Source organism: Dendrobates tinctorius, unplaced genomic scaffold, assembly GCF_039654945.1.
Source record: "Dendrobates tinctorius isolate UK_male_01 unplaced genomic scaffold, ASM3965494v1 ptg000049l, whole genome shotgun sequence".
Taxonomy (NCBI): domain Eukaryota; kingdom Metazoa; phylum Chordata; class Amphibia; order Anura; family Dendrobatidae; genus Dendrobates; species Dendrobates tinctorius.
The window spans coordinates 2,206,894-2,351,072 of NW_027361717.1; positions in this window are offsets into that span (position 1 = coordinate 2,206,894).

Sequence of the window (144,179 nt, forward strand, 5' to 3'; positions counted from 1 at the left end):
CCAGGTCAGTTGTGTATGTGCAGTGCTGCTGCTTACTGGGGACCTGGGCTGTGCAGTGCTGCCTATTAGGGACCTGTGTGCCTGCCTATTGGGGGCCTGTGCTGTGCTGCCTACTAGGGACCTGTGCCTGCCTAATGGGGACCTGTGCTGCCTATTGGGGACCTGTACTGCCTATTAGGGACCTGTGCCTGCCTATTGGGGACCTGTGCAGCACTGTTCTGCCTATTGGGGACCTGTGTCTGCCTTTTGGGGACCTGTGCTGCCTATTGGGGATGTGTGCTGCTTATAGGGAACAATGCTGCCTATTGGGGACCTGTGCCTGCCTTTTGGGGACCTGTGCTGCCTATTGGGGACGTGTGCTGCCTATAGGGAACAATATTGCCTATTGGGGACCTGTGCCTGCCTATTATGGAACAATGCTGCCTATTGGGGACCTGTGCTGCCTATTAGGGAACAATGCTGCCTATTGGGGACCTGTGCCTGCCTATTGGGGACCTGTGCTGCCTATTAGGGAACAATGCTGCCTATTGGGGACCTGTGCCTGCCTATTGGGGACCTGTGCTGCCTATTAAGGAACAATGCTGCCTATTGGGGACCTTTGCCTGCCTATTGGGGATTTGGCACTTTGTAGTTCTGATGTGATTTTATAGGTACTATACATTAATACATTATTATTACTCTGTCGATTATACTTGTGGTTGTGATATTTTCATGAACCATTCTTTTTGTGGTGTTCTAGTTGTGGAAATATGCCAATGTAACCCTGCAATTAAAATCATCATAGTTTGACATAGATGGGACTTGAGTAACACCAGTTTGCAGGAAGGGTATGGTGATTTTTACTTTTAATTTCCATTAGGATGCAGACATGTAGTGAACAGCCTGGCCAGCCGGACAGTCAAGTGAGACAGCTGCATAGAAATATATGCAGCTGACACATCGGGTCAGGAGAGCCGCTGGCCAGAATGTGCACTGTTCTGATCTCATTCCAATTTATTTTTTTCTCAACTGTTTGACTGCGCCCCTACTTGTATATGTTTGAGGAAAAGGTGTGTGTAAATGGGTGTGGTTTAAAAATGGGTGTGGCTTAAAATGGGTATGGCTTAAATGGGGGTGGTTTTCCTACACACAAACACAGAACCTGTTGTTAAAAATGTGAATCCCACCACTGCTTCAATTCAATCCACAAAAAAAGCAATTCCCCACTCTGGTCTGTCATCTATTAACCGTAATATAGGGGGCTTCCATTCCAATGCCTACTCCCTTATGGGCCCCAAAGTGAACCTAAACCGCGTATAGCATCCACATGTTTGGCATTTCTGAAGTGATGAGAGCCTGCTTCATTTATGAGTGCATGTCTCCAGAAGCAAGAGCTGGACATAACGTACTGGATACTGCAATGTACTGGTCACTACTAGAGTTGAGCAAGTATCTTCGGTTCTCTGCATATTCAGCAAGCTATAGCGCTTGCTGAATAACCTGCAGCGGGAACCCGGCTTCCTGGATCCCGCTGGCTGAACAGATGATCGCCACTGCAGCTGCATGTTTCGCTGCTGTGTCACTGTCACAGCACATGTATGGAGAGCCTGTATGTTGGGCTCTCCATGCATGTGCTGTGACTGTGACACAACCGCTACACATGCAGCTGCGGCGATCAGCTGTTCAACGGGCACGATCCAGGAAGCCAGGTTCCCGCTGTAGATTATTCGGGAACCTAACAGTAAAATAATAGAAAATACCCAAAAATGACAGCATTATAGAAACTACACACCTCATAAAGTTTGCTGGAAAAATGATAAATCACTGGTCATCTTTTAACCTTTATAACTTCCTAACAAAAAAAATTGCTTCCAAAATTGTGCTGATGTAAAGTACACATGTGGGAAATGTTATTTATTACATATTTTGTGTGACATATCTCTGTGATTTAAGGGCATGAAAATTCAAAGTTTGAAAATTTTAAAATTTTCAAAATTTTAGCCAAATTTCCATTTTTTTCATGAAGAAGCGCAAGTCATATCATTCATATCAAAGAAATGTTACCATGATCATGAAGTACAATATATCAATATAAAACATTCTCAGAATCAGCGGAATCCATTGAAGCGTTCCAAAGTTATTACCTCATAAATTGGTGGTCAGAATTGTAAAAATTGGCCTGGTCATTAACGTGCAAACCACCTTCTAGGGTAAAGGGGTTAAGAAGAGTTGTGTTACGGGCTGGTGGAACGCACCAAATAATAAGAAGATGGTAATAAGGTGCGTTTGCAGCCCGGGGTCCACTGTGGAGGGATGTTAACTGCTGCTCGGTAATGGCGGACACAAAATGGCGGTATCGCACTGAACACATGTGGGTTAAACGCCACCCAGTATGTAGTAGCAACGGGCTCTGTTGCTTCACAGAGCCATGGAACAGCAGAACACAGATGCCGTACCCTGTTGTCTGTCACAGGACACAGCAGAGTCAGCGCTAGTGTATGGTCACAAGACTCTGCCCCAAGGATGCGGGGTAAGAGCCTCTCTAGATCCACTAAGTGTACGGTTTGGCACCTGCGAATGCCACTCATAGACGCTGGCTACTGTGGAGTGCAAGCCAAGTGCACAGTGGCGTACAGGCAAAGCCAATACTTGGCGCTGAAACTAGTCCCTGACTCTGCATCCTACCTGCCCTAACAGCCTAGCCACTAATTGGAAAGGCTGAACAACACATGCGTACCAAGGGTAGGGTTTCATAATGAGTCATTCACCAGAGACATTCATACGTGTATACAACCCTCACTCCACATGGTCTGTACTAGCGCAAGGCCGTGTGGCTGTGCGATCCTTTTATAACTGCAGCCTTCCAGGACCTTGATGATGGCCCAATCCAAGCTGCTTGAGGATCTGAGCATGTGACCTTCAACCACCAAGGAGCAGTCGTCTCACGGGCATGCTCAGATGGAGAAAAGCAGGACTTAGTCCCAGGAGCATCTGCTCGCCACTGACTAATGCTGGATGCTTTTGCTGAACTTGGGGCGGCAGCAGCAACCAGTCACATAGCATTACTGATATACAGAAAAACAAAGTGTACTTCCAAAAAGTATAGTAAAAATTCAATATTTTATTATGAATATCATCACATAAGTATACAAATACAAGGACAAGGAGTACATAAAAGAGAGGGATAGAAACAAGCAATTCAATATGTAAATCCGGGCCTTACATAACATATATATAGAGGTGGGGAGTGGCAGCATTGATCCATCAAAACAAAATAAATCATGACTGCAGCAAGTAAGTGCAAAAAGGCAATCTGTAAACAAATCATTTAGACACTGAAGGTCCTTAATAAAGTGTATATACAGCCAAAGTTTATCACACCACATTAATTGTGACTGCACAATGTGATCACCTAAAATCCTAGTAGCCAAAATAAGCCACCAATAGCAGCCATCAATGATAGAAATTGCAAGGTAACAAAAACGCCACTCTTACCCATAGTGCCTCTCCAAAAGAACCAGGTATATGCAGCCCCAACGTGCATTTCGCGTTGGCTTTCTCGGGGGGCCTTGTTCACAATGTGTCCATATCGCTTTAAATAGGCTGTTTAAATGTGCCCACATGTGACCTAATTAGCAGCGCGTGTATTACGATGATGCTCCGGAAATTGCGACACATCCAGCAGTCAATTGGCGGTGCAGGTCACAGGGAAAGCCCCGTCGACATCACTGACGTGCAAACGTCATCAGAGAGCGCCCGATGCGACGCTCCAGCTGCCAAACATTGCAGGACATGCGCACTAGTCACTTCCGGTACTGGAAATGTCCGTACCGCCATCTTTGTTGTGGGACAAATAATCATATGGAGCGGTAAAAGTGCCCTGACTGGAATCATGCAGCCTAGAGGATTTGTAATGGAGAGGCGTCTTATAGATGCCTCTCCATTACTAACCCATAAGCTGGAGGTCACCCGACAATACAAAGGTGACATCAGCCCCCAAATATTACCCCACTTGCTACTTCAACAGAGCAAGTGGGAAGAGCTGAGCAAATCACCAGAATGGATGCATCTAAAAAATGCTCCTTTTCTGGGTCGGCTGAGGGCTGCTCTTTGTAGGCTGGGGGGCCAATATCCATGACTCCTTACCAGTCTGAGAATGCCAGCACCCAGCTATCTACTTTAGCTTGGCTGGTTGTCAAAAAATGGGGAACCCAATGCCTTTTCTTTAAATTATAGATGAAGAAGTGTGTCACGCTGATTCCTATACCAAATTGCCCCTTGCTCTGGGTGCAGATGGATATTGGGATAATTCACAAATGAAAACAAAGTTTTTAAAAAAATTAAATTAGGTTTAGGAAAAAAGTATGATTAAATGGTGATTGATATCATTATAGAGAGTGAGGGAGCACTGTGCTCTGTGTCCACTAGGCTAATACTAGCTCTCTATTGGTGGCGTAGTGTTACCATACCATGGGTTTGTAACTTTAATCTAATCATGTATTTTATACTTTACAGGCTTATGATTATACAAGCTTCCAACCACATCTATAAACTCATGTGCATGCTCCAAGGTGTTCTCATTGGTGACGCAGTGTTATTAAACTTTAAAAATAGGAGTACTCATTTGCTGAGTTGACATGAAAGTCCTGCTTGCAGCGATGTGCCTGGTGGGGGTTAAAGATGAGAGCTTTCTGTGAGTCACGGGGGGGGGGACCAAGGGAGCAGCAGCAGCGGGAGGAAGAGAGCCTGTGTGTGTATAGCCAGGGAACTCTCCATCTGGTAGCGTTCCTGGGTGCCTGAATCCAAGATGGACCCTGGCAATGAAAAAAAGAGTGTGACGTCACACAGTACAGCGTCCCAAAGGAGCACAAAAGGAAGCCAACGCGTTTCGGGGAATAGTGTGTTTCCCTTCGTCAGGGTATTTGCTCCAAGCTGCACATAGGTAACCTTGTCTAATCTAGGACTATCCACCTCCTCTTTCAGATAATTCCTTAATCCCTCTAGTGCTGCTTCCTGTGTTTGATAACCTGTTGTATTTTGAGTACTATGCGCTTCTATATTAGAAGTGTTTAATATGTTACTCATCTATATAAAGGTGAACAGCTTCTTTTTATGAAAGTGTGTGATAATATATAGCATTCTTGAAAACAAAGTTTATTGTCATTAACATTAAATAGAACGTAGATAAAAGTAGATAGAAATACAGTATATATACATGTATATGTGTATATATATATATATATATATACATATACATATATATATTATAGTTAGAATATATAAATCCTTTGCAATAAGGTTTAAATTTTTTTGTTTATAAAACCAATTGTATGGTAATAAAATTCTGTTGTTTTAAAATCTGAGAAGAACTGAAGGGGAAAATAAAAATGCTTTGGAATATACATATATTAGACGTTAGAAAGCATGCAACTTGATTTGGAGCCAGGCTATCCAGAAGGAAGATCCATTTGGACTCTGCTTTTGACATGCGGCCTATATGATCGCCCTCTCTCCAATGTGTGGGAATAATTTGGAAACCAAAATATTCTAGCCCCTTATATGACTGATTACACATATCCCTAAAATGTTTTGACAGCGGGTGTCCTTCAAATCCCTTTTTGACATTCTTCAGGTGTTCATTTATCCTTTGTGACAATTTCCTTTTTGTGCGTCTAAAATAAATTTTATCGCATGGGCATTTGATAATATAAAAGACACCCGTTGTAGAACATGAGATGCTATCCCCAAAAGAATACATAGCTTCCGAGATCTTAAGGTCTACTTTACCAGGGTTCTTTCTTGAGAGTTGTCTGCAGCAGATGCAGACACCACATGGGAAGACACCGCTTGTAAATTGTTGTTTATTGGTATTTTTAAATGTGGTTGGGCAAATGCCTTTATTTGTGGGGGCAATCTTTAAACCTAGGGTTGGTGCTCTTCTTTATAGGAATTTTGGGGTTACTGGTAGAAAGTCTCCAATACTTCTGTCCTCTTTAAGGATGTGCCAATATTTTTTGATGATCTTTTTGAAAACCCTATTATTTGTATGGTATTGTGTGATAATTGGTATTTTCTCTATTATTCATTTATGTTTGGGTCCTCTTGAATTGATTGGTTTTATAAATCGGTGTTGATCTTGTCACTTTTTGTACTTATTTGAGTGAGGACTCCACCCCTTCAATGGGCTACCCTTTCTCAATAAATTGATTTTTCAAGAATTGGGCCTCCTCCAGTAGTACTCCCATCAGCCGACGCCTGTGACTGGAGGTAAACTTTTTACCTCAAGTCATAGCTGCTGGCTCTCGCTGTCATCTGATAGCGTGGGAACTGCAGAGCTCTGACTGGTGGTAATGATATTACCGCAGATCAGAGCAGCCGGTGTTTCTTGATCAGTCATACAGATGATAGTGTAGGAAACATCAGATGTTCGGGGTTTCAAACCAGAACAGAAACACGGATGTCCTGGAGAAGTCTATGTTCAGGGACCATGTTCCCACAGTATATGTTTTGTACAGACCCCGAATGTTACTGTTTGGGATCTCCAGTCTCAGTTCCTAATAAAAAAACTGAAAAAAATGATGCTTAAAAAATGATTCTGATGTGAATTAGATGTGGATGTTATTTATTAACAATTTTGTGTGGTATATCTATCTGGTTTAATGACATAAAAATTTAAAGTTGAAAATTTGCTAAATTTTCTAATTTTTTTGTCAAATTTTCAATATTTTCAGAAATAAACGCAAAAATATAAGGATAAAACTTTTCCACTAACATGAAGTACAACATGCCACGAAAAAAAACAATCTCAGAATCCCAGAGATATGTTGAAGCACTCCAGAGTAATAAACATTTAAATTGACTCTGAAGAGAATTGAAAACATTTGCCTGGTCTGGAAGGTGACAACAGGCTGAGGTGTGAAGGGGCATCACACAACTCTTTTGCAATGCGTATGACACATAAAGCACATCGCACGCTTGGGGTCAAATGTAGCTTGGATTTCATTAAATTTTGCTTTATAATGGCCATGATAACTTGTGGAGGTGCTGTTATGGAAATATATACACTCACTGGCCACTTTATTAGGTACACCTGTCCAACTGTGTGTTAAGACTTAATTTCTAATCAGCCAATCACATGGCGGCAACTCAGTGCATTTAGGCATGTAGACATGGTCAAGACAATCTCCTGCAGTTCAAACCGAGCATCAGTATGGGGAAGAAAGGTGATTTGAGTGCCTTTGAACGTGGCATGATTGTTGGTGCCAGAAGGGCTGGTCTGAGAATTTCAGAAACTGCTGATCTACTGGGATTTTCACGCACAACCATCTCTAGGGTTTACAGAGAATGGTCCGAAAAAGAAAAAAAATCCAGTGAGCGGCAGTTCTGTGGCCGGAAATGCCATGTTGATGCCAGAGGTCAGAGGAGAATGGGCAGACTGGTTCGAGCTGATAGAAAGGCAACAGTGACTCAAATTGCCACCCGTTACAACCAAGGTAGGCAGAAGAGCATCTCTGAACGCACAGTGCGTCGAACTTTGAGGCAGATGGGCTACAGCAGCAGAAGACCACACTGGGTACCACTCCTCTCAGCTAAGAACAGGAAACTGAGGCTACAATTTGCACAAGCTCATCGAAATTGGACAGTAGAAGATTGGAAAAACGTTGCCTGGTCTGATGAGTCTCGATTTCTGCTGCGACATTCGGATGGTAGGGTCAGAATTTGGCGTAAACAACATGAAAGCATGGATCCATCCTGCCTTGTATCAACGGTTCAGGCTGTTGGTGGTGGTGTCATGGTGTGGGGAATTTTTTCTGGGCACTCTTTGGGCCCCTTGGTACCAATTGAGCATCGTTGCAACGCCACAGCCTACCTGAGTATTGTTGCTGACCATGTCCATCCCTTTATGACCACAATGTACCCAACATCTGATGGCTACTTTCAGCAGGATAATGCGCCATGTCATAAAGCTCGAATCATCTCAGATTGGTTTCTTGAACATGACAATGAGTTTACTGTACTCAAATGGCCTCCTCAGTCACCAGATCTCAATCCAATAGAGCATCTTTGGGATGTGGTGGAACGGGAGATTCGCATCAGGGATGTGCAGCCGACAAATCTGCGCCAACTGTGTGATGCCATCATGTCAATATGGTCCAAAATCTCTGAGGAATGCTTCCAGCACCTTGTTGAATCTCTGCCATGAAGAATTGAGGCAGTTCTGAAGGCAAAAGGGGGTCCAACCCCTTACTAGCATGGTGTACCTAATAAAGTGGCCAGTGAGTGTATATATATGTATTTCATCTAGATCTCACTTGCCTGCTATAGGCTATATACTCACATACACTCTAAAGTATATATTTCTATATGCGCACTTAGAGATATAATCACAGCTGTCCTGAACTTTGTAATCAGTTGCTAAAGATGACCTAACCCCATGAAGCCAGAGCATTGTCTTGTGACATTTGTCCCAGACATACAGACGAGGAAGTTAGGCCAAATGGTCCAAGCCGATATTGGAGTCTTGCTGACATTGTAAGACAAGGGGCAGTATATTATCTGATGCTTAAGTCACCTTAGGTTGGACACCCATATATGTTCATGTATTTAAACTGACCAATTAGATAAGAAGTTCAGCCTTTATGTTAATGAGTAACCACTCCTTTGTACGAACTGATAAAAAACCATGTATATTTCAATAAACCAGCAGAGTTTTGCTGGAATGGATTGCTGCTAACTAGGTTTGGCGTCTTTCTTTCCTTGAGCGAGCGACTCTGTCTAATTAGGGCAGGCCACAGCACGCACTAGGGTATATCTACCTAATCAAAAATCCAACCATGACAAGTGACCCCCAACGTGGGGCTGTGGACGAAAACACACGGGGATCCTGCTGACCGGAGAGGACAGAGGTGCCGGCCAAGGCCTTGGCTCATGGGAACGGATATTTGCGCAACTCCCTAAGTAAGGTAAGAAAATCTAGTTATCTTACCTGAATGTTCCCTATATCCAGTCCGGGTCAGTAACTCTAGCCAGTCAGTGTGGTCACCAAACCCAGGTGGTGTAAAAAAGTCCACGCTCTTATCCAAATCCTGGGATAAGCAAAGTGTCTGCTGTGGTCCTGTGTGTCTATTTAGATCCGGGAGAGAGTTGGTGGAAAAACGATGACTGATTTGTGCTTGTGGTTGCTGAGAAACCGATAGCAAGACATTGAATCTCTCTGACTAAGTTAAATCACGTCCCCGCACCATGCAGAGGTTTTGACTTAGACGGGATATCACAGGTGAATTCCTCTGAAAAAGCTGTCACGGTCCCCGCGCACATACACGGAGGTGTCAGCTTCAAGGAGGTAACACATGCGAATCCCTCGGCTGTCACGGCTCCCGCACACATGCGGATGCTGGCAGACTGGAGAGATATCACAGACTGATCACTGGAGAGGTTACCACGGTCCCCGGGTGCACACGGAAGGGTGATAATCTAGTGGGATATCACGGCTCCTGGCTCCCACGACAGAGGGTGATACATCCCGGTGCTAACCAAAGCGCCACGGGTGATTGGCAGTTATCAGTTGTCAGCAGCTGTTTGACAAACGAGTCACAAAACAAGGTCTTTGATCTCTCCCCGGACGTCTATATGTGCATCAACCTGTTTTTTCACTGCAGTTTTCCACAAAGATCTGAAGCAGAAAAAGTTTTTCCTTTTTTTAATTGTACACTTCCTTTTTTGCCTGTAGGGTGTGCCCCTGATATATATATATTTCATATTGTCATATTTGTACTCTGCTTTTCCCTATTTTATGTTTTATTTTGCATTTTTGGTAGAGATTTTTATTCTTGTTACTATAGTGTTAGAATTTTCGGGAAAGCTGGGTCTTTTTGAGTATATCACTGTATTCACAGTCTGCTTTTTGGTTTCCATTGTCTCAGAGGATTTTACTGAGACGCAGGCATAGAAAGAGGAAATTTGGTGCCTGCATTCTACATTAACACTTTTTATTGTTGGAAGTCTACTTGCATTGATTTTTGATTTTTCAGAGTGGTTTTTAAATTTTAACAACTTTTTTATTTGTTTTTTCCTTTTAAAAATCTTTTACTCCCTGATCATTTTTCTCTTTTTTCTTTTGGGTTTTTTCATTTTTGAGTTTTGTTATCAGTCTTTTTGATTTTCACTTCTCATAGAGATTTTTCCTTTTCTTTTATTTTGTTAGAAAGAGAATTTTTACCTGCATTTGGTTATTCCTGTGTTCTCTTGACAATTTTGATTTTCCTTTTTTTCCACTACTTTTGAAGTTTTTACTAAGTATTTTGGTTTTGTTTTTCCTTCCTTTTAAGCAAGGTAAAAGGGGTTGCAAAGTTTTTAAAGTTTTGATCACTTTTTTTCAGTTTTTGGAACAGACAAAGCAGGTGTTATTCAGAAAGTCAAGTATGTGGTTTTTGCAAGAACAGTTTTCTTCAAAGCTGTAGCATGGCATAATGTATTGAAAGGAAAAAGGGAAGTAGCTAGTAATTGCCATCTGCATTTCTTAAAGTGACAGCGGATTTTACAGCGTAGAAGGTGCTAACAGATAATGTGAACAGGAAAGGATTGTTTTTTTTACGTGTAGAAAAAGTGTTTTCAGCGGCATTCTAATCTGTGCCGTCTGAGAGGGACCACAAGTCTAAGAATGTCTTCTGTGATGATAGAAAAGGGGAAGCAGTCCGCTCCCCCAACCATCTTCTCTCTCTCCCAACTCTTCCCTCCTCTCATCTCTCTCACCTCTCTCCTCCCTCTTTCTCCGCTATTCTCACTCCCACTCCAACTCTCACTCCCACCTCCCCCCTCTCATCTATTTCTCCTCCTATACCTCATCCTCCCTCACCATCTCTCTCTCTCACCCCTCTATCTTCTTCATCTCCGCCTATCTCTCCCCCTTCTCTCTCTCCCATCTCTCCTCCCTCTCCACCTTCCTCACCAACACCCATCTCTCATCCTCCCTCATCCCCCTTGTCTTCACTCTCTCCCCCTCATTTGTCTCCTCCCCACTCTCCTCCACTATCTCTCACTTCTTCTCCTGTTCCCAATCTCTCCTCCACCCTTCCCTGCTTCTCTCGCTCTTCTTCTCCTCCACCTCTCCATTCACCAGCTGGCCCAGTGCCAGATCCAGACAATGAGGTGTCCCTATTTCCACAGGGCACCCTCTCTAAAGAGACAGCTATGACATTGGGAGAGGAAAGTGAATCACTCCCCACACATAACAACACAGCTGCCCTCCCGATATAACAGCTAGCAGAAGGGAGGTGTGTGCCATCAGAGACTGCACCTTCTAAGTCTGACACAGAGCTACAGTCTCAGAGGGGGGAGTGCTACCCACACAAAGACAAACACACAATGGCACGTTTCCTCCTCTGATGAATATAAAGAGGATATTATGCTGCATAGTACTAGGGGATACTCACATACACCAAGTAGGCAGGGGCAGATAGAGACAGAACTCTTACACTATGTGCCCTTCACCCCTAGTCAGTTGCTCAGTATTCTAAAAAATCTGCTAGACCCAGATATGGACCCCATGCCATTTTACAGAAGAATGCAGCAGAGCCAGCAGACATATGCTGCAACCTGGAATGATCTCTGGTCCATAATGGAGATAAAAGCAGGTGAAACACTCTGGCCAATCATGAAGGAACACTTCAAGCTTCCATCAGAATTAGATGTGCATTCCTGGGAGTCAAGATCAAAGCTAATTGAACAGCTTAGAGAGTGGGCTAACGCCAGACAAGCACTCAGCCTGCATAACATGAGCCAAGCCGAGACAGAGTCTGTAGACGAGTTTCATGGCAGACTGAGGCAAGCATTCCAAATTTTAGGCTTCACTATTCATGATCAGATACATGGACAAATGTTGGCACAGGCCTTTGTGCATGGACTAAGAGAACCAATCAAGAGACTGCTGATAGTGGCCAGGCCTGAGTACAGGACAATAGCAGTAGATGTCCTGCTCGCAGTAGCCAGAAGAATTGAGTCCCTCCCAGGAGTGCGGAGGACAGGCCCTCCTGTGGTGGCCACGGACGTGGAGGAGCAACTATCACACAGAGTCAGGAGAGCTAGCAAGTGTTTCAACTGTGGCAACCTTGGCCATTTCCGGAACCAGTGCACAGCACCCCGGCAACCCAGGTCATCCCGCAGAGGAATAGGCCAAGAAAGAAACACAGAAAAAAAATGAAGAACCCTGTCCATAGGACAGAGGCAAACCAGGTCCGCCAGACGTCACGCCCCTGACATGTGAACCCCATCAGCAGACCCAATACCTCAAATCACTGGGGGCTGTCATATCTTTCCTTGTGGACACTGATGCAGTCAGAAGTGAAAATCCCCGACCCCACCAGTCTATCAGAACACTCTGTGTCCTGTATGGGGATTAAAGGTCAAGACAAATGTTCCCCATCTTGCAGGCCCCTGAGCATGTGGACACAGCCAGGACACTCCATCCTGTTCCAGTTTATGGTGAAGACCTGCCCACCACACCTGATAAGAGCAGACCTACTACAGGAACTGATGGTGACCAAAGTGTCCCATGAAAATGTGACCTTGACCTCTTCTCCACCCCAGGCCCAAGAAGAATCAATCATTCCCATGCTGGTGGCCCTACACGAACCTCACTCGAACAACCGGTGCAAGCCTACCCAAGGAGGTGCTGGACATAGCACCCGGAAGCCTATGGTACAAGGGAGACGTCAAGTTGCGCCAGTGCGGGTGTCACTCAAGTCTGGAACCCCGGATGCTCAGAAGGCCCAGCATCCGCTGCTCATCACCCAGAGCCAAACTGCCTCTGACCAACTGGAGGTCTAAGTGGAACTGCTGTTCAAGAAACGGTCTAAGAACTTTGGCATGGGCCAGGAAAACTCTCAACCCAGAGGGACCATACCCGCTTCATGAAATGGCTGCACTGCTTCCGGCTCCAGCGCCAGAGGATCATCTTGGACAAGATTCTGAAGGTGTTCCCTGAAGTTAATCCAGGCCCTGGACCAGAAGACAGCTACTCAGCCCCACAAACTGGTTAACAAATGCTGACCTGAGATCAAGCTGGGTGAAAGGAACGGCTGCTGGCTGGTAAAGAAGACGCCCCAGCAAAAAGACCCCCTGTGAGAGCAAGAAAGCTCAGGGACATCATCTCTGATGAAGAGGACCCCAGTATAACGGCTTGTTTCCCTGCCGGCCCTGTGCCAGAAGATGGGAGTCACTCACGGCACTGTGAAGAGCAAGGCCAGATTGAGCCACCTCACCCACGGGAATCATCATGCAGTCCCAGCTTTTCTCAATCAAGAGGAAGACTGTGAAAGGAAAACCAGACTGGGTTGAATGGTGCATAACCTGAGGGCTGTGTGCGAAGCAACCGTGTTTGAAACCCCAGTTGTGCCAGATCTGCATACTCTGCTGACAAATGTGCCAGCCACAGCAACGGTGCTCACGGCAATGGATCTGACCGAAGCTCCCCTCAATGTTCCCCCTCATCTGAATGACCAGTACCTGAGAACGCACAAGGGGGGTGCAGAACAAATGGACAGTGATGCCCAAGAGGGCCCGGAACAGCCTTTCACAGCTCACCAGATCATTGTCCTCCATCCCCTGCTGGATCCAGTTGCAAGGGGGGCCCTCCTGCATGAAAACAATATCTGCAGCACACGCCCTCCTGACAAGGCTGCTCTTCACCACTCTTCAGTGCTCTCAGCCATTACCATGTCTCTACTCCCACTCCCAAGGGGGGATGCGGATACGGACCCTCAGATGAAAAATCTGCAAGATACCATAGATGGCTCCAGTTTAGCAGATGATGAAGGAAGGTTCCACATGGACTGTGCAGTGACCAGCAATCAAGACATCCTATGGTCCAGAATTTTGTCAGCCCAAGAGCCCAAGAAGCAGAACTGATAGAGCTGACGAAAGGCCTGCCAGATTGCGAAGAACAAAGCTTCCAGGTACTCGCATGGCATAGCACATGACTTTGGACCCATCTGGGCTGCAAGAGACTTCATCACAGCAAGTGGGTCGACCGTGAAGCACCATGGAGTCATCAGAGACCTGCTGGCCACTCTTCAACCACTAAAAGTGGTGGCAGTGTTGAAGGTCAAGGCACACGGAAAATTGAGCACAGTAGAGACACGGGGCATCAACATGGCAGACGTGGCAGCTAAAGAAACAGCCAGAGGAAGAAAATATGGAAAATGGGAGAGGTCGTAGAGCCGGACGGCTACTACATGACGACTGAAGATGAGAAAACCTGGCAAACAGAAGTCAATGGGAAAACCGGTGAAGACGCCATCTCTGAATTGGACAGATGTGCTGCCTCCTCCTCCACCAGCCAATGAGCTGAATCACTTCCAGGATGAAGACTCTGACGTGGATATGAATTCTGAGGCAGAAGAATGGTGCCCACCTTTACCAGAAAGGACGTATTTGATGGAGAACATTCCAGAAGATTGTCCTCCACCACCCCGAGGAAGCTTCTTCTCCAACACAGTCCTACGGGCGGCAGTCCACGGCAACACTTACCCCGTCTCCCCGAGATGAGTTGCATGAGTCCGAAGGCATCCCAAGGCTACAACAGTTTGACCTTCCCCCTCATCCCCGGAGAATGCCGGCTGGATCTGTACCAATGCAAAGAGTCCCAAGTCCTCCTCTGACACAGTCTAACCCGAGACTTCATACAGAGGGAGGGGAGACGCCGCGGCACGGACATAGACGAAACCTCAGCCAAAATCCCACAATCAGCCCAGAGAATGTCAATAACCACAACCCAGTCACTAAACCTGACAAAATGACTTCCTGAAACCTGTACAAGAAGTAACAGGATCAGACTCGGAAGGAGAAGAAGGAAAACTGGATGCTGAAGGGCAATAGCACTGGGCTCCAAGAAACCGTCTACCTCAAATCGTCTATCTCAAAACAGACCTAGTCTACCTCAAAGTGTGTACCCTATAGTTGTTCAATGGGCACATAGCCCCCGCACAGAATTGAAGACACAGATGAATGACCTGATTGGACTCAACTCACACCTTAACAGCCAAATGCCCAGCAGCGGTTTGGCCTCCGACACATTCAACATCGGACAAGCGGGAAAGGTTCCCCCATGCCATCTGGCCTGAAGACTTCTCAGTAAGGAACCAGTTGACAAAGACTACTGCAAAGAAGCTACTCTCAAAAATAGTGTGCAGATATTGGGTTCCAGAAGCGATAGCAAGTGATCAGGGACCCACATTCACAGCAAACCTGACACAAGAGATCTGATCAGCAGTAGGGTCAGACTTAGGCCTACACATACACTACCCACCATCCCACACCATAGACTAGGTGGGACACTTAAGAGCAGCATGCTAAAAATTTGCCCAAGAAACAGACAAACCCTGGCATTAGACACTCCCCTAAGTTCAGAAAAAGCTGTCACCAATATGAAACTTTATTTGGGTCTAATCCCCAGATTAGGGGTATTCTTTACTTAGCAGTTAACTATGCCAAAAATGATACTTTGTCTGCATGTGTAATTGAATTTATCAAGAATCTTGCTAATGTCCATTCTCGAGTATTTTCCTTCATTGCCAGGTCCAGATTCAGTGCCTGGTATGCACGCCCTGAAGTCAGGAGACTGAGTGTGGGTGGGAAAAATCCGTAAGGAGAAGCACTCGATCCCAGATCCGATGGCCGTTCTCCAAGTGCTGATGCCACCTACCTGGAAGGAAAACCCCCACCTGGATCCACGCATCTCATTGCAGGAAAAGACCTTCATACCAGAAGATACACCCCACGTTGGGCGCCACTTGTCATGGTTGGATTTTTTATTAGATAGATATACCCTAGTGCATGCTGTGGCCTGTCCTAATTAGACAGAGTCTTATTGAGCGCTCAAGGAAAGAAAGATGCCAAACCTAGTTAGCAGCAATCCATTCCAGCAAAACTCTGCTGGTTTATTGAATTATATATGGTTTTTTATCAGTTCGTACAAAGGAGTGGTTACTCATTAACATAAAGGCTGAACTTCTTATCTAATTGGTCAGTTTAAATACATGAACATATATGAGTGTCTGACCTAAGGTGACTTAAGCATCAGATTATATACTGCCCCTTGTCTTACAATGTCAGCAAGACTCCAATTTCGGCTTGGACCATCTGGCCTAACTTCCTCGTCTGTATGTCTGGGACAAATGTCACAAGACAATGCTCTGCCTTCATGGGGTTAGGTCATCTTTAGCAACTGATTACAAAGTTAAGGACAGCTGTGATTTGATCTCTAAGTGCACATATAGAAATATATACTTTAGAGTGTATATGAGTATATAGCAGTATATAGCCTATAGCAGGCAAGTGAGATCTAGATGAAATACATATACATATATATTTCCATAACAGTGCAAATCAAGTATGTTACTAAATGACTGTTGCAAACCAATAAGTGGCGTATGGGAAAGGTATATAGTGATAAAGTGATAATGCTGGTACTGGCTTAGGGAAGTTGCAGACAACTTTGTATTATCTCATCCGAGAGAATTGGGTCGATTACGTTAATCACACTCTGCCCAGAGTTTGATGATAGTGTGAGCATAGTGTGATCTGATTCTCTTGGCTGACGAGAAGATGAAGACTGTGTTCTCCTGGTCATCTCGATTCTGTTAGTCCATGGAAATCAGATTGAACTCAGATGTCATGCGCTCTCATTGACTTGCGTGGCCAATTGCAATCCAAATATCAGATCTAACTTGGGCATGCAATGATTTTCTCCTTGGACCGACTCAGTTAAAAAAAAAGTTTGATGTGATAGAATTAGAGATGAGCGACTTTGCCTTTTTTCGGGTCGAGTCGGGTTCGCAAAAGTCGGGTCGAACGCAATTGGCCGATTATCGTGAAAAGTCGAAAGCCGACTGAGACACGAAACCCAATGCAAGTCAATGGGGAAGCAAAGTCGGCAGTGAATGGAGGACAGGAAACACACCTACAGTGCCCATTTTAATGCCAAAAACATCAATTCTTATTACTTAAGCTTGTCAACCTTAATTTACTTTATAATAATAGTTAGGCATTGAAAACTGGGAGTTATTTGGCTAAAGTTGTGGGAGGGGTAGGGCTGGCTCCAGGTTTTCGTGGGCTCAGGGCCAAAGAGAGTCACTGGGCTCCTTTAACACATGCCACAACTCATGATCCTCTGATACGGCAGAGAAATAGTGGTATAGTACAATGAATAATACTTCACTTCTTACATCACATGACTGATATCCATTTTAAATTCTCCAATAGCTCCAAAAACGGACAGTATATTACTCCATATAGTATTATGGCCACCGCATGGTGCACCATACAGAGTAATGAGGCCCATATATTTCTCCATACAGAATCATTGGTCCCATATAATGTTCAATACAGTATATGATGAACTCCACATAATGCTACAGTATTTGTTGGTCCCCATGGATGAAGCTCCACTGTCTTATGTGCCCAAATAATGCTCGATATATAATGGACCCCATTTCTAATGCTCCAGTGTTTAATGGGCCCTGTAAATGCTGCTCCAGTGTCTGATGTCCACCTTTGGAATGCTCCAGTGTATGGTGGGCCCCATATATCATTCTCCAGAGTATAGTGCTCCCCAAAAATTGCTCCCAACCTTTAAAACAATAAAAAAAGTCTCCTCGCTAGGGAATCCCTGTACTCTGGACTCCTCGTCATCCCCATCTTCCATCTCTCTGCACTTGGACTGTTTAGGCTGAGGGCGTACAGATGTGATGTCATCGCGCTCTCTGACAAGAATGTCACTGTCAGGAAACACGGAAGACGTCATGGCGGTGGAGCAGGGAAAGGTAAGTATTTCAACTTTGCAAGTGCTGTGATCCTGAGCAAGCAGGGGGGGCCCACTCGTTGGTGTCGGCACTGGCACTGGGCCCCTCATAGTAGAGCGGTGTGACTGAAGGCGGGTGGAGGTGGACTATGAGGGGCCCTGTGCCAGTGCCATCGCCCATGAGTATGCCCCCCCACCTGCTCAAGGAATCTGCACTTTCATCTGCACCTTCCTCTTTGTCACCGTATAAGGTGGTATAGTATGCGGGAAGGGGAACCTGAGTTTGATCAGGGTCAGATTCTGGCTGTGTAGAGTGCGAGGGGAATGTAGTGGTCTTGGTCAATGTACCAGCAGAATCATCTAGCAGTGGCTGGGCATCAGTGCAGTTGTGGCGCCCCCAGGAGTACGGTCGCCACAGTGGCATTACCTTCCTCCTAGGGAGTGTGATGTCATGCTTGGGATCAACGAAGGATCTCTCTAGCAGTTAAAACAACACACAACACAGTTCCCACTCTAGGCCAGCAGGGAGAGCTCTGAACATTACTGCTGAGGAGCTGCTCTCTGTGGTCGGGAGGAGGGAAGTTAAGGCTGTCTGTGAAGGGAAGGGGAAGTGTGTGGATGTGAGAAGGGGAGCTGGAGGATGATCAGAGTTAAGGCTCACTCCTAGGTGGAGCGCATGATCCGGATTCCGGTCTCCGAGTTTGTAGGGACACTGACGGTCCTGCAGCATAAACCGGTGGAAGTAGCAGCTGTAAATGTTCTGTTCCCAACTAAGGCTCGGAGGCCCCAGCAGCGACGTGTGTGAGCCAGAAGGAAAAATATTAGAAACACACACGGTGTAGTTCCTTGACAGGTGCACTACACCGCTGGCTACCAGACACCGCTACTATGCCATGAAACTGTCTATTAACATTGAAAACCATTATTAATGTGAAAATAAAATTACACTTTTGGTGAATGAACAGTTCTCGAACGGAACCTCGAACAGCCGAATTTTAAGCAAATTGTTCGAGTTCGACGAATGGCTCAAACACCGCCCAAAACAGCTCAAATTTAAACTTGGCGAACAGTTTGACTCGAACACCGCTCATCTCTAATCAGGAGGCAGACTCAGACGGTCTCAGGCCCAGTATGGATTCGACAAGATTGTAGAAAGTTGAGAAAGGGTACAGTATCACCGGATACCAGGTATATATAGCATAGTTTACACGTTAAAAATCTATGTGAATATATCAGGAGGCAGAGTCAGACGGTCTCAGGCCCAGTATGGATTCAACAAGATTGCAGAAAGTTGAGAAAGGGTACAGTATCACTGGATAACAGGTATATATAGCATAGTTTAAATATTAAAAATCTCTGTGTATATTTCCGGAGTCCGACAAAGACACTCACAGCCTCAGTCTGGATTAGACAAGAATCTAAAAAGTAGAAAAAGGGTAATGTATTCGAAGCGTACAGCAGTATACACTGTTGGGGTATTTTTAAATCTTCATATATATTTCAGTCTCAGTAAGACAGTCCAGACTCTCCACAAGAGGAAACAAGATGGATACAAGTACAGACGGAAAGTCGAGTGATTGCAGAAATTTTTTATTACTAATCATGGGAAAAACTCCCGGGAGAATTCTCAGAGGCGATGCTGACCCTCAATTACTTTGTGTGTGGAGACAGCGAAAACAGTTCTTTGTGAAGAAAGGGTTGCTGTATCGCAGTACCGTGGATACCGTCACCGTTACTCATCTCCATCAAATTGTGATCACAGGGAGAGATGTAGACATGGTCCTCACTGCCTATCAAGATCTGTCAGGTAACTTTCGAGTGCAAAAGACAGAAGCCACAGGCCGAAGGTTATTCTATTCGATTGGCATGAGAGGACACATTTAAAAATGTGGGCAGGAATGTCACACGTCTGTGAGTAGGAAAACTGTGAAAGCTGATGATAAACCACCACTGCAACTCATTGTGAGTCGACGTCCATAACAAATGGAAGTCATTGATCATCTGAAGATATAGCCCAGCAGGACAGGGCACAGCTACAGTATCATCTATCAGTTCACCAAATTTGTAGTGGCAGTCCCAGTGAAGGATTTAACAGCCCAGACTACACAGCGGTGGAGCAGGGAGAGGTAAGTATTGCAAGTGCTGGGGCCCTGAGCAAGCAGGGGGGCCAACTCGTAGGCAGCAGTAATGGCACAGGGCCCCTCATAGTACGCCTATGTGTCTGACGGCTGGTGTGCATCCCCACCATCAGAGACACTTGATTGTACTATGAGGGACCCTGTGTGAGTGCCGTCGCCAAAGAGTGGGCCAACCCACCTGTCCAAGGCAACGGCACTCGCACGGGTGCGTGCACCAGGTGGTGACCCCGGTCCTGAGGGGGGAGGCAGCCCAGTTAGGGAGGTTGAAAAAGTGTCATATGTTGATGTTGGACATTCAGCAGCTACAAATGGAGGAATTGGAGAAGTCCGAGGAAGAGGAGGACAAAAGCGAGCCATTTTTCTGGCAATCTTTGTGTCAGCAGGGGAAGGTGGGACAAAATCCTTTGAAACCCATGCATGGTTCATTTTAATGACGGTTAGATGATAAACATTTTGGGTCGACAGACAGGTCCTTTTTTCTGTCAGGATTGATCCAGCAGCACTGAAGACTCTTTCGGATAGCATACTAGCAGCAGGGCAAGCGAGCTCCTGTAAGGCATATTGTGCCAATTCAGGCCAGGTGTCCAGTTTACAGGCCCAATAGTCAAAGGGGAATGACCTGTGAAAGAGATCATCGATATGGGAGGAGAAGAAGTTTGTTACCATAGTTGACAACTAGAGTTGAGCGAAACGGGTCGAAAAAATTCAAAAGTCGCCGACTTTCGCCAAAGTCGGGTTTCATGAAACGAAACCCGACCTTAGCGTGAGGTTGGCCACGAGGTTGGCGACCATTGCGCCAAAGTCGCGTTTCAAAAGATGCTTTTGCGCCCTTTTTCAGCCAATCAGGAAGAACGGACACTGTGGGCAACATGATGACATAGGCAGTGGTTACCAGCATGTTTGTGAAGGGCATGCAAGTGATTGGCTTGGTTTGTGTGGCATCACAGGGGGTATAAAAGGGCGTGCACGCTGACCGCCATGTTACTTATGCTGATCTCAGAATAGGGAGAGCTGCTGCTGATGATGATTCTGTAGGGAGAGCGTTAGGCAGGGAAGAAGATACCAAAAAGTACTTCTGCTGCTAGCGATTTTGCCTGTACAACACACCAGTTACTGTGCAGTGCAAGGGGAGGCTATATTTTGGTGCATCAGCTCTGTTGGTTATTAGGCTGCCTTTTAAGGCTCGCTGATAGCTGCATTGCTGTTTTCACACTGCTGAGAAAACTGCTTTTTTCAAATCAATCCAAATTTTATTGTTTTGTCCTGGTGAGTTACTGAGCGTTCATTTTTTCACACACCGTACAGCGGTGTATGCTCCTCACACAGTACCGTGTACCGGCTGGTATCACGGCCAAATTGAAGCTAAGTGTGTGACTCTGTAAGGAAAAGCCGAGGAGTTTGTCCATTCTTACAGACCTACACTCTAGGGAGATTCCAATTCTGCCCAATTCTATATACACCTTGTAGTTAGTCATACACTAGGCAATTTCTGTCTGTCACATTGCGGTGTAATCTGTCCTGGGCCAGAGACAATAGCTCAGCAGCCAAATTCACTCCATCGTCAGTGGAGGCTTCTGGTCAGGAACAACACCTTTCCTTGTGTCCTTCACCCCTACCAAAAGTGAAGGATGCGGCAGGCCACCCTACAGATTACTCCATGGAGCTCTTTTCTCATACCATGCCTGGCTTATCAAGTCAGATCGTGAATTCCCCAGTCCAAGATGAATCTGACATGGAGTGCACTGATGCACAGCCACTGCTAGATTTATCTGCTGGTACACTCACTCAGAGCACTACATTGTCCTCGCAGTGTACTGAGCCAGAATCTGACCCTGATGAAACTCAGGTGCCCATTCCCGCATAGTATACCACCATACACGGTGACACAGAGGAAGGTGCACATGACATTGAAGAGGAGCTGATGGATGACTCAGTTGTTGACCCAGATTGGCATCCATTGGGGGAAGAGGGTGCAGCTGCCAATAGCTCAGAGGAGGAGGAGGAGCATCCGCAGCAGGCATCGACATCGCAACAGCTGTTATCTGGCAGCCCCGAAGCAGTCCAAAAACGGGCTACAAAAACCAAAAGAGTTGCAGGACAGCTTGGCCAGACTGTCAAAATAGCACAGCATGCAAGGCCTCAAAATGTCTTCCATAGTAGGAAGAGTGTAGTGTGGCACTTTTTTGAACAAAATCCTAATGATCAGGCAAAGGTTATCTGTAAGAAGTGCGCAAAGACCTTAAGCCGAGGGAAAAATCAGAGAAATTTGAATACCAGTTGCATGCTTAGACATTTAACCACCATACACTTGCAAGCGTGGATGGACTACCAACCCTCACGTACCACATGTGCAACTGCCCCAAAGAAGGTAGTCAGCAACTCTACATTGTTTCCCCCACTGTAAGCCCACCGGTTAGCACACCACCAGCAGCAAATGTTGAGGTGTCATCGCAAGGCCAAAGCAGTCAGGGAATCACAATGTTATATCAACGAAAGACCGAATCTAGGCCTTCAGAAAAAACACCAACTCCATCACCATCATCAACCCTCTCTCAGTCCGCCATGTCCACCGCTAGTTCAACCATATGCAGCTCTCAAGTCCAGCTCTCCTTACCAGAGACTCTGAGTAGGACAAGAAACTACTCATCCTCATACACTGGGTTTGAACGCCCACATTGCCAAACTAATCTCGCTAGAGATGATGCCCTACCGGTTTGTTGAAAGTGCCGCTTTCCGCAAACTCATGGCCTACGCAGTACCACGCTATGACCTACCCAGTCGCCACTTCTTTTCTCGCAAAGCCATCCCAGCCCTCCACCTTCATGTGAAAGACCGCATTGTCCATGCACTCAGGCAATCAGTGAGTGGAAAGGTGCACCTCACAACTGATGCATGGTCCAGTAGGCATGGCCAGGGCCATTACGTGTCCATCACTGCGCACTGGGTTAATGTGGTGGATGCAGGGTCCACAGGGGGCAGCAGTGGTGGGACAGTGCTGCCTAGCCCACGGTATAGGAAACAGTTGGCTGTAGGCGTTCGACCCTCCTCCTCCTCCAGAAGCGAAAGCTCGTCCACAGAGCGCAGTCACACAAGCACTCCATCTGCAGCTGCCAGTGTTGCACACGAGGTGTCCCAATATTGATCAGCTAGTGGAAAGCGTCAGCAGGCTGTGTGTCAGATGATTTGTTTGGGTGACAGACACACCGCGGAGGTACTGGCCGACTACTTTCAGCGACAAATGGAGTCATGGCTGGGCAGTCTACATCTTGAGGCAGGCAAGGTAGTTAGTGATAACGGCCGGAATTTTGTGGCAGCCATAGCCCTTTCAAAACTCAGACACATACCTTGCTTGGCTCACACCTTGAACCTGGTGGTGCATTGCTTCATCAATAATTATCCGGAGTTAACAGGCCAGCTCCATAAGGTTCAAAGACTGTGCTCGCACATCCGCCGATCGCCAGTACTCTCCAGTCGTATGCAGAAGCTGCAGCGATTGCTCCACCTTCCCAAGCACCGCCTAATTATCGATGTTGCAACAAGGTGGAACTCCACCCTGCACATGGTTGAACGGCTGTGCGAACAGAGGCAGGCCATAATGCATTTGTGGGAGGATACACGGGCAGGCACTTTGAGGGCAGACATGGAGTTGACAGGTGTGCAGTGGTCGAAGCTGAAAGACCTCTGTAAAGTCCTTCAGTGTTTTGAGGAATGCACACGGCTGGTAAGCGCAGACGATGCCATTATAAGCATGAGCATCCCACTTATGCGTCTGCTCATGAAAACTTTGAGGCACATTAAGGAGCAGGTGTCTGCAGCCGAGGTAGATGAGTAGGAGAAGGGAAGCCTTGATGACAGTCAGCCATTGTCTGCTCCGGGACCTCTCCTGGATGAGGTGGAGGAAGAAGTGGAGGAGGATGATGATGGGGATGATTATTTAGGGGAGGAGGATGCTTTTCGTGGGGCAAGTGAAAATGTTGGCGTGGCAAGGTCTGGTACAGGGTTTGTGCGTGACTGGAGGGATGTTGATTTGCCAGAAAGTGCTCCTCCACCCAGCACTCGCAGTGCATTATTGACACCGGGAACATTGGCCCACATGTCAGATTATGACTTGCAGATCCTAAAAAGGGACCCCCGCATTGCCAAAATGATGAACGATGACGACTACTGGTTGGCCAGCATCCTGGATCCACGCTATAAAGGCAAATTCCAAAACATAATGCCACAGGAGAACCTTGACCTAATGTTGGCTAACAAACAAGCAACTCTGGTAAACCGGTTGGTTGAGGCATTCCCAGCACACAGCAGCGGTGATGGTTCTCACATGAGCCATAGGGGCCGGGGGCAGCTTGGAAGAGGTGTTCGTGGTGCACACATCTGAAGTGGCATTGGAGACAGGGGTTTCATGACCATGTTGTGGACTGATTTTTCAAGTCCCGCTCACACGACTGGTAATACTGCATCGATTGAAAGTGACAGGAGACAGCAGCTGTCAACTATGGTTACAAACTACTTCTCGTCCCATATCGATGTTCTCCCTCACAGGTCATTCCCATTTGACTATTGGGCTGCTAAACTGGACACCTGGCCTGAATTGGCACAATATGCCTCACAGGAGCTCGCTTGCCCAGCTGCAAGTGTGCTATCAGAAAGAGTCTTCAGTGCAGCTGGATCAATCCTGACAGGAAAAAGGACCCGTCTGTTGACCCAAAATGTGGATGATCTAGCCTTCATTAAAATGAACCATGCATGGGTTTCCAAGGATTTTGTCCCACCTTACCCTGATGACACATAGGTTGCCAGAAAAATGGCTTGCTTTGGTCCTCCTCTTCCTCGGACTTGACCAATTTCGACTTTAGCGCCAGCTGAATGTCCCAGATCAACATATGCCATTTTGTAAACCTCCCTAACTGGGCTGCCTCCCCCCATGGCTGGGGTCACCACCTAGCGCACACAGCCGTGCGAGTGTCGTTGCCCTGGACAGGTGGGTAGGCTGACTCTTGGGCGCGGGCACTGGCTCAGGGTCCCTCATGGTGAAATCCAGTGTCTCTGACGTTGGGGGTGCACACCCGCCATCAGACACACCGCCGTACTATGAGGGGCCTAGTGCCAGTACCGACACCCACGAGTGTGCCCCCCTTGCTTGGGCAGGGCCACAGCATTTGCAATATTTACCTCTCCCTGCTCCTCCGCTGTGTAGTCTGGGCTGTCAAATCCTTCACTGGGACTGCCACTACAAATTTGTTGAACTGATAGATGATGGTTAAGACGTAGCTATGCCCTGTCCTGCTGGCCGGGCTCTAGCTTCAGATGATCAATGGCTTCCATTTCTTATGGACGTAGACTCACAATGACATGCAGTGGTGGTTTATCATCAGCTTTCACAGTTTTCCTACTCACAGACGTGTGACATTCCGGCGCACATTTTTAAATGTGCCCTCATGCCAATCCCACAGAATCGCCTACGGCCTGTGGCTTCTGTCTTTTGCACTCCAAAGTTACGTGACAGATCATGATAGGCAGTGAGCAACATGTTTACATCTCTCCCTGTGATAAAAATTTGATGGAGATGAGTAATGCTGATGGGATCAACGGTACTGCGATACAGCAACACTTTCTTCACAAAGTTATGTTTTCGCTGTCTCCACACACAAATTAATTGAGGGTCAGCATCGCCTCTGAGAATTGTGACGGAAGTTTTTCCCGTGATTATTAATTCCTAGATTTCTGCAATCACTAGACTTTATGTCAGTAATTGTATGCATCTCATTTCCTATTGCGGAGAGGCTGGACTGTCTTACTGAGACAGAAATATATATGAAGATTTAAAAATATCACCAAAAGTGTATACTGGTGTACGCTTCAAAAACATTTCCTTTTTTCTACTTTTTAGATTGTTGTCTAATCCATACTGAGAACACGGAGATTTTAAATGTTTAAACTATGCTATATATACCTGCTATCCAGTGATAATGTACCCTTTCTCACCTTTGTCCAGTCACGTCTAATCCATACTGGCCCTGAGACTGTCTGAGCCTGCCTCCTGATCTATACACATAGGTTTTTAATGTGTAAACTATGCTATACATACCTGTAATCCAGTGATACGTTACCCTTTCTCACCTTTGTCCAATCACGTCTAATCCATACTGGGCCTGAGACCGTCTGAGCCTGCCTCCTGATCTATAGACATAGGTTTTAATGTGTAAACTATGCTACATATATACGTGTTATCCAGTGAAACTGTACCCTTTATCAACTTTCTACAATGCTGTCGAATCCATACTGGGCCTGAGAACGGCTGCCGAGCTGTTAAGCAAGCTACAGCACCTGTAGCTTGGACACGTAATTTTTTCATTTTGTCAGGAATGCCGGTTAGGCCTAATTCCGTAATTGCGGTTGACCTGCACTTACTGGGAAATCATCGTTCGCGGGGAATAATTGGAATCCCAGATCCCCATCACTAACGGTGTTCAGCGGGTTATCAGCACCTGTAAGCGACAAAAGCTGGTCCTTTCAGTGTAGCGCGCATGCAGCCCCGGACATGTAAGGGCATGATAGACCTGTTATTGCTCGATCTCACGTGCCAGAGCCTCGCGTATCCCTCTAGTAAGCTTGACCCGAACCGCGGGGGCATGCCGGAGTCTCGGTCGTTAACGGAATAAAGCTGAGAAATCGCTAGCACAACTACAAATGGACATACCACAACACACACAGAATCGACAAAGCTTGCAATCTGTCCATCTTTTCTGTAGCTTGTATGGTTCTGGTTTCCCGGGTGGAGTCAAATTAAGCCACAGGCTCCACTCCTGGTGGTGCCCTTTTGGACATTCCTTTAAGGTTCAGCTTTGCAATCATACAGCCCCCGGAAACCAAACACTTTGCCTTCATGGACGTAGTTTGGAGGTTCGTGGGAATAACGCCGCCCCATCGGCAGTTGGCGTAATTTATTGGTGGGAAGTCCGACGGTATTTGATCGTGTTCGATTTCAGAATTTTTTTTTTTTTTGGTTTGTATTTTACATTTTTATTTCAGCCTTTCTTGACTTCATAAGGGCATAACAAGCCTAGATCTGTGTCTCCTCCACCTCCTCCTTTTACTCCTCCACCTCTTTTCTAAATATATTTGCCCTTTTCCATATGTTATTTTTGTCTTCTGAGCATTTTGTCTGCTTTGTGACACCTTTAAAGGTGTTTTGTAATTGTTTTCTATGTGTTTGTATGTGTTTGTGTTTGCCTGACATTGTTTTCAATGGGGTTCGACGGTTTTCTTCGAACGTTCGACGAACTTGCCTCCTGTGCGACGAACCAAAACACTAGCGGGGTGGCTCAACACTACTCCTGATATATAGAAGTACATTGTTAATGTTTAAACTATGCTATATATACCTGGTATCTGGTGATACTGTACCCTTTCTGCCAGGAAGTCCTCCTCCAACCAACACTCTAAGTGTATCATTGACACCTGAAACATTGTCCCACATGTGTGATTATTTCTTGCGGATCTTCTTGTTATATTGTGGTGTAATCCATCCTGAGCGTGTGAGTGTCTATGGGTTACTCCTGCAATTTAGATGTACATTTAAAAATTACCCCAACACTGTATACAGCTCTACGCTTGGGATACATTACCCATTTACTGCTTGTTATATTCTGGTCTAATCCTAACTGACCAAGTGAGAGTTATTTTCTGACTGTGGAAATAAATACTGAAATTGACAACAATGACACCTACACTGTGTACAGCTGTACTCTTGAGATCCATTACCGTTTTACAGCTTTTTAGATTGTGTTGTAATCCAATACTGAGCCTGAGAATGTCTGTGTCTGTGCCTCCTCAAATATCTACGGAGACTTAGAATGTTTAAACTATGCTATATATACCTGCTATCTGATGATACTGTACACTTTGTCTAAATTTTATATTCTTGTCTAATCCATACTGAGCCTGTGAGCGTCTCTGTGTGACTGATGGAATATATAGGGAGATTGACAATTATCCTTTGACTGAATAGAGCTGTACTCTTCTGATACAGTGCCATATACCTGATGTTATTTTGGGTCTATTTTCTGCAAAATTTTGAAGTTTGGTGGAAGAGGCCGCGGACGTGGGCGTGGGGGGGCCAGCTGGTGCTGATGGTGGTGATGCATCTGCTGGTAGTGGCAAAAGCACAATAGCAGCTAAGGCAGGAGGTGTTGAGCCTGCGTCATGGTCTGGCTCCGGAACACCTGGAAGGCTACCTTTTCTGGGAGTAGGTTAACCGCTTTTAAAGGCGGAGCATGAGGAACTGGTTTTGGCTTACATTGCTGAAACAGACTCCAGCAAATATGCCCTCCTCTTCTGAAGTTTCAAAAAATGCAAGCACTGAGTCATCAAGTGCTGGCTCCTGGTCAGGAAGAACACCTTTCCTTGTGTCCTTCACCCCCACCAGAAGTGAATGATGCAGCAGGCCACACTTCACATTAGTCCACGTAGCTCTTTCTGTCATACCATGCCTGGGTTATCAAGTCAAATCGTGACTTCCCAAGTCCAAGATGAATCAGACATGGAGTGTGGGTGGCTAGCCAGGGCAGTGGGGTTAATCGGTACCGGGCCAGTGTCTCAGAGGGATGTGTCACAGTGGTGGTGACCCGTTCCGTGGCTCTGTGTGTCCATGCAAAGGGGTGAATTATGTTTATAGGTGAATGATACGTGATGCCACCTGTGGTTTCTGATTAGATTGACCAGCGCTGCAGTGTCACTTCTCTGGGACAGATGTTGTGGTGCAGCTAAGATGTAGAAGCCCTGCACAGGTAGGGCCGTAGTCGCAGGGCAGATGAAAGAGTTGTTAGATGGTGTGCAGTGCAGGATGTAGCAGAGCCGTGTGCCAGGCGCAGGAGAAAGATGACAGACACAGTCATGCAGTTCCTTTACCTGTACTTGGTAAGTGCCGTCCAGGACACAGAGTACAGATGGAGAAGGAGTTGGTCAGCCTGGAAGCCAATTTCAAATTCTCTCTCTGCAGATAGGTAGTGTGGCCTCTGTTCTAGCGCTTATCTGAGGTACTCGCAGTGCTGAGTTCAAAGAAGTTCCCCCTGTTGACTCTTTTTTGGAACTTTCTCGTATGGCAGGCAGTCGTAGCCTTTTCCTTCTGGCTCCCACACGTCGATGCTGGGGCCTTCGAGCCTTAGTTGGGTACAGAGCATTTACAGCTGCTACTTCCTCCGTTTCTGCTGCAGGAACGTCAGTGTCCTTACAAACTCGGAGACCGAAATCCGGACCATGCGCTCCAGCTAGGAGTGAGCCTTAACTCTGCTCATCCTCCAGCTCCCCTTCTCACGTCCACACACTTCCTCTTCCCTGCAAAGAGTGCCCTAATTTACCTCCTCCCGACCACAGAGAGCAGCTCTTCAGCAGTCAGGTTCAGAGGTCTCCCTGCTGGCCTAGAGTGGGAAATGTGTTGTGTGTAGGTTGAACTGCTAGAGAGATCCTTCGTTGCTCCCAAGCATGACATCACACTCCCTAGGAGGAAGGTAATGCCTCTGTGGCGACCGTAGTCCTGGGGGCGCCACAAGTGCACTGATGCCCAGTCACTGCTAGATGATTCTGCTGGTACATTTACTCAGACCACTACATTCCCCTCACACTCTACACAGCCAGAATCTGATCCTGAGGAAACTCAGGTTCCCCTTCCCGCATACTATACCACCTTACAAGGTGACAAAGAGCAAGGTGCAGATGAAAGTGCAGGTTCCTTGAGCAGGTGTGGGGGGCATACTCATGGGCGACGGCACTGGCACAGGGACCCTCATAGTGCGCAAAAGTGTCTCTGCCGGTGGGAGTGCCCATCCGCCGTCAGACACACCGCCACCAGACACACCGCCACACACCGCCGTGCTATGAGGGGCCCTGTACCAGTGCCGTCGCCAACGAGTGGGCCACCCCTGCTTGCTCCGGATGACAGCACTTGCAAAATTGAAATACTTACCTCTCCCTGCTCCACCTCCATGACGTCTTCCGCGTGTCCTGACAGTGATATTCTGATCAGAGAGCGCAATGACATCACGTCTGTACGCCCTCTGCCTAAACAGCCAAGTACAGTGAGATGGAAGATGGGGACGAAGAGGAGTCCATACTTGTACAGGGATTCCCTAGCGAGGAGACTTATTTAATTGTTTTCAATGTTGGAACAGCAATTTTTGGGGTGCACTATACTCTGGAGAATGATATATGGGGCCCACCATACACTGGAGCTTTCCAAAGGTGGACATCAGACACTGGAGCAGCATTTACAGGGCCCATTAAACACTGGAGCATTAGAAATGGGGCCCATTATATATGGAGCATTATTTGGGCCCATAAGACAGTGGAGCTTCATCCATGGGGACCAATATATACTGTAGCATTATGTAGAGCTCATCATATACTGTTTCAAACATTATATGGGACCAATGATTCTGTATGGAGAAATATATGGGCCTCATTACTCTGTATAGCGCACTATGCGGTGCCCATAATAGTGTATGGAGTAATATACTGTCCGTTTTTGAAGCTATTGGAGAATTTAAAATCGATATCAGTCATGAGATATAAAAAGTGAAGTATTTTTCATTGTACTATACCGCTATTTCTCCACCGTATCGGAGCATCATGAGTTGTGGTATGTGTTAAAGGGGCGCTCTTTGGCCCAGGGCACATGAAAACCTGGAGCCAGCCCTACCCCTCCACAACTTTAGCCAAATAACCCCCAGTTTTCAGTGCATAACTAATGTATTATTATGAAGTAAATTAACGTTGACAAGCTTCAGTAATAAAAATTGATGTTTTTACTATTCAAATGTGCATTGTAGGTGTGTTTAATGTCCTCCACTCCATGCCGACTTTGCTTCCCCATTGACTTGCATTGGGTGTCGTGTTTCAGTAGTCCTTCGACTTTTCACGATAATCAGCCGACCCGACTTTTGAGAAAGTCGGGTTTCATGAAACCTGACTCGACCCGAAAAAAGACAAAGTCACTCATCTCTATTGACAACTGCTGTCTCCTGTCACTTTCAATCGATGCAGTATTACCAGTCGTGTGAGCGGTACTTGAAAGATCAGTCCACAACATAGTCATGAAACCCTTGTCTCCAACACCACTTCGGATGTGCGCACCACGAACACCTCTTCCATGTTGCCCCGTATGACTCGTGTGAGAACCATCACCGCTGCTGTGTGCTGGGAATGCCTCAAACAAACGGTTTACCAGAGTTGCTTGTTTGTTAGCCAATATTAGCTTTAGGTTCTCCTGTGGCATGATGTTTGGGAATTTGCCATTTTAGCGTGGATCAAGGATGCTGGCCAACCAGTAGTCATCATCGTTCATCATTTTGGCAATGTGGGGGTCCCTTATTAGGATCTGAAAGGCATAATCACACATGTGGGCCAATGTTCCAGGTGTCAATGATGCACTGCGAGTGCTGGGTGGAGGAGCACTTTCTGGCAAATCCACATCCCTCCAGTCACGAACAAACCCTGTACCTGACCTTGCCACGCCAACATTTTCTCTTGCCCACTGAGAAGCATCCTCCTCTAAATAATCATCCTCCTCCTCCTCTTCCTCTTCTTCCTCCTCCTCATCCAGGAGAGTTCCCTGAGCAAACAATGCCTGACTGTCATCAAGGCTTCCCTCCTCCTCTTCCTCCTCAGCTGCAGACGCCTGCTCCATAATGTACGTCAAAGTTTACATGAGCAGACGTATAAGTGGGATGCTCATGCTTATGATGGCATCGTCTGCACTTACCAGCCATGTGCATTCCTCAAAATACTGAAGGACTTTACAGAGGTCTTTCAGCTTCGACCACTGCACACCCGACAACTCCATGTCTGCCCTCAAACTGCCTGCCCGTGTATCCTCCCACAAATGCATTACAGGCTGCCTCTGTTCGCACAGCCTCTGAACCATGTGCAGGGTTGAGTTCCACCTTGTTGCAACGTCGATGATTAGGCGGTGCTTTGGAAGGTGGAACAATCGCTGCAGCTTCTCCATACGACTGGAGTGTAAGGGCGACCGGCGGATGTGCGAGCACAGTCTTCACACCTTATGGAGCAGGGCTGTTAACTCTGGATATTTATTGAGGAAGCACTGCACCACCAGGTTCAAGGTTGTGAGCCAGGCAAGGTATGTGTTTGAGTTTAGAAAGGGCCATGGCTGCCACAAAATTCTGGCCATTATCACTAACTACATAGCCTGCCTCAAGATGTAGAGTGCCCAGTCATGACTCATTTAGTCACTGCAAGTAGTCGGCCAGTACCTCCGTGGTGTGTCTGTTGTCACCCAAACACATCATCTTCAATACAGCCTGCTGACGCTTACCACTAGCTGTTCGATAGTGGGACACCTCGTGTGCAACACTGGCAGCTGCGGATGGAGTGCTCATGCGACTGCGCTCTGTGGACGAGCTTTCGCTTCAGGAGGAGGAGGACGGTCAAACGCCTACAGCCAACTGTTTCCTATACCGTGGGCTAGGCAGCACTGTCCCACCGCCACTGTCCCCTGTGGACCCTGCATCCACCACATTAACCCAGTGTGCAGTGATGGACACGAAACGGCAGTGGCCATGCCTACTGGACCATGCATCTGTTGTGAGGTGCACCTTTCCACTCACTGATTGCTTGAGTGCATGGATAATGCGGTCTTTCACATGCAGGTGGAGGCCTGGGATGGCTTTTCAAGAAAAGAAGTGCCGACTGGGTAGGTCATAGCGTGGTACTGTGTAGGCCATGAGCTTGCAGAAAGCTTCGCTTTCAACTAACCGGTAGGGCATCATCTCTAACGAGATTAGTTTGACAATGTTGGCATTCAAACACTGTGTACGCGGATGAGAGGATGAGTACTTTCTTGTCCTACTCAGAGTCTCTGGTAGGGTGAGTTGGACTTGAGAGCTGCATATGGTGGAACTAGCGGTGGACTTGGCGGACTGAGAGAGAGTTGGTGATGGTGATGGTGTTGGTGGTCTTGCTGATTGCCTAGTTTCAGTCTTTCGTAGCAATAACATTGTGATTCCCTGACTGCTTTGGCCTTGCGACGACACCTCAACATTTGCTGCTGGTGGTGTGCTAACCGGTGGGCTTACAGTGGGGGAAGCGATGTAGCGTTGCTGACTACCTTCATTCGGAGCAGGTCCACATGTGGTATGCGAGGTTTGGTAGCCCATCCACGCTTGCAAGTGCATGGTGGTTAAATGTCTAAGCATGCAACTGGTATTCAAATTTCTCAGATTTTTCCCTCGGCTAAAGGTCTTTGCACACTTCTTACAGATAACTTTCGCCTGATCATTAGGATTTTGCTCAAAAAAGTGCCACACTGCACTCTTCCTACTATGGAAGACATTTTGAGACCTTGCACGCTGTGCTAATTTGACCGTCTGGCCAAGCTGTCCATCCAACTCTTTGGGTTTTTGTAAACCGTTTTTGGACTGCTAAGGGCCTGCCAGATAACAGCTGTTGCAATGTCGATGCCTGCTGCGGATCCTCCTCCTCCTCTTCTGAGCTATTGGCAGCGGCACCCTCTTCCCACAATGGATGCCAATCTGGGTCAACAACTGGGTCATCCATCACCTCCTCTTCATTTTCATGTGCACCTTCCTCTGTGTCACCGTGTAAGGTGGTATAGTATGCGGGAATGGGCACCTGAGTTTCATCAGGGTCAGATTATGGCTCTGTACACTGTGAGGACAATGTAATGCTCTGAGTGAATGTACCAGCAGAAAAATCTAGCAGTGGCTGTGCATCAGTGCACTCCATGTCCGATTCATCTTGGACTGGGGAATTCACGATTTGACTTGACAACCCAGGCATGGTATGTTAAAAGTGCTCCATGGAGTAATCTGTAGTGTGGCCTGCTGCATCCTTCACTTTTGGTAGGGGTGAAGGACACAAGGAAAGGTGTTGTTCCTGACCAGGAGCTTCCACTGACAACTCAGTGCTTTTATTTTTGAAACTTCAGAAGAGGAGGCAATAGAGCTGGAGGCTGTGTCAGCAATGTAAGCCAAAACTTGTTCCTGAAGGTCCGGCTTTAAAGCGGTTTACCTACTCCCAGAAAAGGGAGCCTTCGAGGCCTTGTGGAGCCAGACCATGACGGAGGCTCAACATCTCCTGCCTTAGGTGCTATTGTGCTTTTGCCACTACCAGCAGATGCACCACCACCATCATTACCAGCTGGCAACCCCCGCCCACTTCCACGGCCTCTTCCACCATACTTCCTCATTTTTGGAAAAATGTACCCAAAATACCACCAGCTATATGGTACTATAAAACAAGCTACAAGATGTATATAGTATTGGGGAGAATTGGAAGCTCCCTAGAGATTTTAGGAGGCTGAACTATTATCTCAGGCCCACTATAGATTACACCTCAATTTAACAGGTTGAAATTGGCTGCTGCATGACAAAGTACAAGGTGTGTATATACAGTCATATGTTATAGTTTGGGCACCCCTATTAATGTTAACCTTTTTTCTTTATAACAATTTTGTTTTTTGCAACAGCTACTTCAGTTTCTTATATCTAATAACTGATAGACTCAGTTATATTTCTGGATTCAAATGAGGTTTATTGTACTAACAGAAAATGTACAATCTGCATTTAAACAAAATTTGACCGGTGCAAAAGTATGGGCACCCTTATCATTTTCTTGATTTGAACACTCCTAACTACTTTTTACTGACTTCCTGAAGCACTAAATTGGTTTTGTAACCTCATTGAGCTTTGAACTTCATAGCCAGGTGTATTAAATCATGAGAAAAGGTATTTAAGGTGGCCACTTGCAAGTCATTCTCCTATTTGATTCTCCTATGAAGACTGGCATCATGGGCTCCTCAAAACAACTCTTAAATGATCTGAAAACAAAGATTATTCAACAAAGCTTTTCAGGGGAAGGATACAAAAAGTTGTCTCAGAGATTTAACCTGTCAGTTTCCACTGTGAGGAACATAGTAAGGAAATGGAAGAACACAGGTACAGTTCTTGTTAAGCCCAGAAGTGGCAGGCCAAGAAAAATATCAGAAAGGCAGAGAAGAAGAATGGTGAGAACAGTCAAGGACAATCCACAGACCACCTCCAAAGACCTGCAGCATCATCTTGCTGCAGATGGTGTCACTGTGCATCGGTCAACAATACAGCACACTTTGCACAAGGAGAAGCTGTATGGGAGAGTGATGCGAAAGAAGCCGTTTCTGCAAGCACGCCACAAACAGAGTCACCTGAGGTATGCAAAAGCACATTTGGACAAGCCAGTTACATTTTGGAAGAAAGTCCTGTGGACTGATGAAACAAAGATTGAGTTGTTTGGTCATACAAAAAGGCGTTATGCATGGACGCTAGAAAACACAGCATTCCAAGAAAAACACTTGCTACCCACAGTAAAATTTGGTGGAGGTTCCATCATGCTTTGGGGCTGTGTGGCCAATGCTGGCACAGGGAATCTTGTTAAAGTTGAGGGTCGCATGGATTCAACTCAGTATCAGCAGATTCTTGACAATAATGTGCAAGAATCAGTGACGAAGTTGAAGTTACACAGGGGATGGATATTTCAGCAAGACAATGATCCAAAACACCGCTCCAAAACTACTCAGGCATTCATGCAGAGGAACAATTACAATGTTCTGGAATGGCCATCCCAGTCCCCAGACCTGAATATCATTGAACATCTGTGGGATGATTTGAAGCGGGCTGTCCATGCTCGGCGACCTTCAAACTTAACTGAACTGGAATTGTTTTGTAAACAGTAATGGTCACAAATACCTTCTTCCAGGATCCAGGAACTCATTAATAGCTACAGGAAGCGACTAGAGGCTGTTATTTTTGCAAAAGGAGGATCTACGAAATATTAATGTCACTTTTATGTTGAGGTGCCCATACTTTTGCACCGGTCAAATTTCGTTAAAATGCAGATTGCACATTTTCTGTTAGTACAATAAACCTCATTTGAATCCAGAAATATAACTGAGACCATCAGTTATTAGATATATGAAACTGAAATAGCTGTTGCAAAAACCAAAATTGTTATAAAGAAAAAAGGTTAACATTAATAGGGGTGCCCAAACTTTAACATATGACTGTAGTATTGGGGAGAATTGCAGCCTCCCTAGAGATTTTAGGAGGCTGAACTATTATCTCAGGCCCACTATAGATTACACCTCAATTTAGCAGGCTGAAATTGTCTGGTGTGTGACAAAGTACAAGGTGTGTATATAGTATTGGGGAGAATTGGAAGCTCCCTAGAGATTTTAGGAGGCTGAACTATTATCTCAGGCCCATTATAGATTACACCTCAATTTAACAGGCTGAAATTGGCTGGTGTATGACAAAGTACAAGGTGTGTATATAGTATTGGGGAGAATTGGAAGCTCCCTAGAGATTTTAGGAGGCTGAACTATTATCTCAGGCCCACTATAGATTACACCTTAATGTAACAGGCTGAAATTGACTGGTGTATGACAAAGTACAAGGTGTGTATATAGTATTCGGGAGAATTGGAAGCTCCCTAGAGATTTTTGGAGGCTGAACTATTATCTCAGGCCCACTATAGATTACACCTCAATTTAACAGGCAGAAATTGGCTGGTGTATGACAAAGTACAAGGTGTGTGTGTGTATATAGTTTTGGGGAGAATTGGAAGCTCCCTAGAGATTTTAGGAGGCTGAACTATTATCTCAGGCCCACTGTAGATTACACCTCAATTTAACAGGCTGAAATTGGCTGGTGTATGACAAAGTACAAGGTGTAAATAGTATTGGGGAGAATTGGAAGCTCCCTAGAGATTTTAGGAGGCTGAACTATTATCTCAGGCCCACTGTAGATTACACCTCAATTTAACAGGCTGAAATTGGCTGGTGTATGACAAAGTACAAGGTGTATATAGTATTGGGGAGAATTGGAAGCTCCCTAGAGATTTTAGGAGGCTGAGCTATTATCTCAGTCCCACTATAGATTACACCTCAATTTAACAGGCTGAAATTGGCTGGTGTATGACAAAGTACAAGGTGTATATAGTATTGGGGAGAATTGGAAGCTCCCTAGAGATAGCCAGGGAATAAGCTAGGCACCCAGAAAACCAGAAAGGTTGGTAACTAAGCCAATTGCAGACCCCTAAAACTAACAACACAACTAGAATTATCCATGGGACATACCTATGATGCCCTAGATGCCTCGGCACAGCCAAAGAGTTAAATAAGCCTAAAGCAAGAAAGGGGAAAGATAAACTGCCCCAGAGTAGAACCCCAAAGGAATTGATAGCCCCAAACATATATTGCCGGTGAGACAAGATGAGGCACAGACACAGGCAGAAAATAGAGTAAGCAAATGATGGGGCCCAAACTGTCTAGATAGGACAGGAAAGATACTGTCTGCAATCACGCAAAAAACCCTAAGAAAAATCCAACATGTCTGATATGGAAAAATACTGAGGCCACACGACCTTTTCCCCACTAGATTAGAATTCTGGTGTGAACTGGAAGCCAAACAAAAGATACTGATATAACAGGGGATTAGCAATACTGAACAGACTGACATAAGCTGTGGCATATGGAACGGGGTCCAGTACTGGTCCCAGCAGGGAACAATGCTGAACCCACACAGCAAAACAGAAAACAGAGAAAGTCAAAAACTGGATTAAATGCAAAAAGATTCCAGCAAACAAATAACTTATCTGAACGATGCAGGACCAAGACTTCAAAATGCACAGGAAGAAAACCAAGTCACCAGCAACAACTGAGGGAAGCTTGCTGACTTAAATCTTCCCAGTCTGTAACACCTGACCTCCATATCATCCTCTTCAGGTGATTGACTTCTGTCAACCCGACCAGCTCCATTACCCGCAGCAACCACTAGAGAGAGCTCAAACTCAGAAGTCAGGTCAAAAGTGTTCACAACAGTTCACCATCCAACCTGACAGAACTGGATAGGATGTGCAAGGAAGAATGGCAGAGGATCCCCAAATCCGAGTGCGAAAAACTTGTTGCATCATTCCCAAGAAGACTCATGGTTGTACTAGCTCAAAAGGGTGCTTCTACTCAATACTAAACAAAGGGCCTGAATACTTATGACCATGTGGTATTTCAGTTTTTCTTCTTTAATAAATTTGCAAAACTTTCTACATTTCTGTTTTTTTCAGTCAAGATGGGGTGTAGCGTTTGCATTAATGAGAAAAAAATGAACTTTTTTGAATTTACCAAATGGCTGCAATGAAACAAAGAATGAAAAATTTAAAGTGGTCTGAATACTTTCTGTACCCACTGTAAATATGGATGGCACACAGACATGGACCATTGATATTACTATTAATTATTTTTTGAGTACAGGAATCACGCTGTCAGAAGACAGCGTGAGGGCTCAGCTTTGATCGGAGGTCTAAAGTTTACCTCTTATCACTGGTGTCAGCTGATGGGAATACAGCTCCCATCATCTGACACCTGCTGCCGCTAATAACAGCGAGAGTAGGAGCAGCGGATGTGTGTATTCATCAGCCGTTCCTGCGCTGTAAATAACTAATAAAAAAAAACCTGCGTGAATTACCCTGTATTTTTGATAACCAGCCACGCAAACTCACGACTGGGGGCTGCAACCCTCAGATGTCAGCTTCAGCAAGGTTGATAATCAAGAATAGAGGGGTCCCTCAAAAGCTGTCAATTCACGTACCGCATTTAGTAAAATCACAGCGTGACAGGTTAGAATAGAATACATAGAATAGATATATAGACATAGAATACATAGATATATAGATTTCAGTGACACACACACATATATATATGTATGTGTATATATATTACAGAGATAGAAGAAAAGCCAGCAATTCAGCAGCTGCGGTAGTGTACAATCACAGCAGGAGTCGACAGGATAGAAGAGATGGATTACATACAATACATACATATAGAATAGGTAGATATATAGATGTCTGTGACAAATACAATTAGTACAGTGTGTGTGCTAAGTACTGTACATGTATTTAATTAATAAAAGATTATTTTTCCAAAAAAATGGCATGGGCTCCTGCGTAACTTTCGTAATCAACAGAGGGAAAGCTGAAGGGTGGGAGCCGATGTTTTTAGCCTGGGAAGGGGGTAATACCCATCAAGCTTCCCAGGCTATTAATATCAGCTCACAGTTGTATAATTAGCCATTGCTGGCTATTAAAATGGGGGAGCCTAAAAAAATGACGTAAGGTCCCCCTATAATTAACAACCAGCAAAGGCTATGCAGAGAATTGCGGGCTGATATTAATAGACTAGGAAGGGGCCATGGATACTGACCCACCCCAGGCTAAAAACATCAGCTCTCAGCCACCTCAGAAAAGGCGCACCTCTAAGATGCACCAACTCTGGCACTTAGCCCCGCTCTTCCCACTTGCCCTGTAGCGGTCGCAAGTGGGGCAATAGTTGGGGGGGTTGATGTCACCTTTGTATTGTTCTATCCATCTTTGTAATATATCTACATATATATGTGTCACTGACATCTCTATATATATATATATATATATATATATTCTATGTGTATATATCTATTCTATCTATTCTATTCTAACCTGTCACACTGTGATTTTACTAAACGAGGCACATGTATAGCCGGCTTTTTTATATCCATTACCGAATGTTACCAATTTTTACGATTTTAAGAAAAATGCTCGTGTTACTGATCACAAATCCGAATGTACCATATTTGTGCTAAATTTATGTTTGGCGATCGTGTTCCGGACATATTCGCTCATCTCTAATCCTTTGCACTCCTCAGGACAGATGATCCAGATGCACAGGTTACATGCTTGTGCTTGTTCTCTTTCCATAATAATCCACACCTTGAGATACATATAATGCTCACTTGATGTAACAAGTAAAACAGTTCATTCTACAATGTGTTATGAATGGGTCACCGAGGAGGAAAACAAGACCAAGCCAAGTCACAGGAAAACCAGAGAGGTTGGTTTCTATGCGGATTGCAGACCCCTGATCCTGACCACACAACTAACAGTAGCCGTGGAGCGTACCTACGATGATTCTAGATGCCTTGTCACAGCCGGAGGACTAAATAAGCCTAAAGCAAGAAAAGGGGAAATCTAAACTACCCCAGAGCAGACCCCAAAGGAATAGACAGCCCCCACACATGTATTGACGGTGAGACAAGATGAAAACATGAACACAGGTAGGAAAATAGGCTGAGCAAACGATGGGGCCCACACAAGCTAGAAAGGACAGGAAAGGAAAGATACTGTCTGCAATCACACCAAAAAACCCTGCAAAAATGTCCAACACTTCTGATAGCAAAAAAATACCCTGAAGTCGCTAGACTTCTTCCACTATATCAGCACTCTGGCATATTCTGAGAACAGAGCAAAAAGAGGCCAATCTAATAAGGGACAAAAAGCAAACTGGCACATACAGTGACAAAAGTATGGAAATTCAGCACAGCCCCAGCCGGGGCTGGCTAACCACACAAAAACTGAATAGACCAAACCAAAACAAATGTGAACATTAGCAGAGAACACTTAGCTTGAGAAGACAGGAACTGAGCTGGAAACTAAGACCTCAGGAGGCAGGAAAAAATCACCAGCATGGAAATAGGGAGTCGGCTGTCTTAAATCCAGTCTGAGACTGCAGATGTCCAATCCCCTTCCTCATAATCAGGTGGCAGGTCTCTGCTAATTAGATCAGCTTCACTACCTCCTGCCACCACCAGAGGGATCCCGGAAAGAGAACTCTAAACTCCTCTGTCAGCACAACCAGCTCCCTCACCAGAAACCAGAGGCAGACCAGAAAATGAGCTCACAACAACAGTGCCTGAGTGCTGATGATTGTGCTGAAAGGTGAAATCTGCAACGAGTAGCATCTTTCTCCAGCGCTAACAGCTGATGGAGGGGGTTTTTTGGCACCAGACCTATGCCAATCTGCTAATCACTAAACTGGCTTTACTTATTTGAACAACAAGTTGACTTCTTGAAACAACCACTTATACCCTATGTCATGTTTCCCAATACCGGTTTGAGTCTTTACATCATTCTTCGACATTAAAGCTGTCCAGTCTACCTGCTTTCTTGTTTGAAACCCCTATAAAAACACATCCTCTTCAATTATGGGACTTGAAAATCCATCAATAAACCCTGCAGCCAAGTAATAAGAAGTAACAAATTTTGACACATTTTTACAAAACATGCATTGCTGTAATGGTGCAATAATTATAAAAGATTACTTCCATGAATAGATTTTATTATGGTCTCTGAAGGGCTGTTCATTTCTTCCCTTATTCCTCTTTTTTATATATTTTTTTCCATTTATTCCAGTAAAAGGGAAGCAGTGCATGCATTCCAGGAGAAACACAGCATAAAGCAGTTTTATAACAATGCACTTCAATCATTAGATGGAGTATACGTTTATTGAAACATCAATGTTTTCCAGCAGTTCTTTTATATCAAGACATATAGTTTTGCACACTAGTTTTTCATCTTGCCTCTGAACTTATGTATGGTGGAGAACAAAACTTTAACCATTTCCTGATGACTGCCAGTGGCTCAGAGTAGCTGCTGAGTGCACAGAACATACTGTAGTAACAGAGTCATCGTCCTTCTGCCACAGATGAGACCAATAGTTCTGCGTGTATTGCAGACAGGTAATGGCATAACATGATATATGCACTAGAATATAGTGATATTAAGAGCTGTGCAGAGCAGGATTAGCAATTTGACTTCACTGCACAACTGGTTCTGCTCTGCACATCCTCAACAGACATGCCGATGACATCCCGCAACAGATATTCTTGAGAAAGGCCAGCACGGCCGAAATGGCAGACATTATCTATATAAAGAATAAGTGAGAGGAGAAAGCTCACCAACGCTGCCAGTGATATGATCCGTTGCATGCAAACTCATATGTAGCTGGTGCTCTCAGCAGTAGCAGATAAGTACAGTGACATTTAAAAGTTTTGGTACCTCTGGTCAAAATTGTGAGCAGTTATTGTGAAGAGTTAAGCAAGTTGAAGATGAAATGATCTCTAAAAGGCCTAAAGTCATATTTCCTTTGTATTTTAAGCAAAAAATATAAATATTTTGATCTTTAACTCTTTAACAATTACCGAAAGGACAATGCAAAATTTGGGCACCCTGCATGGTTATTACCTAGTAGCACCCACTGTGGAAATAATCACAGCTTGTAAACACTTTTTGTAGACAGACAAGAGTCTTTCAACTCTGTTTAAGGGATTTTAATCCATTCTTCCTTGGAAAATACTTCCACTTCTGTCGGATTCCTGGGTTGTCTTGCATGCATCACTGTTTTGAGGTCCAGTCACATATTTTCAGTGATGTTCAGATCAGGGCACTGTAAGTGCCATTTTAAAACCTTCAACTTGCGCCTTTTGAAGTACTCTATTGTGAATTTTTATGTGTGGTTAGAATCATTATCTATTTGTAGAAACCATCTTTTCAATTTCAGCTTTTTTGCAGATGGTGCTATGTTTGCATCAAGAATTTGTTGAAATTTCATTGAATCCATTCTTCCCTCTACCCTTGAAATGCTCCCTGTGCCATTTGCTGCAACACAACTCCAAAGCATGGTTGATCAACCCCCATGCTTAATGGTAGGCAAGATGTTCTTTTCTTGAAATTCCGTGCCCCTTTTTCTCCATACAAACCTTCGATCATTGTGGCCAAAGAGTTCTATTTTAACCTTGTTGGTCCACAAGACTGGCTTCCAAAATGCATCAGACTTATTTAGATTTTCTTTTGCATACTTATGAATCTGAATTTTATGGTAAAAATGCAGGAAAAGTTTTCTCCAGATGACTCCTCCATGAAGGCCATATTTGTAAAGGTGTTTTGGAACAACAGATCAATGAACCACAACTCCAGAGTCTGCTAAATCTTTCTGAAGGTCTTTTGCAGTAAAAGTCCACAGGGGAAAATGTTTGCCAGTCTAAGTGTATGGACATTACAAGTCGAGGAGAACCGCTCCTTTAAACTGTTCATATTTTTTAATGAGGCCTTCCTCCACGTCTGATCATCCACTGCCACTCGATCATCAGGGCTAACATGTTTCATGCTGCTACAGCCAGTGTTGAATTCTTAACAAGGTGGTTATGCTGGCTGTAAAATATTTGTTATTAGAAAGGTTGAGGTGTACCCCACAGGGGAAAATGTTTGCCATCCTAAGTATATAGGCATTACAAGTCTAGGGGTCCCACTCCTTTAAATTGGGCACATTTTTTAATGAGGCTGTTAGAATCTGTTCAGTTTGTAACTATCTGCCATTTTCTTGTAGTGTTCCTGCTTCTGGTATTTTCCCCTGGTGCAGGGTTTGTCTTGGGTCAGGTGATTGTATCACCCTTTATTAACCTGCACCTGTCTCCAATTCCTTGCTGGACAACAGTGTTAATCCGCTTGAAGTCTGACTTGGAGCCTTGCTTTGCCTTCTGTGTGTTTGGTGCACTTCTGGGACCTCTGGTTCTGCTTGTCTAAGTTTCTGTTTTCAGTTTGTTGCTGCAGTCTTCTCTTTGTTTTCTATTAGGAGGTGACCCGTTTTTGTACCCAATCCTTAGATCTTTCAGGGACCCCCTTCCCTCTATCTATAGGTCTTCGCCTGAGATTAGCCTAGGATCGTCGGTGGGTCTATTCAGAAGGAATGGGTCACCCACTCCATCATAGGGTATCAGCCTAGTCGCAGTTTAGGGTTAGTTTTCCCCCTCCTACCCTAGTCCTGTGCTGCAGTACCGCAACAGTTTGTCCAGCCCGAGAAAGTATAAAAAAAAACCCTCCCGGATTTCTGCAATATGAACAGCGTTCAATATCTCGCTCAATGCCTGCAACAGTTAAAGTTGGAAGTTTCCATCTTACAACAGCACGTGAGTAATTGCCCAGGGGTCCGCCCTGAAGAGCCTAAGGTGAGTTTGCCTGAATGTTTTTCTGGTAAACGGCAGGAATTTTTTTAAGTTTAAAAATGCATGTCTACTTTATTTTCGGCTTAGACCCAGGTCTTCAGGGGCTGAATTACAACGTGTGGGGATTATTATGTCCTTATTGCAAGGGGAGCCGCAAGTTTGGGCATTTTCATTGCGTCCAGATGACCCTTGTTTGGGGTCAGTAGAAAGGTTTTTTCTGCTATAGGCTTAATATATGATAATCCGGATCGGGTCGCTACAGCCAAAGCTAAACTCAGACGGCTGAAACAGGGTTCTGGTGACGCTGAGAAAAATTGTACCCAGCTCAGAAGATGGTCTGCGGAAGTCAACTGGAATGATACAGCACTCAAAAGTCAGTTTTTTGCAGGTCTGAATTACAGGGTTAAAGACTTACTCATTGCATACACTGCACCTGATAAACTTGAGGCTGCAATGCAGTTAGCCACCAGGGTAGATAGAAGATTGAGAGACAGGCAGAATGAGGATTAAATTCTGCTGGGTCCTGTCTCGCAAGAGACCCCGGGGACTATGGGGAACACATGCAACTTGGCGCAATGTCCTCTCGTTCCCAGGACAGGGAGAGAAGGTTCTCTGAGGGGCTATGCCTTTATTGTGGTAAGACTGGCCATTTTTTCAAGCAATGTGAAGGTCTCATAAATCAGGAAAAGAAAAAAAAATGGGCTCAGAGTAACCCTCCGGTTTGTATTGCATTTTTATGGTCCACAGGAGTTTCTTTTTCTGGTAGTTCTATCTGTCATGGTCATGCTATGGATTTTCAAGTGATGGTGGACTGTGGGTCTGCACTGAATTTGATCGATCAACAATTTCTAGACAAGAATAAGATTGAGTCTGTACCTTAATCATCTCCTTTTCCTGCAGTGGCGATTGGTAACACTTTGCTAGAGCATGGGTGCGTTTCCCGAAAGGTCACTGGGTTTGCAATCACTGTAAATATGGAACACCAAGAATCTTTAGATTTGTTTCTACTTGATAAATTGCCTTTTCCAGTTGTCCTGGGGTTACTCTGTTTAAAAGCACACAATCCTGTACTGGACTGGTCATCACATACTATAAGATCCTGGGGTCAGGGGTGTTATGGGAATTGTTGTGATGTACACATCGCTGCTGTGGTGAAAAATCATAGAATCATAGAATCATAGAATCGTAGAGTTGGAAGGGACCTCCTGGGCCATCTGGTCCAACCCCCTGCTCAAAGCAGGATTCGCTAAATCATCCCAGTCAGATGTCTGTCCAGCCTCTGTTTGAAGACTTCCATTGAAGGAGAACTCACCACTTCTCGTGGCAACCTGTTCCACTCATTGATCACTCTAACTGTCAAAAAGTTTTTTCTAATATCTAATCTGTGTCTCCTCCCATTCAGTTTCATCGCATTGCTTCTAGTCTTTCCTTGCGCAAATGAGAATAAAGCTGATCCTTCTACAATGTGACAGCCCTTTAGATATTTGTAGACAGCTATTAAGTCTCCTCTCAGTCTTCTCTTTTGCAAACTAAACATTCCCAAATCCTGCAACCTTTCCTCATAAGACAGGGTTTGCAGACCGGTCACCATTCTGGTCGCTCTTTTCTGAACTTGCTCCAGTTTGTTGATGTCTTTTTTAAAATGTGCTGCCCAAAACTGGACACAATATTCCAGATGAGGTCTGACCAAAGATGAGTAGAGGGAAATAATGACTTCACGTGATCTAGACTGTATGCTTCTGTTAATACATCCTAGAATTGCATTTGCCTTTTTTGCTGCTGCATCACACTGTTGACTCATATTCAGTCTGTGATCTATTAGTATACCCAAGTCTTTTTCACATGTGCTGTCACTTAGCCCTATTCCTCCCATTCTGTATATGCTTTTTTCATTTTATTGCCCAGATGTAGTACTTTGCACTTCTCCCTGTTAAAAACCATTCTGTTAGTTGCTGCCCACTTCTCCAGTTTATTTATATCTTTTTGAATCCTCTCTCTCTCTTCTCTAGTATTAGCTATCCCTCCTAGCTTTGTGTCATCAGCAAATTTAATCAGTTTACCCTCAATTCCTTCATCTTAATCGTTGATAAAGATGTTGAACAATACAGGGCCCAGGATAGAGCCCTGTGGTACCCCACTTGAGACATTCTTCCAACTGGATGTGCAGCCATATACGACCACTCTTTGGGTCCGATCACTAAGCCAGTTATGAATCCACCTAACAGTTGCCTTGTCCATTCCATACTTAGTCATTTTTTCAATAAGGATTGTATGAGAGACTTTGTCAAATGCTTTGCTGAAGTCAAGATATACTATATCTACAGCATTTCCTTGATCCACCCAATCAGTGATTCCATCATAGAAGGAAATTAAGTTAGTTTGACATGACTTATTAGTTACAAACCCATGCTGACTCTGTTTAATCACTTCATTCTTATCCAGGTACTGACATACATGTTGTTTAATAATTTGTTCAAAGATCTTTCCTGGTATAGAAGTCAGACTCACCGGCTTATAGTTGCCTGGGTCCACCTTCTTCCCCTTTTTGAAGATAGGAACAACATTTGCTCTTCTCCAGTCTTCTGGCACTTCTCCTGTTCTCCAAGAATTTTCAAAGATTATGGAGAGGGGTTCAAAAATTTCTTCTGCCATCTCCTTCAGTACTCTGGGGTGTAATTCATCTGGACCTGGAGACTTGAATTCATTTAGGTTAGCTAAGTGTTTCCTCACTATCTTTCTGTTTATAGATATCCTGGATTCTTCCATTCCCTTATTAGGACAGTGAAGAACAGTTGATGTTACATTTCCTTTCCGAGAGAGAACAGATGCAAAATAGGAATTTAAAAGTTCAGCCTTCTCAACATCCTGTCTTACCATTTCATCATTTACATCCTGTAAAAATCCTATAGCATCTTTGACTTTTCTTTTACTTTTGACATATCCCCAAAATCCTTTATTATTGCTTTTGACATCTCTTGCAAGCCTCAATTCATTTTCAGCTTTAGTAATCTGATTTGTGCCCTGCAGGTTCTGCAGACAGCATTATATTCTTCTTTAGATATGCCTCCCTCTTTCCATTTTATAAACATTTTTTTCTTCCTTTTTAGCATGTGCTTAAGTTCTGTGTTCATCCATCCTGGTTTCCTTAAATGCTTCCTATTCTTCCCTCTTTTCGGAATTGTTAACAACTGTGCTTTGAGAATTTCATTTTTCAAGATTTCCCATCCTTCCTGGACATTTTTGTCTTTAAGGATATCCAGCCATTGGATCCCTCCAATTCTCTTTCTGAATCCCTTAAAATCTGCCTTTCTGAAATCTAACCTTGACGTCTGAGTCTTCACAGGTCTTCCGCCTCTAGTTATCCAAAATTCTAAAATAGCATGGTCGCTACCTCCTAGGGTCCCAGCCACTTTTACCTCCTCAACCATTTCCTCCCTGTTTATAAGGATTAAATCCAAGGTAGCAGTTCCCCTTGTTTTCTCCCCTACCTTTTGGAAGATAAAGTTGTCAGCAAGAGAGGATAAGAATTTCCTTGACCTGTTAGTTTTGCCTGAGAGAGATTCCCAACAAATGTCTGGATAGTTGAAATCTCCCATGACAACTATGTCATATTTTTTGGAGAACTTGGCCATTTGATGCATAAAGAGTTCATCCATATCTTCAGCTTGCACAGGCGGCCTGTAGTAAATGCCTACAATGGTGTCCTTTACATTGTTCTGTCCTTGTATTCTTTCCCAAACAGTATCCACAGAACTCCCAGTCTCTGAAGCTTCAATCTCTGTGCAAATATATGCGTTTCTAACATACAATGCGACACCTCCTCCTCGTTTATCAAGTCTGTTTCTTGCAAATAAGTTGTATCCTTCTAGTCTTGTATTCCAATCATGTGTATTGTCCCACCAAGTTTCAGTGATTCCAATGACATATTTCTTTTCCTGTGTTAGTAGTTCCAATTCTCCTTGTTTGTTGCCCATGCTTTGTGCATTAGTATAGAAACATTTTAGTTTGTGATTGGTTTCTCTTTCTCCAATATTTTTATTAATTAGATTCTTTTGTCTTTGTTCTTCCTTTCCACTTCTAATAGCAGAGTTCTCAATAGCATTTGTCAGGTGTATGGCTTTTTCTGGTCTTTTGCTTCCCTTCCCATGTTGTTCTAGTTTAAAGCTCTCCTTACAAGTGTAGCAAGGCGACTTCCAAATACATGCTTTCCAGTCTTCTTAAGGTGCACCCCATCTCTAGCAAGTAGTCCATCGTATAAGTAATTCACTCAGTGATCCAGAAATCCAAATCTTTGCTGACTGCACCATCGACGTAGCCAGTTGTTCACCTGCAGAATCTAATTCCACCTCCTTGTTCCATGGCCATCCACTGGGAGAATGGAAGAGAAGACCACCTGCGCTCCCAGTTCTTTCACTTTCTTGCCTAAGTCTTCAAAGTCTCTGCAGATGGTTTCCAGGTCATTTCTTGCGGTGTCATTTGTCCCCACTTGTAGTAGCAGGAATGGGTAGTCATCTGTAGGTCTGAAGAGTCCTGATATCCTGTCAGACACATCTTTAATTTTTGCACCTGGAAGACAGCACATTTCTCTTGAAGTTATATCCGGTCTGCAGATAGCAGCCACTGTTCCTCTCAACAGGGAATCCCCCATGACCACCACTCTCCGTTTCTTCTTCACAACATTTTTCTTTCTCCATCCAGGAGGACTCTGAAGGCGTACAAGGTTGCTGTTTGTTGTCAAAGTCTTATCCTGATGTATTTCTTCTTCGTTTTACTGCGTGAGAGCCTGGTACTGGTTCCTGAGCTGTATGGGTGCTGACTGCCTCCTGATCCTCCTGCTTCTCTGGGTCACATGTCTCCATTCCTCTGTTTCTTCAGGTGCACTTCGAATTTCTTCTCTTTCTGTAACATAAGACACAAAAACAGAACACAGTATGACAAACGTGCATAAATACTCTGCTGTAAAACATATGTAACAGTAAGTAGCAAGTGCTAGTAAAAGATGTTAACAAAACCAGGGTATTTTGTTGATACGTTTTTTTGCAAAAAAATGTACGCTAAGCCACTCCGCCGCGTCAAGGCATACCCTTCTCGGAGCAGTCCTATCTAATATATTTAAAAACCTGAACATGTGAATAATACCTTCATGAGCAGGGTTCAGAAAGGTGCTGCCCGGTATGGGCTCGCTGGGCAAAATGGCTTTTTATGCATGTCCCAAAGGAGAGAGGCGGGGATCTCCCAAAGCTTGCATAAGCAAGAAATCAATGGATTCAGAACACATGACACATGCACAAAAACTGAACGGGTCATAAGACCCTGTTCACACCACCCAAGAACTAAGACACAAAAACAGAACACAGTATGACAAACGTGCATAAATACTCTGCTGTAAAACATATGTAACTGTAAGTAGCAAGTGCTAGTAAAAGATGTTAACAAAACCAGGGTATTTTGTTGATACGTTTTTTTGCAAAAAAATGTACGCTAAGCCACTCCGCCGCGTCAAGGCATACCCTTCTCGGAGCAGTCCTATCTAATATATTTAAAAACCTGAAAATGTGAATAATACCTTCATGAGCAGGGTTCAGAAAGGTGCTGCCCGGTATGGGCTCGCTGGGCAAAATGGCTTTTTATGCATGTCCCAAAGGAGAGAGGCAGGGATCTCCCAAAGCTTGCATAAGCAAGAAATCAATGGATTCAGAACACATGACACATGCACAAAAACTGAACGGGTCATAAGACCCTGTTCACACCACCCAAGAACTAAGACACAAAAACAGAACACAGTATGACAAACGTGCATAAATACTCTGCTGTAAAACATATGTAACTGTAAGTAGCAAGTGCTAGTAAAAGATGTTAACAAAACCAGGGTATTTTGTTGATACGTTTTTTTGCAAAAAAATGTACGCTAAGCCACTCCGCCTCGTCAAGGCATACCCTTCTCGGAGCAGTCCTATCTAATATATTTAAAAACCTGAACATGTGAATAATACCTTCATGAGCAGGGTTCAGAAAGGTGCTGCCCGGTATGGGCTCGCTGGGCAAAATGGCTTTTTATGCATGTCCCAAAGGAGAGAGGCGGGGATCTCCCAAAGCTTGCATAAGCAAGAAATCAATGGATTCAGAACACATGACACATGCACAAAAACTGAACGGGTCATAAGACCCTGTTCACACCACCCAAGAACTAAGACACAAAAACAGAACACAGTATGACAAACGTGCATAAATACTCTGCTGTAAAACATATGTAACTGTAAGTAGCAAGTGCTAGTAAAAGATGTTAACAAAACCAGGGTATTTTGTTGATACGTTTTTTTGCAAAAAAATGTACGCTAAGCCACTCCGCCGCGTCAAGGCATACCCTTCTCGGAGCAGTCCTATCTAATATATTTAAAAACCTGAAAATGTGAATAATACCTTCATGAGCAGGGTTCAGAAAGGTGCTGCCCGGTATGGGCTCGCTGGGCAAAATGGCTTTTTATGCATGTCCCAAAGGAGAGAGGCAGGGATCTCCCAAAGCTTGCATAAGCAAGAAATCAATGGATTCAGAACACATGACACATGCACAAAAACTGAACGGGTCATAAGACCCTGTTCACACCACCCAAGAACTAAGACACAAAAACAGAACACAGTATGACAAACGTGCATAAATACTCTGCTGTAAAACATATGTAACTGTAAGTAGCAAGTGCTAGTAAAAGATGTTAACAAAACCAGGGTATTTTGTTGATACGTTTTTTTGCAAAAAAATGTACGCTAAGCCACTCCGCCGCGTCAAGGCATACCCTTCTCGGAGCAGTCCTATCTAATATATTTAAAAACCTGAACATGTGAATAATACCTTCATGAGCAGGGTTCAGAAAGGTGCTGCCCGGTATGGGCTCGCTGGGCAAAATGGCTTTTTATGCATGTCCCAAAGGAGAGAGGCGGGGATCTCCCAAAGCTTGCATAAGCAAGAAATCAATGGATTCAGAACACATGACACATGCACAAAAACTGAATGGGTCATAAGACCCTGTTCACACCACCCAAGAACTAAGACACAAAAACAGAACACAGTATGACAAACGTGCATAAATACTCTGCTGTAAAACATATGTAACTGTAAGTAGCAAGTGCTAGTAAAAGATGTTAACAAAACCAGGGTATTTTGTTGATACGTTTTTTTGCAAAAAAATGTACGCTAAGCCACTCCGCCGCATCAAGGCACACCCTTCTCGGAGCAGTCCTATCTAATATATTTAAAAACCTGAACATGTGAATAATACCTTCATGAGCAGGGTTCAGAAAGGTGCTGCCCGGTATGGGCTCGCTGGGCAAAATGGCTTTTTATGCATGTCCCAAAGGAGAGAGGCGGGGATCTCCCAAAGCTTGCATAAGCAAGAAATCAATGGATTCAGAACACATGACACATGTACAAAAACTGAACGGGTCATAAGACCCTGTTCACACCACCCAAGAACTAAGACACAAAAACAGAACACAGTATGACAAACGTGCATAAATACTCTGCTGTAAAACATATGTAACTGTAAGTAGCATGTGCTAGTAAAAGATGTTAACAAAACCAGGGTATTTTGTTGATACGTTTTTTTGCAAAAAAATGTACGCTAAGCCACTCCGCCACGTCAAGGCATACCCTTCTCGGAGCAGTCCTATCTAATATATTTAAAAACCTGAACATGTGAATAATACCTTCATGAGCAGGGTTCAGAAAGGTGCTGCCCGGTATGGGCTCGCTGGGCAAAATGGCTTTTTATGCATGTCCCAAAGGAGAGAGGCGGGGATCTCCCAAAGCTTGCATAAGCAAGAAATCAATGGATTCAGAACACATGACACATGCAGAAAAACTGAACGGGTCATAAGTTCTTGGGTGGTGTGAACAGGGTCTTATGACCCGTTCAGTTTTTGTGCATGTGTCATGTGTTCTGAATTTTGCCCAGCGAGCCCATACCAGGCAGCACCTTTCTGAACCCTGCTCATGAAGGTATTATTCACATGTTCAGGTTTTTAAATATATTAGATAGGACTGCTCCGAGAAGGGTATGCCTTGACGCGGCGGAGTGGCTTAGCGTACATTTTTTTGCAAAAAAAGTATCAACAAAATACCCTGGTTTTGTTAACATCTTTTACTAGCACTTGCTACTTACAGTTACATATGTTTTACAGCAGAGTATTTATGCACGTTTGTCATACTGTGTTCTGTTTTTGTGTCTTAGTTCTTGGGTGGTGTGAACAGGGTCTTATGACCCGTTCAGTTTTTGTGCATGTGTCATGTGTTCTGAATCCATTGATTTCTTGCTTATGCAAGCTTTGGGAGATCCCCGCCTCTCTCCTTTGGGACATGCATAAAAAGCCATTTTGCCCAGCGAGCCCATACCGGGCAGCACCTTTCTGAACCCTGCTCATGAAGGTATTATTCACATGTTCAGGTTTTTAAATATATTAGATAGGACTGCTCCGAGAAGGGTATGCCTTGACGCGGCGGAGTGGCTTAGCGTACATTTTTTTGCAAAAAAAGTATCAACAAAATACCCTGGTTTTGTTAACATCTTTTACTAGCACTTGCTACTTACAGTTACATATGTTTTACAGCAGAGTATTTATGCACGTTTGTCATACTGTGTTCTGTTTTTGTGTCTTAGTTCTTGGGTGGTGTGAACAGGGTCTTATGACCCATTGAGTTTTTGTGCATGTGTCATGTGTTCTGAATCCATTGATTTCTTGCTTATGCAAGCTTTGGGAGATCCCCGCCTCTCTCCTTTGGGACATGCATAAAAAGCCATTTTGCCCAGCGAGCCCATACCGGGCAGCACCTTTCTGAACCCTGCTCATGAAGGTATTATTCACATGTTCAGGTTTTTAAATATATTAGATAGGACTGCTCCGAGAAGGGTATGCCTTGACGCGGCGGAGTGGCTTAGCGTACATTTTTTTGCAAAAAAAGTATCAACAAAATACCCTGGTTTTGTTAACATCTTTTACTAGCACTTGCTACTTACAGTTACATATGTTTTACAGCAGAGTATTTATGCACGTTTGTCATACTGTGTTCTGTTTTTGTGTCTTAGTTCTTGGGTGGTGTGAACAGGGTCTTATGACCCGTTCAGTTTTTGTGCATGTGTCATGTGTTCTGAATCCATTGATTTCTTGCTTATGCAAGCTTTGGGAGATCCCCGCCTCTCTCCTTTGGGACATGCATAAAAAGCCATTTTGCCCAGCGAGCCCATACCGGGCAGCACCTTTCTGAACCCTGCTCATGAAGGTATTATTCACATGTTCAGGTTTTTAAATATATTAGATAGGACTGCTCCGAGAAGGGTATGCCTTGACGCGGCGGAGTGGCTTAGCGTACATTTTTTTGCAAAAAAAGTATCAACAAAATACCCTGGTTTTGTTAACATCTTTTACTAGCACTTGCTACTTACAGTTACATATGTTTTACAGCAGAGTATTTATGCACATTTGTCATACTGTGTTCTGTTTTTGTGTCTTAGTTCTTGGGTGGTGTGAACAGGGTCTTATGACCCATTCAGTTTTTGTGCATGTGTCATGTGTTCTGAATCCATTGATTTCTTGCTTATGCAAGCTTTGGGAGATCCCCGCCTCTCTCCTTTGGGACATGCATAAAAAGCCATTTTGCCCAGCGAGCCCATACCGGGCAGCACCTTTCTGAACCCTGCTCATGAAGGTATTATTCACATGTTCAGGTTTTTAAATATATTAGATAGGACTGCTCCGAGAAGGGTATGCCTTGACGCGGCGGAGTGGCTTAGCGTACATTTTTTTGCAAAAAAAGTATCAACAAAATACCCTGGTTTTGTTAACATCTTTTACTAGCACTTGCTACTTACAGTTACATATGTTTTACAGCAGAGTATTTATGCACGTTTGTCATACTGTGTTCTGTTTTTGTGTCTTAGTTCTTGGGTGGTGTGAACAGGGTCTTATGACCCGTTCAGTTTTTGTGCATGTGTCATGTGTTCTGAATCCATTGATTTCTTGCTTATGCAAGCTTTGGGAGATCCCCGCCTCTCTCCTTTGGGACATGCATAAAAAGCCATTTTGCCCAGCGAGCCCATACCGGGCAGCACCTTTCTGAACCCTGCTCATGAAGGTATTATTCACATGTTCAGGTTTTTAAATATATTAGATAGGACTGCTCCGAGAAGGGTATGCCTTGACGCGGCGGAGTGGCTTAGCGTACCTTTTTTTGCAAAAAAAGTATCAACAAAATACCCTGGTTTTGTTAACATCTTTTACTAGCACTTGCTACTTACAGTTACATATGTTTTACAGCAGAGTATTTATGCACGTTTGTCATACTGTGTTCTGTTTTTGTGTCTTAGTTCTTGGGTGGTGTGAACAGGGTCTTATGACCCGTTCAGTTTTTGTGCATGTGTCATGTGTTCTGAATCCATTGATTTCTTGCTTATGCAAGCTTTGGGAGATCCCCGCCTCTCTCCTTTGGGACATGCATAAAAAGCCATTTTGCCCAGCGAGCCCATACTGGGCAGCACCTTTCTGAACCCTGCTCATGAAGGTATTATTCACATGTTCAGGTTTTTAAATATATTAGATAGGACTGCTCCGAGAAGGGTATGCCTTGACGCGGCGGAGTGGCTTAGCGTACATTTTTTTGCAAAAAAAACGTATCAACAAAATACCCTGGTTTTGTTAACATCTTTTACTAGCACTTGCTACTTACAGTTACATATGTTTTACAGCAGAGTATTTATGCACGTTTGTCATACTGTGTTCTGTTTTTGTGTCTTAGTTCTTGGGTGGTGTGAACAGGGTCTTATGACCCGTTCAGTTTTTGTGCATGTGTTATGTGTTCTGAATCCATTGATTTCTTGCTTATGCAAGCTTTGGGAGATCCCCGCCTCTCTCCTTTGGGACATGCATAAAAAGCCATTTTGCCCAGCGAGCCCATACCAGGCAGCACCTTTCTGAACCCTGTTCATGAAGCTATTATTCACATGTTCAAGTTTTTAAATATATTAGATAGGACTGCTCCGAGAAGGGTATGCCTTGACGCGGCGGAGTGGCTTAGCGTACATTTTTTTGCAAAAAAACGTATCAACAAAATACCCTGGTTTTGTTAACATCTTTTACTAGCACTTGCTACTTACAGTTACATATGTTTTACAGCAGAGTATTTATGCACGTTTGTCATACTGTGTTCTGTTTTTGTGTCTTAGTTCTTGGGTGGTGTGAACAGGGTCTTATGACCCGTTCAGTTTTTGTGCATGTGTCATGTGTTCTGAATCCATTGATTTCTTGCTTATGCAAGCTTTGGGAGATCCCCGCCTCTCTCCTTTGGGACATGCATAAAAAGCCATTTTGCCCAGCGAGCCCATACCGGGCAGCACCTTTCTGAACCCTGCTCATGAAGGTATTATTCACATGTTCAGGTTTTTAAATATATTAGATAGGACTGCTCCGAGAAGGGTATGCCTTGACGCGGCGGAGTGGCTTAGCGTACATTTTTTCGCAAAAAAACGTATCAACAAAATACCCTGGTTTTGTTAACATCTTTTACTAGCACTTGCTACTTACAGTTACATATGTTTTACAGCAGAGTATTTATGCACGTTTGTCATACTGTGTTCTGTTTTTGTGTCTTAGTTCTTGGGTGGTGTGAACAGGGTCTTATGACCCGTTCAGTTTTTGTGCATGTGTCATGTGTTCTGAATCTTTCTGTAACATGAAGAGAAAATTCTGCTCTGTCCAAGAACTCTTCACCTTCCTTAATGATCTTCAACGTAGCTAACCTCTCTTCGAGATTTTGCAACTTTTCCTCCAACAGGGACACAAGCTTGCATTTGTGGCATGTGAAGTTTGGCTTTTCCACTGGTAAGTCTGTGAATATGTAGCAAGAAATGCAGCTCACCAAATGGCTCCTGGCCTCTTCCATATTGAGATTTCTTAAAAAGGATGAAAGATGAGCCAAAATTTTCTGATTTCCTCTTTTCAGCTGCAACGGCCAAAACCCAGTGATCGTTGAGCTCGCGGAGACTCTTCACTTATCCCAGAAGGCACTGGGAATTAGCAAATGATCTCCTCAAGACTCTTCCCCTGGTTTTCCGATTTCATCTTTTCAGCTGCATCGGCCAAAACCCAGTGATCGTTGAGCTCGCAGAGACTCTTCACTTATCCCAGAAGGCACTGGGAATATGCAAATGATCTCCTCAAGCTACCTGAAGCCATTCAGCAATTCTGGAAAGTATTTTCTGAAGTTGAGTCACAAGCTCTACCACCGCACAGAGATTACGATTGCGCTATTGAGTTCATCCCTGGTGCTACTCTCCCTAAGAGTCAGTTATTTAATCTGACGATCCCTGAGAGGGAGGCCTTAAAGAAATACCTGCAGACTAGTCTTGCTGCAGGTCATATATGACCCTCCAAGTCCCCTGTGGCTGTGGGATTCTTTTTTGTCAGAAAGAAAGATGGGGGTATTAGGCCGTGTTTAGATTTCAGGGAGATTAACAAGATTACTGTGTGCAATCCTTACCCCTTGCCACTAATTCTGGATTTGTTTAACCATTTAGTTGGAGCCATATGGTTCTCTAAGATTGATCTCCGTGGGTCATATAATTTGCTGTGGATTAAAGAAGGCGATGAATGGAAGGCAGCCTTGAATACACCAGAAGGTCATTTTGAGTGCCTAGTAATTCCTTTCGGCCTTACAAATGCTCCATTCTTTGAAAATGTCATTAACGACATTCTGAAGCTGTTGATCGGTAGGAGTGTTATCGTTTATTTCGATATTTTGATCTACCCGCCTTATCTGGAGTCGCATCGGCAGAGAGTCCGCGAGGTTCTGCAGATTCTGAGAGAAAACACACTCTTTGCTAAACTTGAGAAATGCAAGTTGGCAGTACAGAAAATTAGCTTTTTGGGGTACATTGTTTCCAGCAATGGGTTTGAGATGGACCCGGTGAAGGTTCAGGCAGTATCAATTTAGAGATCCTTGGGGTTTGCTAATTATTACAGAAAATTCATAAAGAATTTTTCTATTATCGCCAAACCCCTTACTGATCTGACTAAGAAGGGTGACAATACTATCCAATGGTCCACTGAGGCTGTTAAGATCTTTGAGCAACTCAAGGAGAAGTTTAGCTCTGCTCCTTTATTGATCCACATGGATAAAATATTTTTTTCAGACTCACTGTGCGCTGCTTGACAAAGTTCAGTAGTACAGCATGAAGGGTTTTAACAGTTAATTCCCAACGCGTTTCGAAGTTTCTAATACTTCTTCCTCAGGGGATGACATGAAGTGAACAGATACAGCCATCTCCAGTTATATACATACACTATTTAAAATTGGGCGCCAAAGAAACATGTGATAGTGGAACAAATGTCAAAGTTCACAGGTTAAAGCTGCGCAAAGTATATTAATCCATTTGCAAACAAATTAAAATGCTTTTCGTTTGTTTCTTATTGCAGAATAAACATGATATAAAGAAGAAAAGAAAAGAAGAAAAAGTGATAAAAATAAAATTAAAAAAGGAAAGCTGAAAATACCGAACCCGTTAAAAAAGAAGGGAAAAGACTCAGAGTCCAGAGTCAGAACCACTGTACTGGAGGAAGATGCGCTTGGAAAAGGGAATATTTATTATATATAAAAAAGGAAAAGTTTATGTGTATATAAAGAGGGGGGTGAAATTCGTTTATTAAAAATAAAGAAGAAATAAAAATGTATATATATAAAAAATTGTATGTACAACATGAATAAAAAAAAAATTTTTGAATAAGAAGGAGTGTGACTATGCTTAAAATTTCAAAGAATCCTTTGGTACCGAGTGTGAGGAAATGACCTACAATAAATCTCACCCAAAAAAGACCATATGGAGCCAGATCGCTACCGGGATGGGTGGAAAAAGAAGAATATTATATTCAATTATGTATGTCATTTTTGTGATAAAAAATAAAATATATAAATATGATATATATATAGAAACGCTCAATTTTGAGACAGGAAAAATTATATTTATTAATAATCACATATAAGGAAAAGAAGGGGGGTTCAAAACCACTATACTGGAGGAAGATGCGCTTGATGAAAAGGGAATATTTATGTATATATAAAAAAATGGGAATGTTTATATATGTCAAAAAGGGAAGTTAAAATTTGTTTATTAAAAGAGAAAAAAAAATAAAAATTAAAAAAAAAATATATATATATATATAAGAAAAAGTGTATGTATAACATAAATAAAAAATGTCTGAAGATAGCAACAATATTTTTAATTTATCCTCCCATAATCTCACATCTGATGAAACCAATGTGCTCTCCAAAGGACTTACTTTTTGTCCTACATATAATACAAACGATTTTAGTCTTTTTTTAGATCTACAGATTTTTATAAGAAAACTGACACTTAAACGAAATTTTTCGCTAAAGGAAGCAGACCTGACAAAACCATATAATCCTGAAACTTTGATGGACACGGCCATACCTGAATTTCATTTGGAAGTACCAAAAAAATCTAATTTCTATCCTGTTGAAAGTAAAGGTCATCATCTGAAAGTATTTAATGACATAATACAGGAAGAATTCAAAGAGCTGTTTCAAACCAAAAATATAAATAAAAATAAAAATAATTATAGACATAATTTAACAAAAAATGAAAAGATGGCATTAAAAATGCTGAAATCCCGTACCGATATTGTAATTCGTTCGGCGGACAAAGGAGGAGGTATAGTCATTCAAGACTATAAAGACTATTGTGGCGAAGCCTTCAAAATTTTATCTGACGAAAAGTACTACATCAAAACTTCTTTTGATGTATTACCGAAAGTCAAGACGAATTATGAAAAATTGATCTCTGAAGGTAAAAATATGAATGTCTTTGATAAATATGAGCTGAAATTTCTTTGTATTGCGAATCCACGTACTCCTTTTTTCTATCACCTACCGAAGATTCACAAAAGTCTGATAAATCCTCCCGGCAGACCCATCATATCTAGTATTGGTTCCATTACCAGTAATCTATCACATTATGTTGATAGAATTATGGTGACACATGTCCTTACACTCAAGAGTTTCATTAAAGACTCCACACATCTTATTCAAATTTTACAGCATATTAAATGGAAACCACAATATGTTTTTTTAACTATGGATGTATCCTCCTTATATTCGAATATTTCCCATGATTTGGGACTTGCATGTTTTAATAAGGTTTTAATAAGTGATATGAGACTGTCTGCTGCACAAAAAAAGTTTTTATTGAAGGGGATGGAGTTTATTTTAAAAAACAATTATTTTACTTTTAATGAGTGTTTGTATCATCAGCGGCTTGGGACTGCGATGGGTTCCCAAGTCGCACCTACATATGCTAATATTTTTATGGGGGTCTTTGAGGATTTTTATATTTTTAACTCCAGATTAAACCATAATATAATTATTTATAAGAGATTTATTGACGATTTATTCATTATATGGGACAATTCAAATAATGACATTGACGACTTTATTGAGGACATGAATAATAATTGCTGGGGTCTTTCTTTTTCCTCAACATATAATCCTCTTATGATCAATTTTTTAGACATTACCATTTTTATTCAAGATAATAACATTTTAACTAAAACTTTTTTAAAAATGTTGATAAAAATAGCTACATGCCCTTCAGTAGTGGGCATTTTGGTAAATGGCTTAGAAATATAGCTGACAATCAGTACAGAAGAATTAGAAAAAATTGATCTGATCAGGAAGACTTTGAAAAACAGGCGGAAATTTTAAAGAATCGATTTTTAAACAAAAAATACCCTGTGGATTTGGTCAAAAATGCCTATAATAAATGTAAAAATCTATCCCAAAATTCACTGGTGAATGGATCTAAGATGATTAAAAATGATAATAATAGGTTCTCAAGTAATTTCATCACACAGTATTGTGCTGAGAATATTGAAATCAGGCAGATTTTAATGAATAATTGGCATATTTTACTAAATGACCCTGTTCTAAATAAAATTCTCCCGAGAAACCCAGGTATTACCTTTCGAAGAGCTCCTACAATTAAAAATCTAGTGGCCCCTAGTCGTCTCAGAACAGATCCTCTGTCCTCCTCACAAAATCTTCTAAAAGGAATATATAAATGTGGTAGAAGAAACTGTCTATGCTGTAAAATCATTTCACATAAAGAAAATACTTTTAAATCCACCACTACTAATGAAAGCTTTCCTATCAAAAGTTTTTTGAATTGTTCTACAGAATTCCTGATCTATTTAATTGAATGTGAGTGTAAAAAACAATATGTAGGGAGAACCACGCAACCCTTGCATTTAAAGGTTAACTCCCATAGACACAAATTCCAAGGTTTATTTTCACTAGAAGGTTGAAACAAAAGCGCAATAGGGTCTTATCCGGGTAAAATATTCAATTACTGAATGTGTTAAACTCACCTTCTCAAAGATAAAATAAAGCTTATATAGTGAGTCAGCCTGCTGCACGTCCAGCGGTCCACAACGGAACCGTACCACAATTCAATAAGGAATATATTCTTGGACTTTGAGTGCGCTGCTGGACGAATTCAATAACCACACAAGGTTAAAAAAAAAAAAATTAACCCTTTAATCCCTACGCGTTTCGAAGCATAACGCTTCTTCTTCAGGGGTAGATACATGAATACAGAGAGCTGTCATCACATTTATACATACAAGATTCAAATTTGGCGCCCTCAGAGACACGAGGAAAGCCGCAAAAGGTCAAAGATCAAAGTAATTCAAGCGTCAAGAGTTCATAAAGGTTAAACATTCTCTAATTAAAAATAACTCTTTATTATGTTTTGCAGATAAAAGAAAAAGAAGAAAAGAAAAAGGATGATAAAAAATAATATATATATAAAGAAAAACGAAAAAAAATATATATATATATATAAAATGAACCCACGACGTTAAAAAAAGAGAATCAAAGTCCAGCGAACATACCGCCATACCAGGGAAAGTGTTTGAATTCAAAAGAGAATTTATAATCCGACCATTGGTATGAGACTCAAATATAGACATTTATAAAAGCGATAGTTAGATATATATGTATGAATAAAAATACGCTGATGGAATTGATGTGAATAAAATGATGAATAAAAATAATAAAAATAAAAATAAAAATAAAATGTGTTACTAGTTATTTCGTTTCAAATTCCATGAGAATTCCGTGGCGTGTACTGGAAGACAAAAGGAAAAAAAGGAAGCAAAGAAAAAAGAAAAAACTCAAATGGATGAAACCATGATCGAATACCGCTGAAGATATATAAAAATATTGTATATATTAAAAAGGAATACCTAGAGCAAGAATTAATTATAAAAAATCTATATGCATGAAGATATTTTTTGAACAGAAAAACGCATAATTAATTTCATTACAGAGGACTATTCAAGTTGCAAGGTTCAAATAACATGAACCGAAGGAACAGAAAAAAATTGTAAGAAACGAAAAAATACAAAATAATGATCAAAAAAAAAAGGGGAATTAACACCTTAGTTACCAGAACAATGTCCCATTATAAGGAATATGAACGAAAAATAACGTCCAAAACTATTATTAGATAAAAATATGTAAAACGTGTAAAGGTAAAATTATATGAAAGATATATACACCCATATTAGCTACAAAAATGAAAATTATAGTGTATATAAATAAGATTAACCCACTGACAGGGTATAAAAAAGTATATAAATATGAAATATATATATACACATGAAAAGTGAAAGATAATTAAATATTATGAAAATTATTATGAAACCATTCACCCCCAAGTAAAAGAAAGGGGAAAAAAGCCAATTATGTGAAACGTGTGAGAATACACACCAAAATCACAGTGTGTGAAGAAACTGGTATAATAAAGACATATAAAAAAATATATATATATGAAACATATAAAAATACAATAAAAATTCATAAATCTACCTGATTACAAAGGACAATAGGTAGATTAATAAATTAGTGAACATTTAGGGATGACAAAGAAAATATCAAAGAAACACTTCAGAAATTTCATTTAACCCATTAGGTTTCAGAGTGTTCAACCTATAAATCCAAAAGATTTCTTTCCTATTGAGTTGTCCTATCCTATCAGGATGGTTGAAGGGAATCTGCTCAATGGGACTAATTTTTAATCCCTGAGGGTTTTTATCATGTTTTAATGAAAAATGTCTAGACAGACCATGCAAAAGAAAACCCTTTTTAATATTATGTCTATGGGAGTTCATTCTAAGATGTAACGGTTGTGTGGTTCTCCCCACATATTGTCTCCCACAGTCACACTCAATTAGATAAATGACATATTCAGAAGTACAGTTAAGGAAATCACGGATGGGAAAAGATTCACCTGTAGTAGTGGATCTAAAATATTTCATTCTATGCGTAATATTACTGCAACAAACACAATTTTTCTTTCCACATCGAAAAACACCCCTAGGTATATTATTAGTAATCACTCGAGTTTCTGTCTTATTTCTTAAACGACTGGGGGCTACAAAATTTTTAATATTAGGAGCCCTCCTATAAGTAATCATTGGATTTTTAGGGAGAATTTTTTGAAGAAGTGAATCATTAAGTAAAATGTGCCAGTTTTTACAGAGAACTCTCCTGATTTCCTTATTCTCTAAACAATACTGGGTTATAAAATTAGTAGTGTATTTATTCTTATCTATTTCGACTTCTTTTTTTCTTTCATTGATCAAGGAGTTCTGAGACATATTAAGAGATCTATTATAGGCATTTGTTACTAATTTCTCAGGATAATTCTTCTTATTAAATCTGTTCATCAGTATTTTTGCTTGATCTTTATAATCCCCTACATCTGAACAATTTTTTCTAATCCTTCTATATTGATTATCAGGAATGTTCCTGAGCCACTTTCCATAGTGACCACTATTGAAAGGAATATAGCTGTTGGTATCAACGTTCTTAAAAAATGTTTTGGTTGCAATAAAATTATCTTTAATAAAAATAGTCAAATCTAAAAAGTTAATTTCATTACTGTCAAAAGTTGAGGAAAAAGACAAACCCCAATTATTCATGTTGAGATCATGAATAAAATTAAGAATATCATGATTGCTGTTATCCCATATAAAAAAGAGGTCATCAATAAATCTTTTATATAAAATTATATTATTATACCATTTGGATTTAAAAATATGGGACTCCTCAAAAATACCCATAAAAATATTAGCATAGGTTGGTGCGACCTTAGAGCCCATCGCAGTCCCCAGCTGTTGATGATATAGACTACCCTCAAAAGTAAAAAAATTATTTTTTAAAATAAATTCCATGCCTTTTAAAATAAAGTTTTTTTGTGCCTTGTTTAGTCTCTTATCACCTATTAAAACCTTGTTAAAACAAGCCAACCCCAAAGTATGCGAAATATTGGAATAAAGTGACGATACGTCCATACTTAAAAATATAAAATTAGGTTTCCATTCGATATCATGAAGATATTGTATTAAATCAGTTGAGTCCCTGATGAAACTTTTTAATGATGGGATATGCGTAACCATGATTCTATCTATAAAATGAGATAGGTTACTAGTGACTGAGTCTATACCAGATATAATGGGTCTCCCCGGTGGATTTTCTAAATTCTTATGGATCTTAGGTAAATGATAAAAAAATTGTGTGCGAGTCCGTACAAATTTTAGAAATCTATACTCATGATTATTAAAGATATTATTATCTTTTCCTTCCTGGATTAGTTTATCATAATTGATTTTAACGATAGGGATGGTTTCAAATGAAGTTTTCTTATAATATTTAGGATCAGATAAAATTCTATGAGCTTCATTACAATAGTCTGATCTATTCTGCACGACTATACCACCACCTTTATCCGCTGAGCGAATTACTATATTGAAATTAGTTTTTAAGGATTCCAAAGCCAATTTTTCAGTTTTAGTTAAATTGGGTTTAGTTTTTACAGATTTTAACTCCTTAAATTCTTTCTGCACAATAGCGTTAAAGACATCCAGGTGATGACCTCTACTTTCAACCGGATAAAACTTGCTCTTAACCGGTACATCTAAATGAAATCCATCAGGTTCTATAGTGTCAACATTAGAAGGGTCAATATAAATGCTTTTTTGAACAGGAATGGATTCCTTTATTAAAAAATGCCTTTTCAGTGTCAGTTTCCGGATAAAAACTTGTAAATCAAGAAAAAGGTTAAAATCATTGATTTTATGTGTTGGACAAAATGTAAGTCCCTTAGATAGGACACTAGTTTCATCTTTAGTTAAAACATAGGAAGATAAATTAAAAATGTTATTACTGCCATCATCTAAATTCACATCACTTTTAGTTAAATTCTTACTTTCCCTTTCTTTTTTTCTCCCCCCTCTGGTTCCTCTATAGGATTTTTTCTTTTCCCGTTTTTTGGTGAAAAGAATTTTTTTATCTCTGTGTTTTTCAAAATTCGGGGTAAAAAAGGAACCGTAGCATTGTTGTCTAAATTAGTATTATCAATCAAAACAGTTTCATTAGTTGGAGTGCTGGATATATCATTATCATAGATCGAAAAATCAAAGAGGGATTTTTGTGTGCACTCTGGAAATTCGATGAGGGCAGGTGATGGGATGTCTACAGGGATAGGTTTAATAATCTTAGTTTTACCAATGATAGGATTAGCGGAATCAATGAGATTTTTACTCATATTAAATCCTTTCACTTGTTCCTTGATACTGTCTAATTGTTTTATAGCATTGATTAAAGGTGCTGTCATCTTCGTGATTTTCAATTGGGGTGATTTTAAAAGAACATTTCCCACATTTCCTCCATTAAATTGCTCACGTGCTGGGATAAGTCCATTATCTTTCATAGTCTGTAATTTAGTGCTAGGGTCAGTGATACCAATTTTATCAAAAACGTCAGAATCTTTTTTGTTACCACATGTATTTGATTCATTGCCATTACTAACCACAGTATCAGTTTGATTTATGTTCCCTTTATCCACTAAATTTTTATTTTTATTTTTATTTTTAGTTTTATTATCATTAAAAATCCTGTAATCCTCTCTATCTCTTTGCAATTTCTTAGATTTTTTTAAAATGGTCTCATGTTCAACCTGCATCACATGCGTTATTACATTAGAATTAATTTTTTTATATTCCGGGTGTTTAAAAAATGGGATCAGTTCTTTAGAGAAATTCAACACCTTATCTGCTGCTAGTTCAGCAAGCTTAGATCTCTTCTTGTATAATAACAATATCATTCTATGCATACATATGTCCAGACTTTTATCCCATTCTTCCGTAAAATCTGAGTCCATGGGAAATGGAGAATCGAAAACTAACCTTAGCCCCCGTGGGCAAATGTTCTCCTCCAAATAAATAGATAAAAAACGGGCATCCAAATTATAATATAGTTCTTCCTTCATAGCCTCTTTCAAATTCGTGAAGATTTTCCGGAATAAATTAGTCTCTTCATCCTTAAAGACCTCCGTAGTTTCCTCATTTTGAGCTGTATATCCAATATTCCCGATAGTCTGTAGGATTAGCCGTTCCCTTGATGAAAGCCTGTTTTGGAAATATTCCATCCTTTTCCAATGAAACGGACCCTCTGCTGCTTAATCAACCAAAACACCGGCCGAACTTCCCAGGAACCGCCAGAGAAATTTCAAGGTTTATTTTCACTAGAAGGTTGAAACAAAAGCGCAATAGGGTCTTATCCGGGTAAAATATTCAATTACTGAATGTGTTAAACTCACCTTCTCAAAGATAAAATAAAGCTTATATAGTGAGTCAGCCTGCTGCACGTCCAGCGGTCCACAACGGAACCGTACCACAATTCAATAAGGAATATATTCTTGGACTTTGAGTGCGCTGCTGGACGAATTCAATAACCACACAAGGTTAAAAAAAAAAAAATTAACCCTTTAATCCCTACGCGTTTCGAAGCATAACGCTTCTTCTTCAGGGGTAGATACATGAATACAGAGAGCTGTCATCACATTTATACATACAAGATTCAAATTTGGCGCCCTCAGAGACACGAGGAAAGCCGCAAAAGGTCAAAGATCAAAGTAATTCAAGCGTCAAGAGTTCATAAAGGTTAAACATTCTCTAATTAAAAATAACTCTTTATTATGTTTTGCAGATAAAAGAAAAAGAAGAAAAGAAAAAGGATGATAAAAAATAATATATATATAAAGAAAAACGAAAAAAAATATATATATATATATAAAATGAACCCACGACGTTAAAAAAAGAGAATCAAAGTCCAGCGAACATACCGCCATACCAGGGAAAGTGTTTGAATTCAAAAGAGAATTTATAATCCGACCATTGGTATGAGACTCAAATATAGACATTTATAAAAGCGATAGTTAGATATATATGTATGAATAAAAATACGCTGATGGAATTGATGTGAATAAAATGATGAATAAAAATAATAAAAATAAAAATAAAAATAAAATGTGTTACTAGTTATTTCGTTTCAAATTCCATGAGAATTCCGTGGCGTGTACTGGAAGACAAAAGGAAAAAAAGGAAGCAAAGAAAAAAGAAAAAACTCAAATGGATGAAACCATGATCGAATACCGCTGAAGATATATAAAAATATTGTATATATTAAAAAGGAATACCTAGAGCAAGAATTAATTATAAAAAATCTATATGCATGAAGATATTTTTTGAACAGAAAAACGCATAATTAATTTCATTACAGAGGACTATTCAAGTTGCAAGGTTCAAATAACATGAACCGAAGGAACAGAAAAAAATTGTAAGAAACGAAAAAATACAAAATAATGATCAAAAAAAAAAGGGGAATTAACACCTTAGTTACCAGAACAATGTCCCATTATAAGGAATATGAACGAAAAATAACGTCCAAAACTATTATTAGATAAAAATATGTAAAACGTGTAAAGGTAAAATTATATGAAAGATATATACACCCATATTAGCTACAAAAATGAAAATTATAGTGTATATAAATAAGATTAACCCACTGACAGGGTATAAAAAAGTATATAAATATGAAATATATATATACACATGAAAAGTGAAAGATAATTAAATATTATGAAAATTATTATGAATCCTAAATATTATAAGAAAACTTCATTTGAAACCATCCCTATCGTTAAAATCAATTATGATAAACTAATCCAGGAAGGAAAAGATAATAATATCTTTAATAATCATGAGTATAGATTTCTAAAATTTGTACGGACTCGCACACAATTTTTTTATCATTTACCTAAGATCCATAAGAATTTAGAAAATCCACCGGGGAGACCCATTATATCTGGTATAGACTCAGTCACTAGTAACCTATCTCATTTTATAGATAGAATCATGGTTACGCATATCCCATCATTAAAAAGTTTCATCAGGGACTCAACTGATTTAATACAATATCTTCATGATATCGAATGGAAACCTAATTTTATATTTTTAAGTATGGACGTATCGTCACTTTATTCCAATATTTCGCATACTTTGGGGTTGGCTTGTTTTAACAAGGTTTTAATAGGTGATAAGAGACTAAACAAGGCACAAAAAAACTTTACTTTACATATTTTTATCTAATAATAGTTTTGGACGTTATTTTTCGTTCATATTCCTTATAATGGGACATTGTTCTGGTAACTAAGGTGTTAATTCCCCTTTTTTTTTTGATCATTATTTTGTATTTTTTCGTTTCTTACAATTTTTTTCTGTTCCTTCGGTTCATGTTATTTGAACCTTGCAACTTGAATAGTCCTCTGTAATGAAATTAATTATGCGTTTTTCTGTTCAAAAAATATCTTCATGCATATAGATTTTTTATAATTAATTCTTGCTCTAGGTATTCCTTTTTAATATATACAATATTTTTATATATCTTCAGCGGTATTCGATCATGGTTTCATCCATTTGAGTTTTTTCTTTTTTCTTTGCTTCCTTTTTTTCCTTTTGTCTTCCAGTACACGCCACGGAATTCTCATGGAATTTGAAACGAAATAACTAGTAACACATTTTATTTTTATTTTTATTTTTATTATTTTTATTCATCATTTTATTCACATCAATTCCATCAGCGTATTTTTATTCATACATATATATCTAACTATCGCTTTTATAAATGTCTATATTTGAGTCTCATACCAATGGTCGGATTATAAATTCTCTTTTGAATTCAAACACTTTCCCTGGTATGGCGGTATGTTCGCTGGACTTTGATTCTCTTTTTTTAACGTCGTGGGTTCATTTTATATATATATATATATTTTTTTTCGTTTTTCTTTATATATATATTATTTTTTATCATCCTTTTTCTTTTCTTCTTTTTCTTTTATCTGCAAAACATAATAAAGAGTTATTTTTAATTAGAGAATGTTTAACCTTTATGAACTCTTGACGCTTGAATTACTTTGATCTTTGACCTTTTGCGGCTTTCCTCGTGTCTCTGAGGGCGCCAAATTTGAATCTTGTATGTATAAATGTGATGACAGCTCTCTGTATTCATGTATCTACCCCTGAAGAAGAAGCATTATGCTTCGAAACGCGTAGGGATTAAAGGGTTAATTTTTTTTTTTTAACCTTGTGTGGTTATTGAATTCGTCCAGCAGCGCACTCAAAGTCCAAGAATATATTCCTTATTGAATTGTGGTACGGTTCCGTTGTGGACCGCTGGACGTGCAGCAGGCTGACTCACTATATAAGCTTTATTTTATCTTTGAGAAGGTGAGTTTAACACATTCAGTAATTGAATATTTTACCCGGATAAGACCCTATTGCGCTTTTGTTTCAACCTTCTAGTGAAAATAAACCTTGAAATTTCTCTGGCGGTTCCTGGGAAGTTCGGCCGGTGTTTTGGTTGATTAAGCAGCAGAGGGTCCGTTTCATTGGAAAAGGATGGAATATTTCCAAAACAGGCTTTCATCAAGGGAACGGCTAATCCTACAGACTATCGGGAATATTGGATATACAGCTCAAAATGAGGAAACTACGGAGGTCTTTAAGGATGAAGAGACTAATTTATTCCGGAAAATCTTCACGAATTTGAAAGAGGCTATGAAGGAAGAACTATATTATAATTTGGATGCCCGTTTTTTATCTATTTATTTGGAGGAGAACATTTGCCCACGGGGGCTAAGGTTAGTTTTCGATTCTCCATTTCCCATGGACTCAGATTTTACGGAAGAATGGGATAAAAGTCTGGACATATGTATGCATAGAATGATATTGTTATTATACAAGAAGAGATCTAAGCTTGCTGAACTAGCAGCAGATAAGGTGTTGAATTTCTCTAAAGAACTGATCCCATTTTTTAAACACCCGGAATATAAAAAAATTAATTCTAATGTAATAACGCATGTGATGCAGGTTGAACATGAGACCATTTTAAAAAAATCTAAGAAATTGCAAAGAGATAGAGAGGATTACAGGATTTTTAATGATAATAAAACTAAAAATAAAAATAAAAATAAAAATTTAGTGGATAAAGGGAACATAAATCAAACTGATACTGTGGTTAGTAATGGCAATGAATCAAATACATGTGGTAACAAAAAAGATTCTGACGTTTTTGATAAAATTGGTATCACTGACCCTAGCACTAAATTACAGACTATGAAAGATAATGGACTTATCCCAGCACGTGAGCAATTTAATGGAGGAAATGTGGGAAATGTTCTTTTAAAATCACCCCAATTAAAAATCACGAAGATGACAGCACCTTTAATCAATGCTATAAAACAATTAGACAGTATCAAGGAACAAGTGAAAGGATTTAATATGAGTAAAAATCTCATTGATTCCGCTAATCCTATCATTGGTAAAACTAAGATTATTAAACCTATCCCTGTAGACATCCCATCACCTGCCCTCATCGAATTTCCAGAGTGCACACAAAAATCCCTCTTTGATTTTTCGATCTATGATAATGATATATCCAGCACTCCAACTAATGAAACTGTTTTGATTGATAATACTAATTTAGACAACAATGCTACGGTTCCTTTTTTACCCCGAATTTTGAAAAACACAGAGATAAAAAAATTCTTTTCACCAAAAAACGGGAAAAGAAAAAATCCTATAGAGGAACCAGAGGGGGGAGAAAAAAAGAAAGGGAAAGTAAGAATTTAACTAAAAGTGATGTGAATTTAGATGATGGCAGTAATAACATTTTTAATTTATCTTCCTATGTTTTAACTAAAGATGAAACTAGTGTCCTATCTAAGGGACTTACATTTTGTCCAACACATAAAATCAATGATTTTAACCTTTTTCTTGATTTACAAGTTTTTATCCGGAAACTGACACTGAAAAGGCATTTTTTAATAAAGGAATCCATTCCTGTTCAAAAAAGCATTTATATTGACCCTTCTAATGTTGACACTATAGAACCTGATGGATTTCATTTAGATGTACCGGTTAAGAGCAAGTTTTATCCGGTTGAAAGTAGAGGTCATCACCTGGATGTCTTTAACGCTATTGTGCAGAAAGAATTTAAGGAGTTAAAATCTGTAAAAACTAAACCCAATTTAACTAAAACTGAAAAATTGGCTTTGGAATCCTTAAAAACTAATTTCAATATAGTAATTCGCTCAGCGGATAAAGGTGGTGGTATAGTCGTGCAGAATAGATCAGACTATTGTAATGAAGCTCATAGAATTTTATCTGATCCTAAATATTATAAGAAAACTTCATTTGAAACCATCCCTATCGTTAAAATCAATTATGATAAACTAATCCAGGAAGGAAAAGATAATAATATCTTTAATAATCATGAGTATAGATTTCTAAAATTTGTACGGACTCGCACACAATTTTTTTATCATTTACCTAAGATCCATAAGAATTTAGAAAATCCACCGGGGAGACCCATTATATCTGGTATAGACTCAGTCACTAGTAACCTATCTCATTTTATAGATAGAATCATGGTTACGCATATCCCATCATTAAAAAGTTTCATCAGGGACTCAACTGATTTAATACAATATCTTCATGATATCGAATGGAAACCTAATTTTATATTTTTAAGTATGGACGTATCGTCACTTTATTCCAATATTTCGCATACTTTGGGGTTGGCTTGTTTTAACAAGGTTTTAATAGGTGATAAGAGACTAAACAAGGCACAAAAAAACTTTATTTTAAAAGGCATGGAATTTATTTTAAAAAATAATTTTTTTACTTTTGAGGGTAGTCTATATCATCAACAGCTGGGGACTGCGATGGGCTCTAAGGTCGCACCAACCTATGCTAATATTTTTATGGGTATTTTTGAGGAGTCCCATATTTTTAAATCCAAATGGTATAATAATATAATTTTATATAAAAGATTTATTGATGACCTCTTTTTTATATGGGATAACAGCAATCATGATATTCTTAATTTTATTCATGATCTCAACATGAATAATTGGGGTTTGTCTTTTTCCTCAACTTTTGACAGTAATGAAATTAACTTTTTAGATTTGACTATTTTTATTAAAGATAATTTTATTGCAACCAAAACATTTTTTAAGAACGTTGATACCAACAGCTATATTCCTTTCAATAGTGGTCACTATGGAAAGTGGCTCAGGAACATTCCTGATAATCAATATAGAAGGATTAGAAAAAATTGTTCAGATGTAGGGGATTATAAAGATCAAGCAAAAATACTGATGAACAGATTTAATAAGAAGAATTATCCTGAGAAATTAGTAACAAATGCCTATAATAGATCTCTTAATATGTCTCAGAACTCCTTGATCAATGAAAGAAAAAAAGAAGTCGAAATAGATAAGAATAAATACACTACTAATTTTATAACCCAGTATTGTTTAGAGAATAAGGAAATCAGGAGAGTTCTCTGTAAAAACTGGCACATTTTACTTAATGATTCACTTCTTCAAAAAATTCTCCCTAAAAATCCAATGATTACTTATAGGAGGGCTCCTAATATTAAAAATTTTGTAGCCCCCAGTCGTTTAAGAAATAAGACAGAAACTCGAGTGATTACTAATAATATACCTAGGGGTGTTTTTCGATGTGGAAAGAAAAATTGTGTTTGTTGCAGTAATATTACGCATAGAATGAAATATTTTAGATCCACTACTACAGGTGAATCTTTTCCCATCCGTGATTTCCTTAACTGTACTTCTGAATATGTCATTTATCTAATTGAGTGTGACTGTGGGAGACAATATGTGGGGAGAACCACACAACCGTTACATCTTAGAATGAACTCCCATAGACATAATATTAAAAAGGGTTTTCTTTTGCATGGTCTGTCTAGACATTTTTCATTAAAACATGATAAAAACCCTCAGGGATTAAAAATTAGTCCCATTGAGCAGATTCCCTTCAACCATCCTGATAGGATAGGACAACTCAATAGGAAAGAAATCTTTTGGATTTATAGGTTGAACACTCTGAAACCTAATGGGTTAAATGAAATTTCTGAAGTGTTTCTTTGATATTTTCTTTGTCATCCCTAAATGTTCACTAATTTATTAATCTACCTATTGTCCTTTGTAATCAGGTAGATTTATGAATTTTTATTGTATTTTTATATGTTTCATATATATATATTTTTTTATATGTCTTTATTATACCAGTTTCTTCACACACTGTGATTTTGGTGTGTATTCTCACACGTTTCACATAATTGGCTTTTTTCCCCTTTCTTTTACTTGGGGGTGAATGGTTTCATAATAATTTTCATAATATTTAATTATCTTTCACTTTTCATGTGTATATATATATTTCATATTTATATACTTTTTTATACCCTGTCAGTGGGTTAATCTTATTTATATACACTATAATTTTCATTTTTGTAGCTAATATGGGTGTATATATCTTTCATATAATTTTACCTTTACACGTTTTACATATTTTTATCTAATAATAGTTTTGGACGTTATTTTTCGTTCATATTCCTTATAATGGGACATTGTTCTGGTAACTAAGGTGTTAATTCCCCTTTTTTTTTTGATCATTATTTTGTATTTTTTCGTTTCTTACAATTTTTTTCTGTTCCTTCGGTTCATGTTATTTGAACCTTGCAACTTGAATAGTCCTCTGTAATGAAATTAATTATGCGTTTTTCTGTTCAAAAAATATCTTCATGCATATAGATTTTTTATAATTAATTCTTGCTCTAGGTATTCCTTTTTAATATATACAATATTTTTATATATCTTCAGCGGTATTCGATCATGGTTTCATCCATTTGAGTTTTTTCTTTTTTCTTTGCTTCCTTTTTTTCCTTTTGTCTTCCAGTACACGCCACGGAATTCTCATGGAATTTGAAACGAAATAACTAGTAACACATTTTATTTTTATTTTTATTTTTATTATTTTTATTCATCATTTTATTCACATCAATTCCATCAGCGTATTTTTATTCATACATATATATCTAACTATCGCTTTTATAAATGTCTATATTTGAGTCTCATACCAATGGTCGGATTATAAATTCTCTTTTGAATTCAAACACTTTCCCTGGTATGGCGGTATGTTCGCTGGACTTTGATTCTCTTTTTTTAACGTCGTGGGTTCATTTTATATATATATATATATTTTTTTTCGTTTTTCTTTATATATATATTATTTTTTATCATCCTTTTTCTTTTCTTCTTTTTCTTTTATCTGCAAAACATAATAAAGAGTTATTTTTAATTAGAGAATGTTTAACCTTTATGAACTCTTGACGCTTGAATTACTTTGATCTTTGACCTTTTGCGGCTTTCCTCGTGTCTCTGAGGGCGCCAAATTTGAATCTTGTATGTATAAATGTGATGACAGCTCTCTGTATTCATGTATCTACCCCTGAAGAAGAAGCGTTATGCTTCGAAACGCGTAGGGATTAAAGGGTTAATTTTTTTTTTAAACCTTGTGTGGTTATTGAATTCGTCCAGCAGCGCACTCAAAGTCCAAGAATATATTCCTTATTGAATAGACACAAATTCAAAATTGGTTTTCTACAACATAGTCTTTCTAGACATTTTGCTTTAAAGCATAATAGAAACTCTAATGGATTCAAAATAAGTCCTATTGAGCGTATTCCAAATGATCATCCCGACAGAATCGGGCAATTGAATCGTAAAGAAATCTGGATTTATAGATTGAACACATTGAAACCTAATGGACTTAATGAGATCACTGAAGTTTTTTTATAATGTTACTTTTTAACAGTGTATTTTTTCACTATTAATCTTGTATGATAATTTCCTTTCCATACATTTAATGTTTATATATATTATATATTTTATTTTTCATTATAATTGTTCACAGAAATAATATATATAATATTCCTCTTTTTCTTTTTTTTTTTTTTTGGTGAGACTTCTTGTAGGTCCTTTCCTTACATCTAGCACCAATGGATCCTTTTTATTCACATGTTTTTTATTTATGTTATACATACATTTTTCTTATATATATATATATATATATATATATATTTTTTTTTTTTTTTTTAAATTTTTTTTTTTCTCTTTTAATAAACGAATTTTAACCCCCCTTTTTGACATATATAAACATTCCCATTTTTTTATATATACATAAATATTCCCTTTTCATCAAGCGCTTCTTCCTCCAGTATAGTGGTTTTGAACCTCCCTTCTTTTCCTTATAAATATAATTTTTCCTGTCTCAAAATTGAGAGTTTCTATATATATCATATTTATATATTTTATTTTTTATCACAAAAATGACATACATAATTGAATATAATATTCTTCTTTTTCCACCCATCCCGGTAGCGATCTGGCTCCATATGGTCTTTTTTGGGTGAGATTTATTGTAGGTCCTTTCCTCACACTCGGTACCAAAGGATTCTTTGAAGTTTTAAGCATAGTCACACTCCTTCTTATTCAAAAAAATTTTTTTTATTCATGTTGTACATACAATTTTTTATATATATACATTTTTATTTCTTCTTTATTTTTAATAAACGAATTTCACCCCCTCTTTATATACACATAAACTTTTCCTTTTTTAGATATAATAAATATTCTCTTTTCCAAGCGCATCTTCCTCCAGTACAGTGGTTCTGACTCTGGACTCTGAGTCTTTTCCCTTCTTTTTTAACGGGTTCGGTATTTTCAGCTTTCCTTTTTTAATTTTATTTTTATCACTTTTTCTTCTTTTCTTTTCTTCTTTATATCATGTTTATTCTGCAATAAGAAACAAACGAAAAAGCATTTTAATTTGTTTGCAAATGGATTAATATACTTTGCGCAGCTTTAACCTGTGAACTTTGACATTTGTTCCACTATCACATGCTTCTTTGGCGCCCAATTTTAAATAGTGTAACTTTATTGATCCAGACAGACAAGACTAAGCCCTTTCTGGTAGAGGTGGATGCCTCATCAGTAGGTGTGGGGGCTGTTCAGTCACAGGAGGGAGAGGATGGGGTACATCCCTGTGCATTCTTCTCTAAGAAATTTTCAGAGGCGGAGCTCAACTACGATGTTGGGAACAGAGAATTACTGGCTATTAAGCTTGTGTTTGAGCATTGGGGACATTTTTTGGAGGGTGCTAGACATGCTATACAAGTCTTTTCTGATCATAAGAATCTGACCTATCTGGATGCTGCTAAACGTTTGAATGCTCGTCAAGCTAGGTGGGCATTGTTTTTTGCCTGGTTCCATTTCTCTGTGACATATATCCCTGGGACAAAGCATGTTAAAGCTGATGCTTTGTCTCGAAGTTTCTACCCAGCAGTTAATACTGAAAAGGAGGGATCTATTCTGCAGAAAGGGGTGGTGGTGGCAGCTTTAGGTTCTGAGTTGGAAAATAGCATTCTTAAAGCCCAGGATGCAGCACCAACCAACACTCCGTATGGGAAATTATTTGTGCCTAAAGCCCTGAGGAGAGCTTTGTTTGCGGAATGTCCATGAGTCTTGTTTGGCTGGTCATCCAGGGATTGCTGAGACTAGAAAGTCGAGCGGTCGGAATTTCTGGTGGCTGGGGTGGCTAAGAGAAATCATCTAGTGGGTGCGTCAGTGTACAGTGTGCGCTAGGTCTAAGGCTTCTCATGCTTCAGCAGCAGGGTTGCTGTGCCCATTAGAGGTTCCTAGTTCCCCACGGACGCATCTTGCAATGGATTTTATCACCGACCTGCCGGTCTCTGAGGGTTTTTCTGTTATCTGGGTTGTGGTAGACCGGTTTAGCAATATGTGTCATCTGGTCCCGTTCAATAAATTACCCTGCGCTAAGACACTTGCCAGGGCATTTGTGAAAGAGATTGTCAGACTCCATGGTGTCCCCACAGACATTGTCATAGGGGACCACATTTTGTGGCTCGATTTTGGCGTGCCTTTGAGACAGACTTAAGGTTCATTTGTCATTTTTATCGGGTTATTATCTGGAGTCCAATGGACTGAGAGGAAGAACCATGACGTTGAGCAGTTTTTGAGATGTTTTGTAGCAGACAATCAGGAGATGTGGTCGGAATATCTACCATTAGCTGAGTTTGCTCTCAATAATCTTACGTCTTCTTCCGCTGGGTGTTCTTTTTTTTGTTGTACTGGGAAGCCTCCATCTTTTGGTCCTTGTTCTAGGATTGGGGCAGCAGTGCCTGAGGAGTAGAGTTTTTCTGGAAATTTGGAAAATGTTTTGACCAGTGTGCGCCATAATCTGAATCAGGCTAATAGGAGGTTTAAGAAATATTTTGACAAGAAAAGAAGGGAGGCGAGGTTTGTTGTTAGGGACATGGTTTGGTTGTCCTCTAAGAATTTGCATTTAAAGATCCCTTCTAAAAAATTGGGGCCTAAGTTTGTAGGATCCTTCAAAGTGGTTCAGATTGTCAACTTGGCAGCGCTCAGATTGGACATTCCTTCATCCTGGAAAATTAATTCAGTTTTTCATGTATCTTTGCTGAAGAAAGTTGACACACCTGATAAGGTGGCTATGCCATCTGCTCCTCCAATTGATGAGGACTGTGAGTTTGAGATTTCACGCATTCTTGATTCCAGGTGGCACAGAGGAGGCTTACAGTATCTCGTGTCCTGGAAGGGTTTCGGTCCCTAGGACAATTCCTGGGTGAAAGCTGTGGACGTCTCAGCCTCAAGATTAATTAAGGCTTTTCACAGGAGATTTCCCAATAAGGCTTGGCCTAGAGGATCCGGGGGATCCTCGTTAAAGGGGAGGTACTGTTAGAATCAGCTCAGTTTGTGACTATCCACCGTTTTCTTGTAGTGTTTAGGCTGCTGGTCTTCTTCCCCTGGTGCTGGGTATGTCTTGGGTCAGGTGATTGTACCACTCTTTATTAACCTGCAACTGTCTCTCATTCCTTGCTGGACAACAGTGATAATCTGCTTGACGTCTTGCTTGGAGCCTTGCTTTGCCTTCTGTGTGTTTGGTGCAGTTCTGGGACCTCTGGTTCTGCTTGTCTTAGTGTCTGTTTTCAGTTTGTTGCTGCAGTCTTCTCTTTGTGTTCTATTAGGAGGTGACCCATTTTTGTACCCAGTCCTTAGATCTTTCAGGGAACCGCTTCCCCCATCTAAAGGTCTTCGCTTGAGATTAGCCTTGGATCGTCCGTGGGTCTATTCACAAGGAATGGGTATTCCATCATAGGGTATCAGCCTAGTCACAGTGCAGGGTCAGTTCTCCCCCTCCTACCCTAGTCCTGTGCTGCAATACCATAACAGAGGCTTTCCTTCACGTCTCATCATCCACCCCACTAGATCACCAGAATTAACGTGTTCCATGCTGCTACAGCCAGTGTCAAATTCTTAGCAAGGGTGGGTGGTTATGCTGGTCGTAAAATAATTGTTATGAAGAACGATGAGGTGTACCCCACATGGAGAAAATGTTTGCTAGCCTAAGTGTATGGGCATTACAACTCTAGGAGACTCGCTCCTTTGTAATGTGACATTTTTTTTTTAAGAGGCCCTCCTCCATGTTTCTTCCAAGTGGGGATTGGGATGCGGGCAAATTTGGGTCAAGGTGTCCCTTGCTTTCAATGCATAAGGAAATAGTATGGCAGGACCAACTGAAAAATATGAAGTGGATTTTCCTGTGCCCATACAGTATGTGGGTTCAAAGGCTTATTGGGGTGCATATGTCTTGGTAACAGGGCAGGCCTTGCAGTTAATGTATAAGAAAACAGAATGGGAGTGAAAAATGAGTAATGTGAAGTGGATTTTCCTGTGCCCATCCAGTATGTGGGTTCAAAGGCTTATTGGGGTGCATATGACTTGGTAGCAGGGCAGGCCTTGCATTCAATGCATAAGAAAACAGAATGGGAGTGCAAAATTAATAATGTGAAGTGGATTTTCCTATGCCCATCCAGTATGAGGGTTCAAAGGTTTATTGGGGTGCATATGACTTGGTAGCAGGGCAGGCCTTGCAGTAAATGCTTAAGAAAACAGTATGGGAGTAAAAAATGAATAATGTGAAGTGGATTTTCCTGTGGCCATCCTATCCGTGGCTTCAAAAATTTATTAGTATTAGGGTGCATATGACTTTGGGGCAGGCCAGAAAATTCATTCAATGCAACATTTTTTCAGGAAGCCCTCCTGTACCTCTCGTGAAAGGGGCATTGTGGTGCATCATAATTCTTGGGAGCCCATCCACTCACTGCATAGGCAATAACAGTTTAGGAGACCCACTGTTTAATTATGGCCCTTTAAGAATATTAATGCCACCTGATGGCCCTCTAAAAATAGACTCTGTGACTTTAAGAGTCCCTCCTTCAAAAATGAAACAAGATGTGTCTACTTATGTGTCACACTACATGGCCAGCTAGGGTTGCTAAATGTTACAATGACATTTCCCAGTCAATGCATTTGTATTGGTTGAAATCAATGCTAAAGTTGAAAAACGCATCAAAAACGCTGCATGTGAACATAGCCCAAGTGGTGGAGGAACATTTTTGTTTTGGGTTAATTATTTTGCCTAATAAACAAGTCATTAACCTGGAAGGATGTTCCTTAACATATTTCCCAGCAAAATCCATTTTGCTTTCGTTTTTGTATGTTTTTAATGCGCCTATAAAAATGGTGTGAAACTCTGACAACATTGTTTACAGCTGTGAACTAGGAGTCAGAAATGCTTCCAGGGGCATTTGCCATGATGTTCACGGGTCATTTGAGCAGTGTTTCCATCATTTTCAGATGTTTTTAGACCTCAAAAGCTAAATATGCTCGGGTCTCCCACAGACTTATATTGGTCTCGTTGTTCTGTCCGAGTATTCCAATTTGCTCTACCCGAGCAACGAGCACACGAGCATTTTAGTGCTCGCTCATCACTAGCAAGGATGAATCTAAACAGACAAAATCAAGAATTAACTGGACAGACCTGTGGGAAAACATTTCTCTTGACCTGAACACTGTTTGATAGATTTAAAAGTATCAATACTGAAAGGTCATTTAAGGATGACAGAGAGAGAATAATTAGGTTATTCAAATTAATAAGAATGTTAAATTGTTTGACAATAGGACTGAATTTCAAATCTGGATTTATGACTCTCTACATGGAAACAATTCAATCCTCCACCAGACAGACTCCAGATAACTAAGGAAATATTTCCACAGCCTCCTATTTCAATAACCCTAAATTGTTTTCCTTTAGAAACATCACCTCTTCCACCTAATGAACAAATGTCCTGTTGTAAAATCTCTTAAATGTTGTACAACTGTCTGATTAATTCATTTGTAAACCCGCCTGAAAAAGGAGCCTATGTGCTCTTAAAACTTGCAAATATATTTTTTTATGGTTACCCAATAAAGGCATCACTCTGACAATACTTTTGTGCTTTTGGGGCATAAAAGTGTTACTTCGTTTTTTCTGACCAACATGGTACCACAATATAATTTTTTACTGGATATCATGATACCATCAATGAAATGTAGTTCCCTGACACCATCAGCACTCATGCAGCCCCACAAAAGAACATTGCCACCACCATGTCTCACTGTAAGCACCATGCATTTTTCTAAATTCAATTTTTCAAATGCATGGCACCTACAGTAACACATAGGGAAATCTGAAGAGACAAGTTTTACACTGTTTACACTGAAAGATTATTAATGAAAGGAGCACTCTTAAAAATATTAGTTCATGATAATTTCAATATAAATAAAGCTTTACTTGCAGAGAGATGATGGAGGTAATACTTAGTATATAGTGTCCTGTCTTGTTAGGTACAGTGCTGTATCTTATTATGTACAGTATCATCCCTTTTTGTTTTGTATATCACTGTCCCTTTTTAGATAGTGTCCCCTCTTTTAATGTAGAGCACTGTCCCTTATTATGATTTACAGCATCTCCTTTTGCTATGTAGAGTGCTGACCTTTATTACATAGCATTCATTTTTGTTACATAAAGCACTGGCCCTTATCAAATAACATCCTCTCTTGGTATCTATAGTGCCATTCCTTATTAAATACCAAACTCTCTTGTCATATAGCACCATCCATAACTTACATATATTAAACTCTTGTTATATATATAGTGCCATCTCTTATTACATAGCGTCCTCTCATGTTATGCAGTGTCCTCTTTTATTAGATAGTATTCTCTATTGTTATGTATAGCTCTATACATAAGGAGAAAAATTGATGCAGCGAGTATTGTGTGTCTGCAGATGTGTCCGGGAGCACCTATGTGTGTAACTTATCATATGACCTCACAAAAATTGCCACGTGACATGTCACATGATACATCGGGTTCTGGGGGGCCATGCACTCTAAATTAGACTGTTCATCATTAATCCACTCTTTAGTAATTGGAAAACAAAACAAGACCTTTTTGCACTTTACACTAAAATATAACTAGTTTTAATTTAAGAAAAGGCTGCCAATGGTTGAGGCTGCCTCAGCAGTATTGGTAGGAATAGATTACAATAATTGTGCCATTGATCTTGTCCTTTAGCACAATTCCTGTGATAAATTCAAATGATTAATTAAATTTAATCATAGCTTATGTAGTTTATGGCATAATTGTTTCTTCTTGTAATGGGAAATGAGCTGATACAGTGATGTGATAATACAATGGATCAGCTCATAGGACAGATATACCATATTACAATATATTAAGCTAATTTATAAAGTGTACACTATGTTGCAAACTGCAATTAGATGGTTTTCTTGAAAATAACCTGTTATGTTGAAATGATTACTCTCACTATTGCATTTGGAAACTTCAAAATTAACACAAAATTAAAAAATACTTATAAAAACTATTTGGCTATATCAAAATATAGAGACGAGTGAACTAATTCAGGGCTAATCCAAATAAGTAGCAGTTTGTTTCAGGCAAATCTAGCAAAATGACAACTGGCCAGCCATCATTTTGATGGATCAGAAAGGGCCAGGAAGGGGTTAAGATTAGAGATGATCGAACATGTTTAGAAAGCGTTTGCCAATCTCAAATTTGGCACGAATGTAGCATTTGTGTTCGCTTTCATAAGCATTTTTATAAAAAGTCGGCAATAGTCGGTCACAGTTATTTTACACTAATGCTTTTGTAAGACTTTGGCTAGGATAGTGGTGCTGTATGATGAGCGGGGGGATAGGTTTGATGAGGGGAGAGAGTTTTTAGAGGTTAAAGGAGCAGCTGAAGAGATTACAGTAGCGGCGCTCTTTTTTTTCACTTAACTGTGTTACGTGTGTTTATTCCAGCAACTAATCAGGGTGCAGAAACCATTCACAACATCATGACACAAGGTTTTCTGTGATTGGTTGCTGAAGTAACATATCCCTGGCTATATAAAAAGCAGACATATTGTTTTTCTGGCACCATTTGCTCAGCATCACAGTGCAGAGAGGTTGCTCCTGAGATAGTGCTGGTGCTGCTGAAAGTGAACTTGTCCTGTGTGAAATCGATCTTCCAGCATCGAAGTAGATTGTGCAAAAACTGTGTGGCCATCTCCTAGAGCAAAATTAGCTACTCCAGATCATTTGTGCTAAAACTGTGCTTCAGTGGTAAATCTGAAGGCCAGATTTCCACGTAAAAAATTGTTAGGTCTAATATAGTGGTGCAACCACAAGGCTCTATTAGCTACTCCAAATCGTTTGTGCTAAAACTATGCTTCAGTGGCAAATCAGAAGGCCAGATTTCCACTTTAAAATGGTTAAGCATAAAAAGTGCTTTTCAGGCACACTATGGTAGAAAATAAATAGTGATTGTTCATTTAATGACAGGTAACTGACAGCAGTTGGCCTAAGGTTGTGAAACAGCAGGGTGCAAGAGGGGAAGATTATTTACAACATGAGTGGGAAAAAGAGAGGTTGTGGTGGAAGGGGAAATGGGCTTGGTGTTTGACGTGTATATGAGTAAGGCTGGTTTCACATTAGCGCTTTTTAAGCGCACGCACGGCCGGGGGTAGCTCCGCCCCTGAGCCGGCTCTCTGCCCGGTGTGCCCGCCCCTTGCTTGTAGCGCCGCCTCCTAGCGCACAGCGGCGCCTGCGATCGGCGCACCCTATCTTTAGCATAGGGTGCGCAGATCGTGCGCAGGCCGTGCGCTAGTTGCGCTTTGACCTGCGCTGCGCACTTTTGACGGTGCGCCGTGCACGCCAAAATCTGAAAAGTTTGATTTTGGCGCGCACGGCGCACCGTCAAAAGTGCGCAGCGCAGGTCAAAGCGCAACTAGCGCACGGCCTGCGCACGATCTGCGCACCCTATGCTAAAGATAGGGTGCGCCGATCGCAGGCGCCGCTGTGCGCTAGGAGGCGGCGCTACAAGCAAGGGGCGGGCACGCCGGGCAGAGAGCCGGCTCGGGGGTGGAGCTACCCCCGGCCGTGCGTGCGCTTAAAAAGCGCTAATGTGAAACCACCCTTAATGTGTATGTGAATGAAAGCTGAATTGAACAAACACTGTCTTGCTCTATCCAAAGACCACTGTTACTGGCAAGCCTACTTGACTCCCTTCCTTTGGCAACCACACAGCAGTATGCCATGTAGATGAGGCTCAGAAAAAGCATGTGCTCCAGTGGATGACAAGTGCTGCATCAAGTGGCTTCTCCTCTTCTTCCTCCACCTTAACATCACACACAGTACAATCCTCAAAGGTGGCACCCCAATCACACTTGTTTCCTCCCGCATGAAAACTTTCCAAACACCCAACTGACTGGAGGACCTCAGATGGGCCATGCTGAAGAGCTGTTCACACATTGTATTCTATGGGCATCAGGGGTCTTCTCTGAAGAATTACAGAATCCAGAGGAGGAAAGCATTTGAATGGATGCCCAAAATGTTTTCATGTTTGATATGGGGCTGAAGAAGTAGGGTCCAAGCAGAATCCAGACCCTTATCACCAGACTTTAACCACCAAGGGTGGAGGTGATCCTGATGAGACTCAGATACCAAAGGCGCACATGGACTGTACTGTGATATCAGGGCAGGAAGAGGAGGAGAAGGGTGATTCTCAGTGTGAGGAGTGTGAGAAAAGAGAGGATGAATATGAGGTTGTAGATCCCATTTGGTGTGAACCCAGAGGTACGCAGCTGAGTAGGTCAGTAGAGGAGGTGAACGAGGATGAAGATGAAGAGGTTACACTACGGCTTCCCACACAGACAAGAAATAATGCAACCACGACAAACACTACATCCTCAGCCCCAACTCTGGCTGTGGCCAGTAACAGTCGCGAGTGTGTAGTTCTCAGGGACGGCAAGGGATGCCTAGCTTGGGCATTTTTTATCTCCCAAATTTTCAAACAAAAATGCAGTAGAGGTAAAAATTGCAATAATTTGACAACGTCATGCATGAACCGACACTTGTGTGGTCAGCATGCCTAAATGTGGGAATCACACTGCACTATGCGGACTACTGGGCCTCATCAACCACCGACTGTCCCATCAACTCCATCAGCTGCTTCTTCCTCCTCCATCACTATTCCAAATCTTCTCACACAGGTATCCAGCCTCAGAAACTATAATTGTTTACCGACCACAGTTGGAGTGAGTGAAAGCCGGTCAGCTGTTATGGAAGTATACATAACTGCTGCTTTTGTGTCATCTACTACAACACATCTTTCACAATTCACCATAACATCTCCACCTGCACCTCACTCACAATCCAGCAGTTTGCCCTGTTCTCCTTACTCTGCGCTCTCTCAGCACAGCAGCCAGCTCTCGGTCCCGCAGTTGTGGTCATGTAAAAGAATATTTCCTCCTACACATGGCAAAGCTAATCCTTGAACGCCACCATCTCCAATCTGTTGGCTACGGAAATGCTGCCTTTCCGCCTGGCGGAAAAAGATGGTTTCTGAAAGTTGATGGCTGTCGCAGTCCCCCAGTTCCTTTTGCCCAGTCACCATTACTACTCTAAAAAAGCTGTGCCTGCGCTACACCAGCATGTCACAGACAATGTCACCCATTCCCTGAAAAAATCTATGTCTTCCAGGGTGCATTTCACTTCTGACACCTGGATGAGCAAGCATGGGCAGGGACATCTTGCTGATTGGGCACTGGGAGACTCTGGTGGCTGTGGGGGCAGGCGGTCAAGGGGCTGCACCACAAGTCTTTGAATCCCCAAGACTTGCATAATCTTTGTATCTAACAGTTCTTCCACTGGTTCTGCCTCCTCAACCTCCTCTAGGGCCTCCACATGTGCCCTAATCAGACACTTATTCCAACAGTGCAGATAGAATCTCCCCCACCTCTGTACTTGCAGCCGTAGCTCACCGCAATCAAGCAGTGTTTAAATAAATATGCCTTGGATATCACTGTCACACAGCTCAAGAGTTGTGTACAGGTATCCAGAGCGAATTAGAGCAATGGCCGTCTCCACTAAAACTGGAGCCATAGAAAGCTGTGTGCGATAACGATGCAAACATGGTGGTGGCCATATGTCGTGACAACCTCTCACACGTGCCTTGCATGGCTCACGTCCTCAACTTGGTGGTGCAGCAATTTCTCCACCACTATCCTGGCCTGGATGTACTGCTGCAGAAAGCACGGTCTCTGCGTGCTCACTTCCGCCGATTGCACCCCGTAGGTTATCGACTTACATCGCATATACAGTAGGTCTTTCGGCCTATCGGTTAACCGTTTGATTAGCAATGTTCCGACACAGTGAAATTTCACTCTGCACATGTTGCAGTGGCTGTGGCAGCAGCGACAAGCCCTGGTGCAGTATGTTCTATTGCATAGCCTGGGCCACTGCAGTCCGGACATGATGCAAATCACACGGAGTGGGCACAAGTGAAGGACCTCTGCACCTTTCTGCATAGTTTTGAAATGGCTACTAAGATGTTTAGCACTGATGATGCCATCATCAACATCACTATTCCAGTCATCTACATGCTGGAGCACACTTTGAATAATCTGCGTGAGGATGTGATGATCCCAGAGAAAGAGTTGGAAGCAGAGGAGGATGCGGAAGGGATAACAATATCTCAAATTTCCGGAATGTCATCGCAAAGGCAGGTGACATGGGAGGGTGGCTTACAGTGATCAAGTGGGGCACATGGTACAAACAAACTGTTAGTGAAGATGCAGGAGCCACGGAACAATTTGAGGAGGACGATGTGATGGACGTGCAATAGTCAGGAGATGAAGAGAATAATGATATGCTCTCTGTTGTCCATGGTTGGCAGAAGGGAATGGAGGAAACAACTTTGAGTGTTACTCTGCCACCAACACAGCATGGACTTGGACCTCATGGAAGTGCATGACTCATAAGCGCCTTCTTGCTGCACTATCTTCAACACGATGGCTATATTCTTATGGTTAGAAATAGTGGTGACTGTTGGTTTGTCACTCTGCTAGATCCACGGTACAAGAGTAAATTTGGCCAGATGCTTCCCCTCTTGGAAATGGGCCTGCACTTACTTTCAGTCAACTACCTTTGTTACTATTCTTACATTTTTTATCAATAGTCTATGAAACTGATGTTTGTGCCATCTGAATGTGGATGGAATGAAAAAAAAAATTGGAGGCGTTACACAAGGTGTGAGGCCTCACGGCTAAGAAGGCTTACACCTCTTTCTTAACCACCAGTTCCTCATTGAAACTTCAATTCCAAGCCATAACTGCTGGGCCAGACCCTGATACCTCATGAATGGCCCATGGCTGACTGCTTCTGTGCCATTATAACAGCATTATCTTCAATTATCTGCTTCTGTGCCATTATAATTGCATTATCTTCAACCCGGTCCCCTCCAGGAAGCACAGGGTTGGCGCTTGAGAACCATGTTCATCCGGCCTCCACCTCAACCCCTTACAAATCAGCCAAGCAGTCTGAGGCTCAAGTTTTTGATAAATCCGCTGGCTGATCATCCATGGCCCATCCACCTAGCCCTGCCTCAGAAGTGGAAGAGGCTGAGTGCTATGATGGTTATGTTGGAAGATGAGTACCTGGGAGAAGTAGCGCACATGGTCAGTGGATTACCGCTGCACATCTCAGAGGATGTCAAAACACAGTTGACAACTGCAGCATCTTGACGCAGTGTACAGACTGACAAGAATTGCAAGGGTGAGGAGTGGGTAAAAAATAATGCTGGGGATGATGAGGTCATAGACCCTACATGAAGCTAAGGTCATCTTAGTGATGTGTGGAAGAGGAAGAGGAGGTTGTCATTTTGCCCCAGGAGCATAGCAAACTCAGTTCATAAAAATGACAAAAAGAAAAAAGCAATGTATCTCCTCACCTGACTCTTCCACCAACACCACCACGTCTGCTGAAACCTACTGCACCTCCGCCTCCACTTTACTTCCACCTCCAAATTAAAGATTATATTTTATTTTTTTATTCCATGTTATTTGAAGTCATTTTCCTATGAAAAATTGTTTGCATGGTAATAGTCCTGCTCTTACACCCCATTTTGATTCCTTCTGCAGCCCACTAGCCCTCAGTATGATCACTTTGCAGTTATTTTAAAACACCAAAGTTGGGCTCCCAGTTGACTTCTATTGGGTTTGGGTTTGCTCTCAAATTCGGGGTCAAGTTCAGATGCCAGACCGAACTTTAAACTACAGTTTGGTTAAACCCGAACATCCAGGGAACCACTCATCCCTGTTAAGAATGGGTCACCGAGGATGGCAGGAACAGGCTAAGCCACCAGAAGACCAGAGAGGTTGGTAACTAAGCGGATTGCAGACCCCTGATCATATCCGCACAACTAGCAGTAGCCGTGGAGCGTTCCCTAGACGCCTCATCACAGCCGGAGGACTACCTAAGTCTAAAGACAGAAAGATGAAATCTAAACTGCCCCGGAGCAGATCCCCAAAGGAATAGACAGCCCCCAAAAATATATTGTCAGTGAGACTAGATGAGACACAAACACAGGCAGAGAACAGCCTGAGCAAACGGTGGGGCCAAGCTGTCTAGACAGGACAGGATAGAAAAGATACTGTCTGCAATCATGCATAAAACCCTGAAAAAGTCCAACACTACTGATATACAAAAAACCTGAGCTCACACGATTTCACCCCCGCTAGATCAGCACTCTGGTATAAACTGGCAGCAAGCAAAATGATACTAACATAACAGGGGACTGAGAAAGCTGCAACATATGAAGCAGGGCCCAGCGCTGCCCCCAGCAGGGAGCACGCTGAACCCTAGCAGCAAAACAGAAAGCAAAAAAAAGACACAACCAGTTTAGATGCAAAGGACTAGCAAAAGAATCACTTAGCTGAACCATGCAGATCAGGCAGGGGTCAAAAGAACTCAAAATGCACACTGAGGAAATCACCAGCAACCGCCAAGAGCAGCCAGCTCAGTTATATGCTCCCAGCCAGTAATCCCAGGTTTTCAATTATCGTCATCAGAGCAGAGGGAGCTTCGGCTCAGAACTCCAAGCAAGAGAATTCACAACAGATCCCTACTTGTGAGAACCATCCTGGGCTGTGTCAGGGTCACAAGTCCTGGCCTAGCATGAAGAAGGATTCAGCACTAGAGATGGGCAGACACCTAGATGTTTGGGTCCAGCGGATTCGGCCCAACAGCTACAAAAAGTTTGGGTTCGGGTACCAGAACAGTACCCATACCCCATTCACTTGAATTGGGGGCCAGAACATCAACAGAACATGACAGCGTGGCAAACACCGCTTCTGATCGATGGTGCAACAAAAACCCGGTGTTCGTGCAGCCAAACCTGAACAGTAATATGGACTTCCTGATGAAGTCCGTGTTCGGTGTCCGTGCCAGAAAAGTAGGTGATCGGTACAGATGCCGAACATTACTGTTTGGGTTCGCCGATCTCTATTCAACACTTGTGATGATGATAAGAAAGATGTGACGAGGACCAGACTGATGAAGGGGCTGAAAAGTCAGTGATAACGTTAGCACAAGTATTTTTTTATTTTTGACATTTTAGATTTATTATGTTCTGGAGTCTGGAAAAATCACAGATAATTATAAGTGACATTCAATTCATGACAATATTTTCTCTGCAAATCAAATTTCCTGGTAACATCAGGACAAAAAAGCAAATTTGTATTTTGCCTGATCTACTCACATCAAGTTTCCATTTTTTCTACATAGCCAAACACTCACTCGTCTGACATCTACTCTTTCTGACTCAAATGAAATGGTAATTAAGATAAGCATTCATATGTTCTCAACAGGGAGAGGGGAATTAGTCACAAACAGATGCCCTTGGTGGCTGTTTTTTTCCTTTAAAAACAAAACAATTGGGAATTAAAATTATTATTTATTTTCTCCCCTGAATGTGCTTGTTTAGGGAGAGGTGGGAGGCCTCTATATACAGAAGATAGTTAGTTTGACAGATAAACTGCATCAAAAACCATGCAGTCAGATTTTGCTATTAAAAATGGCTAACATAAAACAAAATATTAAAAAACATCACAGAAAAAAGACACAGCCATACCTACACCAGGTCAGATTACCAATGCACTTGAACGATGTAGTTGACCTCGCCATGATAAAAGCAGGGGCAGCACAGGTGGCGTGCACTTAAATAGTGCCTGATCTAATAGTATGGGCATCATCAATGGGCTGTAAGCCAGACACTGCACATCAGACGTATCTGTGTGACTGGTGTCCTATGCAAGCTCCATCTGGGTGCATGCTTAACACTACACAGCCACCCCTTCCATAAATTCGTAGGTTTGTGAGTAGCTGTTTGCATCAGGATTTTGCACCTGTGCTTCCCCCTCAAATTTTGCTATTAGTTGTTAGTAACATATTAATATCTCAGCATATATTTATCTTTTTATTTTCATTGCATTATATAGACTAATATGGGTCCAACAATATGGCAAAAAACTTCAAAAACAATAGTACGTAGACAATCGAGAATTCAGCAAAGTTTACCTTTATGATAACTTTCTAGACGACAACATAATCAACAATGAATCTGGTTATTTATTTAATTACTCACCAGCCTGCATTCATTTGTGATTAAAGTAAAGTATTACTACATGCAGTCTGCTTAATGAATGTGGATGTTCCCTCCAGTACATACTTCTTCCTTGGATGTTACCGGCTTGGTTTAGATGTAATTAGATTTGAGCCAATTAGCTTGTTTATGTAAATGTCTATTTTTGCGTTACATTTCTTAAAGGTTAGAATTTCCGCCTGAATACTAAATAACCTGAAGTGTGACTATTTGTAGAGTAATTTATTTGTATAAGTTTGTTTTTGTTATTTTAGCATACATTTTCCATTATAATATTAATTCTTTAAACTAATAATCCTTTCTACAACGGGAACAACATGCAAGAATTTACTTTTAATAAGGTTTACTATTTGTCGTAGTCGTAGATTGACTTAAAAAATATTTATACATAGGTTATCTAGTTGATACAAGTAAAATATATTTGTTTAAGAATTAGAATATATGATTTTGTTTTCTCTTTGATCTGGAAGGTTCATTGATGGGGTTATTCCCAACAACTCCAACTTGTATCAGGAGAGAATATATCTTAATTTCATGCAACTTTTACAAAGTCATTGCCACTTTAAGAAACGTTGCATAAATCAAATATACAAGCAAATCTATTATATTATTTCTAAACACTGTTTTTCGGGGATTCCTCTGTATCGCCATTCATACTGCATCCACACACACATGATACACCATTTGAAAGGTAAACTTGCCCCCTTCAGCAAGAAAATAGCCAAACAAACCACACATCCATGATTTGATCACAAAATACAGTTTAAACATTAATCTTCATAAACCTGATAAACCTGCAGTAATGAAAAATGACCTACAGGTGGCACCACAGTACCCCAAAGCACACTACCAACACAATTGTAAACATGCACTGCTTTTTCAAGGATTACTTTGCCCCACATATACACATGATACACCATTTGAAAGGCAAACTTGCTCCCTTCAGCAAGAAAACAGCCAAACAAACCACACATTCACGATTTTATCAATAAATACAATTTAGACATTCATTTTCATAATCCTGCAGAAAGACACAATAACCTGCAGGTGGCACCTCAACCAGAATACAATTTTTGGCCTCTACTTATCAAAACAATTTATTGTATTACCAATTTACATATATAAATATTTGTCTGTGTTTGTCAGCTTATGAAATACATTTACATTTGACCAGCTAGCTTTTGCTGAAATTGCCTGCGCCCACGACGACCAATGTGCAAAAATTTTGCACGGGCCAAGCTAGTATAAAATAATTTGTAAGAATTTAGCTCCTTTCTCTACTTAAGTGCAATTCATTTATTACCCTCTGTATCATGAAATCACCATACAATTTGAAAACCAACTCTAATAAGTCTTAGTCAATGCAAGCACAGTGAGATGTCAGATTACACCTACAATTATACTCTTTGGAGATAGGAGGGGAGGAGAAGTGAGGAGCATTCAGTTCTTGTTGACAATTAAAAAATAATGAAAAAAAATGTGTGGGAGTCTCCCGTAATTTTCATAATTAGCAGTAAAAAAAATCCAATGGCTGGGGGGTAATGTTAATATTCTGGGAAAGACACAAAATTTATAAAGGTTCCCAAGCTAGTAACATCAGCTCACAGCTGTATACTTAGCCTTTCCTATTATTAAAATAAATGTACCCCCCAAAAAATGACCTAGGGTCCCCCTATATTTAATAGCCAGAAAAGGGTAGCCAGAAAGCTGCTGGCTGATATTAATAGCCTAGGAAGGGGCAATGGATATTGTCCCCTCCCAGACTAAAAACATCATCTCTCAGCCGCCCCAGAAATGGTGTATCTATAAGATGCATCAAATCTGGCACTTAGCCTCACTCTTTTCAGTTGACCTGACATGGTGGTAAGTGGGGTGATAGTTGGAGGATTTATGTCACCTTTGTATTATCAGGTAAGATCAAGCCCAGAGGTTACTAATGGAGAGGCATCTATAAGAGGCCCCCATTATTAACCCCATAGTCATATTGTATAAACACACACACAGAATAAAGTTTTTTAATTGAAAGAATGACACAGACTGATTTAATGAATCTAAATTAAACCATGCTCACGTCATCACCCAGTCCACAGAAGCCAATGTCTCCTGTAACAGAATTAAAATAATAAACAACAATATTCCTCACTTGTCTGCAGAGAAGATAATAATCCATTTGTCACGCGACAGGTCTAGCTCTGCTACATCTAGATGGCAGGCTGCATTGTTGCATGATGAGACTTTACAGCAGAGACACTGAGCAGCATGTGCTATCGCTGCTCAGTCTATCACAGTGAACTCATGTGACCTGACTGACATTACCACGAGAATGAGAAAGTTCTCATGCTCACTGTGCCATCAGAAGGGTCCTGGGAGTTCAAAGCCAATTGACTCAGTTCAACTCACAGACCTCAGCACAAGCGCCATTACAACTTTTCCCACTAAGCTAAGGTTAGCATATTTTAGACACTAGACAATTTTCTCTGAGTTATGTACACTACATCTTGCATCGCAATTGAATACCTCCACTCTTGTCAATGAAGAGCTAAAAATTAAATGCAGTCACCATTCTTACCATTAATCGTCAAAACAAAACCTATACCTATTTCCAAATTTCAAACCCTTAAAACACAGCAACTTATAGCACTCAACAAGCATTTTCCCATTCTGATTTAACTTATTCATATTATAGGCTCAATTGATGAGGTAGATTTTCTAAACCTTAGATCTCGGTGAGTAGTATAGACCAGAGGCAACAGTTCAGTGGAGCCGATCTTGACAGATGACGCAAGGATCAGTGAGAATCAGGACAACATAATAGGAAGGACAGCAGACAAACAAGTGGAGCAAAAAGTATAAATAAGCAGGTCCAGATGTATGGATATCCACTGAAAGAGGAGCAGCACTGGAAACTGATATCTTCTAACCCCTTCACCCCTGGACAATTTTTCATTTTATTCTATTTCATTTTTTCCTCCCCTTTTTTTATAGAGCCACAACTTTTTTTTTAGCAATATACAACCCCTGGCAAAAATTATGGAATCACCGGCCTTGGAGGATGTTCATTGAGTTGTTTAATTTTGCAGAAAAAAGCAGATCAAAGACATGGCATAAAATTGAGTGATTCCATCATTTTTTCCCACAGAATTGAGCGATTCCATAATTTTTCCCCTATGCTTGATTTAAAAAAGTAACCATTACTGACTACCACATTTTTTGTTCTTGATTTCTTTTAGTGTTTCTTAAAGCCAGAAAGTTGCCATTTGAAATGCCTTTAGTTTTGTGCCATGTCTGTGATCTGCTTTTTTTCTACAAAATTAAACTGAATGAACATCCTCCAAGGCCGGTGATTCCATAATTTTTGCCAGGGGTTGTAGTCATATGGGGGCTTTTTTTGTGTGTTGTACTTTTGAATGACGTCATTCATTTTATCATGTTATGTACTAAAGAGCAGGAAAAAAAATTCCTAGTGCGATGAAAGCACACAAAAAAATGCAATTCCACAATATTTTTTGTTTAATTTATTTACCGTATTCAATATATGGCAAAACTCACCCGGCAATATGATTTTCAAGGTCAGTACAAGTACGCAGATACCCAACATGCATAGGGTTTTTTTTGTTTAAGTGATGAAAAAAAAAATCAAAATTTGTCATAAAAAAATTGTCTTTACATTCCGAGAGGTTTAATATTTTCATTTTTCAGGATATGGGGCTGTTTGAGAGCTTACTAGTTTCCACCCTGATATGACATTTTTATTGATACCATTTTGGTTAAAATACAATATTTTGATCCCTCTTATTGCTCTTTATTGCAATGTTGGGGAGGCCAAAAAAAACTGTAATTCTGGCATTTTACTTTATTTTTTGCTACTTTGTTTAACAATCGCATTAATTTACTTTACATTTTGAAAGATTAGACTTTCATGAACACAGCTATACCAAATATGGGCATTTTTTTAATGGTGCTAAAGCGCGTGATTTGATCTTTTGTCTTATTTTATCTTTTCCATATTTTTAAAACCTTTTTTTTTCACTTTACTTTATTTACTTGTACCTTTAGGAGACCTGAAGCTGCAATTGTCTGAGTGCTTGTGCTATGCCTAGCAGTGCATCAGCACTAATATGTGTAGCTAAAATTCTAAAAGTCAATATCAACCTTTTAACGAGCCTTTCCATATGATTCCAATAAATGGCACTAGAGTTCACGTTCTCTTTCATTATAAAGAGGTAATTTGCATATTTAATTTCCCAGAGGAGCATTGCAGGGTTTATAAGCCTTTTCAACATTGTCATGACAGGTATGTCACTCTACACAATAAGAAACATTACCCGTTACATCCCAGTCAAAAGCCAGCCTCTCATTTAGCCAAGTCAGATCTCATACTTTACACTGATGAGTGACAACATCCTGAAACACCATGCGTGCAAATTGAGATTCTGTTTTGGATTTTATCTCAAGTCATATGGAAAGAATCATTAAATGGTTGAAATGAACTTTTAGGATTGTTAGTTCCAATAGGTGGTGATAGTATTCAAGTTCTCATCCTATCTGAAGATGCAATTTGAATATACGATTTTCACTTAAAGCATTTTGCATAATTATTTTCCTCGCTCAATAATAAAGTTCTATACAACACCACTGCAGAATTCTGTATAGCTACAGACTTCAAAAAAGCACCATGAACACAACCTCTGCTTCAAAACCTTTTTCTGTCTTATTCTTTAATTAATGCTTTTGCTCATAAAACTTCTACAATGTATCTCTCGAATTATGGAAATTACTACTAACAATTATCATTAACTCTTCCATTATTCAATAGTTTATAAAATACCACCTAGTCTAACAGACATATAAGATACCATTAGATTCACTTTAACAACATATTTTATAAGACATATACTTCACCTGCTACCATTAAAGCAATTTCCTTTGAAATTTTTGGAAAGGTGCAGAAGTCATCCAAACACCCTCCCTGAAGACTTCTCTAATGTTATTGTATGATTATGAACCAAAGAAACATGATCTTGTGAAAGCTGCATAGATGGCATTAAAGTTTTGAAACGCTTGTCCAGGGAGAAAAGTGGAGTACCCAAACACATAAAGTCTATGGGCAGTCCATAAGCAGTTAAAGGGAATCTGTCATCCATTGTTTGCCCTATCAGCAGTCGGCACTGCCATCAGGGGCTTATCTACAGCATTCTGTAATGCTGTAGATAAGCCCCCGCTCTAACCTGAAAGAGGAGAAAAACGAGTTAGATTATACTCACTGGGGGAGTGGTGCCGTGGGTGTCGGATCTGGTCCGGTGCCTCCTATGTTCTAGCGATGACATCCTTCTTTTTATTTCTACCACGACTCATGCGAAGGCGTACTTTATCTGCCCTATTGAGGGCAGAGTAAAGTACTGCAGTGCGCAGGCGCCGGATCTCTCTGACCTTTCCCGGAGCCTGCACACTGCAGTACTTTACTCTGCCCTCAACAGGGCAGATATAGTACACATGCGCAGGAGCTGCGGCAGAAGTAAGAAGGAGGGTGTCATCGCTAGAATATGGGAGGCGTCGGAACCGTGACACCCATCAGACTGGACCCCTGGGTGAGTATAATCTAACTCGTTTTTCTTATCTTTCAGGTTACATCGGGGGCTTATCTACATTTTCTTATCTTTCAGGTTACATCGGGGGCTTATCTACAGCATTACAGAATGCTGTAGATAAGCCCCTGATGGCGGTGCCGGCAGCTGATAGAGCAAAAAATAGGTGACAGTCCCTTTAGACAATGTATTTTTTTCTTCTTCTGATCAGTTTTCCCTTGTTTGCATAGCTCTGTTTTGAATAATTCTGAAACCCAAATGCCCAACCTTACCACTAATATGGTTCATTATTCTTCCACTTGAGACAGAGAGACATCAAATACGATAAGTTACTAAATATGTGTTTACTTAAGTTTTGGATGCTGCTTTTTAACATTCATTTATTAGTAAGGAAACTCAAAATTCATTACAAATTATAGCTCTTGACAGATCAGACTTCGGCTGTCAAATACCAAATAAATATCTTATTTAGCAATCCACAAATCCCCATAATGACATTTATGGAAATCCAATATGATTAACCTTTTTTGCTACATTCATATACATATTTCATCAAGTCTAAATTTTTGACATTTATGACTGTTAAAAATGAATATAAAACCAAAGGAATTAGGAACTGATCCTCCTGAGTATGGGACACAGACGTATCAGAATTTTTGACTTATTTAATTTTATTTAGTATAAAAGAATTTTTAAATCTCATAAATATTTTAATGAGAATAGTCTTTATTACTTTAAGGTTTTTTTTTTTGCAATATTTCCAGGAAGACTGGTATAGTTTGGGACATTTTTTGTATAATTTTTGCTGGGGGCTCATATTGTGTATTGGATTTTCTAAGCTTTTGGTCAGGGTGAGCAAAACATACTGAAGAGGATGGCACAGTGGGGTAGGAGTTGCCAGACTGCACATGGATCAGTGAGAAACAGGGCAGGATGGCAGGAAGACAAGCAGAAAAAAAACAGAAGACAGAGAGAAAGGACTTTGGCTTCACACAGTAACTGCAAACATATGGTCAATCTAGGACTCACAGCAAAATAATTGACAGAGTTGTAAGCTATCGGCAAACAGATTGTCAAAAGTAGAGAGGTATGCAATCAGCAAACAGGTGCTAAACTGCAGGCAGCAGTGATAAAAATGGGACACTTGATTGCAGAGAAGATAACTCACTGTTGTAGCAAAGTAGTAGTGTGAACAGTATTAATTAAAGCATAGAAAAGTTCATTATAAGGCAGAGATATTTAGCCAGCCGAGAGAAATGGATGGTGAGACAAACTCCAGATATATATGTGGTAGCTGAATGCAAACTTATATTCTAGCTATCTAAGTTGCCATTAAAAGATCTTGGATAATGATGTCAAAATAGGCTGCTGGATTATCGCAGTAACCTAGCATGGACTTGCACAAAAGGATCTGGCTCAAAGAAAATGAACCAAGAACTTGAGCCAAGATAGGTAAGAAGCATTAATGTTATACAAAATTTGTAATGCAAACTGGTATTTTCCTAAAGCATAACTGCAATTTTCAATAACTACGGTATTTACATGTCATACAGATGACACTGTCACGTGTGTTTGGACGCAGCGAGTACCGCAAGGCGAACCCATGACACGCGTGACCCTGGATACACCGCCTCCAGTGGGGCGAATTTAAATAATAAAACGTGCAGCTGGATACACTGCCTCCAACTGGCGAATTTAGATATTACACGTAAATCTGGAAACCCCGCCTCCAGTAAGGCGAATTTAAATAATAAAGGGGAACCTGGGTAACATTAACAATGGTGGGCCCTGCAATAGGGAATAGGGAAGTGGAGACCTCCTGTACTCCCCTGAGCCAGTGACCATGCACTCCTAACGTTCCCTATGCCGGTTCTGCACCGGGCGATGCACAGGAACCTAAAAACCCTAGCTCGCCCTAAACCTAAACCCTTACTAGGGAATTGGTCAGTGAGGAAACTAATCCCACCACTGCACTAAACACACATGAGGGAAAATGACAATACAGGGGAAACACCACTTAGCTTTGCTCTGTTGCGTATGCTCCTAGCAACAGAGCCCACCACCTGTGTGCATCTTCTCCTCCACCCGGATCCATCACCATAACTGGATCCTTCACCATAGTGCATCCTTGGAGCAGAGTCCACCACCAATTGCAGCAGTCCAGTAACAGAGTCCCAATGATGAGTTCAGCTTCTGCCCAAAAAGTCAAGCATGCTTGAGTCCAGCTCTCAGCAACCAAGTCCGGCATGCTGAGTGCAACTCTCTCCATAGTCGCCATTCCACCAAGCCATGCAAGCACTTCCTGCTGACACCATAAACTGTGACTCCACCACGCCATGCCAGCCCTTCTTGCAGACCACATAACTGCCACTCGTCCCCTCTGGCTGGGCTGCGCAGGACTCATGTTCAGCTCCTTCATCACCCAGGCTTGCTTCTCAAATGACGAACACACAATATCACCAACAGTGATTGAACACACCTGGCTCCCTTTTATAGAGCCTCACACCTGATTTATAATTACGTGCACTAAACCAAAGAAACTAAAGTGCACTACCACTCACCACCACCGGGGCAACTTAGAATGAACGACACCACGTGTAATAATTCTAATGGCCAACAGGGGCAATCACGTCACTTTGGCACCTAGCCAAAGGAAATAAAGTTGACTTATTCATTTAATCTGTCAGATCCATGCTGGATCATGACAACAGATATGTCTGAACTTTGGATCTGTATGGGTCTAGCTGCAGGACTCCCAATTATCGCTAAAAAGAAGTGATACTTTGGGGAAAACAGTGCTTAACTGAGCATTATTACACCTTTGCGTTAGGGACCATTTAAGATCTTGGCACCCAAATTTCCATCAAATAAAACTTTTGACATGTGTCTGTGAAATATCAAAAGTTTTCTGAAACTGCATTTGTAAGGTACATGAAGGCTAAAGCATCACCTCAATTAACACCTTAGTAACAGAGCCAATTTGACTTTAAGGCCGGAGTCACACTTCCAACTGCAAGGCGAGAAACTCACGCGAGTCTCTCGCCTCAATATCCGACACTGCCGCACTCGGACCGGAGTGTTCAGCTTATTTACATGCAGCCGCACACTCCAGTCCCGAGTGCCGGTGGTAGTGTCTGGTATTGAGGAGAGACACTCATGCGAGTTTCCCGCATTGCAGTTGCAAGTGTGACCCCGGCCTAACCCCTTTACTCTTCAAGCTTGTTTTCACATTAATGACCAGGCCATATTTTACAATTATGACCATTGTTAATTTATGTGGTAATAACTCTAGGATGCTTCAACAGATCCCACTAATTTTGAGAATATAATATTTTTTGTTACATATTGTACTTCATTATAATAGTAACATTTTTTTCAATAGGATTTGCATTTATTTGTGGAGAAATTGTAAATTCAATGAAAATTTAGCAATTTTCAAATGGTTGGTTCTTATGCCCTTAAACCCAAGAGTTATGTCACAAAATAGTTAATAAATAACATTTCCCAGATGTCTACATTACATCAGCACAATTTTTGAAACTTTATTTTTTTTTTGTTAGGACGCTAGAAGGGTTAAAATTTGACCAGCTCTCTCATTTTTCCAACAAAATTTACAAAACCGTTTTTTTAAGCAACCACATCACATTTGAAGTGACTTTGAGGAGCCTATGTGATAGAAAAAAAACAAAGTTATGCCATTTTAAAAATTGCACCCCTCAAAGTACCCACCAAAACCACATACAAGAAGTTTATTAACCCTTCAGGTGCTTCACAGGAATTCATGGAAAATGAAAGGAAAAAAATGAGCATTTGATTTTTTTCACTAAAATTTTACATTAGATCCAAATTATTTTTATTTTCACAAGGGTATCAGCACAAAGGGGACAGAAGAAAATTAACCAAAAGATTTTTTGGGAAATTTCTCCTGAATATGAAGATTCCCCATATGTTGGAGAAAACTACTGTTTGGGCACAGGGCAGGGCTTGGAAGGGAACTTTTGGAGCACAAAATTGGCTGGAAACATTAGTGGATACCATGTCCCATTTGGAGAGCCCCCGATGTGCCTAAAGAGTGGAAATCCCCACACGTGGCCCCATTTGGTAAACTAGACCCCTGATAGAAGATATTTAAATTTGTAGTGAGCGCCTTGAACCCCGAGGTGCAGCACAGAAGTTTATAATGTAAAGCTGTGAAAATAGGAAAATCAAAATTTTCAAACAAAAATATTATTTTAGCCCCAAATGTTTTATTTTTACAAAGGTATCAAGAGAAAATAGATGCCAAAATATGTTATGTAAGTTCTCCTGAGTACACCAATACCCCATATGTGGGGAAAAACTACTATTTGGGCATACGGTAAGGCTCAGAAAGGAAGGAGTGCAAAATTGGCTGGAATCATTAGCGGACACCATGTTGCGTTTGGAGAGCCTCTGGTGTGCCTAAATAGTGGAAACCCACACAAGTGACACACTATTTTGGAAACCAGATCCCTCATGGAATGTATCTAGTTGTGTAGTGAGCACCTTGAACCTCAGATGCTTCACGGAAGTTTATAACATAGAGCCATGATAATAAAAATCACATTTTTTTCCACAAAAATGTACTTTTAGCCCCAATTTTATTATTTTCACAAGAGTGACAGGAGAAAATGGTTAAAAATATATTGGGCAATTTCTCTTCAGTACACTTATACCCCATATGTGGGGGAAAACTATTGTTTGGGTGCAAGGCAGGGATCAGAAAGGAATGAGTGACGTTTTGCAACTCAGACGTTGATGGAATGATCTGCGCGTGTCATGTTATGTTTGGAGAACCCCTGATGTGCCAAAACAGTGGAAGTCCCCCTCAAATTACCCAATTTAGGAAACTATACTCCTCAAGGAATTCATCTAGATATGCGGTTAGCACCTTGAACCCATAGGTGCTTCACAGAATTTTACATTGATCTGTGAAAAAGAAAAAAATATACATTTTTCTGGCAAAAATGTTGTTTTAGCTCCAATCCTTTTTCATTTTCAGAAGGATAGCAGAAGAAAATGGAACTCAAAATTTATTTGGCAATTACTCCTGAGTACAAGGATAACCCATATGTGGTCAAAAACTACTTTTTAGGCACAGTGCAAAGCTCAGAAGGGAAGAAGTACCATATAAGAGTTCAGATTTTGCTCAAATGGTTCGAGGGTGTCATGTCACACTATCAGTGCCCATGATGTGCCTAAACAGTAAACCCCCCTTAAGTGACCTCATTTTAAAAAACTACACCCACAAATAAATTCATCTACAGGTGCAGTGATCATTTTGACATCACATAATTTTACACCATTGGGCACTGAAGCCCCATATTTTTAATTTTGTTAAGATATAATAGACAAAAATGGACCTCAGTTTGTTGTATACATTTCTCCTGATTGGGCCAATTCCCTACATGTATTGGGGAAATACTTTTCAGGCATAGTGCAAAGCTCAGAAGGGAAGGTGTGTCATATTATAGTGCAGATTTTACTGTTATGGTTTGTGGGTGCCATGTCTCACTGGGAGAGCCCCTGAAGTGCCAAAACAGCAGACACCCAATAAGTGACCCCATTTTACAAACTACACCTCTCAATGAATTCATCTAGGGGTGCATTGATCATATTGACACCACAGGTGTGTCACAGAGTCTTATACCATTGGCTAGTGAAGAAAAAAAATATTATATTTTTACCACAAACATTTAGTTTTAGACCCAGATTTTACATTTTCACAAGGTGAAATGTGGAAAAATGGCACCAAAACTTGTTCCACAATTTCTGCCGAATGTAGAAATACCCCATATGTGGCTGTACAGTACTGCTTACCCATACGGCAAGACTCAGGAGGGACGGAGCACTATTTGCTTCCTGGAGCACATATTTTCCAAGAATAGTTTGCAGACTCCATATATAGATCTATCTACAACTTTAGTGACAATTTTGATTCCATGGGTGTTTTACAGAAACAAGCAGCAGTGGATGTTGCTGAGTGAATATTACAAACTGCCATTGTTGTGTCCAGAACGTTGTAGCACTCAATACGTGTAATGTCCAACTCATGCTTCTGGAGCCAAGGACCCATAAATTAGGCAGGATCTCATTGCTACAGAAATGTCAAACATTTTGACACTAAATGTGGTTTAAGCTCACTGGGGCTCAGAAGAGGAGGGGCATTTGGATTTTTGAGCACAGCATTTGCTGAATTTCTTTTGGGGGTTAGGAGACATTTCACTTTTCCACAACCTTTGTACTGCCAGTAACGTAGAAGTCCCCTATATTTTTGATAACAGATGATGGACCTGAGTGAAGACTTGTTTCTTTTATGGATTGATATGAAGCTTTTGTTGATAACATATCAGATAACATTTTGGATCACATTTATCCTGCACTCTACACTGAGCACTTACTTTGAAGTTTCCATCTAAATCTCCGAGTGATGTGTTTCAGAAGAAACCCCTGAGGGATCCATTCACTATAATGAGACAGCAGAGTTACTCTGGACTCCATCTGGCCTCTGGTCAGTGGTGTCCTTCTTTTCAGAAGTGCACAAAATTGTGGCATACCGCACTTTTATGCATGTCTAAAAAGACAGACACCACCGGTCCATAGGCCAGACGGTGTTCACAATGCCTCCATCAGCCTCATTACAGGGAATTTTCGACTGGGGATTCTATCATGTATTTCAGAGACTTACATGGAAACCCAGCATAAGTCCTCAGTGTAGAGCAGTAAGCAGGGAGCCTTACTGCCATCTTTGGAAGGCAGAATGAACAAATCAACAGCAGGTGAAGAATTGGTTTTATTTATTTTTACACCATTCCTCGTGCAGTATAAGTGGTTAGGCGACTTTATTTTTTTTGTCGGTGCGATTAAAGCAATACCAGATTAATTTTTTTTTATTTGGCTGCTATCACACACTAAAAAATGTTTTTTATTGCGCATTGCCATATTTAGAGAGTAATAAATTCTCAATATTTTGTCCGACATAGTCATGTGAGGGCATGATGGAATGGTGGATCTAGTTGACGATTTTATTGATACTATATTCAGGCACATGTCTTTTTTTGTTCGCTTTTTATTAAATTGTTGAGAGGCAAATTGAATAAAAATCAGAAATTGAGTAATTGCTTTTTGTGGGGTTTTTTATGTAATTCTGCATGTGGTAAAATTGATAAAGCAGCTTTACTCTTTGGGTGAGTACGATCACAGTGATACCACATTTATATTTTTTTATGTTTTGCGCTTTTAAACAATAAAAACTATTTTCTAGAAAAATTAATTATTTTTGCATTGCTTTATTTTGAGAGTTTTTTTTATTTTTTCACTGATGGAGCTATTTTTTGGCTTATTTTTTGCAGGACAAGATAGCAATTTCAGAGATAAAATTTTTAGTTACATTTGTCTTTTTTCTCACATTTTACTTCACTTTTGCTCAGCTGTATGATGAAAAAGCATAGTTTTTTTTCCACGTTTGTTTTTTGTTTGTTATGGTGCTCACTGAAAGTGTTAATTTGCATGTCAGTTTTATGGGGCAGAAAGTTCTGGATGCAGCAATGCCAAATATGTGTCCATTTTTTGTTAAATAAAAATAGAAATCAACTGGTTCACTAGTCTTATTTTATTTTTATTATTTTCTGTTTTTTTTTTATTTTACTTTTTTTACTTTGTGCTCTCCAAAAGTCATTGTCAATGCTGTTCTCTTCACTTGATCCGCTAGTAGGGGCACAACACCCTCCTGAAAGCAAAAAGTCAGAAGGGGAGCGTTCTGCTCTGGATTAACAAATTAGGACAACCCCTTTTTTCAAAACATGCATCTAATGTACAATTAGATAAGCACTTTAGCTTACTGAGGATATAATTTTCATTGAATAATGATATCCTCGGAATAGTGGCAAGATACAATAAACTTTGGGCATTTCCATTAGTTATTGTGAATTAATTACTATATTCTTAATTAAGGGCATAGTGCAATAATTTTGAGCACTACTATCCAGGAGGGATATTTAGTGATATATGGTAATATCCCCATTATGCCATTAAGATGGTAGCTGAGAGTTGACCAAAAAGATAAAATAATTTCTGAGTGAAATTATGTAATATAGTGTCATATAGACTGTTCATTTATATTAGTGTCCTTCATATACTCGTATTTAGGGGTTTGGTGGACAGACTGCACACAAGCACGGTGGATATCTTTTATTTTTTGTGTGTTTATATATTAAACGTTAAGTTTTAATTCCACTACAGTCAGTGAATAGTTATAATCGGTGGGATACATATTGGGCTTTAGGGTGCCATTTCAGTGATATCTGTGAAAGTGCACTAACCTACTGCTATTGCACCTGCCCAACGCGCGTTTCGCCAATGGCTTCAACGGGGAACCAATATGTTATACCTGTTCAACAGTTAAAAATAAACCCAAGAACCCAGGTATCTATTCATTGAAATCATTTCCCTTTGTAAAATCAAAGGCAACTCTGAAAATCATTGGCAGCAGATGATGACTATTGTCTCAAAGCCTCTTTTATGTAAATAACTCAAAATTTAGGGCAAGTTCTCACTTTACATATCACACTGCGTGTACTAAAAATATAACTGTTTCTTTTCCTTTACAACTATCATATTCCAAAACATCGCTATTTGATCAATTATAAAGAAAGGTAAGACACACATCAATAAAACATGATGTGCTGAAACATAAAAAGAAATCTATACAAATACTGCATGAATACTGTATGTGTGACATTACGACAGAGAAGCGAGGTCTGTAAAATGTAATGTAGAGTTGCTAACTATAGAAATGACAGATAGTTAGCCTTCATTCCCATCATCATACTACAGATCTATGTAAAACAGCACCCATAGAATGCCATGAGCCCATACTGTAAATCCAATGGATTTTTTTTGTGGAAGAGCAGAGGTCAATATTAATCGATTTCATGGTGCTTTGCATTTTCCATCACATGCCTTATTTAAGGTCCTCCTTACCTATGGAAGAATGCATTGCCATGAAGGCACCATGGGTATCACACTTCTACATATGGATCTGTAATTAAACCTATTAGTAATTCCATATGTCCCCACACAGGGTACATGTATGGCAAATCCATTTGTACAGATGTAAGAAATCTAAAACTAACCAGCATGGCCCCCACGTTATTTAAGCACTTATGCTATCGGTTGGTGCACTGCTCATTTTTTTTTACATCGGGATGAAGATCTGAAAAAGGGCTTGTTTACATATCCGATTTTCTCATTTGAGTGATATCCATTATTTTCATGGATAGCACTCGTACACATGAAATTATTTTGGCTGTGAACATGTATAATTCTTCGTTCGGACCGGGAGGTCCACGGTAAATATCTGAGACATATCTGATTTTGATCAGAGCGCCGGATCAACATCGGCAATGAGTCTATGAAGTATGAGTCCGTGAAGAAATCGCACCTCACTCGGATGTCATCTGAGTGTGGTCTGATTTTCATAGACTGCCAGAAAAAAGAAAGGGGAGAATATTTGTTTTCGTCTCCATGTTTGAGAAAGACTGATGACACTTGTGCCACACTCTTGTCAAACTCAGATGAAATTCAGGTCAAAGTTTAATCAGAATAATAGGTCCATTTTTCTCATATGTGGAAAATAGTGATGTCTCATTGAGCCTTTAAAGAATCATAGAATCATAGAATGGTAGAGTTGGAAGGGACCTCCTGGGTCATCTGGTCCAACCCCTTGCTCAAAGCAGGATTCAATGAACCATCCCAGACAGATGTCTGTCCAATCTCTGCTTTAAGACTTCCATTGACGTAGAACTCACCACATCTCGTGGCAACCTGTTTCACTTGATGATCCCCCTCACTGTCAAAAAGTTCTTTGTAATATCTAATCTGTGTCTCCTCCCATTCAGTTTCATGTGACAGCCTTTGAGATATTTGTAGACAGTAATAAATCTCCTGTCAGTCTTCTCTTTTGCAAGCGAAACATTCCCAAAACGTCTAACCGTTCCTCCTAGGACATTGTTTGCAGACCGGTAACCATTCTGGTTGCTCTTCTCTGAACTTGCTCCAATTTGTTTATGTCTTTTTTAAAGTGTGGTGCTCAGAAATGGGCCCCATATTCCAGATGAGATCTGGTCAAAGAAGAGTAGAGGGGAATAATTACTTTGTCTTTTTTTGCTGCTGCATCACACTGTTGTCTCATGTTCAGTCTGTGATCTATTAGTATATCCAAGTCTTTTTCACATGTGTTGTTGCTTAGCCTTATTCCTCCCAATCTGTATGTTTGTTTTCCATTTTTCTTTCCATGATGTAGAACTTTACATTTCTGGGTATGTTCGTCGAATTGTTTGGCAAACATTAGGAAGTTTGCTAATCTGAGCCAATTCAAACCTTTTTACTCATCTCTATTAATCACTTCATTCTCATCCAAGTACTTGCATACATGTTGTTTAATAATTTGTTCAAAGATATTTTCTGGTATAGAAGTCAGACTCACAGCTCCATATAGTTCGCTGGGTCCACCTTCTTCCCTTTTTTGAAGATAGGAACAACATTTGCTCTTCTCTAGTCTTTTGGGACTGCTTAGGAGACCCTTAGGAGACAACATGATGCAGCCCTTGTGGAAGCAATGTGATCCCTTAAGCTTAGAAAACGGTGAAGGTAACATCTAAAGTTGGGCAAGTCTGACGAGATTTGAATTTGTCAAATTGTTCATAGTTTATTTAGAAATTTGAATTCCAGTGAATTTATTCTCCCCAGCTGAAGGTCACTTATGCTTTAACCAAATCAGCAAAAAACACAATGTAGAAAAAAAATACTCCCCTCTGCCACTCCCACTGCTCTCTGTCGCTCGTATGGTCCTCAATGCCTTTTATAACTACTGCCATAAAATGAAACTTCAGGCCTCTTCATGTTAGGCCAGTAGAGTTGAGCGACTTTGGTCGGATCGGTTTTCATGAAACAAAATTTGTTTCAGATGAAAGTGGTCCGACTAGGGCAAAAAAAGTCGGAGTTTGCACTCAATGCAAGTGAAGGGGCCTGGAGCTTCAGTGTATAGGGCGATAAAAAGAGGCGCTGAGGACCACGGTACACAAAATACAGAGGCCAATGGAGGTGACGATAAATTTAAGTAAATAGGTTAGTTTGCGGTTGATTTTATTCTTCTTTTTAGCACTATATGGTTCACTCTAAGTGAATTACAAAAAAATCCATATTCTGGAAAATATGGATTTTTGAAAAACTTGAAAAGTATACTACAATTCCATTATAAAAGCAATTGCCTCCTTTAGTCAGAATACCTACTGCCACCCATCTCATATTCTGACATGTCTCAATAGTAGACATGAGCAATCAATTAGTTGCAAATCAATAGTGTAGGTTTTTTAGGAATTTGCTGAATTCAGTAAATTAAAACAATTTTCATAAATTTTGCAGAAAGTGGCTGCTGAGATTTTATATATTGCAGAATATTTCATCAGCCAGAAAAGGATCACATGACCGCATGAGGACTTCCTCATTGTGCCTTGAAGCAATCATTATACATAGAGTAGCACAGACAATTAGGAGGCACTATCATGGACTGTATGAAAGCACAAGTAGGGTAGTCAACAGTCATTTTGTGGTGATTCTGGATAGTGATAGGACTTCATGTAAAAGTTTGAGCACCCCTGGACCTAAATTACTGTTATGGTGAACAGTTAAGCAAGTTGAAGATGAAATGATCTCTAAAAGGCCTAAAGTTAAAGATGACAAATTTCCTTTATATTTAATGCAATATATATATATATATTTATTTAATTAAATATATCTGTATATATTATCATTTTAAAGCTTACCTAAAGGAAAATGGGGTTCTGCAAAAGTTTAGGTGCCCTTAAATATCTGTGTGCTCAGATATCTTTAACCAAGGTTTCAGAACTTAATTTACTGTTAAGGTTATGGCTTGTTTACTATCATCATTAGGAAAATCCAGGCGATACAAATTTCCAGCTTTAACCCAGCCTCCCCTGGCCTTGTGCAGCTATTGGTTCTTAAAAGTAGCTACCTAGCACTCTGAAAATGAAAATGATGCAGCCTCACAAAACAGGGGAAGGCTATAAGAATATAGCATTTTAGTTTTGCTCTTTCCTCGGTTCAAAATGTAATTATGAAATGGACAGTTTACAGGAACAGTGAAGGTCAAGATAAGGTCTGGAAGACCACGCTAAATTTCAATGAGAGCTGCTCATAGGATTGCTATAGAGTTGAATCAGATTTCCAGCTTGACTGCAGAAGAACTTTAAGCCCCCGTCACACACAGCGAGATCGCTGCTGAGTCACAAGTTTTGTGACGCAACAGCGATCTCACCAGCGATCTCACTGTGTGTGACACGTATCAGCGAACGCACCCCCACCGGGTATCGCTGATCGTGCTCGAATGCCCTGGACATTTTTTAATCGTTGGTCTCCGGCTGGCCAGCATGCATCGCTGCGTGTGGCAGCAGGAGACCATCGATCAGCGAGCTTCCAGCGCTGTAAGCAGACACTGGGAGCTGGTATCCAAGGTAAACACTGGGTAACTAAGCACGCACGTTGCTTAGTTACCCGCTGTGCACCTTGGATACCAGCATGCTTGCACTGGGAGCTAGTATCCAAGGTAAACAGCGGGTTTCTAAGCGCCACGCGTCACCTAGTTACCCGCTGTTTACCTACGATACCAGCTCCCAGTGCGAGTACGCTGGTATCCAAGGTACACAGCGGGTAACTAAGCGACGCGCATGCTTGTTACCCACGTCGTTGCTGGTCCTGATCGCTGGTGAGATCTGCCTGTTTGACAGCTCACCAGCGATCATGTAGCAACACACCAGCGATCCTGACCAGGTCATATAGTTGTCGGGATCGCTGGTGCATCGCTTTATGTGACGGGGGCTTTAGAAAGATTTAGCAGATTATGGAGTTTTGGTACATTGTTCTGTTGTTCAGACACACCTGCATAAATATGGTCTTCATGAAAGAGTCATCAGAACTTTCCTGCATCCTCACCATAAAACTCTGTGTCCGAAGTATGCAAAAGAACATCTAAACAAGCCTGATGCATTTTTGAAACCATTCCTGTGGATGAAGGAGGTTAAAATAGAACTCTTTGGTTACAATGATCAAATGTGTGTGTGGAGATAAAAGGGAACCATATTTCAGGAAAAGAACATCTTGCCAACCATTAAGTATGGCTGTGGATCAATCATGCTTTAGGGATGTAGAATCATAGAATTGTAGAATTGGAAGGGACCTCCTGGGCCATCTGGTCCAACGCCCTGCTCAAAGCAGGATTCGCTAAATCATCCCAGTCAGATGTCTGTCCAGCCTCTGTTTGAAGACTTCCATTGAAGGAGAACTCACCACTTCTCATGGCAGCTTGTTCCACTCATTGATCACTCTAACTGTCAAAAAGTTTTTTCTAATATCTAATCTGTGTCTCCTCCCATTCAGTTTCATCCCATTGCTTCTAGTCTTTCCTTGTGCAAATGAGAATAAAGTTGATCCTTCTACAATGTGACAGCCCTTTAGATATTTGTAGACAGCTATTAAGTCTCCTCTCAGTCTTCTCTTTTGCAAACTAAACAATCCCAAATCCTGCAACCTTTCCTCATAAGACAGGGTTTGCAGACCGGTCACCATTCTGGTTCCTCTTTTCTGAACTTGCTCCAGTTTGCTGATGTCTTTTTTAAAATGTGGTGCCCAAAACTGGACACAATATTCCAGATGAGGTCTGACCAAAGAAGAGTAGAGGGAAATAATGACTTCACGTGATCTAGACTGTATGCTTCTGTTAATACATCCTAGAATTGCATTTGCCTTTTTTGCTGCTGCATCACACTGTTGACTCATATTCAGTCTGTGATCTATTAGTATACCCAAGTCTTTTTCACATGTGCTGTTGCTTAGGCCTATTCCTCCCATTCTGTATATGCTCTTTTCATTTTTATTGCCCAGATGTAGTACTTTGCATTTTTCCCTGTTAAAAACCATTCTGTTAGTTGCTGCCCACTTCTCCAGTTTATTTATATCTTTTTGAATCCTCTCTCTCTTCTCTAGTATTAGCTATCCCTCCTAGCTTTGTGTCATCAGCAAATTTAATCAGTTTACCCTCAATTCCTTCATCTAAATCGTTGATAAAGATGTTGAACAATACAGGGCCCAGGACAGAGCCCTGTGGTACCCCACTTGAGACATTCTTCCAACTGGATGTGCAGCCATTTACGACCACTCTTTGGGTCCGATCACTAAGTCAGTTATGAATCCACCTAACAGTTGCCTTGTCCATTCCATACTTAGTCATTTTTTCAATAAGGATTGTATGAGATACTTTGTCAAATGCTTTGCTGAAGTCAAGATATACTATATCAACAGCATTTCCTTGATCCACCCAATCAGTGATTCCGTCATAGAAGGAAATTAAGTTAGTCTGACATGACTTATTAGTTACAAACCCATGCTGACTCTGTGTTGAAGCCAATGGCACAGGGAAACATTTCACAGATAATAGGAAGAGTGGATTCAATTAAATTTCAACAAATTTTTGATACAAACATAATACCATCTGTAAAAAAGCTAAAGCTGAAAAGTGGATGGCTTCTACAAATGGATAATGATCCTAAACACACGTCAAAATCCACAATAGACTACCTCAAAAGGCACAAGCTGAAGGTTTTACAATGGTCCTCACAGTCCCCTGATATGACCGTCATTGAAAATCTGTGTCTAGGCCTCAAAAGAACTGGAAATTTTCCAAGGAAGTGTAGGAAAGGTGACCTGATGGACGGACGGACGGACGTGTCAGTATAGAGAAAGATAGGTTTGCACAGTTTAGACAGGTGTCAGTTACCACAGTGGGGAAACAGCTAGGAAAGTGTAGTGGACGTGCAGTACCTTGGGTTGACCATTAGATGGCAGGGAGGAGTGTGAGCAAAGGACTTGACATCAGCTTAGGGCTTTAGAAACCGTTGGTCATGGGGGCGGAGTTACAGTGACAGGGGACCGGGAGTGCTATAAATACTGAGGGAGGGTTCCAGAAGGTTCCAGTCCCCAGGGGGAGCTCCAGTGACAGGAGGACTGTGACAGTCTGTGGGCTGTGAGGAGAATCCAAACCAGGGGGACTGAGGAGAGAGAACGTCAGGGGGTGGTCCTGACAGGAATACCGCAATATAGACGAGACACAGAGGTTATATCAACGAGGCACAGAGGTTACGGATACCGTGTTAAGAAAGACATTGTGACCAGTGAAATTACTGTTGGTTTAAGGGCCTAAGGCGGCCACAGTGACGGACCTGTCAAAAACTTCAACAAGAGTAAAGGGACAGTACGTATATATACGTCCCTGGCGAAAGTACGGTGTTCTGTGGTGTATTGTAACCGGAGAGCCTTGAGGAAAATTGCGGAGTGCTGTGAGGCTGTCAGGCGGACAGCGAGTGAATAAAGCTTGGACCTGTTGCACCCGAAAATGGCCTCTATTTGTTTCTGTTCATCTCTGCGCAGTATGATGAGGGACCACCCCCCAGCTCGGCCACCGACCCTACAGAAGAATGGATGAAAATACCTCAAACAAGAATTGAATGACTCTTGGCAGGCTGCAAAAAGAGGTTAGAAGCTGTGATACTTTCAAAAGGGGTGCTACTATCTATTAACCATGGAGGGTGTCCAAATTTTTGCTTCAGAACATTTTTCTTTTTGTAATTTTTAAAATGTAAAAGATGAAAATATATGCTGTATATATGTGCCTAAAATTCAATGGAAATGTGTCATCTTTAACCTTAGACCTTTTAGAAATAATTTCATCCTCAACTTGCTTCACTGTTTACAATAATAGTAATTTTGACCTGGGGCATCCAAACTATTACATGCCACTGTATTAGTATGTGAGGAAAAGAGAATAGTGTTATAAATGCCTTTTCAAAGCAATTGGTGGGTTTGGAGTACTTTTAATTTGCAGTAAATCAATTTGCCGCAAATCCGATTTGCTAGGAAGTTCAGCACTACGTTGAAGATGCTTAAGGCTGTGTGCCCACGTTGCATTTTTTAAGTGTATTTGCCACTTTTTCTGCAGCAGAAACGCTTAAAAAACACTAACAAAATGCATCCCCTGCATTCCTAAGGGATTCTGCAGTTGCTATGCCCATGCTGCGGATTTTATCGCTGCGGAATCGCATAGCGGTAAAATCCACAGCATGTTCATTATTTCTGCAGAATCAAGGCAATTCTGCCACCATTGGATTGCCTTGAAATGCTCACTTTATGCATGTGGCTATGCCCACCATGAGCAAAGTGAGCGCTTCATGTGCAGATGGTACCCAGGGTCGGGAGGAGAGGAGACTGTCCTCCATTCCCTGGGTACCATAATCCTGTTAAAAATAGAATTAAAATAAAAAATCAGGATATACTTACCCTCTGATGGCCCCCGGAGCACTCCTGCCTCTCAGCCACGCTGCCAGCATCTTCCAGTCCCAGGGAAGCATTGCGCGAAACACCCCAGATGACGTCACGGTCGCGTGACCGCTACTTAATCTGAGGTGATTCTCGCAATGCATCCCTGGCTATGGAACTTGCCGGCAGCATCGCTGAAGCCCGGGGACCGACAGAAGGTGAGTATATCCCTATTTTTTATGTTTTTTTTATTATTTTTCACATTCTATCTTTTACTATTGATGCTTCATATGCAACATCAGTAGTAAAAAGTTGGTCACACTTGTCAAGCGCTATGCTTGACAAGTGTGACCAACCTGTCAATCACTTTTCTAAGCGATGCTTCAAATCACTTGGAAAAGCGCAAGCATTCTGCAAGCTAAAAACGCTTGCAAAACGCTTGTGTTTTGCGGGAAAATGCATGCGAATTCCCCATGCGTTTACCGGTGGCATGGACTTGTGGAAATGCTGCGGAAAATTCTGCAGCATTTCTGCAACGTGGGCACTTAGCCTTAAAGTTAAACTTTGCTTTACTATACAATCCACAAGTATTTTTGATCACTAAAATGTAACCAGTTTATTCAAGATTCTCCAAGATCCTGTACAAGACAGGTGGAAAACTTTGCTGATCTACATAAGTGGTCTGATCTTCTAACTAAACATGCTGAAAGTTCTTCAAGAGCCACAGATTGAAAGCCAAGGCGCTGCATCCATAATTTCCCGCTACATATTGTACAACAGAACAGCTAAGAGCTAATGTAATGTTTCCACTGCTAAGCTGACTGCTACTTATTCTCCAACTCTTCTGTAATTGAACACAAGACGCAGCATTTCTTCAAGGATGCTTCAGAAGAAAAAATTCAAGATGCTGATGGGGATTGTGTTAATATTTTATTTGTTTGGGTCAAGAACTTCAAAGACATAAGCATTAGAAATCACATTGATTAATTGGTGATGCATCATTCCTGGCAGTGGAAGATGCTTGAAAAAGCCATTTCTCTGATAATTAAATATTCATTGGAGCTCAGCCGTTTGAGTACATTGTGCTGTGGCATCATCGCTCAGACTAGCATTTGTAACAAAATTATAATTGCTTCCCAGCTGTAGAAACGATTCTGACAGCAACAGGTCTAAAAGTGTAGCAGTCAGCTTTCTAAAAAAAAAAAATTTTAAATATGCAATATATTATAAAATATCCCAGCATTATTTATTTAGAACATAAGAGCTTAAGAATATACATACTCTTACAGGAATTTAGGCAAAGCCAGTATGGGAAGCTTTCATGGTCTGATGGGCAATGATAGGAATGATAGGAAGCTTTCATGGCCTGGAGGGCAATGCTTTCAATGCTAGTTACCCTGCTCAGAAATAATGCACATATATATATATACAGTGTAGGACTGGGGTGCCAAGGGCCCACCAGTAACATTGACATTGAGGGCCCACTTTTCATCTGCATACAAGTATTACACAAACCTGGTTCACAAATTTAAATATATCTCTATATAATAATAAAGTGAGTAGTTTGGTTAATGAATGAGATCCAGGTTTTTTCTGTACAGAGTGAATAAAGTTAATTATGACAAGTACTGCACATACAGTAGGGTTGGGGGCCCACCGGGGGATTCCCCTGTTCACCTATGGGCCAGTCCGAGCCTGTATATATATATATATATATATATATACACACATACATACACACACAGAGTGCTCAGCATAAATACAAACCTTTTGAAAAGTAAGATTTCAATTATTCAATATCCCCCTGAACAGAAGAATAATTTCCTATATTTTGACAAGACTGGGTTTTATACATTTTTTTTAATTCATAATATGGAAGTTAATAATATAACTTTCATTACAAAATCTTCAATTTTACTCAAATTAATTAATGCAAAAGTAATTACACCCAACTTAAAAAACTACTGCATCTAGTATTTTTTATGACCTCAATGATTTTTAAGGACAGCACCATATCTTGGAATGAACCAGTTAGTGACATATTGCAATATTTTTTTTCTATTATCCAAGAACAGCCTCTTTTACATCCTGGATGCTGAATGGAGAGTGTTGATGAAGTTGTCTCTTCACCATTTTCCATAGGTGTTTTGGTTGGGTACAGATCAGGAGACATTCTTGGCCAGTGAATCACTTTCACCCTGTTTTTATTCAGTAATGTTAGTAGTGTCCTTCGATGTGTGCTATACATCATTGTCATGTTGGAAAAGCGTAAGTTTACCAAGAGCACAGAGTGATGTTAGCATCTTCTCTTTCATTATAGAGCAGTAAATCTTTGAGTTCATGATGCCATCAATGAAATGTAGCTCCCCAACACCAGCAGCACTAATGCAGCCCCATATAGGGACACTGCCACCATCATGTCTAACTGTAGGCGCCATTCACTTTTCTTTGTGCTCCTTATCTTTTTGACAACATAAAGTTCTGAAGCCACTAAGTACAAAAACGTGGTCTCATCACTCCACAGTATAGAGTCCCTGTGGTCTTCATGATTCTGTGTGAGCCCTGGCAAATTGCAGGTTACTTCTTTGGACATGGTGCAATTTCTCTACAGTGTATGCCTTATTGTGTCACAGAAAACAATCACCTTGTTTCAACTTCTTTAGCTAACTGCAGTGAACTTGCTTTTCAATATTTTTCAATCCTTCTCATCAGAAAATGCTCCTGTTTAGGTGTTAACTTTCATGGTCAGTCTGGTTGTCTCTTTGAGATGGCTGCAGTTCCATCTTTGTTAAATTTTTGTATCACTTTTGCTACAGTAGTCTGACTGATATGTAAAGCTTTGCTGAACTTGCAGTCTTTACCTTTCCTGTGTAAAGAAATATTTTTGTCCTCAGGTCTTGTGACAGCTCTCTTCTATTCAGTGCCATTGCTGACAGCATGAAATGGGAAGGGATTTTCCGTGTTAAGTAATGCATTTTATAGTAATCTGACTGCTGGACATGTGAGTAATGTATAATTAGACTTACAAGTTGTAGAATTCTTTTTAATATCAATTTTGCTGTCTAAACTTTAGCTTTGCACCTGTCACTTATTAATAATAATAATAATCTTTATTTTTATATAGCGCTAACATATTCCGCAGCGCTTTACAATTTGCACATATCATCACTGTCCCCGATGGGGCTCACAATCTAAATTCCCTATCAGTATGTCTTTAGAATGTGGGAGGAAACCGGAGTACCCGGAGGAAACCCACGCAAACACGGGGAGAACATACAAACTCCTTGCAGATGTTGTCCTTGGTGGGATTCGAACCCAGGACCCCAGCGCTGCAAGGCTGCAGCGCTAACCACTGAGCCACCGACTTATTGGACTGTAGTCATTTTTGCAACCTGGTGCTGAATTAATTTTTTAGGAAAATATATTGCACGGTGCAGAGGTGAGTACACCTGGAGAAATTCACTGACGTGAACCCGCCTCTGCACCGTGCGACTTTCTCACGGTGCTAGCGGGCATCTCACCGAGGTCACCGCGTTTCAGCCCGGCCGGGAATGCAGCCTCAGTGATGTCACCGCTAGTCGCCGATGCTGCCATCACAGCATCTCATTCACCAGTGGTTCCCAGCCTGTACGGTCGCATCTTGGCACCATCCACGTTGAAAACTAATTATCCCCCAGACATGGATTACAGCTTGGGACAGAACGACAGACAGGTTTGGCATATTGTTTTTTTATTTTAGTTTTATAACAGGAGATCGATGGTTTCGGTGGAATTAGGCAAAGTCATAAGTATAGTTTAAGATTATTAAAGGAGTCTGTCTTTCTTTCAATTAAAGGACTTTTTTCTGGATGTCTGTTTTCTTACAATGCGACTATGGGGTTATTAATGGGGTCTTATTGACGCCTCTCCATTACTAACCTCGGGGCGTGATGTCACCTGACAATACAAAGGTGACATCAACCTCCCCAACTATCACCCCACTTGCCACCCCTACAGGGCAACTGGCAAGAGCCGGGCAAAGTGCCAGAATTGGTGCATCTAATAAATGTGCCTTTTCTAGGAAGCTGAGGGATGCTAATTTTAGGGGTGGAGGGCAAATATCTATGGCCCCTTACCAGCCTGAGAATACCAGCCCGCATCTGTCTGCTTTAACAAGGCTGGTTGTAAAAAAAAATGGGGGGACCTCACACCATTTTTTTTAATTATTGCTTGCTATCAAAAATAGGAGCAGATAATGGTAAGCATGACACATGTGAATGGGAAATGATTACTACAATATCAAGGCAAATTTCCACCTACCCCTTAATCATGTGTATCTTAAACAGACAATTGCAGGACAAACTGCACGAAGCAAGCTTAAGAAAAGACTGAAAGCAGTCAAGAAACATAGAAGAAAAAGTGGCTGACAGCAACTCCTGGATCCAAGAGAGGCACGTTCAAAGTCCAAAGACCCAGTTGGACACGAAATCCATAGAATAAAGGTGAACAGCATCTCATCCGGGTGAAAGTCATATAAACATTTATTGTGCCATGACAAAATGCAACGTTTCGACCATCACATGGTCTTTATCAAGCATAACATGCAGCAGGATATGGCAATCTTAAATAGGCCAATGTGGCCAATCAATAGCAAGTATCCGCCCACATCATATGAAATAGCATAAAATAATACAAATAAAACATATAAATAACATTATACATACATAATAATATAGTGTACATACATACATATAACAATAAACAAAAATTATACAATATATTAGCACATGGTGTTAATAAATAAATAAACAACAACCAAAGAAATGTCCGCATTCCTATATCACCTAGCAATCACCCACCAATGAGCAACTTCCATACATCAAGTGTTAACTACCAACCACCTCAGCCAATGATTATGACTCCCTATCAGGCGCCAAAAAACCAATAACCTATCAAAATTATCAACAGACCTGAGCGCCGAACCTCCCCTCACATATCAACACCCTCCAAATAATCGGATGACGTCACCCGGTGTCGCATAGGAAATGATGTAACTCACTCACGTGATACAGCGACCAGAGAATCGCGCATGCGCACCATAGCTCCCCACTACCAGATGATCTATACTCAGGACGCCCACAATCCACCGCAAATGGTCACGTGACAAGTCACATGATCACACCTCCACCAACCACATCATAGAGCGGTCACATGGAGAGATCACATGACCGCACCCGCCAGATTACAAATATATGCGTCCACATATAAACAGAAAATATATCTAGCGGGTTTGTAGCGTTTCAAAAGGGCACATAATATACCTGCTAAATAACTACTGAGAGAACAAATATACAAGAGACCCAAACTGGTTTAAATATAAGGTCAATTGAGTTGCCAACATACTGGCAACAATAAAGTTGTAAAATAATGACCCCCAACTTCTAGTAATGTCAATCAATATTCCACAAATTAAGTAGAAACCAATATTGACTCATATAGCATGACCATGGCCACATATGTATATTGGAACATAACTCTCAAAAAAAGGAATCCCATAATGGTATCCACGGAGGATAAATTCGGCTACCATAATCCAATGGTCTACAACCCCAGTCAATCATATAGTAATATTCATGAAAAATATATTAGGTTATCAGGGACCTGTATAAAGAATATAAACAAAGCCACAGAAAAAAAGGGGAAAAGAAAAAGCTTTATTATAACACCACAGTGCACAGACAAGAGGGCAAGGGGAATGAACCAAAAAACATATATGTCGATTCAATCACAGTCCACAGAATTTCAGGACAATTCAGTCCCCATGTCCTCCGGTCACACCAACGCACCAACCTATATAGAAAAAATAAAAAATATCAAAGATCAAAAACCGCTATAAAAAAAACCAAAAAATGATGCTGTTAAGACTAATATGGATTAGTTAATGCAAATTTGCAAATTGTATTCGAGATTCAAGCCCTTCGGCTGCAATGTATCTAGAGTCGAGATCCACTTCAACTCCTTTCTTTTCAACAACAACGTCCTATCTCCACCTCGTCTCAACATAGGGACCCCATCAATCACCCTGAATCGCAACTGATTCACAGAATGTCTAAATTCCACAAAATGCTTTGGTATCGGTAAATCAACGAGTTGAGTTCTGATTGTACTCTTATGTTTACTGATACGAGCTTTGACCTCCATAGTTGTCTCACCCACATAAAGCAATCCACATGGGCAAGTGATCACATAAATAACAAAACTAGAAGTACAAGTGTAATATTCCTTTATTGAGAATCTCTTACCAGTATGTGGGTGATAAAAACTATCACCCTTGATCATATTACCACAACATGCACAGCCAAGGCATGGAAAACTGCCACCCCTCAAGGGGCCTAATGTCAACTGTCGTGGAATCTTACTAGGGCCCACATCCGCTCTCACCAATTTATCCTTCAAGTTAGATCCACGTCTATAAGATAAAATAGGTCTATTAGTAAATTCAGAGACATCCGGTAGCCCTTTCTGTAATAGACCCCAGTGCTTATTCAAAATACCACCGATTTTATTACTAATAGGACAAAAAGTTGATACAAACGGAACCCGTTTAGTAGCAGTTCTATCGCTTTTACGATAAAGATCCCCATCGACCAAATTAATGGCCCTTTCTTTAAACTGTCTAACTTTACCCACAGGATATCCCCTTTTAGTAAATTTATGGCACATCTCATCAAGTCTGTTAACCAATTTATCCTCATCATTAACTATCCTCCGCACTCTCAACATCTGACTCCAGGGTAATGATTCCACCATCCTCCTGGGATGGTTGCTGTTATATAGCAAAAGACTATTCCTGTCAGTTTCCTTTACATAAAGATCTGTATTTAGCATATTCCCTTCTTTATATACCAATGTGTCTAAAAATTGAATTTGAGTCAAGGATTCCATCAAAGTAAATTTCAACTCTGGATAAATCCCATTTAGCTCAGTTTGGAATTTGTATAGATCTTCTACACTGCCATCCCAAATACAAAAGACATCATCGATGTAGCGCCACCAGGCCCGGACGGAACCCCAGTAGATGGACTTGTACACATAACGATCCTCGAATACCGCCATATAGATGTTAGTGTAAGTGGGGGCCACATTGGACCCCATAGCGGTACCCCTAACCTGCAGGAAAAAATCATCCTCAAAAAGAAAATAATTCTTCCTAAGGATGAAGCCTAACAGGGAGAGGATCATCTGTGCACAATCTGGGGCCACGTCCGAGCCCGATAACACTACATCGACAGCCTCCAGCCCCTTCTCATGTTGAATGGAAGTATACAGTGAAACCACATCAAAAGAGGCTAACACCGTGTTGGAATCAACCTGAACATTTTTAATCTTATCAAGAAAGTCATTCGTATCAAGAATATAGGATCTTGCTGCTATTGCAAACTGTCGTAGGACCTTATCCAAAAAAATCGCTACTTTATTAAAAAGCGAACCCCTCCCGGATACAATGGGACGTCCGGGGGGGTTTAGAAGATCCTTATGTATCTTCGGCAAAGTATACAAAATTGGTAATACCGGATTGTCAACGATTAAAAAATCAGACAACTTCTCATCTATGAGTCCATTCACACGGGCCTCATTGACCAGAAGTCGTAACTCAGTAAGAAAATCAGAGGTAGGATCACCAGCCAATCTCATATAGACATCACTATCAGCTAATTGGGTCACAATCTCGGCCTTGTACCTATCAGTGTCCATGACAACTACAGCACCACCTTTGTCCGCACTCTTGATTGTAAGAGCTGTATTATCGGATAGTTTCTGTAAAGCCTGTCTTTCAACAGAGCTAAGATTACCTCTAACTATAGAACACGTACTTTTCCTCAAAAGTGTAATGTCCCTCTCTACAAGCTGTATGTAAGACTCCACAAAGTTATTTTTAACAGGGGGCTGAAAATTACTCTTAGTATATAAACCCACTCCATGTAATGTACACATAGGTCTAACCCCCGCCGGTGCTATACTAGAGACCTGTTGTTTATCAGAAAAATAAGTTGTCAAATGTAATCTTCTAAAGAATGCAAATAGATCACATTCAATCTCAAACCAGTTGGGGGAATTCACAGGACAAAAAGACAATCCCTTAGAGAGAACATCATAGTCAACCTCAGATAATTGACAAGATGAAATATTTACCACCAAATTATCATGTCCTATGGGCCCTTTCTCTTCCCCTCCATATGGCGAGTTTTCATTGGGGGGGATATAAGCCTTCCCCTGTTTGTGCACAACCCTTCTTTCTCCTGTGTTTCCTGCCACCTCTCCGACTCCTTCTCTTCCAGTCACTCTGTCGACTGTGTCCTTCCCTAAAAAAAGAGAGGAAGAAGAGGCTCCCAAATTGGAATCATCAGTGGAATCTGACTCAGCTGTAGTGAAACCAAAATTCTGTTGCCGTTTGTCTTGTGGTTTCCTCCGGTTGCGTATTTGTCTCGGCCTATCCCTCCTATAATAAGAAGGAGCACCAGCCACCACTTGCCACGAAAAAATACGGCCAACTCGGTAGTCCTCTGCATCACGGAACCACTTAGTCCTCTTTGTCCTTTCAATATCAGCACGGTACTTCAATAGTTTTTCATCCAACTGGGTCTTATAAAGTTCCACCTCCTCTGTCGTCATCTGTGATGATAATTGGAGGGTGTTGATATGTGAGGGGAAGTTCGGCGCTCAGGTCTGTTGATAATTTTGATAGGTTATTGGTTTTTTGGCGCCTGATAGGGAGTCATAATCATTGGCTGAGGTGGTTGGTAGTTAACACTTGATGTATGGAAGTTGCTCATTGGTGGGTGGTTGCTAGGTGATATAGGAATGCGGACATTTCTTTGGTTGTTGTTTATTTATTTATTAACACCATGTGCTAATATATTGTATAATTTTTGTTTATTGTTATATGTATGTATGTACACTATATTATTATGTATGTATAATGTTATTTATATGTTTTATTTGTATTATTTTATGCTATTTCATATGATGTGGGCGGATACTTGCTATTGATTGGCCACATTGGCCTATTTAAGATTGCCATATCCTGCTGTATGTTATGCTTGATAAAGACCATGTGATGGTCGAAACGTCGCATTTTGTCATGGCACAATAAATGTTTATATGTCTTTCACCCGGATGAGATGCTGTTCACCTTTATTCTATGGATTTCGTGTCCAACTGGGTCTTTGGACTTTGAACGCGCCTCTCTTGGATCCAGGAGTTGCTGTCAGCCACTTTTTCTTCTATGTTGATTGATTTGGACCTTGGCAGACTTGCACCGGATCTTTATTATGGATACTACTATTCCAGAGGTGGGTGAACTGGATAATGCCATGACTTTTTCTTATACTGAAGATGATGCATTACGGATCCTCTCTGGATCCCAAACAGATATGTCATTTTTGAATAAACCAACTGCAGATATGCTCAAAAAAAGATTTGAGAATGAGAAATGGAAACTCATTTCTTTTGAGCTACATGTAACAACCCTGTGTGAATATTACAGGCTACATAGAATTCCACGTGGGTTGAGACCACATTTACGTCCGACTTTACTTGCGGACAATGTACTTTTCTGCAGTAAGTTTGAGTCAATTACAAACAAATATGCATTTGACTTAATGCTTCTTAATATTGAGTTTCTCCGATTAGAGATTGATGTGGTCAGAAAATCAATTATGGACCTTGAACAGCAATTATCATCACAGATGACGACACAGGAGGTGGAACTTTATAAGACCCAGTTGGATGAAAAACTTTTGAAGTACCGTGCTGATATTGAAAGGACAAAGAGGACTAAGTGGTTCCGTGATGCAGAGGACTACCGAGTGGGCCGTATTTTTTCGTGGCAAGTGGTGGCTGGTGCTCCTTCTTATTATAGGAGGGATAGGCCGAGACAAATACGCAACCGCAGGAAACCACAAGACAAACGGCAACAGAATTTTGGTTTCACTACAGCTGAGTCAGATTCCACTGATGATTCCAATTTGGGAGCCTCTTCTTCCTCTCTTTTTTTAGGGAAGGACACAGTCGACAGAGTGACTGGAAGAGAAGGAGTCGGAGAGGTGGCAGGAAACACAGGAGAAAGAAGGGTTGTGCACAAACAGGGGAAGGCTTATATCCCCCAATGAAAACTCGCCATATGGAGGGGAAGAGAAAGGGCCCATAGGACATGATAATTTGGTGGTAAATATTTCATCTTGTCAATTATCTGTGGTTGACTATGATGTTCTCTCTAAGGGATTGTCTTTTTGTCCTGTGAATTCCCCCAACTGGTTTGAGATTGAATGTGATCTATTTGCATTCTTTAGAAGATTACGTTTGACAACTTATTTTTCTGATAAACAACAGGTCTCTAGTATAGCACCGGAGGGGGTTAGATCTATGTTTACATTACATGGAGTGGGTTTATATACTAAGAGTAATTTTCAGCCCCCTGTTAAAAATAACTTTGTGGAGTCTTACATACAGCTTGTAGAGAGGGACATTACACTTTTGAGGAAAAGTACGTGTTCTATAGTTAGAGGTAATCTTAGCTCTGTTGAAAGACAGGCTTTACAGAAACTATCCGATAATACAGCTCTTACAATCAAGAGTGCGGACAAAGGTGGTGCTGTAGTTGTCATGGACACTGATAGGTACAAGGCCGAGATTGTGACCCAATTAGCTGATAGTGATGTCTATATGAGATTGGCTGGTGATCCTACCTCTGATTTTCTTACTGAGTTACGACTTCTGGTCAATGAGGCCCGTGTGAATGGACTCATAGATGAGAAGTTGTCTGATTTTTTTAATCGTTGACAATCCGGTAATACCAATTTTGTATACTTTGCCGAAGATACATAAGGATCTTCTAAACCCCCCGGACGTCCCATTGTATCCGGGAGGGGTTCGCTTTTTAATAAAGTAGCGATTTTTTTGGATAAGGTCCTACGACAGTTTGCAATAGCAGCAAGATCCTATATTCTTGATACGAATGACTTTCTTGATAAGATTAAAAATGTTCAGGTTGATTCCAACACGGTGTTAGCCTCTTTTGATGTGGTTTCACTGTATACTTCCATTCAACATGAGAAGGGGCTGGAGGCTGTCGATGTAGTGTTATCGGGCTCGGACGTGGCCCCAGATTGTGCACAGATGATCCTCTCCCTGTTAGGCTTCATCCTTAGGAAGAATTATTTTCTTTTTGAGGATGATTTTTTCCTGCAGGTTAGGGGTACCGCCATGGGGTCCAATGTGGCCCCCACTTATGCTAACATCTATATGGCGGTATTCGAGGATCGTTATGTGTACAAGTCCATCTACTGGGGCTCCATCCGGGCCTGGTGGCGCTACATCGACGATGTCTTTTGTATTTGGGATGGCAGTGTAGAAGATCTATACAAATTCCAAACTGAGCTAAATGGGATTTATCCAGAGTTGAAATTTACTTTGATGGAATCCTTGACTCAAATTCAATTTTTAGACACATTGGTATATAAAGAAGGGAATATGCTAAATACAGATCTTTATGTAAAGGAAACTGACAGGAATAGTCTTTTGCTATATAACAGCAACCATCCCAGGAGGATGGTGGAATCATTACCCTGGAGTCAGATGTTGAGAGTGCGGAGGATAGTTAATGATGAGGATAAATTGGTTAACAGACTTGATGAGATGTGCCATAAATTTACTAATAGGGGATATCCTGTGGGTAAAGTTAGACAGTTTATAGAAAGGGCCATTAATTTGGTCGATGGGGATTTTTACCGTAAAAGCGATAGAACTGCTACTAAACGGGTTCCGTTTGTATCAACTTTTTGTCCTATTAGTAATAAAATCGGTGGTATTTTGAATAAGCACTGGGGTCTATTACAGAAAGGGCTACCGGATGTCTCTGAATTTACTAATAGACCTATTTTATCTTATAGACGTGGATCTAACTTGAAGGATAAATTGGTGAGAGCGGATGTGGGCCCTAGTAAGATTCCACGACAGTTGACATTAGGCCCCTTGAGGGGTGGCAGTTTTCCATGCCTTGGCTGTGCATGTTGTGGTAATATGATCAAGGGTGATAGTTTTTATCACCCACATACTGGTAAGAGATTCTCAATAAAGGAATATTACACTTGTACTTCTAGTTTTGTTATTTATGTGATCACTTGCCCATGTGGATTGCTTTATGTGGGTAAGACAACTATGGAGGTCAAAGCTCGTATCAGTAAACATAAGAGTACAATCAGAACTCAACTCGTTGATTTACCGATACCAAAGCATTTTGTGGAATTTAGACATTCTGTGAATCAGTTGCGATTCAGGGTGATTGATGGGGTCCCTATGTTGAGACGAGGTGGAGATAGGACGTTGTTGTTGAAAAGAAAGGAGTTGAAGTGGATCTCGACTCTAGATACATTGCAGTCGAAGGGCTTGAATCTCGAATACAATTTGCAAATTTGCATTAACTAATCCATATTAGTCTTAACAGCATCATTTTTTGGTTTTTTTGATAGCGGTTTTTGATCTTTGATATTTTTTATTTTTTCTATATAGGTTGGTGCGTTGGTGTGACCGGAGGACATGGGGACTGAATTGTCCTGAAATTCTGTGGACTGTGATTGAATCGACATATATGTTTTTTGGTTCATTCCCCTTGCCCTCTTGTCTGTGCACTGTGGTGTTATAATAAAGCTTTTTCTTTTCCCCTTTTTTTCTGTGGCTTTGTTTATATTCTTTATACAGGTCCCTGATAACCTAATATATTTTTCATGAATATTACTATATGATTGACTGGGGTTGTAGACCATTGGATTATGGTAGCCGAATTTATCCTCCGTGGATACCATTATGGGATTCCTTTTTTTGAGAGTTATGTTCCAATATACATATGTGGCCATGGTCATGCTATATGAGTCAATATTGGTTTCTACTTAATTTGTGGAATATTGATTGACATTACTAGAAGTTGGGGGTCATTATTTTACAACTTTATTGTTGCCAGTATGTTGGCAACTCAATTGACCTTATATTTAAACCAGTTTGGGTCTCTTGTATATTTGTTCTCTCAGTAGTTATTTAGCAGGTATATTATGTGCCCTTTTGAAATGCTACAAACCCGCTAGATATATTTTCTGTTTATATGTGGACGCATATATTTGTAATCTGGCGGGTGCGGTCATGTGATCTCTCCATGTGACCGCTCTATGATGTGGTTGGTGGAGGTGTGATCATGTGACTTGTCACGTGACCATTTGCGGTGGATTGTGGGCGTCCTGAGTATAGATCATCTGGTAGTGGGGAGCTATGGTGCGCATGCGCGATTCTCTGGTCGCGGTATCACGTGAGTGAGTTACATCATTTCCTATGCGACATCGGGTGACGTCATCCGATTATTTGGAGGGTGTTGATATGTGAGGGGAAGTTTGGCGCTCAGGTCTGTTGATAATTTTGATAGGTTATTGGTTTTTTGGCGCCTGATAGTGAGTCATAATTATTGGCTGAGGTGGTTGGTAGTTAACACTTGATGTATGGAAGTTGCTCATTGGTGGGTGGTTGCTAGGTGATATAGGAATGCGGACATTTCTTTGGTTGTTGTTTATTTATTTATTAACACCATGTGCTAATATATTGTATAATTTTTGTTTATTGTTATATGTATGTATGTACACTATATTATTATGTATGTATAATGTTATTTATATGTTTTATTTGTATTATTTTATGCTATTGCATATGATGTGGGCGGATACTTGCTATTGATTGGCCACATTGGCCTATTTAAGACTGCCATATCCTGCTGTATGCTATGCTTGATAAAGACCATGTGATGGTCGAAACGTCGCATTTTGTCATGGCACAATAAATGTTTATATGTCTTTCACCCGGATGAGATGCTGTTCACCTTTATTCTATGAAAGCAGTCAAGAGTCCTATTAAAATACTCTTTATTTAAAGCAAACAATTAAAATTAGTTCACTAATAATGGAGTCAAAAATATTGTACACAGCAAGTGGTTACACAGTTTAAGGCATATAGGCCAGACCCTCCACAACAGCATATGTTAACAAATAGCCACAAGAGTTTGGCATAGGTAAATACTCAAAATAGAACATAAGGTGCCACTCCGCATGCGGCGCATGGGTGTTTCAATATGAGTATGCTAGTAGTAATAATAATTAGTAATTAGAGAGCCAGTGCCCATATACCATAATAATAGGATTACTTAGCATAAGATTGAACTCTCATAAACCTCCCATGCCCTACTCGCTGCCAATAATCAGTAACATATCAAATGAGATATAATTCAAATACATAAGGCGCCAGTACTGATATAATACACAATTAGTTAAGTATATGTTACAGAAACCAAAGCACCTGCTCAATGCCACAGCACACGATTACATGTGACACAGTGGAGTATCTGTAGTATCTAGAACACATGCTCAGAGTCAAAGTGATTACAAGTATGGATGAAACGCCATACACCAAACTCAGTATTACCTAAATATCAGAAGATATTGAAGAGGACCGGACCATCAGCCTTCCCCGACGCGCGTTTCGGAGCACGGGGCTCCTTCCTCAGGGGGCGTGAAGAGGGAGTAAATTCGCTGTGTCTAAATACCATCATGACCGGAAATGTCCATATACCGTCACACAGCCCGCTCTGGGCAAGAGCGCCACACCTCCTCCAGACGCTGGTACAGAAGACACGCAGGGCCCCACCTGCCCTGATGTCAGACAGCAGGAGGACGGATGCCAAACCCAGCAGGAGGAGGAAAGCGGTGCCTGCGCAATATAGCAGTAGTCACACACAGACATAATGACTACGGGCAAAAGTAAGGGCAAGAGTAAGGGCAGTTAATAATCCACAGACCGAGAAGGGCCAAGAGACTAGAGCACTCAAGACTATAAAACGTAATAATAGGGCCATACAGACCATATAGTCTGTATTTACTGGGTTTGGAGTCCCTCCTCCTGCCGTCTGACATCAGGTCACGTGGGGCCCTGCGTGTCTCCTGTGTCAGCGTGTGGAGGAGGTGTGGCGCTCTCACCCAGAGCGGGCGGTGCGGTGGTATATGGACATTTCCGGTCATGATGGTATTTAGACACGGCGAATTTACGCCCTCTTCACGCCCACTGAAGAAGGAGCCCCGCGCTCCGAAACGCATGTCAGGGAAGGCTGATGGTCCGGTCCTCTTCAATATCTTCTGATAGTTAGGTAATGCTGAGTTTGGTGTATGGCGTTTCATCCATACTTGTAATTGCTTTGATGCCTCAGTGAGCATGTGTTCTAGATACTACAGATACTCCACTGTGTCACATGTAATCGTGTGCTGCAGCAATGAGCAGGTGCTTTGGTTACTGTAACATATACTATTTAACTAATTGTGCATTATATCAGTATTGGCACCTAAGGGTACTATCACACTAAGCGATATCGCTAGCAATATCGCTATAACTTGTGACGTTATAGCGATATTGCTAGCGATATCGCTGTGTCTGATGCTTACCTCCGACCGCTCCCCCGCTGGTTATCGCTGATTGCGCGATAACGTCCAGGACTGCTTCTCGTCGTCAGCTTCCTGTGGAGAGACGAGCGTGGAGCCGGGCGGGAGGACGCAGGATCGCCTGGTGTGACAGGTAAGTAGCGATCCCCGTCCCCTGCGATGTCGCTGGTGAGATCTGCCCATGTGGCAGCTCACTAGCGACCACTTAGCGATGTACCAGCGATCCTGACCGCGTCATATCGCTGGTACATCGCTAAGTGTGACAGTACCTTTATGTATTTGAATTATATCTCATTTGATATGTTACTGATTATTGGCGGCGAGTAGGGCATGGGAGGTTTATGAGAGTTCAATCTTATGCTAAGTAATTGTCACGGGGCAGTTGGGACAAAGCAGGAGACGTGGAACCTGGGCCCCTGAACTGCCCCTAACACTAAGGGGGTACACTTGAAGGTAGTGAGGCCCAAGTCCCTGACCTGTCCCTGTCTCCTGTTTAGCCCTGAGCTAAACCCCTAACCCCCTCCCCAGGAGGTGAGACAGGGAAAAAGTGTACTACACAAAAAACCCAAAGGAAAGAGGGAAAAACACCAAAACACTTATCTTGCTCTGCTGCAGTCATCAGGCAGCAGAGTGAATCACCGGATAAACTTTTCGCAGTGGCTCAACACCTAAGAGCCAGCTGCCACCTTCACCATCTAACTCTGCTGCGGACACCGGGCAGTCAGAGTTCACACCAGTTTCAGCAGTGGCCAAAAGCTGCTAAAAGCCCAATGACCACTGGGGGAAAAAGGTAAACTAAAGAAAGTATCAGATGTAATGACACTTGTGGCCACCGGGGGCAATAACCCATATCAAGCCCCCAGAAGCCTGAAAATAAAGGTTTTCATGAGGGAACCCAGACTCTGACACGGATCCAAGAATTGGACCGTGACAGTAATCCTCGTATTATGGTATATGGGCACTGGCTCTCTAATTACTAATTATTATTACTACTAGCATACTCATATTGAAACACCCATGCGCCGCATGCGGAGTGGCACCTTATGTTCTATTTTGAGTATTTACCTATTCCAAACTCTTGTGGCTATTTGTTGACATATGCTGTTGTGGAGGGTCTGGCCTATATGCCTTAAACTGTGTAACCACAATATTGTGTACAATATTTTTGCCCCCATTATTACAGTGAACTAATTTTAATTGTTTGCATTAAATAAAGAGTATTTTTATAGGACACTTGACTGCTTTCAGTCCTTTCTTTATCAAAAATAGGGGGGAACCCACGGAGGTGTTTTTTATTATTTATTTACCGCACAGATGCAGCTGATGAATACTGCCATCATCTGCTCCTGCTCTCACTGTTATTAGCAGCAGATGTCGGATGATGGGAGCAGTTGTCCCATCAGCTGACACCTGTGACAAGAGGAAACCTGTATACCTTCGATCACAGCTGAGCGCTCACGCTGTCTTTTGACATCATGGGAACCGCGGCTCTCTGACCGGCGGGGATGTTTTCACCGCTGATCAGAAGCGGTGTTTGCCGAGCTGTCATGCATGTCATGTCAAACACTGTATTGTTGAGTCCCCCATTCAAGTGAATGGGGTTCAGGTCCGCTCTGCTGGATGACAGGCTATATGGACACATTATGCAGCCTACCATCTAAAGGTAGCAGAGCCGAGTGTGAGGTCACATGCTGCTGTCCTTGACTTTTCTGCAGCAAATATGCTGAAAAAAAGTCAACCCGTGTATTTGCATTATTTTTCCGCCATCCATTCAAGTTAATGGGTGAAAAACACTGCAATAACGCTCAAAGAAGTGACATGCTTAATGTCAAAAAAACACTGCAAAGGACAAAATCCTGATGACAAAAAACAATGTGTGTGTATGAGATTTCTGAAACCTCATAGGCTTTGCTGGTACTGCAAAAAGCAGCGGAAAATTTGCATAATGGGCCAACATACCACCAACAGTGAGTGCCAACCTTGTGAAGATTTACAGAAAACATGTGACCTCTGTCATTGCCATCAAAGGATATGTAACAAAATATTGAGATGAACTTTTGTTAATGACCAAATACTTATTTTCCACCATAATTTGCAACATAAATCTTGCCAAATCAGACAATGTGATTTTCTGGATTTGTTTTCTCATTTTGACTCTCATAGTTGTGGTCTACGTATGATGTCAATTACAGGCCTCTCTCATCTTTTTAAGTGGGAGAACTTGTACAATTGGTGGCTGACTAAATACTTTTTTCCCCACTGTATATATACTGCTCAAAAAAATAAAGGGAACACTATTCCATTTGCAACAGGCTGTTTGTGTTCCCTTTATTTCTTTGAGCAGTATATATATATATATATATATATATATATATATATATATACTGTATATATATATATATATATATATATATATTGGGTAAAATAAATATTTGGTACACTACCAATTTTTCAAGTTTTCCCACCTGCAAAGAATGGATAGGTATGTAATTTTTATCGTAGGAACACTTCAACTGAATCTCTAAAAGAAAATCCAGAAGATCACATTGTATGATTTTTACATAATTATTTTGCATGTAATTGCATAACATAAGTATTTGATACAATAGAAAAACAGATGTTTCCGGTAGTTCTTGACCAAGTTTGCACACACTGCAGCAGGGATTTTGGCCCACTCCTCCATATATATTGTCTCCAGATCTTTCAGGTTTCAGGGCTGTCGCTGGGCAACATTGAGTTTCAGCTCCCTCTGAAGATTTTCTTTTGGGTTCAAATCTGGAGACTGGCTAGCCCACTCCAGGACCTTGAAAGACTTCTTACGGAGCTACTCCTTAGTTGCCCTGGCTATGTGTTTGGGATCATTGCCATGCTAGAAGACCCAACCACAACCCATTTTCAAGGCTCTTACTGAGGGAAGGAGGTTGTTGGTCAAATCTTAAGATACATAACCCCATCCATCCTCCCTTCAATATGGTGCAGCATCCCGTCCCTTTTGCAGTAAAGCACCCCCATGCTTCACGGTTGGGATGGTGTTCTTGGAGGTGTATGCAAATTGCCTCTTCAGAGAGGAAGAGGACTTGAACTCTATAGCGCCACCTGTTGGTTGTAGCGATCCTACAATTCACAATCAACCCTTTAACGAGTCTTGTAATATGACTTAGGATAAAAGCCAAATCAGAATCTCAATTTGCAGACACAGTGTTTCGGGCTATTGGCCATCGTCAGTGCAAAGTATGAGAATTGATTTGGCTAGGTGAGAGGCTCTTGGAGGTGTACTCATCCTTCTTTCTCCAAAAACAGCAAGTGGAGTTGATATCAAAAAGTTCTATTTTGGTCTCATCTGACCAAATGACCTTCTCCCATGCCTCCTCTGGATCATCTAGATGGTCGTAGGTGAACTTCAAATGGGCCACGACATGTGCTGGCATTAGCAGGGGGACCTTGCATGCCCTGCAGGATTTTAATCCATAATGGAGTAGTGTATTTATAATGGTAATGTTTGAGACTGTGGTCCCAGCTCTCTTTGCGTCATTGACCAGGTCCTCCCGTGTTGTTCTGGGATCATTCCTGGCCTTTCTCAGAATCATCCATACTCCACGATGTAAGGTCTTGCATGAAGCCCCAGACGTAGGAAGACTGACAGTCATCTTGTGTTTCTTCCATTTTCTAATAATTGTGCTAACAGTTGTTGCGTTCTTACCAAGCTGCATGCCTATTGTCCTGTTGTAGATACCAGCCTTGTGCAGATCTACAATTGTGTCCCTTTCTTTTGTAAGAAAGTCTTTACTGAGAGCTGGGAAGACACTGCAGATAATTCTTTTTATACCGAGATTGAAGTTTACTCAGAGATGCGCAACAGAATGGTTCATAGAAGTTAGTGAGTCAAAGCATGCAGACACCCGCTGGTGTCCAGACAAGTAAAGTAACATCAGTGGTCTGGCCATGGTGTGGTGATGGTGTGGCCTCCAACAACAGTATCAGGGGCTTTTTATACATGGTATAGACAAAGTAAGCAACACCTTGCATTATAGGGCGTATACATTATAACCTCATACTGTAGAGGAAAATGTGCATTTTACATACAATGACACAATATGACAACATTAATGAACATTCCCCAAGCTGCATTAAAATCATAAATATTCATGTTCCGCTTAGCTAATTTCATTACTCATATAACTCTTATAATTGACAGCTCTTGATTCTGGTTTCTATCTTATTTCAACTTATTCTATGCAATATCATATAATACCACTTTTTTATTATCACAGTGCCCTGCAGCTGTCCAAATTAGTCTACCTGGACTACTAATGATACAAAGGACATTTTATACCTCTATTCTTGGGTGAGCATCAGCTCTTTCAGCAAAGTTAGTTGACTAGAGATTGTCCAAGATGGCTGCTAGCCACAACATGCCTGTTCAGTATATCATGACTGGCCATTCACTTGCAGTGAGAGCAATGACAAAATGCAAAAGTGACCAAAACAACAGCCAAAAAGAATGATAACAGAGAAATGGTCTGTGGTCCCCCCCAGCAGAACCACTCCTTTACAGTGGTTGTCTTACTAATTGCCTATAATTTCCACATGTTATCTGGTCCATTTGTACAGCAGCAGGATAAATTATTTCACAATCGATGGTGCTTAATAAATGAACAGTTTGATTTTACAGAAATGTAATTGCCTTGAAGTTACATCGTGTTGTTTACGTTGTTGTGTCCTTGCCTCCTTCCTGCCACATCCTCAGCACTGCTACATCTCTGTGCCAAACACTGCACCCTCTTCCTAAACATTCCGCTACACTGCCCTGGGACCAACAGCCCTACCTGTGGAGGGCTACAACATCATTGCTGCACTTCACCATCTGTCCCAGAGGATCTGCTTGCAGCGTTGGCTTAACACCTCCCTTGCTGAACACCACAGGAGGCGTCATGAATCACTTATAAATAGTGTTGAACGATACCATCCGATATCCAGAAATATTGGATAGGACTGGATCGGCCCGATACACAAAAAGTATCGGGCATCGCTGATTCCGATACCGGAAGTCCCATTCAAGTCAATGGGACAGAAATATCGGATTTAAAAAAAACCCCTTTCTTTCTTTGTACATCCAGTTCGGGAGGGGGGAAGAGTGTGGGCGGTGCATGAGCGGACACTGTGCGTGTCTGTGTGTGTGGGCGGGCTCTGTGCGGGCCTCTCGGGGGTCTGTACGGGCCTAACGGGGGTCTGTACCGGCTTCCGGCGGTCTGTAAGGGCCTGCCGGGGGTCTGTGCTGGCTGCCGGGGGTCTGTACGGGCCTGCCGGGGGTCTGTGCCGGCTACCGGCGGTCTGTACGGGCCTGCCGGGGGTCTGTGCCGGCTGCCGGGGGGTCTGTGTCGGCTGCCGGCGGTCTGTACGGGCCTGCCGGGGGTCTGTGCCGGCTGCCGGGGGTCTGTACGTCCCTGCCGGGGGTCTGTGCCGGCTTTCAGCAGTCTGTACGGGCCTGCCGGGGGTCTGTGCATGTGTGCAGGCATCACTTTTGGCATTGCTGTGTGAGAAAGTTCCCAGGCAGCTTTTGTCATAAAGTGAGAGTAGGGACTATTTTTTTTTACAGTGTCAGAGGAATACAGTGCAGAAGGATACCTACCTCCCGTCAATGGATTCCTGGAGCCCCTAGAGAATGGTCGCATCAGCTGATGCAGCTGTTCTCCACGGGAGATCATCATGGGACACTCGTGGGACACTCATTGATTTCTGCGGAACAGGGAGTATTTGTTGGTTTGTTTTTTTCATATTTTTTTCACAGATGACTCTGGCTTCGGGGAACAATGTGACAAGTAATGGTGAGTATGTACTCTATGTTATATGTACTGTATGTCTATATGTATGTATTGTATTGTATGAATGTATGAATGTATTGTATGTAGTATGTAGTATGTATGTAGTATATCTGTAGCATGTTTTATATATGTTGTATGTATGTATGTAGTATGTATGTATGTATGTTGTATGAATGTAGTATATATGTAGTATGTATGTAGTATATCTGTAGCATGTTTTATGTATGTTGTATGTATGTATGTAGTATGTATGTATGTATGTTGTATGAATGTAGTATATATGTAGTATGTATGTAGTATATCTGTAGCATGTTTTATGTATGTTGTATGTATGTATGTAGTATGTATGTATGCTGTATGAATGTAGTATATATGTAGTATGTATGTAGAATGTATGTTGTATGAATGTAGTATATATGTAGTATGTAGGTGGCATGTATGTTGTATGAATGTAGTATATATGTAGCATATATATAGTATGTATGTATGAATGTTGCATATATGTAGTATGTATGTAGTATGTATGTATGTATGTTGTATGAATGTAGTTTATATGTAGTATGTATGTAGATCAAGAAAAAAGGGCAGCACTACCAAAATAATACAGCAGGTGCAAAACCTATTCAGCAGTGTCCAAACAGCCAAAATGACAAAAGGAAAAAAAATAGGCAGCACTCAAATTAAATTTGAAAAAAGTGGATACTTTACTGATCCTCATATGGCAACGTTTCAACGGCTTGACAAAGATGGGTCACCGTTGAAACGTTGCCATCTGAGAATCAGTAAAGTATCCACTTTTTTCACATTTATTTATATGTAGTATATCTGTAGCATGTTTTATATATGTTGTATGTATGTATGTAGTATGTATGTATGTTATATGAATGTAGTATGTATGTATGCTGTATGAATGTTGTATATATGTAGTATGTATGTATGCTGTATGAATGTAGTATATATGTAGTATGTATGTAGTATGTATGTATGCTGTATGAATGTAGTATAAATGTAGTATGTATGTAGTATGTATGTATGCTGTATGAATGTAGTATATATGAAGTATGTATGTAGTATGTATGTATGCTGTATGAATGTAGTATATATGTAGTATGTATGTATGCTGTATGAATGTAGTATATATGTAGTATGTATGTATGCTATATGAATGTAGTATATATGAAGTATGTATGTAGTATGTATGTTGTATGTATGTACTATGTATGTACTATGTATGTAGTATGTATGGGTTTTTTTTGCCTTTTTTTTACATTCAACACATTAGCCGGATTATGGGACTACTACTGTCCCATCATTGGCTAATGTGTCAATCACTGTCATTGTAGCAGGCATCGCCCGATGGGACTTGTAGTCCCATTGGACGATGCCTGCACACACACACAGAACCCCGGCAGGCCCGTACAGACCGCCGGCAGCCCTGGCACAGACCCCCTGCAGCCGGCACAGACCCTCGGCAGGCCCGTGCAGACCGCCGGCAGCCGGCACAGACCCCCGGCAGGCCCGCACTGACCGCGCATCATGATGTGCACAGACCGCGCATCATGATGACATCATTTCAGCAGCCAATCATAGCCACAACAGTGGCTCATTGCATTATGGGAACTTCTGATTCCAGTATTCGATATTGAAAAAATATCGGTACTCGGTATCGGAATTCCGATACAGCGAATATCGGCCGATACCCGATATTTGCAGCATCGGAATGCTCAACACTACTTATAAACTTTATTCCCAACTCAACCCCTTTTACATGTGTGCCCAGGGCCACAGACTGCGTCACCGCTGCTGTGACAATCCCCTCTGAGAGACCGGCCTGGTACCGAAAACCCAACAGCCCTGGGATGGCGACCCATTTTTGGCATCACAAACAGGATTACGGAGCCCGGTATCCCCAGGTCCTGTGTGCCAGAGACTGTTTTGTGTACTGTGAACTGTTGGCGCCATTGCCGCCATTATCCCGCTGCTTGGCGCGCGCGGGAAACCAGAGAGGCGGGCCATCGTGGGCGGAGCCTGCCAAAGAGCGCAAGGAAGTGAAGTGCCGCGCGGGAAGAGAGGACAGAGCGCGAGAAGGGGAGGAGCTGAGGCCTACAGCCGGTAAGCTGCTCAATCCCGGGGCCTGGCAACCGTTAACTGGGGGAAGGAGAATGTCCGAGGCACGCACCGATGCAGCGGTGGATGCCCCCGCCGACCCCACAGCACCGCTGAATCCAGCAGCCAGTGTTGCTTCCAGGGCACCACAAAAAACAGCGCCCACCGCAGCGGTCCCCATAATGCCGCTGTCTATGCCTTACATACCAGGAGCAGCATGGCTACAGCAGTACTCAGGGGAGTCACATACCCTGAGTGAATTTAAAGAGAGACTGTGCAGTTTGTTTGAGGTGTATCCTCTATCTGAAAGTCAGAAGGTGAACATCCTGATTGTTCTGCACCTGTTAGCTGCCCAGAAAGAAGCAAAAGCCTGGCAGGACACTGACAAAGAGACTGTTAAAAAGATTTTGGCCAAGCTAAGAAGCACCTTTGACACCCGCCAGCAGCTGAAATCAAGATGAGGCTCTTTGGATGTAAACAGAAAGCGCAGGACAACATAAGGGACTATGCTCTTAACCTGCAGGAGGCGCTGTGAGCCGTTAAGCAGATTAACACTGACAGTGTGAAAGATGGAGACTGACTGCTAAAGGAGCAATTTATTGAAGGACTCTTATCCAGCATCCACAGAGCACAGCTGCGCATCAGAACCCTGATCTGGACTTTGCTGATTTCAAGGACAGGGCTATCCGGGTGCTGCAGGAACCAACTGTCAGCCGTTCAGCATCCCCTAGGCACCAAGCGATCACCTACCACCAGGAAGCAACATCTTTCCCTCCCATCCCTGTGGAGGCTGATGCACAGACTCTGGATAAAGATCCGACAGAAGAGCTGCGTCTTCAGGTCCAGGAGTTGACCAAAGGCATAGCTGCACTCACTAAAACCTTCAGGTATCCTCCAAGGAGAAGATCCAGCTTGCTTCCAGTCCAGAGGATGTCCCGTGGCTCCGGAAGAGGAGAACCCCGCTACTCCAAAGGAAGGAACAACGATCGCTATGACCAGGACGGACGTTCCATCTGTAGTCACTGTTATAAGGCAGGTCATCTTGCAAGATTCTGTCCTTTAAACGAGCAACCCCTGGGGCAGAGGGCCAACCCCCAGGAATAGGATCCCCAGGCCCAAAGAACTGGAGAGCCAAGTATGTTGGAGGGAGACCGATCCCTCCAGTGGTGATTGACGACATCCCCATGAACGCTTTGCTGGACACTGGCTCCCAGGTGACCACTATGCCCTATATCCTCTATAAGCGGTATTGGGCTGACTCTGAACTTACCTGTGGCCCAAGTGATGAACTGACAGTAGTTGCCAGTAATGGTCAGTCTTTACCGCAAGTGGGATGTAAAGAAATTACTGTTAAAGTGGGTAGAGTAGAGTTAAAATCTCAATGTCTGATAGTTGTGGATATTGATCGACGAGAATGTAATCCCATGATGACTCTTGGTACAAATGTAATTGAAAATTGTCTTTCCGAGTTTATTGTCTTGTTGCAACAGGTGGCTGAGACTGCTGGTTCCAGTGAACAATGAGTCCTGCAGAAGGAGATCAAGGCCCTGATGCAAAGACAGCAAGTGGAACTCTCTGGTGGAAAAATTGGCAGCGTCAGAGGGAGTGATGCTTTCCCCATTGCAATACCCCCCCAGCTGTGAAATGTTGATTTGGTGTCGGGCAGCCATAGGCCTCAGAGGAAAAGATTACCAGGCAATGGTAGAACCAGTGTACTCTGATAGCAGGCCCACTATCCTGACAGCCAGAGGGGTAGTTGATGTCCATAAAGGGAGAGTACCTGTACGCCTTTTTAATTATGGGGAGGAGGAGGCCACAATACCTTGGTATGCCACAGTTGCTAAGCTGCTCACTGTCAGTAATAATGCAATGCAGGCAGCAGAGCCCTTGGTCTCATCCGACCAGGTGGAGGACAATGGCTCTGTAAAGCAGTGGGAGGATTGGTGTCAGCAACTGCAGGTGTGAACTGACTCCACCCCTTCATACCAAAAGAATGGGGTTTACAGAGTGACCCAGGAGTATGAGCGGGTATTCAGCAAACACCCTCTAGATTTTGGGAAGGCAAAAGGGGTTCAACATCATATCCCCACTGGAGATCATCCACCCATAAAAGAAAGGTACCAGCCTATACCCCCAACACAATACCAATGTGCCAAAGGTATGTTGAGAGAGATGAAGAAAGCAGGGGTTATCAGAGACAGTTATAGCCCCTGGGCAGCTCCAATAGTTTTTGTAAAGAAAAAGGATGGTACCATGAGAATGTGTGTTGATTACAGAAAAATTAACAGTATTAGACATAAGGATGCCTACACATTACCCAGAATTGAGGAGTCATTGGCCGCACTTAAAACTGCTAACTATTTTTCCACCTTAGATCTCACTAGTGGGTATTGGCAGGTTCCCGTGGCAGAGGCAAACAAGGAGAAAACAGCATTTACCACCCCAATGGGTCTCTGTGAATTCAACTATATGTCATTCGGGCTATGCACCGCCCCAGGAACATTTCAACGGTTGATGGAGTGTTGCCTGGGACACAAAAACTTTGAGACGGTCCTGTTGTACCTTGATGAAGTCATTGTTTTCTCCAAGACTTATGAAGACCATCTGAAGCACCTGGCTGAGGTGTTTGAAGCCTTGTCCAACTTTGGCCTGAAGGTGAAGCCTTCCAAATGCCACCTCCTGAAGCCCAAGGTACAGTACCTCGGTCATGTAGTGAGTGCAGAAGGTGTGGCACCAGATCCTGACAAGGTCACAGTCATCCGGGACTGGCCAAAGTCCAGCAACCTCCATGAGGTACGCCAATTTCTTGGGTTGGTAGGCTACTATCGAAGGTTCATCAAGGGCTTCACTGAAATAGCCACTCCTATGCAAAATCTTCTGGTGGGGCAGTTCAAGAAAGCCAAACAGAAAAGTTCCACATTTGAATGGACTGAGGAGTTGGAGAGGTCCTTCACCCAACTGAAGATGGCTCTCACAGGAGATGAAGTTCTGGCCTACCCAGACTATGACCAGCCCTTTATATTGTATACTGATGTCAGCAACGTGGGACTTGGAGCAGTACTGTCACAGGTACAGAATGGCAAAGAAAGGGTGATCTCCTATGCCAGCAGGAAGCTTCGTCCCACTGAAGGGAACCCTGACAACTACAGTTCCTTCAAGCTGGAGTTCATCGCCATAGTCTGGGCTGTGACTGAAAGATTCAAGCATTACCTAGCTTCAGCCAAGTTTACCATCTTCACGGACAACAACCCGCTGACTCACTTGGAAACTGCAAAACTAGGTGCACTGGAACAGTGATGGATGGCTCGGCTGTCTAACTATGAGTTTACCATCAAGTATCGGGCAGGGCATAAGAATGCCAATGCTAATGCGCTGTCCAGAATGCCTAATCTGCCAGATGTAGGAGAAGACCCTGAGGCTCTTGAAGAAATAGAGTTACCTCCCTTCCACCGGCCAATTGCGGCCCAACATGCTCAAGGAGTGAGAAACAGGCGGTCTGGCTTGAAAGAGGTCACCCTAAATCCATTGCCCCATCACGATTGGGCAGAAATGCAGGATGGTGACCCCGCAGTCCGCATGGTGAAGGAGCTACTGTCACAAGCTAACTCACGCCCAGAGCCGGGTGCTCCCAAAGAGACTCAGCAGTTGTGGAAGGAGAGAGGCCGGCTGTTCATCTATGAGGGAAAGCTGTGTCGGGGGAGTATCAATGCCTGCACTCATGAGTTGGTTTGGCAGGTGGTAGTCCCAAAGAGAGAGGCATCAATGGTCCTGGAACAATGGAGCTGGCCACTTCGGATGGAAGAAGTTGGAAGCATTGCTCTGGGAGAGATTCTACTGGGCTGGTATGAGGAAAGTCATTGAAAAGTGGTGCCAGGATTGTGGACAATTTAGCCTGCACAGAAAGGATCGAAACAGCCAGAGAGCTCCTCTACAACCAATAATAACCAAACAGCCACTTGAGTTTGTCACACTAGACCATGTGAAGCTGGTCCCAAGCCGTTCAGGCTACATCTATGCTCTTACCATCGTGGACCACTACTCAAGATTCCTGGTAGTTGTGCCTGTCAAGGACCAAACAGCCAGGACAGCAGCCAGAGCGTTCCAAAAGTACTTCTGCAGACCACATGGATACCCAGAGCGAGTGCTTACAGATCAAGGTCCAGCTTTTGAGGCAGAAGTGTTCCAGGAGTTCTGTAACTTGCACGGTTGCATGAAGATCAGGACAACACCGTACCATCCACAGACCAATGGCATGTGTGAAAAGATGAATCAGGTAGTGACTGACCTACTGAAGACCTTGCCTTTGGACGAGAGGAATCTGTGGCTAGAAAAGTTGCCAGATCTTGTAGACCTCTACAACCACATTCCTGTGAATTCCACCAACTGTGGAACCTACCCTCGCCTACTGTATTATCACCCATCCCTTGAAGATTGTGAGCCCTCGCGGGCAGGGTCCTCTCTCCTCCTGTACCAGTTATGACTTGTATTGTTTAAGATTATTGTACTTGTTTTTATGTATACCCCTCCTCACATGTAAAGCGCCATGGAATAAATGGCGCTATAACAATAAATAATAATAATAATAATAATAATAATAATAACTGCACTCTAGCCTACCTAATGAGAGCGAGTCCTGGTAAACTGCCTATTGATTTGGATATGGGAGTCCTGACACCTGAAGTGACATCACCAGATGCTGACTGGGAAACAGAGAGGCAGCAACAGTACAGAAGAGTACAAGAGTGTGTGGAAAAGAGTCTAGCTCAGGCAAGACAAAAACAAGAGAGGAACTACAATCAGCATGCACCTGCAGTCCCCTTGTCACCAGGAGAACAAGTCCTCAAGAGGAAAAGAAGACTGCATAAATTTGATGACCAATGGGAAGCTGAACCCTACATCATTCTACCCTCAAATTTTGACAATACCAAGGTGTGCTTTATTAGTAAAGATGGAGGAGAAACCTCAGCAGCAGTATCAAGGGATCATTTGAAATTATGCCCTGACCAGCTAAAGGAAAGAATGGAAGAACAAAATAACATCCAACCCATAGAAGAAAAGGTCAGCACTATACTTGGAGAATTCCCTGCCAATTGGACTAAAGTAAAAGATGCTATAGTGGTGCCAGTGTTGACATTTCCCCAACGGGTAGTATAAGAAGAAGTGACTCATGAGAACTCTGAAAATCTGTCACGAGGGCTTAGTTCAACTAAGGCTGAAATACCCGGGGCCCCTGTGGTGTCCCTTTTACTAGGGGAAACCCTGTCTGACCCTCAACCCAGGGTTTTTGCTGAAGGTGCAAATGCCTGAGCCTCCGACCTTTCCTTATCTCCTGCTCAGCCCTGCACTTAACCCTCCACCCTCCACCCAGTGAGGAGACACACCACCAAAGCTCCCACACAAATAATGACAGACAGGGAGAACTTAAACTGCACTGCGCCACACACACAGGAATAAACAGTAATGTGAACAGGGCACAACTAAACACAAATATGGGAAGGAGAAAGGATAACGACGGATCATACGACACCAGATATGAATCTCTCTCTCTTGAACACCTCCACTCCAGACGGAACCACTTGGTATGAAACACAAGCTATAATCGGCGATGCCCATATGCCAGTAAGACTATTTAAAGACCGTGGGCGTGACTAACCTTCCAACCTGGTCTCCAGCAGGATTAACCCCCGAGAGCCTGAAGATCAAGCCGGCGCCACTGAGTCTATAGTGGCTGGAGGTGGAACTACCTCTGCCTGCCGGACGCTGTGGTGTGAACAGCGTCCGACATGACAGTACCCCGTCTTCTACGAGGGACCCCAGGGCCCTCAAGACTCATAGGACCCGGCTTGTCCGGATGACGACGGTGAAAAGAACTGACCAGCCGATCCGCATGTATGTCTGAGGCTGGAACCCAAGACCTCTCCTCCGGACCATACCCCCGCCAGTGCACCAAATACTGAAGAGTACGGCGTACTACTCGAGAGTCCACTACCTTGGCGACCTCGAACTCTAAATCGCCATCCACCATGACTGGAGGTGGCATCGACGTCGTGTCCACCAAGCCTACCACCTTTTTCAATAAAGCCCTGTGAAAAACGTTATGTATTCTGTACACCGCAGGAAGTTACAACCGATAAGCCACTGGGTTAATGATGGCAGAAATCCTAAAAGGCCCAATAAACCTTGGACCCAGTTTTAAAGATGGGATTTTGAGTTTTATGTTCTTCGTAGCTAACCACACCCATTCACCCACACACAGGTCCGGACCTGGCACGCGTCTACTGTCAGCCACCCGTTTGTACCTGGCACTCATGCTCAACAAACGCTGTTTCACCCGCCTCCAGACTGATGACAATTGGGCTCCTAGCTGATCCTCCTCCGGGACACCCCCGGAGTCACCCTGACGTAAGGTACAAAACTGAGGATGTTGACCGTACACACAAAAGAATGGAGACTCTCCTGATGACTCTTGGCGGTGATTATTTAACGCGAATTCGGCCAGAGGAAGGAAAGTAGACCACTCCTCCTGGTTGTCGGACACAAAGCATCGTAAATACTGTTATAGATTTTGGTTCATGCGCTCAGTTTGTCTATTAGACTGTGGATGAAACGCCGATGAATGTGACAACTTGATCCCCAACCTTGAGCAAAAAGCTTTCCAAAACCTCGCCACAAATTGCGTACCCCTATCAGATACTATGTCAGACGGTACTCCGTGGAGTCTGACCACCTCCTTCACAAATACCTGAGCCAACGTCTTAGCATTGGGCAAAGAAGACAACGCCACAAAATGCGCCATCTTTGAAAAACGGTCAACCACCACCAGGATGACCGTGTTCCCTGCCGAGGCTGGCAAGTCAGTGATAAAATCCATGGAGATTTCTGTCCATGGCCTATTGGGTACCCCCAGAGGCTGTAGCGTGCCAGCAGGACGGGTTCGGGGTGACTTAGCCCTAGCGCACGTGATGCAAGCTGCCACGTACGAGACCACGTCCTGCCGGATTTTGGGCCACCAGAAACGACGCGATACCAGCTCTAAGGTGCCCTTCACCCCTGGGTGACCAGCCAGTACCGAATCGTGGTGTTCCTTCAACACCTTAAGCCGAAGATGCAGGGGTACAAATGATTTGTTGGCGGGAAGACCTGGTGGTACCTCCTCTTGGGCCTCGGCAATCTCCGCCTCTACCTCAGTCGTGAGAGCCGAGACCACTACCCCTTTCTGGAGGATGGGTACCGGCTCTTCCCGAGGTTCTCCCCCCGGAAAACACCTAGACAAAGCATCCGCCTTGGTGTTTTTAGCCCCGGGACGGTACGTCACAAGAAAATTGAAACGAGTAAAAAACAATGCCCAGCGAGCCTGCCTAGGAGACAGACGCTTGGCCGACTCCAGGTAGAGCAGATTCTTATGGTCAGTGATAACTGTGACCTGGTGAGCCGCCCCCTCCAAGAAGTGTCGCCATTCCTCAAAAGCCAGTTTGATGGCCAACAACTCCCTGTTGCCGATATCATAATTCCGTTCGGCCGGCGACAGCTTCTTGGAGAAGTAGGCGCATGGATGCATCTCGCTCAAGGACGAGCCTTGAGAGAGTACTGCCCCCACTCCCACCTCCGACGCATCAACCTCTACCACAAAAGGTTTAGTCACGTCTGGTTGCACCAGAATGGGGGCTGAAGCAAAACTATTCTTCAGACGCTCAAATGCACGTATAGCCACCTCAGGCCAGTTCGCCAGATCGGCACCCTTTTTTTTTTGTCATGTCCGTGAGCGGTTTGGCGACAGTCGAAAAGTGTTTTATAAATTTCCTATAATAATTCGCAAACCCAAGGAACCGCTGGAGTGCTTTCAGACTCTCCGGCCTCTCCCATTGCAACACCGCTTGCACCTTAGCGGTGTCCATTTTAAAACCGGCTGCGGACACAATATATCCCAAAAAGGGCAACTCCTGGACAAAAAATAAACATTTTTCCAGCTTAGCATAGAGCTGGTTCTCCCGGAGCAACTGTAACACCTGCCTAACATGCTCCAAATGAGTGTCCCGATCGCTAGAATAAATGAGGATATCATCCAGGTATACAATCACAAATCTCCCCAGGACATGAGCAAATACATCATTAATAAAATGTTGGAAAACGGCAGGCGCGGTGGTCAACCCAAACGGCATAACCAGACTCTCAAAATGACCCTCAGGAGTGTTAAACGCCGTCTTCCACTCATCCCCCTGACGGACCCTTATGAGGTTATACGCCCCCCTGAGGTCCAGCTTGGAAAACCATTTCGCCCCCACTACCTGGTTGAACAAATCCGGGATCAACGGCATTGGGTAGGGATCACGGATAGTAATCTGGTTTAACTCTCGGAAATCCAGACACGGGCGTAACCCCCCATCTTTCTTCTTAATGAAGAAAAACCCCGCGGCTACAGGCGAGGACGAAGGCCGGATGTGACCTTTGCTCAGACTCTCCGCGATGTAGTCTTTCAGAGCCTGTCTCTCAGGACCAGAAATATTAAACATCCTGGCCTTAGGTAATTTGGCCCCGGGTTTTAACCTAATCGCACAGTCATAGGCTCTATGTGGAGGCAGTTCTGAGCAACCCTTCTCAGAGAAAACATCCGCGAAATCCTGCAAAGCCTCCGGCAGGCTGGGCGTCACGGCGGACACACATGTGGCCAAGCAATTGTCTTGGCAGAAACCACTCCATTGTACTATGTCCTGAGTTTTCCAATCAATTACCGGGTTGTGCCTGGACAGCCATGGAAAACCCAGGACCATTTGAGCTGGGAGATTACGGAGGACCCTACATGTAACCGACTCAGAATGTAGGACCCCAATGTGGAGTTTCACCTCTGCCACAAACTCAGTAATCTCCCCTTGAGGGAGGGGAACAGCATTAATGGTCACCACCTGTATGGGGTGAGGAAGTTTTTCGATCTTAAACCCGGCGGTGTGTGCAAACTCCTCATCTATGAGATTGGTGGCGGAACCGCTATCCACAAACACTGATATAGGTAGCTCTCTGCCGGCGATAATAACCTTGGCAGGGAGCATACATTGAGATACCATCATGGAGGATATGCATACGCTCAGTTGGGTCTCCTCCATACCCTCTGAGCTTAACAGTTTTCCGCCGGTGTGACCCTCTTAGGTTGTCCGGGCAAACGTTAACATAATGACCTCCTTTACCACAGTAGAAACATGCTCCGGGCTTCCGGAATCCCGGAGCGCGAGGCTGAACCTGTGCCACGCCAGCAATCTGCATAAGTTCAGGGGACTCATCTACTTCAACCACACCTGCACCTCTGTTTTCCCCCAGAGGTAGCGTCTCCTGTGCCCCCTGACGAAAACGGCGATCAATACGTATCACCAAACTCATGGCAGACTCCAATGATGCCGGAGTCTCATACATCAGGAGGGCTTGTTTCACCCTCCCTGATACTCCATGAATAAACTGGCTCCGCAGTGCTGGGTCATTCCACTGTGTGTCTACAGCCCAGCGGCGAAATTCCGAACAATAGTCTTCTGCCAAACGCTCCCCCTGGCGGAGGGCGCGGATTTTAGATTCCGCTAGAGCCAGTCGGTAAGGGTCATCGTAAATGAGCCCGAGGGCAGAAAAAACATTATCGACCGAATGAAATGTAGCAGAGTCAGCTGGTAAGGAAAATGCCCATGCTTGGGGGTCACCACTCAGTAATGACAACACCAGCCCTACTCGCTGGGCCTC